General features: G+C 42.6%; 1 protein-coding gene across 1 annotated transcript; it reads right to left on the reverse strand.

The window, feature by feature from the left end:
• Window positions 1–18,338: 18,338 nt before the first annotated feature.
• Window positions 18,339–111,923, reverse strand: Proc (Proctolin). The gene is made up of 3 exons (XM_067139245.2): window positions 111,845–111,923; window positions 59,225–59,359; window positions 18,339–18,567 (listed from the first exon to the last, which is right to left on the reverse strand). Exons 2-3 carry the CDS (start codon window positions 59,357–59,359, stop codon window positions 18,457–18,459), a joined length of 246 nt encoding a protein of 81 aa, XP_066995346.1. The 5' UTR covers window positions 111,845–111,923; the 3' UTR covers window positions 18,339–18,456.
• Between the last annotated feature and the right edge of the window lie 32,256 nt (window positions 111,924–144,179).

The raw sequence follows: 144,179 nt of genomic DNA on the forward strand, positions 1-144,179 counted from the left end.
ACCAATTTAAAAAAGTCCCTTTCGGTTTGAATTTAGGTTCCCAAATTATGCAACGCTTCGTCGACTCCCTATTCTCTGATATTGAGTACAAATATCTTTTCCCTTTTATTGATGATATTTTGATTTTTTCTGTCCCACGTTCGCGAAGTCCTTACACGTCTCCGCAACGTCGGCTTAACCGTAAATCCGTCTAAGGTTTTGATCGCTCAAACCTCCATTAAATTTCTGGGTCATATTTTAAGTTCTGATGGTATTGCTGTTGACCCTGAACGAGTTTCTGCTATTACTAGAATTCCGCCTCCCTCTAATTTAAAACATTTACGATCTTTTTTGGGAATGGTCGGTTTCTATGCCAAATACATCCCAAATTTTTCTGCTATTTCTGAACCTTTGAATGCTCTTAAACGTAAAGGTGTTAAATTCCATTGGTCTTCTCAACAACAAATTGCCTTTGACCTTTTAAAAACGAAATTATCTCATGCACCTCTTCTCCAGATTCCTGATTTTAACGTCACCTTTGAATTGTCCACTGATGCTTCTGATATTGCTATAGGCGCCGTTCTCCAACAAACTATTAATGATTGCACACTCCCTATTGCATATTTTAGCCGTCTATTATCCCCTGCCGAACGTAAATATTCTACCTACGAAAAAGAGGCTCTTGCCCTCATCCTCTCTATTGAACACTTTGCTGATTATCTTGACCACCGTCCATTCATTGTTAGTACCGACAATCAGGCTCTTTCTTGGCTCCTCCATAATGCCCCGAAAATTGGTCGTACGGGTCGTTGGTTACTCCGCCTCTCACGATTCAAGTTTTCTCTTAAATTCGTCTCTGGATATAACAACTCCGTTGCCGATGCTTTATCTCGTTTATTTGAAGAACCTCATTTCCAACCCTCTGAGCTCGATTCACTTCCTGTTAATTCTGTTTATTCTGTTTCCTCGTTAACTAATTTTCCGCTTTCTTTTCAATCCTGTTTACAACATCAACAGCTTGATCCTTACTGCCAACAAATTTCTCGTGACCTGGTTTCCCCTAATTATTCTGGCCCGTTTCGTCATCAGCAGCAAGTTCTCATTTTTAAGCCTACTCCCAAGGCCACTCCTCGCCTTGTTCTTCCTTCCAGTTTACGGTCCATGGTTTATCAATACTTTCATGACTCTCCTGTAGGGGGACATTTTGGGAGAGCTAAGACTTATGCATGCCTTGCCTCCCAATTCTATTGGCCCCAAATGCGCAAGGATATTTTTTCATGGGTGCGTTCTTGTGCCTCTTGTCAACGCCATAAGCCATTGAATCACCTTCCTTATGGCACCTTTGCCGCCTCTCCCGCTACCTACACCTGTGAGAAATATTATGTTGACATTGTCGGACCTATTGTCAAATCGTCTAAATCAAATTCTTATATTTTTACTTTATTAGATGGTTTTTCCAAATTTCTCATTGTTCGCCCTTTGCGAAATATTTCCTCTCAAATTGTTATAAATCTTTTGTCTAACCATATTTTTCCAATTACTGGCCTCCCTAAATTTCTTATTTCTGACAATACATCCATTTTCACGTCCAAATTATTTTATAATTTTTGTTTTTCATTAGGTATCAAAAAAATCTGTACTTCTCCATATCATCCTCAAGCCAATACTGTTGAACGGTACCATAGGAATTTGAAAACCTTCCTATCCATTTTTCACTTCAATAATCAGAAGCTATGGGAAACTGAACTTCCATCTTTTGTGCTTGCCTTAAATTCTACCATCAATTCCTCTACGGGTTTTTCCCCTGCTAAACTTTTTCTCGGTCGTGAATTGCACACCCCTTTGTCTCTTGCGCGGGATTTGCCCTCCCTCTTGGATACCCCCTCTCATCGCCTCAGCCATTCCCAATTGCAAAAGGCATATGACAAGCTCCTTCAGGCGAGGGAAGTACATAGGAAAGCTTGTAAAACTCGGGTCTCTCAACCTAAATTTAAGATGTTTGACCAAGTTCTTCTGAAAAACCATCCTCTTAGTTCCGCTTCACAAAATGTTTCTGCTAAACTTTCCCCACTTTGGTTAGGCCCTTTTCGTATTCTTTCCTTTCTATCCCCTAATACTGCTCAGCTTCAATCTCTTCATACCCCCACGGACATTAAAAAAGCTCATTTTTCTATGTTAAAACCGTTCCATTCTTAAGGCCCCCTCCCCTCCTTTTTTTCTTTCTAGGGTGGGAGTTGGGTAGCGATCGAGCCTGCTATACCCTTTTTTTTGTTTCTTTGGTATCGTTTGCTGTCCAGTCCTCCTTTTTCTCCTCATTTTTTTTCTGGTTTCTGCTCTCCCTCCCTCCAGCTCCCACTGTCTAATCTTTTCACGCCTGACCTCCTCTCATTATATTCGTTATCTGTATTATCTTCTATTTATATACCGTATATATTTATTGATCAAGTTTGTCCTTTTATTGTAAATATTTTGATTGCAGACCACTTATCATTGTATTATTCTTATAATACGATCCGGATCGTTCCTTTGTCCTCCTCCTTTCCCCCCCTTTTTCCTCTTTTTCTTGTTTCTTCTTTCTTGTTACTCATTCTTTCGTTCTTTTTCTTTCCTTTTGCTGCTGCATCCTGCCGGGCCCCGGAGATGGCGCCACGTCTGGACTTCGTCGGATCTGCGTCTCTAGGTTTCTTCTGCCTTCTTCTGTTGCTGCTTTCATCTGTTCATCGTGGGATCCGCGCTGCATCTTCACCATCCTCATCTGTGCTGGCTCCACCATCCATCGTTTGCTCGACGTGCTTCTTCATCGTTCATCGCACCAATCCTTCGGATTTTTCCCGTGTGGTGGGAGTATATGTTGCGAGCTGTTTGTGCTTACCTTACAAAAAAGAAATTTTCTCCCCTTCGTATTGGTGCTCTTTTCTCCGTCTGCGGTTACGAACTGTCTGCTTCCCGGCTGCTTGTATTACTGGTGTCACTGCTTGCCTGTATGGCGCATCCACTCTGACGTCACGCCTATAGTATGTTCTCGATCTACCCCGCTGGCATATATATATGGCCTTGTGTCGTTCATTCGGCAGGTCAGTTGTGGTATAACCTTGTTGAAGACAGTGGGAGCTGGAACTCTCCACACGGCTGGACCGTGTCCATTTTACTCGTAAACTTCGTGCTGGACTTCTCTCAAGGGTAAGCAGACACTGTTTCTTTCTATCATTTAACGTGCCTTACCTTCCTACACTTGGGCTTCGCCGTAGTAACGAAAATTGAACACTGCTCCCTTCAGGATACATCTGAGTATTCATGCATCGCAAATGTTCTGCCTTTTGGACATTCATATTCCTAAAATGTGGTGTAAATGGTGTACTGGACAGCTGATCTAATATTCTAGTCCATAAACATTCCTTACTTTTGAGATGAACTTTTGCATCGCGTCTGTTAGCGCTGGGGACTTGCCGGCTTGATCCTTATCCTATCCCATTCATCCGTTTCTTATTTCCTTATTCTATCCTTTATCTTCTATCTATTTTTATTTCTTTCTTTATGCCATCTATCTGTTAATTTTGCGTAAAAATGGCGCTTGCTCAAAAGATGTGGTCTGCTAATTTAATTTGTATGTTCATCGGTTAGCTTCTATTTTATTATCGCTTCTGCGCATGTGTGTGTGTTTTAATCCCTTCTGGGATCATTTGTTAGAATTCATTTTTTTTCTTTCTAATCTACCAAAAGGATCAGTCCCTGAAACTGGAGATTGGTTTATTTCAATTCTGAATCTCTTGAATTGTTTGGCATGAGGTTACATTACAATGTCATATTGTAAATATTGTATCAATTTGTGAGCTTATCTTGCAACTTTGTATTCTACTGGCACGAGCCTGAAACTTTATTTGATGTACCTCTCTTCTAGCGTATTGTGTAATATAATGCAAAGAAACTGATTTCAGAATCTATGGGTTTCCCCTCCATTCTTTTTCTTTTTCCCCTAATTGCAGTGTCGGAACATATGTCCAAAGATTGTAGTCATTGGTGCTTAGGAATTCGATTATGACGATGTAATTAAAATTTGTATCACCTACGTGCCTTAAAATCGAACTTAATGCTTTTATTACGCCATATGCTGGTTCATACTATTTGTTCTGATGTAAATATAATTTGTTACCCCTTTGAGATTGGTATAATATATTTGTTATTTCCAAACTTGTTTTCCAAAATTCTCTTTCACGAGTTCCTTTCCCCTATTACTTCTGTTTTCACTGGTACCTACTACGGCAATTCTCTTGGGTAGCGGCCCTTTAACTTGTTTATGCACATGTAATGAGCTCTAAATAGCACTGTTTACGGTAATGTTGACACGATATATTGAACTGTTATATTCTCATGTTGCACGCTTCTCGGCACTCTGCGCGGTTGTGTACTGTCAGTTCTGGGTACTTTGATATCTTGTTGTCTAGTGTCCCGATCAAGGGCACTTTCTTAAAAGCAAATCTCAATTACAACGCTATTTCTAGCAAGTTGATAGTAACCAAAGACACTATCAAGTACAAAGACCGTAACAAAACCCAGGAAAAGAGCCTGAGAAGATGTAAACTCTTCAGTTCCTCTGGTACGTAAAGGCTGATTGTAAACTGTTACAATTAAGATGTATACATTTTCATACCTTTTTTAAATCTGGAGGGAAGAAGTAAAGATAAAAGAAATAGTCTTAAAATTTAAGTTATCTTATCGCATTATACATACTGCATTAAAAGCGTTTATATACCGTATACAGTTTGCTTAAATAAAGGTGTCCGGTATTGCAAAAGGGGTCGGGATTGGTCAAAACGAGAAGAAATGTTCATATAAACATATGTCCAGAAACGGATACTCATTGGGATATGAGCCATTTTATTTGCGTTGCATATTTACACTTCAGACAATGGACGTTACCCTGCCAGCTACTTCTAATGAACACATGGCTGTCACACAATGGAACAGCTACTTCTAATGAACACATGGCTGTCACACAATGGAACAGCTACTTCTAATGAACACATGACTGTCACACAATGGAACAGCTACTTCTAATGAACACATGACTGTCACACAATGGAACAGCTACTTCTAATGAACACATGACTGTCACATAATGGAACAGCTACTTCTAATGAATACATGACTGTCACACAATGGAACAGCTACTTCTAATGAACACATGACTGTCACACAATGGAACAGCTACTTCTAATGAACACATGACTGTCACACAATGGACGTCACCCTACCAGCTACTTCTAATGAACACATGACTGTCACACAATGGAACAGCTACTTCTAATGAACACATGACTGTCACACAATGGACGTCACCCTACCAGCTACTTCTAATGAACATATGACTGTCACACAATGGAACAGCTACTTCTAATGAACACATGACTGTCACACAATGGACGTCACCCTACCAGCTACTTCTAATGAACACATGACTGTCACATAATGGAACAGCTACTTCTAATGAACACATGACTGTCACATAATGGAACAGCTACTTCTAATGAATACATGACTGTCACACAATGGAACAGCTACTTCTAATGAACACATGACTGTCACACAATGGAACAGCTACTTCTAATGAACACATGACTGTCACACAATGGACGTCACCCTACCAGCTACTTCTAATGAACACATGACTGTCACACAATGGAACAGCTACTTCTAATGAACACATGACTGTCACACAATGGAACAGCTACTTCTAATGAACACATGACTGTCACACAATGGAACAGCTACTTCTAATGAACACATGACTGTCACACAATGGAACAGCTACTTCTAATGAACACATGACTGTCACACAATGGAACAGCTACTTCTAATGAACACATAACTGTCACACAATGGAACAGCTACTTCTAATGAACACATGACTGTCACACAATGGAACAGCTACTTCTAATGAACACATGACTGTCACACAATGGAACAGCTACTTCTAATGAACACATGACTGTCACACAATGGACGTCACCTCACCAGCTACTTCTAATGAACACATGACTGACACACAAAGTTCAGTGCTTGGTAGCCGTCACTTGTCTTGTCAACGCCGTGAGTTTAAGTTTAGGTATAACACAGTCTCCTTTACATTTATAAAATTAGCTGGAGAAAATTAAACTATTTTTTATAATAAGATAGCTGAGTTCATTATCAAACAACTTGACAGAAGAATAATGGAAAATTGTAGAGACTAGAATAACCCAAAGTTAACTCCTGTTAAAAGTTTTTAAAAACGAAGATTGAATATATTATGAAGAAACAGGCAGCGGTAGAGACCAAGATAAAAAGCACTTTCAAAGCATAATTTAAGAATATGAATTATCCTAACTGATTACATAAACATTACTATTTAATAACAATAACATCACTCCTGAATGTGAATAAATTATTTAAATACTCAGCACTCGTAGACATTACGACGGCATTTTATATTTTTAGTAACAAAGGCCAAAAAACCACCACTGTTTCAATTAATAAACCTCCTCAAATTAATGAAACCTGGGAGAGAACCATAGAAACCATGGGCGTATCCAGGGGAGGATATCGGGATACGAACCCCTAGACCGAGCGGGTGGCTATGCGGTTTGAGTCATGTCGCTGCCAGCTTGCATTCGGGAGATAGTAGGTTCGAACCACACTCTTGGCAGCCCAACAGATGGTTTTCCGTGGTTTGCCTATCTGTGTCGGTGTGACGTAAAGAAATTGTAAACCCGTAGAAATGTTAGATCAATGTTTCGCGGTGCAAGTAACACTGTCTCGGTAATCATATCCTACAAACATGTATGGTGTCGGCGCATCTACAGTAACACGACACCACAGCAGGCCGCAACCAGTTTAACACGTACCTTGGTAGCCTCATCAGCAGCTACCACCAGCCGCTGCGATGTAACCTTAAAACACGACTTTCCTCTTGGACGGTGCAAGCTTCAGACCTGAATCTTGGGACATGTTTATCCTCCCCCCAAGATCTACAATCTTTCTTTCGTAATCTGTTTACCCTCCAGGGTTGGTTTTCCCTCGGACTCAGTGAGGGATCCCACCTTTACCTCCTCAAGGGCAGTGCCCTGGAGTGTGAGACGTTGGTTCGGGGGATACAACTGGGGAGAATGACCAGTACCTCGCCCAGGCAGCCTTATCTGCTATGCTGAACAAGGGCCTTGTTGGGGGGATGGGAAGATTGGAAAGGACAGACAAGGAAGAGGGAAGGAAGCGGCTGTGGCCTTATGTTAGGTACCATCCCGGCATTTGCCTGGAGGAGAAGTGGGAGACCACGGGAAACCACTTCCAGGATGGCTGAGGTGGGAATCGAACCCACCTCTACTCAGTTGACCTCCCGAGGCTGAGTGGATGCCGTTCCAGCCCTCGTACCACTTTTCAAATTTCGTGGCAGAGCCGGGATCGAACCCGGGGATCCGGGCGTGGCAGCTAATCACACTAACCACTACACCACAGAGGCGGACAAGATCTACATCACTTGTGTTAATTTGGCCCATCAGTTACCTTCCTTCCTGTATAAAAGGGTACAGTGTTTTTCAAAACAGTCCTCACTTAGGCCTATCCCTTGTACTGTTTTTCCATTATACGGGGAAGAATACATCCAACGCTATGAACACAAAATTGCTATGAGATGCTGCGTAAGATACGGCTTAGAGGCATTTAGTTTGTAATAATAATAATGTTATTGGCTTTGCGTCCTATTACCTACTTTTATCGGTTTTCGGAGACGTCGAGGTGCCGGAATTTAGTCCCGCAGGTTTTCTTTCACGTGCCAGTAAATCTACCGACACGAGGCTGATGTATTTGAGCACCTTCAAATACCACCGGACTGAGCCAGGATCGAACCTGCCAAGTTGGGGTCAGAAGGCCAGCGCCTCAATCGTCTGAGCCACTCAACCCGGCACATTTAATTTCTACCACGCTGCATATGTTGAAGAGAAACTAGGCGCAGCTGATCCATCAGGTATATATTCACGCATGGGCATGCAATACTATCTGCCACATTGTGTTGTTTGCCAGCGAATGAATTCTTCCACTCCAACTCAGCTAATAATCCTTTTTTAACAATCTGATTTACGTCGCAGCGACACAAATAGGTCTTATGGCGACGATGGGATAGGAAAGGGCTAGGAGTGGGAAGGAAACGACTGTGATTCAGTCGCGATCACAAGAATTCCGGGTGGAAAAGGAAACAGGTAACATTTGGGCGAATATTTTGGCTAACCCTGAGGATGAGGAAGAAGTAACCAAGACAACGTTACTGTAAGTTCGTCTTCTAGGAGGTGTGGCTTGCCACGTTGCGCACTCGGAGGTCACTCCCAACCCCATTTTTTTCGGGAACAGATTAAGATGTTTCTATGGTTAAACATTCTTGCTATACTAGCTTTTCCTAATCGAGGAAGACAATCAATTAACTGTAATTTAATTGCGATGAAATGTGCACGATGTAATCCCATCCCAATATATGGCATTTAATTTTTTCATCAGCGCTGACAATCACTTCATAGGAACTGTTTTCCAAACGCCCTTCCGTCTCTGATAATCATAATTATTTAACGCCAAGTTATTTTTACTTTGGTTTTTGAGGATAAAAATTATTACTATTATTATTATTATTATTATTAGTAGTAGTAGTAGTAGTAGTAGTAGTAGTAGTACTATTTAACAGGGCCTATATTGACGAAAATAAAGGTAATTCTTTCTTACAGTGGTTGAGTGCGATGCCATTTGGTAATGAAATCATAGTCAAGACCGCCAACATTTCAGCGAGACTTCGCACACAAGAATTACAAAGAAACTCGAGAATTTGACCCTAAATGAGTTGACATACGTCTGTTGCCTTGAAGGAGCCGAGTGGTTCCTCCCTTCACCTCCTCACCCTTCATTGTCGAGCCAGTGGGACGTGTGGGCAGGCGGGGAAGCAAGTACCTTCCCCTCCACGTGTGTTTCGTTCATGCTGGATATCACCGTACTTCATTTTCTCCACCTCCCCTCACTCTTCAGATGTGTGCATGTGTTAAAGTGTCTAATGGTTGTGACCAATGAGGGAAAGTGTGTAAGCAGGTACTGGGTGGTTCTGAGGGCTCTACTGATTTCTTGCCTGAAATGAATATTTTTGGTCACGAGATACTAAAGATTTCTAGTGTACAACATCTGTACATGCCTGGTGAGAAAACGGGAAACCACGGAAAACCATCTTCAGGGCTGCCGACAGTGGAATTCGAATCCACTATCTCCCGAGAGCAAGCTGTTAGCTACTTGACCCAAAACCGTGCAACCACTTGTACGGTAGCTAATAATCCATCTGTACGAATGTGATTCATCCCGGTCAATCTTACCACGGCCGTTCGCTACTGCACGGCGCATCTTGGCACGTGTTTTCAGAAAAGTCAACTTTAAATTAACAGTATGAAATATTAATCTTGACACGTATGGTTTTCACGTTTGAAATGTACCCACCCGCATGAGAAATTTGAACGGTATCGGAGAGTAACACCTGGAGGACTTCCCTTGTTAGTCAATGTACGTGAGATTCATGAAGAGTCTTTAACTTCACTTCTTCCATAGGTTTTAGAGGCCAGTACGGAGAATGCTTTGCTCTCTTTGGTACTGTAATAATATGAGCTTTGCTTGTTGTTTAAAGGGGCCTAGCGTCTAGGTCATCGGCCCAATATGAGCTTTAAAGATGATATTTTAGTCTACATTAGTTTTTCTTTTCACTTTACTTTTTGCAGTGTAAATACATTTCACAAAGCAGAATGCCTTTCGTAAGGGAACGTGATAACTAAGTAAATTCACACCAAGCGAACTGTGGTTCGAAGCCAAACATTGGTAAGTGGCATCTTCGATATGAAAAGTTACGTCTGAGTGATTCCGATTTGAGATAAAAGTAGATTCCATGCTTTATGACTTCGGATAATGATCACCTAGGACTCCAAATCTGTTTCCTTCCAGTGACGTTGCCGTACTGAGTTTAATGAGAAAACTGAGACATTGTTTACTTGTTCTTCTTCTATTTCAACCACGTTTCCAAGATTCTGGTGAGGTCGCGGGTGCTGGCTGTGTCATACATGTGGCTTGGTCTTGTTTTACTGCTAGATGCCCTACGTGACGCCAATGCTGTGTGGAGGGACTTGTATATCTCTTGGTGGTTGGTAATGTGGTAGGTATATGATGATACATGCATCGAGACAAACATAATCACCCAATCCCCGACCCGCCCCGGAATCGAACCAGGAATCCTCTGAATTGAAGGCCCCTCCGTATACCATTTGATCAGTTAGTTGTTAAAATTAGCTTTAAGGTTCTATGATGCATTTCGAAGAGGAAAGATACGTTATATATACCTGCCGAGAGAAGAAATGCTACGGTCAGTGCATGTGATTTGATTGCTGGAAATTTTCTTCTCAACATGCTTCGAATAAAACTCTGTAAGATCTGCTTTACCCAATTTATCCTGTAAATCACTGCACCACTCACAATAATCTCCATTTATATGTTTCTGGAAATGCTATTTTGCTTTACGTCGCACCGACACAGATAGGTCTTATGGCGGCGTTGGGACAGGAAAGTCCTAGGAATGGGAAGGAAGCGGCCGTGGCCTTAATTAAGGTACAGCTCCAGCATTTTCCTGGTGTGAATATGGGAAACCACGGAAAACCATCTTCAGAGCTGCCGACAGTGGGGTTCGAACCCACTATCTCCCGGATGCAAGCTCACAGCTGCACGGCCCTAACCGCACGGCCAACTCGGCCGGTTTTCTGGAAATGTCCTTTACGTTCTCATTAAGTGAGAAAATAGTTCCAATGCTTGCTGCTAGAATCACATGTTAGAACAGCGGATTGTTCAGTTTCCTTCAATATCACTTTGTGATGTGTACGTGTTTTCAGTAGAGCATCAAGGCTCAATTTAGCATTTGGCCAGTGGTTAGGAGCTCGATACCGAGCAAGTTAGCTGCATCACGTAGCTATTAGCTTGCATTCAGGAGATAGTGCGTTCGATCCCCACTGCCGGCAGCCCTGGAGATAGTTTCCCTTGGTTTCTCATTTTCACACCAGGCAAATGCTGGGGTTGTACCTTAATTAAAGCCACGGTCGCTTCTTTTCCAGACCCCATCGTCGCCATAAGACCTGCCTGTGTCAGTGAGACGCAAAATAAATAGAAAAAAAAGCTCGATGCCCTTCCTACGAGCTGGTCCTATAGTCGTCAGGATTCTAATCGAATGCTGTCGAATTGACAGTCGAGTGGCTGGACTACTGCGACCAACATGCTTATTCGATATGGTACGGAGTGTGTGACTGGATTTCGTTTTCTTTAGTCTGAAAAATGTTTTTTGTAGGTACCCAACGTAATGAACAAACTGAATATATCAGCGAGGATGGTGGGCGGTATCTGTCGTGTACAGGAATCGGCGTGTTATTGTAGCGGAGGACAGTGTTGTGTGTGAGTTGCCGAAATGTTGGGGAAGCACAAACTCACAGTCCCCGAGTCAAAGGAATTAACCATCTAAAAATTAAATTCCGATCTGGCCGAGAATCGAACCTAGGCCCCTCTGAATCGAAGGCCAAAACGCTAACCATTCAGCCAAACAGCCAGACAGACAAACTGAAAGTATATCACTGTATTCGTACTATCGGTATATCAGTATACAGTTCTCAGCCCGAAGGTTGTTTGGATACCCCACAACTCCACCGTTGGCTGTCGTAGAATCAACCTGTCAATCAGTCACTACTGATCTGCATTTAGGGCATTCGCCCAGGTGGCAGATTACCTATCTGTTGTTTTCCTAGCCTTTTCTTAAATTATTGCGAAGAAATTGGAAATGTATTGAACACCTCCCTCGGTAAATTATTCCAATCCCTTACTCCCCTTCCTATAAACGAATATTTGCCCAATTTGTCCTATTGAATTCCAACTTTATCTTCATATTGCGATCTTTCCTACTTTTTAAAGACACCACTCAAACTTATTCGTCTACTAATGTCATTCCACGTCATCTCTCTGCTGACTGCTCGGAACATACCACTTAGTCGAGCAACCCGTCTCCTTTTTCGCAAGTCTTCCCAGCCCAAACTTTACAACATTTTTGTAGAAAGCCCGAGTGTCGCTGAAGAGACGCTCCAGGGAAATGAGGAGCTAAGTAGTCTGACATTGCTTTCCTCATTGGGTAATAGGTCTGTTACGTATATGTGTGCCAAGCCCAGAGAAGCGGGTAGGCCTACATTAAATAGACCCTCCAAGCCATAGTTCCAGAGCAGTCATCGCAAGGATTGTATGCATCAGGAATGGCGTTAGATGCATCGCTCATCTCTCAGTAATATTAATCATAATAATAATAATAATAATAATAATAATAATAATAATAATAATAATAATAATAATCTTTCTTTCTTAATCTGTTTACCCCCTGGGTTGGTTTTTACCTCGGAATCGTCGAGGGATCCCACCACGACCACCTCAAGGGCAGTGTCCTGGAGCGTGAGACTTGGGTCGGGGATACAACTGGGAAGGAGGACCAGTGCCTCGCCCAGGTGGGGCCCCACCAACTATGCTGAACAGGGGCCTTGAGGGGGGATGGGAAGATTGGAATGGACAGGCAAGGAAGAGGGAAGGAATCGGCCGTCACTGAAAGTTAGGTACCATCCCGGCATTTGCCTGGAGGAGAAGTGGGAAACCACGGAAAACCAGTTTGAGGATGTCTGGGGTGGTAATCGAACCCACCTCTACTCAGTTGACCTCACGAGGCTGAGTGGACCCCGTTCCAGCCCTCGTACCACTTTTCAAACTTAGTGGCAGAGCCGGAAATCGAACCCGGGCCTCCGGGGGTGGCAGCTAATCACGCTAACCACTACACCACTGAGGTGGACAGTAATAATAATAATAATAATAATAATAATAATAATAATAATAATAATATCCGCCTCTGTGGTGTAGAGGTTAGCGTTATTAGCTACCAGCCCCGGAGGCCCGGGTTAGATTCCCGGCTCTGCCACAAAATTTGAAAAGTTGTACGAGGGCTGGAACGGAGTCCACTCAGCCTCAGGAGGTCAACTGAGTAGAGGTGGGTTCGATTACCTCCTCAGCCATCCTGGAAGTGGTTTTGCATGGTTTCCCGCTTCTCCTCCTAATTTAAGGCCACGCCCGCTTCCTTCCCTCTTCCTCGCCTGCCCCTTCCAATCTTCCCACCCCCCACAAGGCCCCTGTTCAGCATAGCAGGTGAGACTGCCTGGGCGAGGTACTGGTCCTCCTTCCCAATTGTATCCCACGACCCAAAGTCTCACGCTTCATTACACTGCCCTTGAGGTGGTAGAGGTGGGATCTCTCGCTGAGTCCGAGGGAAAACCAACCATGGAGGGTGAACAGATTAAGAAAGAAATAATAATAATAATAATAATAATAATAATAATAATAATAATAATAATAATAATAATAATAATAATAATAATAATAATTTCGTTTTGCTATTGCTAACCTGGTGCAGCCTTTGTAAGGCAGAACCTTTGACGAGGGTGGCTGGCAGATGCTGTGAAGGGGATCCTGCGTTTTACTGTGGTGTGTGAGTTGCAGGGTTGTTGAGGACAGTTTACTAATACTCAGTTCTCAAGCCAAGAGAATTAACCATTTCAGATAAAAATTCCCGACACGGTCGGAATTCGAACCCGGCGCCCTCTAAACTGGATGCCACTGCGCTGACCATTCAGTCAAGAAACAGTGCGTTACACAGTCACTTTTGTATCATCAAAATCAAAGATCAGATAGTGACAAGCAAGAAATGTGTCCTGTCACAACTCATAGCGCATTGTAAAGACTCATCAGACGTGGACCTGGGTTTGGTATATCAGTTATTTTTTTATTACAAATTCACACTGTTTCCAAGTCGGTTGTGATAAAGAGAGCCGCTTGAGAACCACTCGTATGTAGCACGCATGGACAATGAAGCTTTCGTGTTCCAGGGCTCATTTCACCTGCACACTGTCGTTCAACAACTTTCAGAACGTCCAAGTACACAAGCTAAAACGGTGGTTGGTAATATACACAATAATTTCTCTGCGGGAGCTGTTTGTAGAAAATGGGTACTGACGTCAGAGTTAGAAGTATCTACCAGTGGAAGTTCTCAAAGACTATAGGATGAACATCAAATAGTATTTTGTGTAGACTAGCTGCGTTAGGTATGTTCACCTTGTAAATTCAATGCCGTGAGGTCGGTGACCAGTGCAGATGGGATTTACTGTAAGAACGCTTCAACGCACTAGACATTGTGATATGATAAAGGACTTTTTCAGAACAAAACACTTGTTTAACACAATTAGAATACAGTGAGAATGTGCAATATTTAAATAATTTAGAACATTTACGATTAATCATACAGTTATGAGTTAGGAATTGGAAAACCGAGCTCGATAGCTGCAGTCGCTTAAGTGCGGCCAGTATCCAGTATTCGGGAGATAGTAGGTTCGAACTCCACTGTCGGCAGCCCTGAAGATGGTTTTCCGTAGTTTCCCATTTTCACACCAGGCACCTTAATTAAGGCCACGCCGGGCTGAGTGGCTCAGACGGTTAAGGCGCTGGCCTTCTAACCCCAACTTGGCAGGTTCGATCCTGGCTCAGTCCGGTGGTATTTGAAGGTGCTCAAATACGACAGCCTCGTGTCGGTAGATTTACCGGCACGTAAAAGAACTCCTGCGGGACTAAATTCCGACACCTCGGCGTCTCCGAAGACCGTAAAAGTAGTTAGTGGGACGTAAAGCAAATAGCATTATTTTAAATTAAGGCCACGGCCGCTTCCTTCCCACTCCTCGCCCTTTCCTGTCCTCTCGTCGCAATTAGACGTATCTGTGTCGGTGCGACGTAAAAACAACTTGTAATAAATAATAAGGAGTTGGAAATGCCTATCCGCACAGTCTATATGATCGCTTAAGAACCAGTAGGCCTACTACGTATGAACAAACTGCAAATTTTACACCAGATGGAAAGAAAACATACCGAGTTCGATAGCTGCAGTCGCTTAATTGCGGCCAGTATCCAGTATTCGGGAGATAGTGGGTTCGAACCCCAATGTCGGCAGCCCTCAAGATGGTTTTCCGTGATGTCACATTTTCACACCAGGCAAATGCTTGGGCTGCACCTTAATTAAGGCCATGGCTGCTTCCTTCCCATTCCTAGCCCTTTCCTGCCCCATCGTCGCCATAAGACCTATCTGTGTCGGTGCGACGTAAAATAAATTGTTGCTTGTTGTTTAAATGGACCTAACCGGGAATGAAGCGGCCGTGGCCTTAATTAAGGTACAGTCTCATCATTTGCCTGGTGTGAAAATGGGGAAACCACGGAAAACCATCTACAGGGCTACCAACAGTGGGGTTCGAACCCGCTATCTCCCGGATGCAAGCTCACAGCTGCAAGCCCCTAACCGCACGGACAACTCGCCCAATACTCATCCCTTCCAGGGCATACAAAAGGGGGTTACGACAGGGCTGACGGTCCCTTAAGCACGTAACAGTATGTATGCTTACAATTATGTTAATACGAGTCTCTCACTTTTAAGCACTAACCGACCGTACCAGGATTCGATCACGCAACCTTGAGCACAAGAAGTGAGTGTCTAAGTACCCTACATAACTGGTAACGGAGTATATGATGCCTGGAGGATGGATCACCCTTGCGTTTGAGTGCCTGAAGTTGCACTCCACAACACAACTGCGCTGATTACAGATCTGAGAATCACATCCCGCTATGGACAGTGGTTACTGCCTGGGGCTGTCCCGCTCACTCATTCCAGGAAAATAATGATAATTTCCCATATTATCATTAATTTCAAGTCCTGGATCACTTCTTGGATAATTCCTGGCCCCAAAATTAAATAGTGTGAGCCTCTGAGTAACACATACATATACAGTACGTAGGTAATACTAGACTGAAATGAAAAGTCATGACCCAAAAGTTTGGATTCTACATAAAGTCGTAGATGCCGTGGTTAATGATCCCAAGGTTAACCGTTACGTAAAACTATGAATTTGCCATTTTAATGATATGTGGTACTGATGACGAAACATATCTCATTATCTGAAAGTAAATCGAAAAGGGAAATAGATTTGAGTTTTGTGTTGAGAGGAATAATTGAGCAAAGAACGCTGTGGCCCTGAATGGCGAAGACCGCTTCTATTATAAGCTCAAGGAGGTAGTTTCGATTCCGGATTAGTTCTGGGGTATTGGAGGTGCTCAAATCTGCCAGCCTCGTGTCGATACATTTATCAAAACGAGAAAGAACTCCTGTGGAACAAAATTTCCTACATCGCGGTGTTTCCGAAAACCGTAAGAGTTGTTAGAGGGACATAAATCCAACAATATTATTATAATCTATCATGATAACTATTAAAATCTACAGAATCGCGCATATATACAAAACCTGTAATCTTATAATTCATATTAGGATTGACTTTCACCCCTCCACAACTGACCGAGCTCGATAGCTGCAGTCGCTTAAGTGCAGCCAGTATCCAGTAATCGGGAGATAGTGGGTTCGAACCCCACTGTCGGCAGCCCTGAAAATGGTTTTCCGTAGTTTCCCATTTTCACACCAGGCTGTTCCTTAATTAAGGCCACGGCCGCTTCCTTCCCATTCCCAGGCCTTTCCTATCCCATCGTCGCCATAAGATATATCTGTGTCGGTGCGATGTAAAGTAAAAAAAAAGTAGCTCCACAACTGAAGCTTATCATGCACATGCAAACGCAATTTGAAACCAACTTAAGTCTTTATCTTTGGACATTATTTTTGTACCGCAGCTGATGGTGAATCCCATGTGAAATATGAGGCCAATGAAAGCAAAATGTACTATTTTGTAGTTTAAACAACCCTCTTATGAGGAGAATTTAGGAAAACATAAATAATTCGATAATAATGCAACACGTAGTCTTTTTTTGCTAGTTGCTTTACGTCGCACCGACACAGACAGGTCTTATGACGACGATGGAACAGGAAAGGGCTAGGAGTGGGAAGGAAACGGCCGTGGCCTTAATTAAGGTACAGCCCCAGCATTTGCCTGGTGTGAAAATGGGAAACCACGGAAAATCATTTTCAGGGCTGCCGACAGTGGGGTTCGAACCTAGTATCTCCCGAATACTGGATACCGGCCGCACGTAAGCGACTGCAACTATCGAGCTTGGTAACACGTAATTTAGTTACAACTCGCATTCGTCGATAGTTTAAGTTACCACCTCTAAACAGGTCTGAGCTGACAAGCTGTGTGTCTTTAGGAAGTCGAATCCCAATTATCTTTGTATCCTAGACAGACACGTAGTATTTTGCCACTCCAGTCAGGCAGGAACTCTTGATTCCGTCTTCGTCTGGTAATACGCCACAAATACAGCTCCTTTCGTCCTAAGTTGATAAGGTGACGTTGTGAAGGTCGTTTTGATGCTTCACAAAGCGTAACTACCACTACTAAAATCTTTTCATTCCTCCCCTGAAGGGGGAGGCGGGCCTCTTAGACGGTGACGCCATCTCTCAGGCACCGAGCTCGATAGCTGCAGTCGCTTAAGTGCGGCCAGTATCCAGTATTCGGGAGATAGTAGGTTCGAACCCCACTGTCGGCAGCCCTGAAAATGGTTTTCCGTGGTTTCGCGTTTTCACACCAGGCAAATGCTGGGGCTGTACCTTAATTAAGGCCACGGACGCTTCCTTCCCACTCCTAGCCCTTCCCTGTCCCATCGTCGCCATAAGACCTATCTGTGTCGGTGCGACGTAAAGCAACTAGCATCTCTCAGGCCGGGAAAAGGAGATGTTTGGAGAAGGTGAGGGGGTTGGCGGCCGTGGCCTATACTAGGAACTCTCCCGGTATTTGCCTTAGTACAGGAGAATGGAAAACCACGGAAAACCATTCTCAGGACAGCCGACGGTTGGGCCTATGCGTGAGGTCCAGCACTGTCCCGTCTTCCGAATGTAGAGGCGTAGAGCCACGGTAGAGCCGTGGCCACCCCTCCTCTGCTCGGTTGGCCGGTCAGAGTGCAGAGTTGTTGGACCACGGGACAGCCGTGGCCACTTATGGGCCGAGACCCATTCTGCATCTACCGACCCAAAGCGTAACACCTTCATGAATAGAATACGTAGGACTTTTATACTTTTAGGACGAGTTGTTTCTGCAGAATTCTAGTTCCTGGAAGGCATTCGCCTTGTGAGTGCCAACGGACATCAGAGATCAGAATAGGAATGGTGGAAATGTTCGAATACATCGCGAAATTTCTTTTGAAATTGTGTAAAAGGTAAGTTGTATGAAAGAGCTTACTGCATGGATGGTCATATGAACAGGATAACATTCAGACAGTATACCAACAGCGATTCAAAAGACTTTTATTAAATTAATATACATAATTTTGATGATATTTGAAGTAAATTGAAAAGATTTACATAAAATGTTCCATTCGTGGATGTAGTGTTGAGATGAAGGCAGATCAGTTGGTCGGAAATTCTGCAGGCACCTGACGCATGTCATGGACTTCTCGTTTGTAGAGGACAGGCCGCTCATAGTTGTCACTGTACTTGTCAACCTCGCTCTCCAACAGCTGCAACAAGTGAAGCAAGAGATAAACATTTCGAAAACTTTGTACATTAAGAGGGAAAATATCGTGACAAACTACTTTATAGACAGTCTCGGTTGGCATACCGCAAAACGAATACAAACTTTGATATGAAGGGGACAGTATAATTCTAAACTTGTCAAGATTAGGTCACACTGAGAGGAACATATTTACTTTTCATTTCAGCAATCTTGTACTATGAAAAGCAGGGAACATAAGAAACACTGATAAGACAATATCTCGAAATGACACAACTACCCAGAGTTTCTATGACTTATCATTACTGGGAAGTAATAATAATTTCGTGTGGCTATTTCTAGCAGAGTGCAGCCCTTGTAAGGCAGACCCTCTGATGAGGTGGGGGGGCGACATGCATCTGCCATGTGTAGGTAATTGCGTGTTATTGTGGTGGAGGATAGTGTTATGTGTGGTGTGTGAGTTGCAGGGATGTTGGGTACAGCACAAACACCCAGCCTCCGGCCCACTGGAATTAACCAATCGGCCGGGAATCGAACCCGGGACCCTCTGAACCGAAGGCCAGTACGCTGACCATTCAGCCAACGAGTCGGACAGTGTTGAGATGAAGGCAGATCACTTTGTCGGGAAGTCTGCAGGCACTTGACGCATGTCATGGACTTCTCGTTGTACAGTGATTGTAATTGTGGTATGAATGTTGGAACGGGAAGTTATTCTCCTATGTGAGAAGTTTTTTTTTTTTTAATGAAAGGCACTTAATTCTAACAAGAAAGGCGACCAAGAAAAGCGCACAAAGTCTCTCGCCTATTTTAACATACAGTACAATATAGGCCTATTGCAAGCGAACAAGCTTTCGATGTTGGGTGCATACATAAGAGATGAGATATTATGAGTCGATCAATTTAATGGCGAATTTTTTAGAGGCACTACGGAATGGAGTATAACGAGATGTGTGCTTCTGACTAGATCCATTGAAAACTCCAACACATCTCTTAATCTGCTTACCCTCAAGAGTTGGCTTTTCCCTCGGACTCAGCGAGGGATCCCACCTCTACCGCCTCAAGGGCAGTGTCCTGGAGCGTGAGACATTGGGTTGGGGGATACAACTGGGGAGAATGACCAGTACATCGCCCAGGCGGCCTCAAATGCTATGCTGAACAGGGGCCTTGGTGGGGGATGAGAAGATTGGAAAGGATAGGCAAGGAAGAGGGAAGGAAGCGTCCGTGGCTTTAAGTTAGGTACCATGCCGGTATTTGCCTGGAGGAGAAGTTGGAAACCACGGAAAACCACTTCCAGGATGGCTGAGGTGGGAATAGAACCCACATCTACTCAGTTGACCTCCCGAGGCTGAGTGGACCCCGTTCCAGCCCTCGTACCACTTTTCAAAATTTCGTGGCATGGCCGGGAATCGAACCCGGGCCTCCGGGGGTGGCAGCTAATCACACTAACCACTACACCCCAGAGGCGGACAACTCCAACACATACGATAGAAAATATTCGAGGGTCGTGACAGTGAACAGCTGTTGAACAGTATTGAAATACTAATGATCACCATTGCAAAAACTATGGGAATGTCAGAGAGTAGGCAGTGTTCTACTACACAGAGTGAATTCTAGCAATGTTCACATGTAATAAATGCTAGAAACTTGCAAGCATGAAATGTGCTATTGTCTGTGAGTCAAACTCCTAAACAACATTTAATAGGTATTCAAACGTTCTTTCAGGTGCCCACACTTGGAAAAGGCATACTTAATCAGATGTCTAAATCTTGGCACTGCAATTGGTAGTAAACAAAGCTCTGGGCTTCAAAAGGTGATCCACGTGCCAGTATCAGCTACAGTATAAACGTGACGAAGTTTTGCACGGAATAAGGGCAAATTCAACCTGCGCTATGTGCGAATAACTATCACAGTTCAACCAACTTATCTCCCCCTTCCTTCTCCCTGGGCCATTGCACATAACATTTGGCACAGTTCCCTGTTGGTTTATGCTCTATGAGGCGCACCAACACCGATTGTGCAATACAAAGGGCACATTTGTATGGTTTAAGTACTGTATGTAAATAGTTCTCAATTACCGTGCCTTGTTTCTCTTCTACTCTTGCTTTCTTATCCCGCGCAATTTACACAGTATTATTCCATCTGCACCTCGGTTTTCCAGTCCTGTTCTTCCCTGTTGGTCTTCCGTCAGTTGCTATCCTCACTATTATTTCCTGCTACATTCCACTCTTATGCTCCTTCGCGAAGCTGTCCCCACACAGTGATTGTCATAAAGTAGCAGAAATCGAGTGAGTTGGCCGTGCGGTTAGGGTCGTGTAGCTGTGAGCTTACTTTCGGGAGACGATGGGTTCGAATTCCACTGTCGGCAGCCCTGAAGGTGGTTTCTCGTGTTTTTCCATTTTCACCCAGTCAAATGCTGCGAATGTACCTTAATTAAGGTCACGGCTGCTACCTTCCCAATCCTATCATTTTCCCATCCTTGCATCACCGGAAACCTTCCATGTGTTAGTAGTACGTTAAATTATTAGCAAGAAATCATTTTATAAAAAGCACAATTTTTTAGCTAGTAACATACTACGATTTGTGGTTTTTCTCAGGACTCACATTTCCGCAACCTCCAACAATTGTTGGGTGCGTTCTGTTTCACTTCTCTTTTCTACTGTGTATATCAGACGTGTACATTCTCACTACTGAATCCTGCCGCAGATATAGTTGTCGTACCATACCATACACCTTGGTATTGTGTTTGTTTCATTTCTTGCCGCAGTTTATATTTTTCTGTCATTCCCAAGCTTGTCATTCACTCGTGAATACAATCCACCGAGCGAGTTGACCGCGCGGTTAGCGTCGCGTAGCTATCAGCTTGCATTCGGGAGATAGTGGGTTCGAATCCCACTATCGGCAGACCTGAAGATGGTTTTACGTGGTTTCTCATTTTCACATCAGGTAAATGCTAGGGATGTACCCGAATTAAGGTCACGGCCGCTTTCTTCCCGGTCCTAGGCCTTTCCTACCCCATCGTCGCCATAAGACCTAGCTGTGTCGGTGCGACGTAAAAAAAAGGAATGTTGAGGGTGCTCCGATACGTCAGCCTCATGTCGGTAGATTTACTGGCATGTTAAAGAACTCATGCGGTGCAAAATTTCGGCACCTCGGCATCTCCGAAAACCGTAAAAGTAGTTAGTGGGACTTAAAATCAATACCCGCATTCATTAAAAAGTTCGCTGGTGATACATTTGGCACTTACTCGACAGAACCAGTTAAAACTAAGCTATAGCTCATCCGAGGGAGATCCGGTTTACTTTGCCGTCTGGTAGAGGAAGCTGGAACGTCTAAATTGACGTGCAGGCAGCCTGGATGGCGTCAAATAAAAATGCCTGCACGCGGTACCTCAGGCCACATTATTACTATTATTACTTTAATTTTTCTTCCTGTGTTTGTATTTGCACACATAGATTATAGACCGTTATAACTTCATGAACGAACACGGCGTCTCCACAATCTCGGTGTGTAACAAACACCATGGCTCCGTCTGCTTCTCTTATTCGCCATAGCCGGGAGCATTATTCTCCAAGTTAACCCATCCTCACATGGCCCCATCATTGAAGTCCGTCCATATACACAGCTCCATTCACCGGTTTTGTTCCTAACTTAGCTTGTATCTCCTCGTTCCGAGTACCTTCCTGCCATTCTTGCCACCTACTATGAATACCTGAAAGGAAATAGTATTGAAGTTCAATTTTCTAAATTGTTTAGAAAGCCAAAAATTCCGATGTTTTACTCCTTAAAAACTACACTCATCAACATCATCCGTCTCGATCCTTTGTCATTTAGTTTGGCTTTGAATCAATGAACATAATGTAATAATTTTATTTTCAGGTACACTTCCTATTACCGTTAAATACTTCTTCCGGTGTTGAGCGTGTGAATTATTAACAATATTTAGAATGTATTCAATGTACAGTGTGGCGTTAACCACAACTATGATAATATTGAAGTAGGTAGGGTATTCAAGAGGAATGTGCTATAAAGGGGTTGTGTCTTCCTTGACATCGTGCGCACAGTCAAGATTTTAATATCTGGCCTTTTCTGTCGTTTGAGTTTGGAAGACGGCACCCAGGACTAGAAAGATTTTGTAGCCGAAATCCTTTCACGTTGGTTTATTTTTATTCCTCCCTGAATATTCCGGGGAAATTTTATCTAATATTAGCCGATGTTCCCATCTGTTCAGCTAATATCTGACACATCCAGCATAGTGTGCTCTTTGATAAAATATATACTTGGAGTAATATAGTGTGTAAACTGTGGATGACTCAGCGGTGACGTGACAGCAGTGCCGGATTAAACCCTACATGGTCCCAGAGGAAGTTGAGCTCTTCGGGACCCCCTTGACAAATACGTCTTACCAAGTATTTCATATCTACCCTAGATGTTAAGAAAACAGCAAACAAAACCAAACATTATCAAATCATTAAGTTTATATTCCAGTTACTTTAGAGGAAAATATTACATAACATTAACATGGTTTAAGCAATATAATACAGCACTACAACACCAGAAAAGAACATGTTAAATATAAACAAACTTCTTATTCTTCTTTTCTACCGCTTTCCCCACACTTGTGGGGTCGCGGGTGCGAACTGTGTCGCACATGGGGATTTGACCCTGTTTTACGGCCGGATGCCCTTCCTGACGCCAACCCTATATGGAGGGATGTAATCACTATTGCGTGTTTCTGTGGTGGTTGGTAGTGTAGTGTGTTGTGTGAATATGAAGAGGAAAGTGTTGGGACAAACACAAACACCCAGTCCCCGGGCCAGAAGAATTAATCCGAGGCGATTAAAATCGCCGACCCGGCCAGGAATCGAACGTGGGATCCTATGAACCGAAGGCCTCAACGCTGACCGTTCAGCCAATGAGTTAAATATAAACAAACATCACTTTAAAATCATTGAGACTATATCGAAAGCTTTTTTTTAAGATGTCATATTCAGTAGAGACAAACAAAACTGAACCCCATGGCGCAACAGCCTCGAAAGGCCATAGCCTAAAAAGCGACCGCTGCTCAGCCCGAAGGCCTGCAGATTATGAGGTGTCGTGTGGTCAGCATGACAAATCCTCTCAGCCGTTATTCTTCGCTTTCTAGACCGGGGCGGCCAGCTCATCGTCAGATAGCTCCTCAATTGTAGGCCGAATCAGGTACGCTGAGTGGACCTCGAATCAGCCCTCAGATCCAGGTAAAAATCCCTGACCTGGCCGGGAATCGAGTCCTGGGCCTCCAGGTAAGAGGCAGGCACGCTACCCCTACACCGCGGTGGCGCCGGCATTCAGTATAAATAATGGCAAGAGAATTTAGTCCTTCTTGCGCCACTGAAGTTCTATGACAACTTTTAAGTACATTGGTTTCAATTGAAAACTGTCTGTTCAGCAGAAGCGTTTGTTATCATGAGACTCCTACAAATCCTCATCTGCTGTCATGACATTCGGAAATATTGATTGCACTTTGTTCTAAAAAATGAGGCTATATGACACCGAAGGAAATTTGGTCAGTAAAACTGGGCGCTAGAGACAGCCTTACGTGCCAACTATGGAAAAAGGTGTCGGTGTGCATGCCTTTTACCCTTCACATCTACACTTCATGAACTGTATGAAAGATAAGTGCTGTCGCAAGACAATCAAAATGTTAAAGGAACTCAGGTCGCCATAGTCATTCAGAAACTACTCGAAAATTCGTTCGTAATCTTATCCGCAGTTCACATAACCACATAATTTACTATATGAGGTCTAAATTTGATCTGCTGTCTTGGGGTGCCTTGGAGCGCGGGGCCCATAGGTGGCAGCCTGCTCTGCCTATTGGGTAATCTGGCACTGGGTGACGGTATTAATAAGGTTGCGTAAACCTGTCTGAGTTCTAATGTGAGTCTTGATGATCACGATGGCTCTGGATCGCAAATGAAGCAACACAACAAAATTATGTCTAAGTTCTCTATCATAATGTGCTGTGCGGAATTTAGTAGAATCGCAGATCTCAGTTCACTCGAAGTTACTTGTTTGTATGTGATATAGCGTCCATCGGAAATGTTCATCCAACTTCCTAGGGCCTCTCAGGGTGCATGCACCCGATGCATGCACTGTGCACGGTGCAAATGACGACTTCGCGTGGTTGACCAGAGTGCAGACCCCCACTACTCGATTTGGAGCAATAGCGCTGTCTCTCTCTTTCTCCACGCCTCTCTCGCTCGCTCCCCCTATCTCCCTCTTCCTCACTTGCTCCGTAGCACTCCAAATCCGAGCCAAGTTGAGCCGAGCTTAGCCGAGTAGCCCAGAGACGAAGCGTTGGTCCGAGCCGAGCCGAGCGGGACCGATGCACTGTGCACAGGAACTCTGCGCCGCTCTCTGCACGCGTGAGATTTTGGGCGTTTGAGAGGCCCTGTCCTAGACCAACCTGAAAAGTGGTGCGCGTTCACTCGTGATCTACGAAACTGCGCAGGAACCAGATGATATCGCAGTTCTGTTCGCAAACAGAAGACCTCTAAGGAAAATTACTGACGCGTAAAGAGGTCGCCATGACTGTTCACTTTGTACACATGTTGAGACGATGTCACAGAATGAACATTCTTGAACGTGTTTTCAGTTCAGCTTGTGGGGATAAGCCAGCCCTATGGTGTACGGGTAGTGTATATGCCTCGTGTTCGAGTTTAATCCTGGACTGAGGGTTGGAACAAGGTTCACTGAAGCTCGTGAGACCAGCTCCTTGCTATGAGTGGCAGCGTACCCGTATACTAATAAACATTTACAGATGTCTAATGTCTTCTTCAACACAGGACAAAGAACTGCGATACGAGGTTTGATGACCAAGGAAAGTTGGATAGGTAAATTGAAAGACAAGCCTCGTAGAAGCAATGCCAGATTGAACTAATGCTCCGTGATTTCGATGTACGTCTCATGAGTATTGGTACCTCCAGGAAAAATAGACGTTGCTAACCACTTTCAACATCCAACCAAAAGCTACCATTTGAACCCAGCGTGGATGACTTATTCCTTAACTAGAATTGAGAACATTTGGCATGGAACCACAGTTGTGCAGCCCCAGAGACGGCATTTCAGAAATTATACTAAACACACTATATTTCTATTTTTTCAATATCTTGTATTTATTCCTGATGGATAAACGGTCTTCGCAGAAGTGGTGGTACGTAGATCGTGCGTCAATAGTTGAGTGTAAAACCCCAGAAATGTGTATGGAATATAGTCCAAAGTATCAGGCCATGACTGAGATGAAGTTCAGTTCGTTGTTGACGAATGTTTTCTTGTTGCTGTAGTTGTAGAGTCACTCTGGATAAAAAATCATGAACACTGAGGAAAATCTTCTTGTTAAGTTGTGCCAATTTTGTAGGTATTTCTTTGTTATGCGTTGCGTATAATGTTGCATTAACTCAAACAGGATTTCTGTGACGATGGGATAATGAGGAAGCGACCGTGGCCTTAATTACGGAACAGCCGCGGCATTTACCTGGTGCGAATATACGAAACAATGGGAGACCATCTTCAGAGTTGTCGGTGGTGATACTCGAGCTCGTCACCTCACGAATGTAACCATAGAGCTACACGAACGTACCGCGCAGTCAACTCGCTCGGTCTATTTTAGTGCTTGTAATAGTGCGGGTGACATCAGTAATTTGGCTCTAGAATAGGGTTGGATATCGAGAGACTTTCCTGACATAAATGCGGGAAAACTGGGGGATACCAAAATCCCAATCTCGGTTCTCCTAGCCGTGCATCTTCCTAGCAGAATAGGGGCACCGATTTCAGTACTCGGTTATGGAGATACGTGAAGCTTCTTGCTAGTGTTATTACTATTGATGTCTCCCCCTTGAATTGACCACTAACCAGCGCGTGCTAGCTTCTTCACACTCGCTCGATAGGATGGCCTACAGTAGAAGCTACTTTACGTTAAGCGCTTATTGTTTTTGATCGAAATGTGAAAGGGGATGCTGACGAGCAAGCCGCGAGGTTAGAAAGCTTGAGAACAGCGTACGCTATGCATTGTAGCGCAGTAGGGCTCCAGCAATTAGCTATGACGAACAATTTGTAAGGGAACAAATAAGAAAATGAAAGAGGCAGCCATAAGATGACAGTTGAGGCGACGAATGGTGAAAGTGGTTCATCACAGAGGCTGGGCATTCCTTGCGATGAGAGGTTACAAGGTCCTTTTCTCAATGTCTAACAGAGATCAGAGAGGTGATTTATAGACCTTCTCTTAACGGAGACTATTTAGGGTTTTTCTCTCAGTGTCTAATAGAGCCTGAGGGATTATTTCAGGTTCTTCTCTCAATATCTAACGGATATTTAAGGAACAATTTATGGCTCTTGTCTCAATGGCTCACGTATATTTGATGGACGATTTATTGTGGCTAACGGAGATCTGAGGGACGATTTATTCATCTTCCTTCAATGTCGAACGGAGATCTGTGGGCCGGGCTAAGGGGCTCAGACGGTTAAGCGCTGGCCTTCTGAATCCAAGTTGGTGGGTTCGATTCCGGTTCAGACCAGTGGTATTTGAACGTGCTCAAATACGCCAGTCTCGTGTTGGTAGATTTACCGCCTCGTAAAAGAACTCCTGTGGTACTAAATTTCGGCACCTGGGCATCTCCATAACCGTAAGAATGGTTGCCAGTAACATTAAGAATAACAATATTATTAATAAAGAATAATCCACAGCCTGTTTCCAGTCATTCGACCGGGTCAGAAATGGAATGAATGAAGCCCCATCTAGCGGCGAGGATAAGAATTGTGCCGGCTGCCAAAGCCTGTCGCATTCCTCTGAGGCAATGATTAATGACTGACAAATGAAATGAAATGATATTGTAGAGTGCTGCTGGAGTGAAAGATGACAGGGAAAACCGGAGTAGCCAGAGAAACACCTGTCCTGCCTCCGCTTTGTCCAGCACAAATCTTACATGGAGTGACCGGGATTTGAACCACGAAACCCAGCACTAAGAGGCCGGCGCGCTGCCGTCTGAGCTACGGAGGACTAATATTATTAATAATATGTATCTAATTTGATTTACATTTTCACCGCTGATATAGATGATTTTAAAGATATTTGCTTTTCACAGATACCTGTACTATAATTTAGACAGAATTATATGTCTGGGGCGTGGCAGCCGACAGTGATATACACTGGTTTCCCACTAAGGTGGCCGCAGTTCGAATTCCGGCCAATGCACGCGACATGAAGCCATGTCCCAGTGGTCACTTTCCCAGAACCTATGACCACGATATCAACCCAACAGTCACATAAATCAGAGCGGGTCTGAAGGGATGGTGACAGTTTCTCTCTACACTTTCTCCACTTGGCTCACTTAGGTCATGCTTGCATTCCTCCACCTTACATCCTGTACTCTACTAACTTATCTGCTAGTCACTTGCTGAATTTAGCAACCGCAACTTTCATCGCCTCCTTTGGTGTTGGTATCGTACGTGCAAACATAGACCTACACTAGGTCGTTCTGTAGCTATCGCTTAAAACCTCAAACATACCCACAGGCGTAAAAACTACTTTGCATCAGATGCATCTAATGAATCTGCCAACATAAGGTTTAGCTGTTAGCATGAATTCGGGAGATGGTGGGTTCGAACTCCATTGTCGCAGCCCTGAATATGACTTTTCGTGGTTTCCCACAAGATAAATGTACTTTAAGGCCACAGTCGCTTCTTTTCGCAGTCATAGCCGTGTCCTATACCATTGTCGCTGTCGCTATGAGACCCGTCTGTATCGGTGATACGTAGAGCTAATATTTTTAAGGTACATTTTCTCTGTACACTTTAATTTCTTGCGTCATACCTTGTTTTATCTCAGAATAGGTAGACGAATGTAGGTTCAGTTCAATTCGTTTATTATCACATTTCTGCAAACTCAGCCGCGTGGTGCTCTAGACTGTCTATCTGTTATTTGAGAAGTATACAGTTCCGTAGCAATATATGGAGTCAAAACACGAAGTGTCAAATTTCTCTGTTAATATTAGCGGTATCGAAAAAACTGCAAACGATACAAGTTGTGCATCGTGTACAGAGTGGTATAAACCACACCAACAATGCTCAGTACTGTAGGTTGTAAAGGACGGCAAACTGAAGCGGGGACCATGTCCGGGAATGCATGGTCTGGCTGCTGTAGGTCATTACAATTTGACAGCACTCCGCATATGGTCATGGACGTGCATTCCATATTTTTCAAGAAAACTCCTCCAAGAGCATCGCATCGTGATTCCTAAATTACAAAATCTCTGAACCACTAAGACTAATAACGGAGATAATCGTGATTATCACATCTTTCACAACAGTCCAATTTCCTCCACAGTTATCAGTTCAATCTAATATATGTACACACAGTGTTCCCAAACAGGTGGGAAATAATCGAGGGTGGGTTGGGGGGTGTGGATATTACACTCTCAAACAACACAAAGTCTCTATGGACATATACCCTACTTACGAGCTATGCCTGTTTTAATTATTAGCTATAATGGGGGAAGAGTTCGTATTTAGGATTGATTTTGGAGCCAGGTCTGCCGTTACGGACATTGCAGTACTTCGCCAGCGTGTGGAACAAGGCTGCCATCGAACAAGTACAGCGCCTGGAGTGTTCAAACGTGTCCGACACACAATGAGGCGGCGTGTTCAGGCAGGTATGCATTCAGGCGCACGGTGGCTATTTGAGGACGTCTTGTATTTGAATGCAGCATCCCTGCTAGTGCACCACCATTGGGACGGCTACTCGACAAATACTTCTCGTACAATGTTGGAAGTCTCGTAAACGATCGATCAAGCGTTGGACATATGTTCATAGGGACTTTTTGTGTTCGTTTGGAGTGCACTATCCACTTACCTACCCTACACCGCAACTCATTACTTCTCACATGTTTGGGAACATTCTGTATAAAAAGTTGGTAAAAATATCATTTCCAATTTTCTGGTCCCATGGATTTTTACCATATGAGCTATGATAAGGGGAATATTAAGGAGCTCAGATTATTACTGCTAAGTCCTAGCCTCGTCTAGTTTCTCACCTCTTACCCTGACATCATTAGTGACTGGGTCTAAACATCCTTGCGTAGGTCTGCTTCTGCTTCTCCTATCCTCCACGGCCGAGCCAATTATACTCTCAAGTATCCTGTCTTCATCCATTCACTTAGAACTGAAGCCAGTTCATACGCACAGTTTCATCCATTGAGTTAATTCCTGATTTAGCCTTTTGTTCCTCATTGCGAGTAAACTGCTGTCATTATTCCTATCTATTTTATCAGCAATCACTCTGGCTACTTTTGTGTCTGGTACCAGTACATCCAGTTTATGAATGAGGTATCATGAGCTCACCTAGCTTGCACTCCAGTACAGCAAAGTCGGTCTTGAAACAGAGCGATATAGTAAAATGTACCATCCATAATAATAATAATAATAATAATAATAATAATAATAATAATAATAATAATAATAATAATAATAATAATAATACCTTGTCCTCTGACGAAAGCCACAATGCTCTTAATTGTTTTTCGTATCTTCAGCGGATAGAGTCAGTCCTTCCCCCTAGTGAAACAGTTCAGTCCCCTTCTATCATAGTTCTATGAGTGTGAGATTAAGAGTTACAGTGCTGATTAAATCCAAGTATGAACATTCTTATGAGCTAAGGTGAGCGATTGAACTCGGAGGTAGCGGCCATTCCTGACCCGAGGTGACTCCTGCTCAATGGAATGACATGTAGCTTGAACACAAACAATGCCGGGAAGTGCTCATAGCTGTCACTTTCTCCTTCCGGACTTATACGGGCCTTGACATTGTGTACTCAGTGAAGTGTGCTGGGAAAGTTTTCGCTTCATGAATTTAAGTTGTCTGTTCATTAGTAGAGGCTGGAACATCTTGATCATCAGCCCCGTGTATTTGTGGTGAACTAATCCTAGAACTGAGAAGGAAACCGTGATGGACTCTACTTTTGATACAATCATGTTATTCCACTGGAATTAAAGAAGAAAACCCCTGAAAACCACCTTTTGGATAGCTGTGTCATTTTTATATTAATTTATGTTACTTAATCCTGATTATAAGGTTTTAAATTCTCGACAGAGGCGGGAAGTAAATCCTAGTCACATGTGTAAGAATCTATTATGCTAACACCTGTATCACGCCGGCTGTTTAGTTTTAATTCACAAGGAAATTTCTCAGAAATATATACCAGGTATAAGCTATAAAAGTACTTCTTATCAGTAAATGCTACCTGAAGATCAAACCTAGAGGCTGTCACTCGTAGAACGGGAGAAATGCCAACTCTTGAGTCTGTGCTTCTCTTAGTATAGCAATAGGGTCAAAATCGTGAAAGTTACCTCAGAAATTTCTGAAAATTCATCCTGGTGAATGCTGTTTGAAAAGAAAATTAATGGTAAGCTCAATAAGTAGATATGAATGGGGTTACAGGACTTCGTCCAGTGGTTATACACTGCACCTTCATATTTCTAATAACAATCTGTTAAGTATTCTCACCAGGCTGAGTTGTTCAGATGGTACAGCTCTGGCTTTCTGAGCCCGAGTTAGCAAGTTCGATTCCGACTATGTCCGATGATATTTGAAGGCGCTCAAATACGCCAGCCTCGAGTCGGTAGATTTTTGCCACGTAAAGGAACTCCTGCAGAACAATTTCCGGTAGCTCAATGTCCCCGAAAATCTTAAGTGAATACTTACTTGCACAAAATATTGCGCACCATGAGGGAGCCATCGCAGGGGCACGTAAGTGGGTGACATGGCATAAAGAAAACTACAAAATATTGAACCACACCAAGCATTTACAGCAGTATAAGAAACATTTGCAGGATGCACTAGCACGTAGCACGGGCACATGCGGCGATGCGGTCCGTTATGGGGGCATATTGATCTCGGATGTTTTCTTAAGAAAGATCCTGCCACAGCTGGCGCAATTGTTCCTCCAAATCTGTCGTAGTTGCCACTGGCCGAAGTTGCCGTCCAATCTGGTCCCAAACGCTCGCGATAGGCGACAGGTCTTTAGAACTTGCTGACCATCGAAGCATGTTGACGTCACGAAGGGAGGCCACAGATACTTGGGCTTCGTGAGGCTGGGCATTATCCTGCTGGAAAATGGGGTTTTTGGGCTGCACCAAGAAGTAAAGCACACATGGTCGCAGAATTTCCTGAAAGAATCACCGCACCATCAAGGTTCCTTCAGTCACCACCTACGGGGAGTGAATATCGTAGGAAATGGCTCACTATACCATCACACCACTTGTTGGTGCGGTGCGCCGCTCTACAATGAAGCGTGTGTCACTGCGCTGGCCAGAACGTCACCCGACTCGAGTTCGCCGGTCGTCTGTATCCAGGCAGAATAGCAATTGGTCGCCGAACACCTCTCGTCGCCAATCCGCAAGCTACAATACTGCCCGTTCCTCACAGAATATCAAATGTGCTCGAGGATGTTCAGGTCGTAGTGGTAGACGTTGTAAGGGACGCCGTGACGACGGATCCTGCTCTGTTAGCCACCTGCATATGGTACACGTGGACATAGGCGTATACCAAGCTGCCGTGACATGTCTCTGTATGGCGTACAGCGACATCCATGGAGTGATTACAGCCTACTGCACGATGCAACTGCTGGTGATCCGCCTGGGTCGACCCGAGCCTTCTCGATATACACTATGTGTCTCAGTTATTCGTACAGGCTTCAATTTCTTATCAAGTCTCGTATATTCACATTAACGATTGAAAAAGTGAAACAAAACGTACATAACGGGTAAAACCATGGTTTGTCAATGACAATTCGTTAGTGACAGCCATACTTATTTACGTACAGGCAAGAAGATTTGATATTAATGTGCCGGCATCGACAAACGGGTGTATCAGTTCTGTTCGTACACATGGACAGGATGATGCTCTCCGTTTGGTTGCGATGCACGGTAAAGTCTCAGTGAAGGCATACGACTGGTCAAGTGCGATAGTCTCCTTCCTAGTGTATCTGTGGTGGACAACGGTAGGAGTGCAGATTTAAGTACGGAGCTCAAGAACAGTATACTGAAACTGGCACTTAAAGGACTTTCATTACGAATGATTAGGCAGCAGGTCAATAGAACACGTTGTTCGGTGCAATATGTGGTTGATACATTTAAATACAAAGGCACTATTAAGAACACGTCAAGGAAACCCTAGAGAAAGTGTTTAACTGAAAGGAAAGAACGGCTTGTTGTTCGGCTGATAAAGTCCGATTCCAAATTAAGTGCACCAGTATTGAGATAACTCACCGTGGAACGAACTGGAAAGAAGATCAGCAACTCCACCATCCGTCGGATCCTGTATTGCCATGGGTACTATGGAAGAATCCCTCGGAAAAGGCCATATGTAAGTATAAAAAACAGACGGCTTATACTGACATTCGCTATGGAGCATAAAAAGAAGGAGAAAGAATTCTGGAATGATGTTATCTGGTCTGATGAGACAAAAATAAACCTTTCTCGGGTCAGATAGCATACACAGAATATGGAGAAAAATTTGTACGGACAATGATGCGGCGAATACACTCCCAACTGTAAAATACGGTGGTGGGTCTGTAATGCTTTGGGGCTGTATGTCAGCCAGAGGTGTGCGTAACATAAATTTCATCGACGGAATAATGAACAAGGAGGGCTATAATGCAATCCCGTGGGCAAACGTGAAGCAGAGTGCCGAGAATATGGGGATGCCACTTGTTTATATGTTCCAGCATAATAATGAACCAAAACACACTGCTGATATTGAAAGACATGGTTGATCTGGAACATTCCTAAGCAGCTTAGAACATCTTTCCAGTCTCCGGATTAAAATCACATCGAACATCTTTGGGCTACGTTGAAGATGAATCTCCGCAGGCAACGTATGCGAACGAAGGAGGAACTTAAAAGTGTTATTCTTCAGGAATGGCAGAAAATCAGCCCCGACATGTGCAAGAAATTAGTGTATTCTATGCGGCGTCGATGTCAGGCAATTAAAAAGTCTTGGGGACATTCCACTAGATACTAACATGTTCCAGGAACCCTTTATTTTGTTTGTTTATTTCAAGTGTTCAGTTTGCTTGTACGAATAGGAATGCTGCAAGATTATGGGCGCGCTTTTCTTTATTAGAAGCTGTATGTTTGGTTAACATGATTGCAGACAGATACAGTAGATATATGTTTTCTGAAGGCTTTGTCGAATGTATGTATGTATGTATGTTGAGTGAATAAAATCCTTTTCAGTTTATTATTTTCTGGCAGTGCGTTGAAGTACTAAAGCAAACAGCCCGTACGAATAGAACAGGTACATACTGTATGTGTGTACTCTCACGTTCCAACACCGGCGCACGGTACAGTCAGAACGGTTCAAATGGTGAGCACTACGCTGAAACGTCCAATCTGCCTATCTTAGTACGACGATGCAGCCTCTCTTAAACTCATCTAGCACGTCAAAGGCTTGTCGAATGTACCAACGGGACAAGCTGCGTGTTCTCAACATGGCTCACACTGCTCAGTGTCTTGCCTTTATGAAGGAGGTAGGGATATGTCCGCCCTCTATGGCACTTCAGCGTAAGCAGTGAGCATTAAATGCAAATGGGACGCATTTCGGCGAATGGCGATATTGTGTGGCAAACTTCGCTGTACTTACGCGATCATTCATGGTGCGCATTTTTTTTTTTTTTTTTACAAATGAGTGTAGTTTCTGAGATACTAAGCAAGTAGACTGAGACTAGTCTCGGACTTCAAGGGCTCCAATGTTTCTCAGGAAATGAGTTTTTAACATACCTTTAAATATCCCGCATTTATCCACTCTGTAATGTTAACCAAAATCTTGAGTATAAGGATCGCAACTCGGGCAGCATCAGAGTCACTGATTGATTGGAAATGGTAACAAAATGGGTGCAACAGCTGCAGTGATATTCCTAACCGTTTAGGTAACGTCTTCTACAATGTTACAAATGAAATGCAAATAGAATTTAGAAGAGTGATTTTATTAAAACTCAACAACATGAAACTATTTCTCATCTTTTACTGGATGTTTTGTAATCTTTTCACGGTCAAATTGCTCAAAAGGATTGGCTTTTTTTTAAACAGGAGAAAATTACTTCTGCCTAGATCCTTCGTGTACATTTTCTTTCCGAAACCCCGTAAGAGGGACGATAGATGCAGTTGGATGAAATGCCCCAATAAAAAAGTCTCTACTAAACGACGTATGTTTCCCACGGACGAGAAAAGTTGGACGAAACTATGCTCACTGCCATTAAACGAACTCAGTTCCTTGATTTTGGGGACTCAGTCGTCATTAGCAGTGGGTACAAAATTAATTCCTGGCGCAAAGACATTGAGATAACCACTCTATTTGACTTTGTGTCGAGGTTACGGCTGTACTGAGATGGCTTTGCTTTTTCCGTTCTTGATTTTCATTGGAGAACCATGGAATATTTGATGATACGCCCCATGCATTTGTGTGTCTTATCACCTATGTAATTGTGGAGTCTTAAGCAGTGTATGTAACGTTAATTTTCTGAGAATAGATTTGTGAAAAGCGTCATTCATGTACGGCACCAGATATAACTCGGAATTTAACAAAGAAGGGACGTAGTCGTTCACGGGATTAATAATATCAAGGAAAACTATTAAACAGTTCAAGTACTGCTCCTCAGACTAGGGGGAGCAATAAATACTGGACAGTTTATGAGTAAGATGTACGGCTCGTAAAACAGTCCATTAAGTTCGCTGTTAGATGTCATCGCCACGGGGTAGTACAGTCGAGGCTACAGGTTCTAGAAATATACGCCAGATATTGCATAGAAAATAAAGAAAATATATATTTTCTTTTAAGTTTCATATATTATTATTGGCCACCTTAACTGACCGTCTGAATGGTTATCTGAGCCCAGGCTCGTGGGTTCCATCCTGGCGCAGTTTGGAGGTGTTTGAAGTCAACAGCCTCGTGCCGATAGATTTACTAGCACATCAGCATCAGTGAAAGTAGCCAGTGGGACGTAAAATAATGACAGCATTGTTATTAACGGCTCCGATCTTCTGAAACATGCAATACCAGCTCAGTGTCGGATTTCCTATACGCTAAGAAGAGTAACAACAACAAAAACTGGAACTCGTTCCCGTAGTTAGAAAATAGGCACATCTCTTCACAAGAATTATCTGACTGGTTCAGACGGTTAAGTTCTGGCTTTCTGAGCAAAAGGTATTCATGTGGCGAGTAAAAATATCAAGCTACTCATTGACCTTCGATTAGATAGTTTGTAGTTGTGTATACTATGGCGTATTCATTAATTGTGTGCACATTATCTTATTTCTTTATTTGGTATGTATCTGCCCTTAGTACATATAATTATATACATTTTCTTTTGGTTCGTACGAGCTACTGTGTACTAAATTTGAATCGCTTTGTTTTCATTTAAATGACATTTTCAGATGTATGTAGACTTTAGTTTCCGATTGTAGATTACGAGATGACGCGCAACAAATACGCTCGGTCATTATTCTTGGCTTTCTGGACCGGGGCCGCTATATCACCGTCAGTACACTCCTCAGTTGTTCTCAAGTGGGCTAGGTGGACCTCGAACCAGCCCTCAGATCATTGACCTGAGCAGGAATCGAACTTTGCTAAGAGACAGGCCCACTACTCCTAGACCGCGTAGGACAAGGGAGAGGCTGCGAGGAACAGCCGCCACAGCTTGCATGAATATGTAAAACACGACGATGGAAAGGCTATTGGTAGTACGAGTTGCAGTCTGGTCACGCCGATGTCTTCGTGCTAAACAACAGTTGCATGATGAACTAATGTCACAACTGTTCTGTTTCACTTTAGAATGAGTTGATCGCTATGAAACAAGACCATCATCATGTCCACTCAATTCATAACAATCAGCTGTAGTTTCTCCACATCTCCGTTAGGAATCACAACCACAGGGATGTAGTTGTTTAGCTCAAAAGAAAAACAAGAACGCATGCATCCCTCACTCTTTACGGTCCCTTGAGCTGAGTTTTATACTGCAAAAGCTGCTCACTTAATCCGAAATAAAGTGTCCAAATCATTACCCCGAGCAGTGTTGCGCGTAATCAACCATATCCTTCAATCGATTGATCACTCTCTTAAAAATTTCAGTGATGTCACATCAGTCATAAAATAATTCACCGTGATTGAAATATTAGTCGTAATCATGACAAAATTAAACAGCCATTAATACGTAGTTTCAATCAATACAGCAGCCAGCATTTTAGTAGAATATTTATTATAAATTTACCTTCAGTGAAATATCCAAAATTGAAAAAGAAATGTGTCCCTGCGAGGAACTTATGCAATACCGTGCACTCATTATTTTTTGAGAGACAGTAAATTTCCTTTATAACCCGTAATCCTTGTGTGCTCAGGCTGCAACCATTTGTCAAACAATTTTACACTAGTGTGTTAAACAGCAACAGGACTCCATTATACTCATAGACTGGCTGAACAACGTCGCTTGAGATTATAAGTGCAGCAATTTGATAACCAACTTACACATAGTCCCATGCGCTCATAACTCTAAGAGTTTCGGGACGACCAGCGAGTTGAACAGTCCTATGCATTACGGCTGTCCAACCTCCGGCCCGCTACGGCTTTTTTCTTTCTTTCTTAATCTGCTTACCCTCCAGGGTTGGTTTTTCCCTCGGACTCAGCGAGGGATCCCACCTCTACCGCCTCAAGGGCAGTGTCCTGGAGCGTGAGATATTCGGTCGGGGGATGCAACTGGGGAGGATGACCAATACCTCGCCCAGGCGGCCTCACCTGCTATGCTGAACAGGGGAATTGGTGGGGGATGGGAAGATTGGAAGGGATAGACAAGGAAGAGGGAAGGAAGCGGCCGTGGCCTTAAGTTAGGTACTATCCCGGCACTCGCCTGGAGGAGAAGTGGGAAACCACGGAAAACCACTTCCAGGATGGCTGAAGTGGGAATCGAACCCACCTCTACTCAATTGACCCCCTGAGGCTGAGTGGATGCCGTTCCAGCCTTCGCACCACTTTTCAAATTTCGTGGCCGAGCCAGGAATCGAAGCCGGGCCTCCGGGGGTGGCAGCTAATCACACTAACCACTACACCACACCTTTGTACGGCTACCTGACTAAAATTTAGTATCAAAGATATGGTATTTTTACGTTTCATCTAAACGAAAGGTAAGTCATGTTATCATTTTAACTACGTCATAACTGTCGTTAAAACGAGTGTCGTTGTAACCGAGATTTATGCTATCAGTCGAGTGAGGTGGAAAATTTTATAGTCTAGAAAATGACTTAAAAGCCTCCGTGGCTCAGGTAGCAGCGCGCCGGCCTCTCACCGCTGGATACCGTGGTTCAAATCCCGGTCACTCCATGAGAGATTTGTGCTGGACAAAGCGGAGGCGGGACAGGTTTTTCTCCGGGTACTCCGGTTTTCCTTGTCATCTTTCATTCCAGCAACACTCTCCATTATCATTTCATCTGTCCGTCATTAATCATTGCTCCAGAGGAGTGCGACCGGTTTTGGCAGCCGACACATTTCCGGTCCTCGCCGCTAGATGGGGCTTCATTAATTCCATTCCTGACCTGACCGAATGACTTGAAACAGGCTGTGGAGTTTCAAAAGAACTTAATCATGCGTATTTTAGATGGTACGATTTTTTTAAAGCCTGACATTAAAGTATAAGGCCGTGTGGTTAGGGCCGCGCAGCTGTGAGCCTGCATCCGGGAGATAGTGGGTTCGAACCCCACTGTCGGCAGCCCTGAAGATGGTTTTTCGTGGTTTCCCACTTTCACACGAGGCAAATGTTGGGGCTGTACCTTAATTCAGGCCACGGCCACTTCCTTCCCACTCCTAGGCCTTTCCTCTCCCATCGTCGCCGTAAGACCTATCTGTGTCGGTGCGACGTAAAGCAACTAGCAAAAAAATATATAAGACTGAAGTACGTACAACAAAAGTAAAGTAATCAATTTCATAAAAGTCTCAAATCGTAAAGTTGAACTTTCAGTTACAGTAAAGTAATAATATTAGAAGCGTGATTAGCTGCCACCCCCCGGAGGCCCAGGTTCGATTCCCGGCTCTGCCACGAAATTTGAAAAGTGGTACGAGGGCTGGAACGGGGTCCACTCAGCCTCGAGAGGTCAACTGAGTATAGGTGGGTTCGATTCCCACCTCAGCCATCCTGGAAGTGGTTTTCCGTGGTTTCCCACTTCTCCTCCAGGCAAATGCCGGGATGGTACCCAACTTAAGGCCCCGGGCGCTTCCTTCCATCTTCCTTGCCTATCCCATCCAATCTTCCCATCCCTCCCCAAGGCCCCTGTTCAGCATAGCAGGTGAGGCCGCCTGGGCGGGGTACTGGTCATTCTCCCCAGTTGTACCCCCGACCCAAAGTCTGAAGCTCCAGGACACTGCCCTTGAGGGGTAGAAGTGGGATCCCTCGCTGAGTCCGATGGAAAAACCGCCCTGGAGGGTAAACAGATTAAGAAGAGTAAGAATAAGAATAACAGAATACAGAAGGTTGCTCATGAACAAGTCTAGAAGGAAAACCATTTGCTGATGGACATGTACTTAAAACTTGTATTCTGAAAGCGGTTGAGCAAATTTCTCTGGATAATTTTTTAAAATATTTGGAAATTAATAATAATGTTATTTGCTTTACGTCCTACTAATTACTTTTGCAGTTTTCGGAGACGCCAAGGTACGAAAATGTAGTTCCTCAGGTATTCTTTTATGTGTCAGTAAATCTACCGACACCTTCAAATATCACTGTACTGAGCCAGGATCGAACCTGCGAAATTGGGGTCAGAACGCCAGCGCCTCTACCGTCTGAGCCCGGCATTGGTTGAAAATTAGTCAGCTAATACATAGATCGTCGAACTGAAGATATTGGGGCCAATATTTGTCAGCCGTTAAAAGGACGAGGGTAATGGCTTGGAGAGTTTTTTCGGTTGCTGTGGATGAATCAGCAGATATTACGGTTTCAACTAATAATAATAATAATAATAATAATAATGGCCAATGGCCTCCAGAGAGGGCTGGTACAGGTATTTCGTGTTGACGCCCTTAGGTGCCTGCGCATCTGTGAGGATGGGGCCTTACCTGAGACGAAATTTTGTATTGAAGACAACGTACACACACACAAAACCAGTCCTCAAGCCAGATAAATTAACAAATGAAAGTTAAAATCGCCGACCCGGCCGGGAATCAAAATCGGAATGCCTCGGACCAAAGGCCACCATGCTAACCAGTTAGCTACAGAGCTACAGAGCGGGACACGGATTGAAATCGCAGCTGGTATTCATTTGTGGAATCGGGAATAATTTTGATATTACAGAGAAATTGTGTGCATTTAAAACCTTGGAAAAAAATACCACAACTGAAGGGGATTTTTTTAGAGCAGAGAAAACTTTCTGAAACTGGAAATAATAGTACAGCCTGAAAAATAAACTTGAAAATTATTTTTGGGTTGATTCCTTTTAATGTGGCCCTTTCCCTCTCCTTGCCTACCCAATGCTTGGAGACCTCTGCAATACATCAAAGCACAAGGAAAATGACGACCAGGAATATGTCCGAGATACTCGCTTAGGACTACTTACGCGGCCGTTCAGCCGCACAAACTACTCTAATATCCCTCACCACGATTACGAACTACGCGACAATATCCATGTACTTGTTGTCCATTAAAGTTTGATTCAACATTCCTTTATGAGTATTTCCCAAACAAAAAGCAATATCCAGTAGTTGTAGCGGTAGAGATGTAACAATAACATAGTTACGCTATGTGGGTCATGAACCTGCACCTGTAACGCTCGCTGCACTGATTACAGCAGCTTTCATCTGCTGTTCGCAAGCTCAGCCTTTCACCGCTTGACAGTCAACAGCTTTCCTACGCACACACGCACGCGCGCACGCATACAGTTCGGATCTCTTCTTGTCACTTCATACGCGCTTCATTATGTATTCTTTTTATTTTGATATCATAAATAAGAAGACTAGTCCGAGTTTTAAGGATAGTGCGTCTGTCTCACACCTGGAGATACCGAGTTCGACTCTCGAATCATTCAAGAATTGTAATCTTGCTCTGAGGTTTCCAGTGGAACGCACTCATCCTCGTGATATCCGCTGAAAAGTATCTATCTAAGCAAGGAACCCAGGCGGAAATGAAGCCAAGCAATCAGGCTGAGGAGTCGTTACGCTGACCACGCATCAATATCGAGGTCATCTAACTGGGAAGCAATTGTCTTGCCAGTCTCGAGATCCTTAATGAGCCACGGGTTTCATTCAGTTCTACTTTAGAAGACCTTCAGTTAGTATGAGGCTTCTGTTTATTGGCCGCCTCACTGTGGCTTGGATTTCCATGTAAAACTAGCGGTCCCGCGGCTATGATCACATAAATAGTCACAGGCTGAGTAGCTCAGATAAAAGGGAGCCGGCCTTCTGAGCTCAACTTTGGTGGATTTGAACCCGGCTCAGTTGGGTGGTATTTGAAGGTGCTGAGATGCGCCAACTTCATATCGGTAGATTTACTCAGAATCATACAGTAAGGGCTGGTCCGTTTCTTCGATGCGAGTGCTGCCACCTTGTGGCTGTCAGTCAGAGGCTGTGACGTCACTAGCCAGACTAGGGCTCTCTAAAGACTAGGGCTCTTATAGAGCCTTAAGCCAGACAAGTCACAGTCCGGCAGCTGGTAGCCAGCTGCGACTTCCCCTGTTCTGCGCGAACGCTGTACCTTTAAGTGCCGAAGTTTTGTAATTTCCAGTTTGTAGGTATTTAGCAGTGTTGCTGTCATTAATTTGATCCGAGAGATAGAATGAGTTCTTGTGCGGTACCTACGTGTAAAAATTATTCTCGAAAGACCAAAAAGTCTGGGATAGACATGGTTTATCACATTTTTCTACCTCTGATGACTCGAAAAATAATTTGTTAGGATTATATCTAAAGAAAGTAATGAAGTCAAGTGTTATCCCATCTCTGCAGCAATAAGGTTATGCGTAACAATAGGATACAAGTAATTCAAATTCGGCGTTACGACTTAATGTAAGAAAAACTCGTTTAGCTGTCTTGGTACGCCAGGAAAATCTAAGCCCAAAGAAACCAGGCACAGAAATAGAAGAAAATTGTACGGATATCTCCACTCAAGGGGTGAACGAGGGCTGTGTTCACTGAATTCATTACGGCCAATCTCCAAGAAAATTAATCTTTAAAGAAAGCAGTTCACGTTTTGAAAACAAACTTGAACGTTATGAAAGAAGAAGAACGGAAACATTGTAAAATAATTACTGATAAAACCCGTAATTATTTCAAATGCATTCGGAAGTATATGGTACTTAATATTCTTTTTTTGCTAGGGGCTTTACGTCGCACCGACACAGATAGGTCTTATGGCGACGATGGGATAGGAAAGGCTTAGGAGTTGGAAGGAAGTGGCCGTGGCCTTAATTAAGGTACAGCCCCAGCATTTGCCTGGTGTGAAAATGGGAAACCACGGAAAACCATTTTCAGGGCTGCCGATAGTGGGATTCGAACCTACTATCTCCCGGATGCAAGCTCACAGCCGCGCGCCTCTACGCACACGGCCAACTCGCCCGGTGGTATTTAATATGAGAACTATGCGTCGTTAAATGCAAAAAACGAAAACTCGTCTTCGTCGAACTGGCTCGTCCGACTGTTCTCACCTGCGCAGATGAGGTTGGCACGTGGAAAAAATTACTCAATGGGCAAGCGAAGAAATTTACCATTCAGTAATGATAATGGCCTTGTCTCCTAAAGTCTAACACATCTGGAAGACCGAGCGAGTGGCAATTATCAGCTTCGGGAGATGGTGCTTTTCCATGGTTTCCCATTTTCGCACCAGGTAAATACTTGGGCTGTACCTTAAGTAATGCCACAGTAGCTTCCTTCCTGCCCCTAGTGCTTAATTGAAGTACAATTCCAGCATTTGCCTGGTGTGAAAATGGGAAACAACGGAAAATCATCTTCAGGGCTGCCGACCGTGGGGTTCGAACTGTTATCTTCCGAATACTGGATACTGGCCGTACTGAAGCGACTGCAGCTATCGAGCTCGGTTATACATTTTTAATAGGATGTCGAAAAAGCAATGTGTACTTACAGCATAGACTCAATCAAAATTATATTACACTTAATGGACATTGAAGACGGGCTGCCTGGTCGAGGCTCAGTTCGCCCGTAAGGGCATGCGTTCAATTCCCCGCCAGGAATTCGAAAAAAATTAAGAAGCGAGATTTCCACTTCCGGAGGTGCACATAGCCCTGAGATTCACTCATCCTGCTCCAGAAATGAGTAAGAGTTTAATTCCTGGAGTTAAAAGTGGCCCGGCGTAGAGTGAAGCACTCTAACCCATTACGTACCGAGGTTACTGTTAGTGGAAACCCTTACCATTCACCCCTCCAAGGATCTTCAGGGCCTCCTTGGAGATGACTTTGCCTTGCTAATGAACATTGAAAAGACGCAGATATGGTGTAAAATTGAATATTCTGGAAATGTAGATAATTACAATGGACATAGGCCTAATCCCAAATGGACGGCATGTGTGAAAAGTGGACATTTTATCCGCGGACGTACTGTATCATCCAGGAACCAGAAGAAAGACAAGATTAAGAAAGAATCAATTGATAACTTAGAAGATCCACGAGACCTGATTGACGAACCGCGAAAGTACAAAAATGCAAAAAATAAGGAGAGCAGAAAAGAACACAGGGGACTAAAGGATGAAGTATATAGATATAAAGTTCAGAAATGCTAAGGAAGAATGGCTGAAAGGGAATTTCAAGGATGGTGAACGTTGTATGATTGTAGAAAAGGTAGATGCTGCATATAGGAAAATCAAGGAATCCATTGGAGGAAGGAAAACTAGGTGTATAAATATTAAGAGCTTAGATGGAAAACCACTTCTAGGGAAAGAAGACAGGGCAAAGAGACGGCAAGGCCATATTCAACATTGTATCAAGGGAAAAAAGTGGATGATATGTTTCTGGAACAAGAAGAGCCTGTTGAAGCAGATGAAATGGGAGACCGAATTTTGAGGTCAGAATTTGACAGAGCCTGAGAGACCTAAATGGGAATAAGGCACCTGGAATTGATGGTATACCTCCAGAATTAGTGACTGTTTTACAGTAAATCAGTATGACGAGGTTATTCAATTTAGTGTGTAAAGTGTATGATAAAGGATGAGTGCGATCCAGTTTTGAAAATAATGTTGTTACAGTTATTCACAAGAAAGAAGATCCTGAGAAGCATAAAAATTACTGTACCATTAGTTTAATAACCCACGCTTGCAAAATTTGAAAACGTACTATTTACAGAAGAATGGAAAGACAAGTTGAAGCTGAGTCGGAGAAAGATCTGTTTGGCTTCAGAAGAAATGTAGGAACACGTGAAGCGATGCTGACTTCACATCTTATCTTATGGGAGGGACTAGACCACGTGCGTGGCATTAGTAGATCTTAAAAAAAAAGGCATTCGTTAACGTTAATTGGACCAAGCTATCTGAGATTATGCAGGTAGTCGGGGTCACACACCGAGAAAGAAGAATTAACTATGACCTGAACAAAAATAAGCCTACGGTTATAAGAATCGAGGATTATAAATATAAGTATCAATCCACAAAATGTGAGGCAGAGGTGCCATTTGTCCCTTTCCTTTACAATGTTTATACAGAACATGAGGTAAATGAAATCAAAGAAAAATATGGGAAAAAGCCACAATCCAGGAGAGGAAATCAAAACCTCTGAGATATGTCAATCATATTGTTATTTTATCTAAGTCTGTAGAAAATCTGGAGAATTTGCTGAATGGTATCGACACAGACATTGATAATGAGTAAAGGATGACATTAGCAAATAAAACGAAAGCAAGAGTGCAGTCGAACGAAGTCAGGTGATACAGGAAATGTGAAATTAGGGAATGAAATCTTAAAGGAAGTAAGTGAATATTATTACTTTGGTAGTAAAATAACTAATGATGGCAGAAGTAAGGAGGACATAAAATGCAGACTAGCAGGGCAAGGAAGGCCCTTCTTAAGAAACACTGATATAATTAGAAAGATGTATTTCGTCTGGCGCGCGGCATTATATATAAGTGAAATGTGGACAATAACTAGCTCAAAAAGAAGGAGAATACAAGCTTTTGAAATGTGGTGTTGCAGAAGAATGCTGAAGGTGAGACTGATAGATTGAATAACGAATGAAGGGATACTGAATCGAAATGGCGAGAGGGGAAAGATTTGGCGAAATTTGACCAGAAGGAGAGACAGAATGATAGGACACACCTTAAGACACCCAGACCTTGTTCAGTTTGTTTTTAAGGGAAGTGTATGTGGTGAGAACGGTAGGGTTAGACCAAAGCTTGAATATGACGAACCGATTAAAGTAGATGTAGAATGTAGACTAATAGTTACGTAGAAATGAAAAGTTTTGCACAGAATAGGGTGACGTGGAGGGTACCACCAAATCATTCTATGGACTGATAACCTAAACATCATCATCATCATCATCATCATCATCATCATCATCATCACAAGCTTGTTTGCTTGCTTTTTGTTTCTGTTTACTGCACCTTTCCTGGAAGTCAAGCATAATCTCCAATGATCTGTGTTAACACATGTGTGGTCCTTTGTCTCACTTCATATAATTTTCTTTGCTGAAGGAGGTGTGATCGAATAGTTTATTTACCGAGATCGAATTCTTCTTTAATAAGCATGGTTACTATTCGTTTCTATAGCCATCTTGAGATCCTTGTTATCCTTAGTTTATGGTCATCCTGTCCGTGATGTATCCTTGAAGGTAACATCATCTCCCGTTAGGATCACAACGTGCAAACAAGATCATGGTAGTGGTGTTGATGCTCGAGGCGTGATAGGCAAAAAGTATCATCAAGGCGGCCGCGGTCTGGATCACAGCAAATTCATGTGGCACTTTTCAAAAGGAAACTTAAGTTCTAATGGTATGGATTCGACGTAAAGCTGGACGTCCCGTGGCTATGATGGCGATTACAACAATCACGCAAAATTACTAGCTAGCTTGCTTTATTCTAGTTTTGACGTTTCTTAAAAATTATCATTATTATCAGCATCATTACCATCACTAGACAATACTTATGCCTAATAAAAATCGAGTTCTCGATTATTATTATTATTATTATTATTATTATTATTATTATTATTATTATTATTATTATTATTATTATTATTATTATTATTATTATTATTATTATTATTGAAAGATGATTCTTAAAAGGTCCTTTTCAGGACCACAGTTGTCGATTATGTCCATAAACATCGAAGGAATGTCCCTTGTAAAAGAAGAACTGTTGCAGGATTTATGTAAGGAACATGGCTGTGATGTCCTTTGTATACAAGAAACCCATCGAGACAATAATCAGAGCAGGCCAAGAATTTCTGGCATGCGCTTAGTGGTGAAGAGACCAAGTCAACAGCATGGAAGTGCAATATTTGTCAAACCTGGTATAGCGGTACTATCCACTGATATATCTGACTGTGCTGACGTAGAACTCCTTACAGTTGAGTTAAATCTTTGCACTGTTTCTATATATAAACCACCAAATTCTGCATTCCATTTCCAGTAACCAAGGAATTTCGACAATCAAGCAGTCCACATTTTAATTGGTGAATTTAACAGCCAAAGCAACTTCTGGGGATATGAACATGAGAATGAAGATGGAGAGGCTGTGCTGGAATGGGCTGAGACCCACGAGATGCTACTGTTACACGATGTTAAACTACTTCATACTTTTAACAGCGGACGTTGGCAACGAGGTTATAACCCTGATCTAATCTTTGTTAGCGAAGGAATTGCTCAGCAGTGTATAAAGAACATCGGTACCCCAATACCACACACACAGCACAGACCCATCATGTGTCAGGTATTTGCTGCGGTACGTCCCATGAGCGTACATTTCCGCAGGCGATATAATTTTAAGAAAGCAGATTGGAACAAATTCACTGCATATCTGGAAGATGCTGTATCTGATATTGGTATTTCTACGACTAACTACGACCTGTTTGTAGATGTGGTGAACAAGAGCTCCAGACAGTCAATTCCCAGAGGTTGTCGAATGAATTATGTTCCTGGCTTCAATCAATATTTCTCAGCTCTGCTGGCTGAATACATTGATCTATCCGAGATGGATCCCTTTGGCGAACAGACTGTGCAGAAAGGTCTAGAGCTGACAACAATGTTAGCGGAAGATAAACGAAATCGTTGGAAATCTACCCTTGAAGAGCTCGACATGTCCAAAAGTAGTCAGAAAGCCTGGCGACTCTTACAGAGGCTTAATAATGACTTCACAAAATCCCCTGTACACGTCAATTTGTCCCCAGATGCCATTGCTCATCAACGTTTGCTCAATGGAAAAATAGGGGGTTACATGAATAGAGTTAAAATAGAACGCCAGATAGACAAGGAGTCTAGCGACCTCGCTCATAATATCACCCTAGAGATAGCCATAAAGAAATCCAAAAATGGCAAGGCTACAGGTCTGGATTATATGAGAGTGGAATCTGAATTACCTATATGAGAGTGGAACAAATAAAACATTTTGGTTCCAGAGCAAGGAAGTGTGTTGTTAATTTCCTAAGCAATTGCTGCAGAGTAAACATATACCTAAGGTGTGGAGGAAGTCTCCAGTGGTAGCTCTTTTGAAACCAGGTAAGGATCCATTAGATACTAAGAGCTACAGGCAAATATCATTACTTTGTCACCTATATATACGTAAGATATTTGAGAGGATCCTACTTGAGCGCCTCACATCTAAAGTAGATCAGCATCTTATTCCAGGACAGGCGGGATTTAGATCCGGAGGGAACTGCACATCACAGGTGCTCAATTTAACTCAGCACATAGAGGACAGATTTGAAAGACGTAAAATCACAGGAGTGGTATTCGTGGATCTTACAGCAGCGTACGACACAGTGCATCATATAACTTTGCTCACCAAGCTCTATAACCAGAGTCTATGGTTTCACGAAGATTGTTGAAAATCTCCTGCAGAACCGCCGGTTCTTTGTTGAGTTTCAAGGAAAATACAGTAAGTGGAGAGATCAACGGAATGGACTTCCCCAGGGCAGTGTCCTCTCGCCAATTCTCTTTAACATCTTCACGAATGACCATCCAAGGGCTTCCCATACAGGAAGCTTCATTTATTTCGATGACCTGGCTCTAGCGGTCCGGTGCGACGACTTTCAAACCACTGAAGTGCAGCTCTCAAATGCACTTAAGAAGCTTTCAGTGTACTATCAGAAGAACCGGCTACTGCAAAACCCGGCTAAGACCCAGGTGTGTGCATTTCATCTTCGAAATCGAGAAGCTACTAGACAGCTGTGCGTGACGTGGGAGGGTTAGCAACTAGAGCATTGTTTTACACCAAGGTACCTGGGTGTCACCTGATATCGGACCTTAACATACAAGAATCACTGTGTTAACTCTGGACAAAAAGTATCAGCCCGAAATAACATCCTCCGTAAACTTGGCTCAAGCAAATGGGGAGCCCATCCAACCGTGTTTAGAACCTCAGCTCTTGCTCTGAGTTTCTCTGCAGCTGAGTATGCATGTCCTGTCTGGTTCAGCTCAGCCCATACGAAGCGGGTGGATACAGCCCTTAATGAGACATGCAGAATAGTTACTGGGTGTCTGAAACCTACTCCCACTGACAAACTTTACTGCTTGGTTGGTACTGCTCCTTACAAACCATTATTCTCGTCATTATTCCGTATTGAAAAATAGCTAATCACAAAGTTTACACAAGGAGTAATTTTAATACCACCTATTCAATACAATTTATTCCACTAATGCGTGGTCAAATACACATAGAAATTACCAGAATGTTAAAGGTACATGTTTCGCCCACTATTTATTGGGCATCATCAGCCACATTCAATCTTAAAACACACAATGGTCCGAGGAATCTTAACAATTTACATAAAATGTATTGATGAACATTTACAGGTGTTGATACTGTGGTTGCATAATGATTCATCATCATCATCATCATCTGTTTACCCTCCAGGTTCGGTTTTTCCCTCGGACTTAGCGAGGGATCCTACCTCTACCGCCTCAAGGGCAGTGTCCTGGAGCTTCAGACTCTTGGTCGGGGGATACAACTGGGGAGTATGACCAGTACCTCGCCCAGGCGGCCTCACCTGCTATGCTGAACAGGGGCCTTGTGGAGGGATGGGAAGATTGAAAGGGATAGGCAAGGAAGAGGGAAGGAAGCGGCCGTGGCCTTAAGTTAGGTACCATCCCGGCATTCGCCTGGAGGAGAAGTGGGAAACCACGGAAAACCACTTCCAGGATGGCTGAGGTGGGAATCGAACCCACCTCTACTCAGTTGACCTCCCGAGGCTGAGTGGACCCCGTTCCAGCCCTCGTACCACTTTTCAAATTTCGTGGCAGAGCCGGGAATCGAACCCGGGCCTCCGGGGGTGGCAGCTAATCACGCTAACCACTACACCACAGAGGCGGACTGCATAATGATTACGGCACAAAAATATTGAATAAAACAGAACATATACTAAAATCACTTTGAAAAATTAAAATGTTCGTCTAAAAGTAATTCACACACATTGTAGGAACTTCAAACAGACTAACGCTGCAGATACATTAGGACATACCGGGCGAGTTGGCCGTGCGCGTAGAGGCGCGCGGCTCTGAGCTTGCATCCGGGAGATAGTAGGTTCGAATCGCACTATCGGCAGCCCTGAAAACGGTTTTTTGTGGTTTCCCATTTTCACACCAGGCAAATGCTGGGGCTGTACCTTAATTAAGGCCACGGCCGCTTCCTTCCAACTCCTAGGCCTTTTCTATCCCATCGTCGCCATAAGACCTATCTGTGTCGGCGCAACGTAAAGCCCCTAGCAAAAAAAAAACATTAGGACATACGTTACATCTTGAGAATGAAATAACATTGTTTACTACGGACATCCACGTCTATATGAGGCATTTTCTGGTTACACGAAATTGTCGTCTGACCTACCTTTTTTTATTTGGATAATTTTAGCAGCGTTTTTCGGCAAATTCTTCGATGTTTTTAGCGCTTCTCGACATACTACGATTTTTATCCAACTTTCCAAAATGTCTTAATCTGTACCGCCTCCAATTCGACTTCGTATTTTTATCCTAATTTTAAAGATTAGACTTTAACCTGATAAAATACTGTATCTTTTAACTGTATTGTTCTTATCCTGTGAAGCCTTGGTTTTGATATTCTGTTCTCCAAGCGTGATATATATTGTTTAAGCTTTTTATCAAAAAGATCCAATTCAGTGTCAGACATGGATTATTTTTAAAAAACAATGTGTGACAATTACTTTTAGATAAACATTTTAATTTTTCAAAGTGATTTTAGTACATGTTCTGGTTTATTCAATATTTTTGTACTGTAATCATTATGCAACCACAGTATCAACACCTGTAAATGTTCATCAATACATTTTATGTAAATTGTTAAGATTTCTCAGACCATTGTGTGTTGTAAGACTGAATGAGGCTGATGATACCCAATAAATAGTGGGCGAAACATGTACCTTTAACATTCTGGTAATTTCTATGTGTATTTGACCACACAATAGTGGAATAAATTGTATTGAATAGGTGGTATTAAAATTACTCCTTGTGTAAACTTTATGATTGGTACTGCTCCTCCAGACATTTGGCGAGAAGTGTTTGCAAGGCAAGAGAGGTCGAAGGTGGATCTCACGAACACCCCCCCCCCCCCCCACCGCGCCACCGTTATATGGATATCGACTTCCACCCAGAAGACTGAAGTCCAGGGAAAGTTTCCTCAATGTCTCGAAGGCTCTGGCTAAACCAACAAGGACAGCACGTTGTGATATGTGGCGAGCAAATGGAGGAATGGAGTAGGCAAATCCAAGGATAACCTAAAAAATGGGCTTATTTGAAAGATCAGTCAGACTTCTCCGATTGTGGGTAGCACCGAACTACCCAACACCTGTATGACTGTCAGTCCTGCCCTGTTCAAGACTTGACTCAAGCCACTGAAGAGGGAATTTCTGTTGCCCATTTCTGGGCAGACTTTGTGTGAAACATGTTTATGTCAAAAGATGTACTTTGTTTTGTTTGTATATAATACCTTATTTACGTTTTAAGTTATTCAACACTCTGACACGAAATAAAAAAAAATTATGATTTCTACCGAGCGAATTGGCTACGCGTTGCAGATCGTCTCTCTATAAGCTGGAGATGTCCAGTTCAAATTCGTCCTCGGCAGTCTTGAGAATGCCTTCTCGTGATCTCCCATTTTTCCGTACCAGTCCTCACTACTATCCCAGCGTCGCTAAAACCTGCCTGTGTTATTATGACGTTAAATAGCAACCGAAATTATTATTATTATTATTATTATTATTATTATTATTATTATTATTATTATTATTATTATTATTATTATCTTACATGTGAATTTCAGTGCTTAATGAATGGGTTTAATCATAGTCTTCCATTAGGACAGAGTTGGTGGTTGAAAAATATGGAGAATTGCATCTCGTTTCTTTTATCATGTCCTTGGTGTTCCATTTTTCATAGCTCTGTGGGAAACGTTCCTAGAATTTATGATTAATCACTTGTTGCTAACTGTTAACCTTAAACTCTTTTGTCATCTTGCCTATGGTACGCATGGCGGTTCCAATAGACAGACAGCAAGAAGTGGTGACACAATATAAAATAAATATAGCTCTTGATTTTTCAGGAGAGAGTGGTAGAATCTCTTTTCGACTGAAGTACAGAATAAAGTATATGCAACCTGTTCTATAGTACTTGGAGATATTACTCAAGAAGTTCTTATTAGATCCTCGGGGGCACACAAGAGTACTCCGCTGCTTTCTCCGGGAAGACGTGGTAAAAAAGATGAGCTCTTGTACCTCTTGTACGCAAGAATGCGCTCCAACATTTCCTCATTGTGTGAAGAAGAAGAAGCGGGGCAGACTTCGCCCCCACCACAAAAACCACTTGGTCTCGAGCGAAAGCAACTCTTGAAATCATAACCGTTACCGACACACGCTCGTATGAACAGATCTTCTCAAGAAAGTAGATACGAAAGAGGCTTTGTCCATTTTGACCACTGGTCTTGTTAAGTCACTGTATCGTTCTCATAACACGCCCGTCGTCTTCTGTTACCTGTCTGTAATAGTGTAATTCAACTGGCCTAGTAACGTCACTCAGTCAATGATCACAGTTCACGAACTAGGACGTGAATACCGTGTGAACTGTTAAAGACCAGAGTCTCTCATAATTAAAGCACATTTAGATGACATCAACGTGTTTATTTTATTTTCTCTGCCATTTAAAGGAAAGTTAATTTATCAGCCTCGTTCACTTGTAATGCTCATAACTTACAGTACTCCTCTCTCAGGCGATGGTGGTGGTGGATGTTACTGCATAGTGACTTATCTGCTTGATTTTAACCTTGATGTCAGAAATTTGATCTGGGAAAAAAATGGGGTTGAATTTTTACCTGTAAAAGCGCGTCCATGCGAATGTGTTAGTACCGGATGATTTTAGTCGAAAACACAAAATGATCGTTCTCTCCTTGACTAGATTCCGTATGCTTTCCAATTTCAAACAGTAGCCTAATTAACTGTGGTAAGAAGTAAACTATTGTAATATTCGATTGCTAAATAATAATACCGAGCGAGTTGGCCGTGCGGTTAGGGTCGCATAGCTGTGAGATTACATTCAGGAGATGGGGGTTAGAATTCCCCCGTCGGCAGCCTATTTTCATACCAGGCACCAGGGGCTGTACCTTAAACATTCCAATCCTAGCATTTTCCCATTCTTCCGTCGTCGAAAACCTTCGATGTGTTAGTGCGACATTAAACACAAAACAAAAAGAGGCACTGATCTTTACAGAAGCTGTTGGAACTTGGAACTGCCCCAGACACCCTAACAAAGGACATTTAACCAATAACTAGACAGAAATCTCACAGGGGCACGTAAGGGGCAGAAGCGATACTGGAGAACCCGTACTCCTACTATTATGTTGCTCATGAGCATGAATTGCAATAATTCTTTATTTGTTTGAAATGCTTCCATACGAAGAATTGGCCTGAAACTTCGAGTCGAAAAGATCAGTTAAGTTAAAATCTCGACCTCCTCAAAGCCCTCCGTCCACCGCTGTCCACCACACTTTCCACTCACTCTATTAATGTCTTTCACATTGTATCATCTCAGGACACGTATACTACTTTCTCTTATGAGCTAATGATTCATGGCATTGTCTCAAGCGTGATGCTATATTTTGCAGTAATGATGTTAATAAACCCAGTAGCAGTCTTCAAGTACGTGAAAGTAATTACGTAACCAACATGCAGAGTAGCAAGTGATAAAGTACATCCGGCGATTTTCTTAGCCTGACCTTCTTTGTTAACAAGACAGGGCTCTTCCTTGCTACAGTACTTCATGACTTAACGTATTACAACAGGCAAACAGCAAGAACTGGTGTATGTTGAAATTAAGACAGTCAAAGTTCCAGATGATAAACTCGCATTTTAAGCGTTATGCATATCACTTTGACTGAAATGTTATTAGGAATTTCCGTAGCAATCAAAAGGAGAATTATAAGAGTCACATGTGTGTATGTATGTATGTATGTATGTATGTATGTATGTATGTATGTGTGTATGTATGTATGTATGTACTGAACCCGTCATATTTATGGTCTAAGGCAAATCGCCATTTTGAAATCATCTGCCACGTGGAAAATTTAAATGAGTTGAGTTCTTGTCGACACGTGTAACTTTTACACGTGCTCCTGCGGTCACGGCGTGGCACGAAACGACCCAAAAAGGCCTTCAACTACAGTTAAGCCCTTGAGGCATGGTTAAATTCCATATTTGACAATTATGGTAAATGGTATTGTTACATTACTGTGGCTATTACAATTTGGAAATAAACAGCCGAAATTTCGCAGTACGGACGTGCGCGTGTTGCAAAAAGTAGCGCACACGGATCCTAAAGGCAACAGAGTGAATAATGCGATCAAAATATTTAGTTCTAGGCGGAAATTGGACGGAAGCAATGAAATTAAGGTTATAGTTGGAATCGCCATAATTTTATCGACGATCTGATACCTTGTTTGAGTTACCTAATGGAATTTTTGAAGAAAAAGTACATTTTGATGTAACTTGGCGTCATGAGTTTTGGCGGAACATGGAGACACACATTTGTTAGATGCGGGACAGTGAGGACGTGTCAAATCGCTCCGGGATATATTAGTTCCCAGTATTTTTCGGACTTAGCCGAAAACCCGATAGTTCAGTAACGAGAGGAGCTAAACTCTGATCTTAGTAATGAGAAGACTTGTGAAGGTCTATCCAGTTATTACAAGTAACTTGAATATTTTTCGAATCATAACTATTAGGCTCAACGAAGCTAGAGAGCAGACGGTGAGACATGGTCCTCGCTAATATTCACCTTGCGGACGAGATGGTGAACACAGCTTAATCAGACGATTCTAGGCAGTCGAATGCTGTATTTAATGGGATTTCAGGCAAAGTGTGGGCGTGAATCGTCACAGACTTATAGCGAGGCGTGTGCGCATTTTAAGGTGTCGAGTCGCCTTCTGTGCGTTTCTCTTTCAGATACTGTGTAAATACTGGTTGTAAGAAGGATATAAGGAAGGATGATGAACAAGGAAACCATGGTGTCTCTTGAAACGATGATGGGCGGCTAAACACAGATATGCCAGCTAAGTAAGCCATGGCTCGAGTCCAGATAAAGGTCTGCAAATCTTAGTTAACTATTATGTATACATGTGCCGCTTGCCATACTCTTTCCGATACGGGCGGAACCCTTTTTCCTTTATACCTTTATGTATGAGCATATTGTAAATAATGAGTCAGATAGCTTGTGAAGAGGGAGTGGATAAATTTTATTTTGCGTTCGTTAATGTATTCTGGGTTATATCACTATATTCCGGGATTAGATTGGTGCGGAAATTTATGTCGAAAGGGAAAATAATCATTTTCTTGTGCGAACTATTGTTGTCACGATGTCTGTAAATTATAGCTTGGAAATTAATAATTCTTATATTTATTTTGTATTAATCGGGGCAAAATAATGTTTTTAGTTGTAGAATGTAAGTTTGGCGTGTTCACAATATGCAAAGCTAATAACAATAGTAATAATAATAATAATAATAATAATAATAATAATAATAATAATAATAATAATAATAAATTAACATATTATCACAGAGATTTATTGGCTAGTTAACACACCGAAGTTTATCTACACTTAGCTAATTAAAGGGTGTACTTCCATACTTATAGAATAAGATTAAATCATAAGATCCGATACAAATTGTCGTAAACAGCCAACAGAAGTTAGGAACTCTTAAGACAATCACAAAGTTAAGACTGCATACAGAGATTACCTGCTAAACACCGCTGACTCTTTCGTGTAACTGGTGACATACACATATTATATGTTTCTTTTTTTTTGCTGTTTGTTTTACGTCGCACCGACACAGATAGGTCTTATTGCGACGATGGGATAGGAAAGGCCTAGGGGTTGGAAGGAAGCAGCCGTGGCCTTAATTAAGGTACAGCCCCAGCATTTGCCTGGTGTGAAAATGGGAAACCACGGAAAACCATCTTCAGGGCTGCCGACAATGGGATTCGAACCCACTATCTCCCGGATGCAAGCTCACAGCCGCGCGCCTCTAACCGCACGGCTAACTCGCCCGGTTTATGTGGTTGTGATCTGTAGGTTAGTAACACTCTCATTTTACTGTGCAACTAAAGTACACTGTTTATTACTATAAGTAACATGAGACTTTTGTTATTACAGAGCAAGTTTGCCGCGTGGTTAGGCTCGTGCAACTTTAAGCTTGCATTCGGATGACAGTGGGTTTCAGTTTCAACGTCGGCAGCTCTGAGATGTTTTCCGTGATTTCCCATTTTTACACCAGGCAAATGCTGGGGCTGTAGCTTAATTAAGGCCACGCCTGCTTCCTTCCTAATTCTCGCCCTTCCCCATACTTCCGTCGCCGAAAAATTTCGATGTGTTAGTGCGGCGTTAAACAAGTAGCAAAAAAAAATGTTGTTATTACTATTATTAGATGTTAATAATGTACATGTGCATAATATTGGGCTTTGGTTTCATGTATACAGAAATATCACTGTAGGTCACCATATATTGTGTTCTTGAGGGAATGTTTATATTTCTCTTATCATCTTGTAATTGTGTTTAATTGTAAGAGAAGGCCACGAGCCCTAACTTCAATACTGCTAAATAAATAAATAAATAAATAAATAAATAAATAAATAAATAAATAAATAAATAAACATTGTGTGTCACTTCTCTAGCACAAGAAAAGTGTGCATACCGGTATTTATGGGTAAAATGTGTACGCATTCGACAAATATATATTAAAGAATCAGACAATAAATATTTTATTACGAAAGACCATGGCACGGGACTCCCACTCCTCCGTCCCTTCAGTTTTTGTGCGGGAAATTGTACAGTCTACGAGTAAAGAGTAGAACCCAGGACCGTGTTCTATTAGTGCCTAGGACATCATGTGTGCATGTTCCAGATAGTATAAACCGTGTATTTAAACATCAATCCACGCGGTTAGCACCGTTAGACCAATGAAATGTATGAGAATATAGTCACAAGCATAGTTCCCGACTTAGGAAATTGTCAGATCTTTTAGTTCTGCATGTAAAATATTTAGGCTTAATGTTAAGTTACATGCTCAGCTCAAATACTCCCTAAGTATTCTATCGTCACAAGATCTAATTTCAAAGTTTATACAGTAAAACGTGACGTAAACTTCCCACTAATAATATACACATAAAAAAATGAACATTAAGATTTTTAAAACTTTTAGAAATAAAGTATTATTTTCGCAATTCTTTTGGTAACAATTCGGCAGATACAATTAATGAATTTCTTCCACAAATCTCTGTTTCACCTCATTGAATTTCACCGTACACTCAAGCATGTTCTTAACCACTGTATTGCTCTATGAAGTACTGTGTCAGTCATGTCTCCAACGGACAATCGTCAATCACACTCCTCTTTGGCCTCCCATCTCCACACAGTTCTCTCCCACTCACCTCTTCACTCAGAATCAGTGAGTAAGAGGCTGGGCTTCGTGGTGCAGGTCATGTAGCAGTAAGCTCTCTTTCGGGACGAAGTATTTCGAACCACGTCGTAGCAGACTGAAAATACTTCTTTTACGGTTTTCCGTGTTTACATAAAGGACATGCCGAATCTGTACCTCACTTCAGACCACGGCCCCTGCCTTCCCAGTCTTTGTTCTGCGTCGCCCACAACCTCAGTTAGTTTGGCGTTAAAACGGCTAGCAAAAATGGATACTGCAGGTCAGTTAGTCAGGTACTCGCATCCAGTGTTCTAGGTTGGTGATTGAATCCCGGCGGTGAGACTTCATTCAGTCGACATAATCTGACGTCTCTCGAGATCTACAGTTGTTGAAAGCACGTTTAACCCGTAGGTTTATTACTTTTAAACTACTGTAGACAGCCAGCTACTGTCGTCTTGCACTGGACAAGATGGTTCAGGAGCGAATTTTCAAACTTGTCATGTATTCCTTTTTTATAAAACAATCTCCTTACGTCGCACCGACACAGATAGGTCTTAGGGTTGACGATGGGATAAAAGAAGGCTAGGAGTCGGAAGGAAGCGACCTTAATTCAGGTAATCCCCCAGCATTTGCCTGGTGTGAAAATGGGAAACCACCGAAAACCATCTTCAGGGCTGCCGACAGTGGGGTTCGAACCCACTATCTCCCGAATGCTGGATACTGGCCGCACTTAAGTGACTGCAGCTATCGAGCTCGGTCACTTGCAGTGTTAATAAGCAGTTCAAATAGGAAACTTTATATATCGTTAAGCACAGGCAGTTGATGGAAAAAGTAATCACAAGACTTTGCAGTGCGTACTGAACCGCGGGCAATCTTTGAGCCCAGCAGTAGAGGAGATGGACGATTGCGCAGTAAAGCTCATGTGACCGTATCCTTGCTCTCATTGTATCTATACATTTCTCGTTAAGGTATCGTTTTCCTTCGTATTAGCTTTGCAGATTGTCTGAGTAAGTAGAACAACACAGGAAAGGAGACTTGGTTTGCTGAGTGAATTAGGTGAAATGTGTATTTTCAGAGTACGTTCCCAATTGCTCCTAGTTCCTTCATTCTAATATATCCTTATCAGTAAGTAAAGCAATACATGTTTTACTGTAATACCTATCAGATGTATACTTACAAGTTGAAATTTAATAGAACGAGTGAGATGGCTGCACGTTTCGGGCCGTGTGGCTGTACGCTTGCATTCGGGAGGCAGAGGGTTCGAACCCCACTATCGGCAGCCCTGAAGATAATTTTCCGTTGACTCCCATTTTTACACCAGGTGGGAAAATTCTGGAGCTGCACCTTAATTAAAACCACGGTCGCGTTTTCCTCACTGCTAGCCCTTTCCTACATCATAGTCACCAAAAGACCAATCTAAGTTAGTGCGACGTTAAACCACTAGAAAATGTCCGCCTCTGTGGTGTAGTGGTTAGTGTGATTAGCTGCCACCCCCGGAGGCCCGGGTTCGATTCCCGGCTCTGCCACGAAATTTGAAAAGTGGTACGAGGGCTGGAACTGGGTCCACTCAGCCTCGGGAGGTCAACTGAGTAGAGGTGGGTTTGATTCCCACCTCAGCCATCCTGGAAGTGGTTGCCCGTGGTTCCCCACTTCTCCTCCAGGCAAATGCCGGAATGGTACCTAACTTAAGGCCACGGCCGCTCCCTTCCATCTTCCTCGTCTATCCCTTCCAATCTTCCCATCCTTCCGCAAGGCCCCTGTTCAGCATAGCAGGTGAGGCCGCCGGGGCGTGGTACTGGTCATCCTCCCCAATTTCATCCCCCGACCCAGAGTCTGAAGCTCCAGGACATTGCCCTTGAGGCGGTAGAGGTGGGATCCCTCGCTGAGTCCGAGGGAAAAACCAACCCTGGAGGGTAAACAGATAAAGAAAACGAAGAAATCACCAGAAAAAATCCAGTTTAATAGACACGTCTCTTCTCCACAAGCTATAAAAGAGAGCGGTCCTTTCCTTGACATCCGGGGAAAGTTTCAATTAATTTAAGTGAAATTCAGATCAGAAAAGTAGAAGTTCGCTATTCATTGGTTCTAGGCAGTCAAGACTCTCAGGCAGTCGTGTATAATGATTTCATGGCGCCGAAATGCTATTGAAAATGACAATTTTCACTATATATCTTTAGAAATTTACAATGCGTATCGGCAGCTAATTGCTTGTGAGTTTCTGTCAGTAAGTACTGTTAGTACGATATCAAATGTAAGAAGGTTTTGAAAAGACAAAATGGACCATTTCCTTGTCAGTCCGTTTAAGTTCAAATTAAAGCAGTTACCACAGATACACTTACTTTCCGTTGGTACCGAATTAAATTCCAGGAAATCACTAGGATGATGTCCTTTTTCGTCTCCCAGAGAAGATGGCGAAGGGTCTTAACGCTTACTCTCCCCTCATCTATAGCACTGAGTTGAAATTCTTTCTCACCAAAATGGGTTCAGCAGTCTGTGATGTTTTGTACTACCTGAGAGGAAGGTACTGATTATGATATAGAACTCACGTCTCTAATGAGGTCCCGCAGGCGATCAATGCGGTCGTCCTGGCTTCTTGTCGGCAAGTAGCGAGCTTGGCCTTCCTTGACGGCGACCACCATCAACACTACGATGAGACACACCAGCAACTGTCGGGAAACCATCTGAAACAGAGTAATATACATCTTAATGAACCTTGAGACATTCATATGTACGCCATAAGACTCGGAGAGCTGCAAGTCTGGATAGTGAAGAATAGTGTCCAAAGTAAATACATGGACTGGTCTTTCCTAAATATACACTATATACCGGCATTAATAAGAGAGCGCCATATTCATCTTCGGTACTGTAGAATTGTAAACACCTGGCATGAGCCCTCCCTGTCTATTCTGACCGACCACCGCAGGTTTTAAAGTGTGCTTAGAAATCATAAAGTTCAATGTTGATCAACACGTCAGAAATTTACATATTATTTTGGGTGGGTGATTAATTTCGGTGTCTGGCTTTATCACCGTGCTATTGTCCGGCTCCATGGCTAAATGGTTAGTGTGCTGGCCTTTGGTCACAGGGGTCCCGGGTTCGACTTCCGGCAGGGTCAAGAATTTTAAACATCATTGATTAATTTCGCTCGCACGGGGGTTGGCTGTATGTGTTGTCTTCATCATCATTTCATCCTCATCACAACGCAGGTCGCCTACGGACCTGCACCTGGCGATGTCCTCGGACACTCTCGGCACTAGAAGCCATACGACACTTCATTTACCGTGGCATTAGCAACCCTTGGCTAGCCGTGAACGCAGCGATCATACACCTCAGTAAATCTCCTTTCTTATATTGCAAAGTCATTATGGTTCGTGTTTGGAAACTGGTCACCATTAGAAAGGCCACCTCTAATACAGATGGCAGGAAGATAGAAATATGCCATTACCCTAGGAGGAAAAGAGGGAAAACCTCTACAATGTTGGATGAAAAGTTTAAGAAAGTCTTCTTAAACGAATGGTGCAACAGACAAAATATCTTTCCCCATCATTTTTAAACACGCCTATGTTAACTTCATAGCCTGTCTTAAGTCTGGAATAAAGTGTGAGGGAAAAGTCGAGTGGAGATGGTTGCTTCTTCCACGCGCAACGTTTCTCCGGTCGCCAAAATCACGGAAAAGACCGTGGTAGCTAAGGCTACAGTCACTAAAACCACGGAGCTATCAATTTAGACAATACAGAAATATTGTCATTAGACAGAAATGATCATCTCTCCTTTTTGCCACAATGTATAGGATCGGAGTTCATGTTGTTCTTCATAATCGGATATTTGTTGCTTATTCCACTGGCCTTTCTTTCTGCTTTGCGTATCTTCTCATCTAGTTCTAAGCGCGACGATTGTTTTCTTTTTCTGCTTACTATCAGGCTGATGAGTGGATGACAAGTAAATTATTATGGAGTTCCACAGGATACCGGAGATCCAGAATAAAACCTGTCCTATGTCTTCTTTATCCAAAACATGTTCCGCATGGAGCCATCGGGATTTGAAATCTCAATGCAGATATGAAAGCCTGAGGTGTAATCGTCTGTACCACAAAGAAGGCAGACCAACTACTATACAATACAACTTTTCATCACTATTCACATCAGCTTTCGCTATTGTTCTTCTGTTTATTGTGAGTTTTAAATGATTTAGTATTTGAATGAAAATTGCATCATTAATATTATGTAACATACAAATGCAGAAAAGAACTGGAGTCCACTCCAGTAATCAGACATAACACCACCCACTAGACCAGGGAGGTTGTCTCTACTCACAACCCACTGAAACGAAACTGGAAGCCCCTATGCTTGTGAGACATAGATATGTTTTAATTAAATCACCTTCGAAAAAGACATGCCATAGCTCATCGAACCTGAATAGAGATTAAAAACATTTTGGAAATGGGATTACATTTTGATAGCTACAAGCATATCACAGATGGTGGAGTACACAACCAGTGGTGCTTGAATTAATTCAGCGGGTCAGAAATTTGAAACCTGTGACCAGTAGTGACCATTCCAAGTAGCCTATAATCCCAACAGGATTTGTACAGTGTGGTGCAGGGGTACATGTCTAAATCTCACTCAAAGTACCCGGGTTCTATTCCCGGATAGTGTCATTTTGAATTAGGGTCTGGAACAGGGTTCACTCAGCCTCGTGAGATCAACTGAAGAGCAATCTGCCATGAGAGTCAGCGTGATCAATTACTTAAGCCGAGAAACTTGCTAAGGACGTCGTTACGTAGGCCATGTGAATGCCCAACACCTGCAGGCCCTCTGACATTGACAAGCCAATGACACTTAATGGACCCACAGTGTTAGCAGTTCAACTTCCAAAATGCCCCTACTAAAAACAGTAAAACAGATAGTATCACGCCCATTTTCAGTGACATACTTACTAAGACACGCTCAAGGGATTCGAGAGACAAAGGAAGTGGTTCAATGATGGGGCACAGTGATCTTCGAATGCCTATTGTAGTCTAGAAGTGGTTGAGCAAGTAGAAGGTAGAGAGCTGAATTCCATATGCTAACCATATTTCAGAGATAACGCAGTGGTTGGTACCACGTAAAGAAGGAAGTAATATGCGTGATGTACTAGAAGCCGCCGTGTGGCGTAACATCCATTGTTAGAAGAGTGTGCACGTAACACTCATAAAGTAGTGACTGGAATAAAGTCCTTTATAGTCCTTTTTTTATTACAGAAGATCAAGAATCTTTCCTGGTTCGTGCACGCGCCATCCAGATACCTACAGCTCACCAGGCACCATATTCCCCGTGCCGCGGATGATACGTTCTCCACTTTTTGTTAATTTGATACGTTACTTGCAGGGAGTTAATACATTTCGTACCGGGCGAGTTGCCCGTGCGATTATGGAGGCACAGATGTAAGCTTGCATCCGGGATATAGTGGGTTCGAACCCCACTGTCGGCAGTGGTTTTCCGTGGTTTACCATTTTCACACCAGGCAAATGGTTGGGCTATACCTTAATTAAGACCACGGCCACTTCGTTCTCACTCCTAGGCCTTTCCTATCCCATCGTCTTCATAAGACCTATCTGTGTCGGTGCGACGTAAAACAAATTCTAACACAAAAAAAGTGCATTTCGTAAGAGTTGGCGGAGTGCCAAAAGTTTTCCATGAAAAGCGATTTCTTCACGTACCAGTAAATCTACTAACACAGACTGCTCACATATAATAACTCTTAACCCTTCACAGGTCACAAATAAAGAAATACTCAATCGACTTGGTGAGAGAACAATTTGAAGAAATCTGACCAGAAGTAGAGATAGACTGTTAGGACACATCTTGAGACACCCAGGACTCGTTCGGTTAGTTTTTAACGGTAGCGTGTGTGTGTGTGTGTGTGTGTGTGTGTGTGTGTGTGTGTGTGTGTGTGTGTGTGTGTGTGTGTGTGTGTGTGTGTGTGCTTGTGTGGTAAGAACGGAGGGGTAGACCCAGGCATGAATATGACATAACGGATTAGTGTAGATGTAGGATGCAGTACCAATGTAGAAGTGAAAAGGTTAGCACAGAATAGGGTGGCAGAGAGAGTTGAATCAAACCAGTCTATGGACCGATACAACACCAACAACAACAATAACAACAACAATGTATAGGGCGTAAATGCTTTTAAGAAACTTTTAAAAAAATTTAATTTACTACTGCCTTTAATGATTCAAAAAGCATATGTTCTCTTCTACATAAAGGAGTTGTAAAGTAATACGCCACGGCCTTACTTCAACAACAGTTTTCCTTAAGTAACGTCAAAGGAATGATGTATCGACAGTCTAAAGTTTAAGTAATTAAACTAATCTTACTCACCGACTAAATGGAAATATAACGCCCAGCTGTTACTGACATGAATGAACACATTTCCTGAGCTTTACCAAAAGTCAGCCAAAAAATGAAGTGTGTGCGGGAAGAAAGGGAGAATGCCAAATTTTCAGCATTTAGTGATAATCTACTGTAAAATTTTAACCTTTAATAACTTCTACAATAAAAATGGGATTGTAAATAAAGGGTACAGATCTCTGCACATGGTAAAATGAAATGGCATATGGTTTTTAGTGCCAGGAGTGTCAAGAACAAGTCTTTTGATTTGACTCCCGTAGGCGACCTGCGCGTCGTGATGAGGATGAAATGATGATGAGGACGACAAATACATCCAGCCCCCGTGCCAGAGAAATTAACCAATTAGGGTTAAAATTACCGACGCTGTCGGGAATCAAACCCGGGACCCCTGTGACCAAAGGCCAGCACGCTAACCATTTAGCCATGGAGCCGGACTCTGCACATGGTTATGAGGGTGTTTAGGGGTTGTAGTAAGGATATAAAGGTGATGATGATGCTTGTTGATCAAAGGGGCCTAACATCTAGGCCATCGGCCCCCGGATGTAAAGGAGAGGGCATATAAGTCTCTGGTAAAACCCCAACTAGAGTATGGTTCCACTGTATGGGGTCCTTACCAGGGTTACTTGATTCATGAACTGGAAAAATCCAAAGAAAATCAGCTCGATTTGTTCTAGGTGATTTCCGACAAAAGAGTAGCGTTACAAAAAATGTTGCAAAGTTTGGGCTGGGAAGACTTGCGAGAAAGGAGACGAACTGCTCGACTCAGTGGTATGTTCCGAGCTGTCAGCGAAGAGAGGGCGTGGAATGACATTGATAGACGAATAAGTTTGAGTGATGTCTTTAAAAGTAGAAAAGACCACGATATGAAGATAAAGTTGGAATTCAAGAGGACAAATTGAGGCAAATATTCGTTCATGGGAAGGGGAGTTAGGGATTGGAATAACTTACCAAGGGAAATGTTCAATAAATTTACAATTTCTTTGAAATCATTTAAAAAATGAGTAGGAAAACAACAGATAGGGAATCTGCCACCTGATCGACTGCCCTAAATACAGATCAGCATTGATTAACAAGGCTACATACGTGATGCTTTACTTGGTGAATTGGAATTGTAGCTACACAATGCTGAGAAGCTGAACATTTCTGGTAAGTGAAAAGCCAATTATCAAGTAATACAACTACGCAGTCACGAAGAAAATAATGGGGCATGTCAGTGCTCTATTACACTCTTCAACAAACCATCAAGCTTCTGCCGGTATTTCGAGTGTTCGTCTTACTGACTTTTAATACATTAGGTTTGCATAAATTCTTTCCAAAATCCCTTTTCCGTGGTTTCCCATTTTCACACCAGGCAAATGCTGTGGCTGTCGCCAAAAACCTTCAATGTGTTGGTGCAAGATTAGAAGGCTAGACCAAATGACTGTGACTTTAACAACACCAAAAGTCTCCCTATTGAGGCCGCCAAAGACGTTGCAGAAATCAAGAGAAGCAAAAGCATGCCTGGTGGAATGATACCTGCGAAATCAGTCCTCAAAGAAAGACTCAATGCGTGGAAACAAAACTACTCTACGAAATCAGAAAATGATAGGGAAACCTACAAAACCCAACGTGCCCAAGCAGCTAGAGTGTTCAGAACTGAGAAACGTAAATACGAAAAATCTCTCATTGCAAAGATAGAACAAAACGTTAGGAAAAATGAAAGCAGAGAGTACTACAGAGCCTTCAAACGCAAACTCACTGGCTATAAACCACCATCTCTATGCTTTGGGCGAAAGGACGGCATACTGGCGACGTCAAATGAAGAAAACTGTAGCATTCTGGCAGACTACTTCAAGAATTTACTTAATTGCTCTAAACCGCGAAGCCCCATTGAGACTAAGGAACCTTTACTCAGGTACCCGGATTCCAGACCACGCGACAGAGATGAAATCAAGCTCCACATTGCCCGTGCGCACGACATTTTACAATGAAAAACACGTTGTATACATCTACATTTCACTCTCAACTGGTGAAAATACTAATTATTCTATGTAAATTAACTATAAGATATTTTCTGTACTTTGGAACTTTTAAGAGCATTCTACTAAGTTAACTCAGCATCATTTTGATTGCACGATAATTTGTACGTCATAATGTAATATAATTTCATTGTTTAATTTTAATTATCATAGTATTATGGAGGTAGGTCCCTAATATGATTATAACATCATACAAGCATATTAATTAATCAGAGGACTATTATTGATGCTTGCTTGCTTGCTTGTTGTTTAAAGGGGCGTAGCATCTAAGGTCATCGGCCCAGGACTATTATTAAGATCATGATTCTATCAGTAAGGTGTGTCGTAACAAAGAACAATTTTTATGAATGATATGAGCAAGTGAAATAACTTCGGTATACTATTCTTTGGTAAAACACATACAAAATGCCATTTTAAAAGTCCTATTATTTAACATATTATGTTAATATTCGGTTATAATGCGATATTTAAATGGCAGAGAATATAAACAGGTGTGAGAATTACATTCATTTGCTGTGTAAAAGAATTGATGAATTTAGTGCAGACAAGTTATGTTCAAAATATTGGCTGGACATTGACAAGATCAGATCTTATCGATTTTATTTTATTGTAAGAGAAAGTAACTTCCACGTGCCAGAACTGATTTGAGTCATATAAGTGAGAGGGGGAGTTTTTGTTTCCTCCGGCCTGTTGAAATGCGAGGTTAACAACATCAGCTGACTGCGTATAACAAGGCTTTGTAATGAATATTTAAAGACGAAGTGATAAAAGTGATATTTATCCCATACATTTTGTAACCTATTCAGGATCTTGATAAGAAGAAATAATGATGTCCATTACCTCGCACACAACTCCCAGCGCAATCCGTATTTAATAAATGGTGTTGCTTGCCAAAGATATACAAGAAGTACAAGCAGTAAGATATACCTCTCACTACCAAATACTGCGCTGCGTAAATACAGTATATTACTAGAAACATTTAAGTGAATGATATGGCGGAATGGTGTCACCTACGACGCGATAAGGTATTATTTTCCACACTGATATGCTTTTCTTGTTAATAAATATATTTGGATGCTTTTTTATAACCGTGACACTCTCTCTGTGAGTCTAGCCTAAATTATCTGCACTCATTTATCCCTACCTGTCGGGTACGCCCCGAAACCTCATGCTTACCATTAGTCCTAATCCTTTTGAGGACAGACACTTTTGCTCCCCTGACAACTTCCTTCCGTGAAGCAAATCTTACAAGTCGTTTGTGGGTATCAATCACATCCTTTATCGCTACCTACTTTATGTAAATCAGCTTCAATTTGCATACGTGTGTACACTAAGTATTAAGTGCCTCTAAGTTCGTAGTTCTAAGTTTTACCACATGTACTTCACGCATTCCTGTGCTAATATTCATAACTGATGTCGAACTTCTTCCGGAATATTTTTCTTTGGCTTTCAAATGACACCGAAATGTTCGGATGCTTTTCCACTTACACAGCAGCATTTTCCGCTAGACTTTCTAGGACGGATAACTTGTTTGAATAGCTTAGGGCGTCGTCTATCCTTAAAATACTTTACACGACGTTCAGCAAACCGAAGTGTTGCTGCTTGGACGTGCACACACTTTCACTGACCAGGCACAGGACAATTGTTTCTTCTTCTTTCGAAAGTGGAGCCGTCCTTGTTAAGTGCAACGCAATGTTCAGCCACGGCCCAACGAGGAACACTTCCTACAGGCTAACTCACTTAACAGAGCTACGTAACATATCTGTCTATTTATCAATAAACCAACCAATCAAAATTAATTAAATAACCGCCAATATATCAATTCATCTATCAATAACATTCATTTACTGTTTAGAGATGAAGTTTCCACTAATAAGTGGTTCATGGAACTGAACTAACGACCACCTTAACACACAAGAGATGTTGTTTTTACACGTCTGCATTCATGATGTAATTTCATTTCCTTATTTCCGAGTTCGAACCTACCGAGCGAGTGGCTGCGTGGTCTGCGTCACATAGCTGCCAGCTTGCATTCGGGAGATAATGAGATTGAGCCCCACTGCCGGCAGCCCTTAAAGTGGTTTCCCATTTTCACACCAGACAAATGCAGGGGCTGTACCTTAATTAAGGCCACGGCCGCTTCCTTCCCACTCCTAGCCCTTTCCTATACCATCGTCGCCATAGGACCCATCTGCGTCGTTGCGACGTAAAGCAACTTGTAAAAACAAAAAGAAAAGAACAGCACATCATGTAGCTCACATTGCCTACAAACGAGAAGGTCTAGGAATTGTATGTTGGAAATTAAATAATAACGTAGTCTTCATACAGTATATCAAATGTTCAAAGTATTTTGATACTTACGACCTTTAACAGCTCTGCAGGAGTAACAAACAAATAAGTACTCTTAATAACCTACAGTGGGTAAAATAATTATTCATACATATATGGGTTCATACGGTACAACCGGGCTGAGTGGCTCAGACGCTTGAGGAGCTTGCCTTCTAACCCTAACTTGGCAGGTTCGATCCTGGCTCATGATATTTGAAGGTGCTCAAATACGCCTGTCTCGTGTTGTAGATTTGCTGGCACGTAAAAGAACTCCTGCGGGACGAAATTCCGGCACCTCAGCGTCTCCCAAAACCGTTAAAGTAGTTAGTGGGACGTAAGAAAAAATAACATTGATTAATTATTGAAACGGTACAAAAACAGGAATTAACGGTAAGCAATTTATACTAACACTACAGATGCACTACGGTTTGACCTAATTAACTGTGGCATACTGTACATTGGTTTACGACGGCTGCACATCTTACAGACATGGACTGAATAAGGCATCGTATATTGTCCTTAGGAATATTGCTCCATTCACATCGCAAAGTGTTCAAGAACTCTAGTCTGTTTGTTGTAACATGTTTTTCAAGTAGTTGTATGTTTCACATGTGTTCTATCGAGTTCAAATCCGGACTTCGAATTCGCCATTGTAATACGTCCACATTTTTTCTGCTGATGGCACTCTTGTTAGATGAGTTAATGTAGGTCAGTCAGCACGCAGATACTCGTCTTTTAGTCGACGTGTTATGGTATTAACGTGGCACCCACTCCATAGCCGTACTTTGTTGTGCTCACATCCGAGGATCTGCTACCGCTTGACTCCTTATAATCCTGTCTAGTTTTATACTCCAACCTTGCCGAGGTTTATTATGGATATAACCACGGATCTATTCGTTTTGTACTATACGGATACCAGTTGTCTTAGATATTCCAAAAATACGAGCAACCTCTGTCAGAGATCGTATTAATGATTTCCTGAAATCTATGGAGTATTCCTTAGGTAAACGCTGTGCGATAATTATTGTAGCACTGCGGGGCTAGTGGCAGCGGACGCCTCGGTTTCGAAGCGCGCCATCGCCTAACATTTTACTCTCCTTCTCCTTTTTTTCTATAATCTTTTCATCTCTTCATTCTTCGTCCATGAGGTCTAAGGAATGTGTAGATTAAATGCAAGTTGTATCATTACAATCACGTTTATTATCGTCCTAGATTGTTTGTTAGTTTGTTATTTTCCACCCCCACCCTGTATTTTCCGTACACTTTTTGACCATGATTGAAAACAATTATTGTCATAAAATTCGCACATTTCTCTTTGTACAGTTTGTGTCTTTGAATTGCACGAAAACAGTCAACACAGATCTTATCATAACTGCAACAGTGGTTATCAAAATAACAGAAAAGGCGAAGATTTGTTAAGCCATGAGGAACAAGATGGCGCGATACTAAACGAGTTTATATTTAGTCTGCGTATCTCCTGGTCTATGTGGACAACGAACAAAATAGATAACCCGAGACGCTCATGTGGAAATCAGGAACGCTGAACACTAGAGCAACGATTCTACAGTTAGTCAGTCACACGCAAACTGCCAGCCAAATATCCAGGCCGTCAAATTTAAAGGGCCATTCTCTTTTTAAATAAGGGCCAATTGCACAGACCTTTAGGATACGCAGGTGAACCTCCGAAAGTTTGTATGAATTCGGTAACTCTATAGCTGTGGGCTCCCATTGTAAGTGAGATACGCCCAGCCACCTTTACTCCCCCAGCCACACCACTCCCCCCCCTCCCCCCCGGCAATTTTTGGTACAAGCCGACTGAACCTCAGGGCCATGTGCCTCTCCAGAAGTGGAAATCTCTTTTCTAACTTTTTTCAACTTTCGAACCCACGTCCTTCGGCGTGAAATTAGCATGCCTTTAGCACCTCGACTAGGCAGCAGCAATGTGTGATTGCAATCATACGAAAGAGCAGTACCAGGAACAGAAAGAAGAAAGATTCGTGTCATATTACACCGCTATTCGCTCTGAAGGTCGGCCATATGTCGTTAATGATGTCTCTTTATTGCTTGGTCATTCCTTGCATCTAATACATTGTCATATAGTTGTTATATTATGATAGCGTAAAGTGAAATGCGTATAAGCAGCACAGATACGACATCAACATAACTGAGGAAGAGACCAGGTCAAGTTTACCTTATGTCAGTGACTAGAACAAGGGAACTGGCTCCACGAAGTGCAGTAACAACCCACCTTTCTTATGGAGCGATAATTCCTGCCACTATCGGGGATCGAACTTTGGTCCTAAGCGCATCGAAGCATAACGTTTCAACATGAGTGTCAACAGTCTAATTTCTAATGAATTTTCCTTTATAATGCCCTGCGTGGCATATTTTTCATTCAAATGATCAGAATTTAGAGGAAATCCACGTTTTTCAACTATTACCTTATTATTCGTCCGCCTCTGTGGTGTAGTGGTTAGCGTGATTAGCTACCACCCCCGGAGGCCCGGGTTCGATTCCCGGCTCTGCCACGAAATTTGAAAAGTGGTACGAGGGCTGGAACGGGGTCCACTCAGCCTCGGGAGGTCAACTGAGTAGAGGTGGGTTTGATTCCCACCTCAGCCATCCTGGAAGTGGTTTTCCGTGGTTTCCCACTTCTCCTCCAGGCGAATGCCGGGATGGTACCTAACATAAGGCCACGGCCGCTTCCTTCCCTCTTCCTTGCCTATCCCTTCCAATCTTCCCATCCCTCCACAAGGCCCCTGTTCAGCATAGCAGGTGAGGCCGCCTGGGCGAGGTACTGGTCATACTCCCCAGTTGTATCCCCAGACCAAGAGTCTGAAGCTCCACGACACTGCCCTTGAGGCGGTAGAGGTGGGATCCCTCGCTAAGTCCGAGGGAAAAACCGAACCTGGAGGGTAAACAGATGATGATGATGATGATGATGATGATGATGACATTATTCACATAGGGACAATTGTTACACAATTGTAAGCAGTCTCAGGTGGAAAATATGTAACTTCACTCTCAGGTAATTACCACAATTTCCTGACGTCAACTTATTCTTCCTGTGAATAAACACAAATTAATTCAGAAAGTTGCAGACATGTTCCTACATAGAAAATTGAACAGGGTGAAGACAGATAGTTGAACTATAAGACTGTATTGCTAGCTGAAATAAACCTTCAGCTTAATAGGTGTCCGGCTCCATGGCTAAATGTTAGCGTGCTGGCCTTTGGTCACAGGGGTCCCAGGTTCGATTCCCGGCATGGTCGGAAATTTTAACCATAATTAATTTCTCTGGCACGGGGGCTGGGTGTATGTATCGCCTTCATCACCATTTCATCCTCATCACGACGCGCAGGTCGCCTACGGGAGTCAAATCAAAAGACCTGCATCTGGCGAGCAGAACTTGTCCTCGGACATTCCCGGCACTAAAAGCCATACGCCATTTTTTTTTCTTTTCCAGCTTAATAGATCATACTCGGTACATATAGGATATGCGGGAGAGGTGTTCAGTACAGATCAAAAATAGCCAACCGAACCTACAATCTTCCGATTTCGCTTCAGATGCTCTATCGACCGAGCTATGATGGTCTAGGTTAAAAGCGTTTTGCACTACCGCCAGCACAACTGTAGAGTGCGCGCATATCGACCCCTTGAAGAATGTGTGTTCGGTCCCCACTAGTGTCCGCCAGGACATTTTTGTTCTGCACATCTTTTTTTCTTTTCCTAGCGGTTTGACGTGGCAGAACACATTGAAGGTTTTCGGTGACGCGAGAATGGGCAAAGGCTAGGATTGAGAAGGTAGCGGTCGTGGCCTTAATTAGGGTACAGTCCAAGCATTTTCCTGATGTGAAAATAGGAAACCACTGAAAGCCACCTTCAGGACTGTCGACGGTGGGATTTGAACCCATCATCTCCCGAATGCAAAATTACAGCTACGCGACGCTAACCGTGCTGCCATCTCGCTCGGCATGTACTACATTGTAAGCCCGGTTGAACGCGGTACAAAGTATGTCACCGAAGAAACTCATTAATATATATTTTTAGTCTCGTAACGAACAGCATAGACGGATTCTGCATTACAATCTGTAACTGTTACCGACTCCGCGTAAACAGAACTTCAAGGGATGACTGGATGGAATGTTAGAAACTGCGTGCCTGTTTATTCACAGACATAAGAAATTAACGTACAACCTTGGACGATAGTAAATGTGATTGTAATGACACAACTTGCATTTAATCTATATATTTCTTAGTCCTCATGGACGAAGAAGGAGGAGATAAAAGGATTTTACCTTTATATTGTAATATACCTACTCAATTTTTTTCCATGAAGTGTGTATGTATCGGAAATTCTAACATACACAATACATAATTCTACACATCAATTGTGGCTGGTTTTGCAAACTAAGGCACAATATGGCTGCCACTAGAGTTGCAAAAACTCTAATCTGAACAACACAGTTGCAATACCTGCTATATTCAAATTAAATATCTTAATAACCTGTTTTCTACCCATAATATGTTTCAGAGCTTTGATACACATATTACAAGCATGTTTACCGTTATTTACTGAAACAATCAGACCTATACCGCATTTCTGTTTCGTTTTATACGTTCATATTGAATTTTCACAAATTGCTTATCATGAACATAGCAGGTTTTGCTAAACGAGCTACTCAATTCATTTAAAAATTTTGTTCGTCATGAAACACTCGCAGACCAAATTGCTTGCAATTCAAGGTTCCACTGTATTCTCATTTACAACCTGCAGGACCATCGATGAAATGGTTTCCCTGATCCTTTGGAACATTTCTCTCATATAGAAATACTTTACTTTTTAAGTATTATTTATTAGCTGCAAGGCTAATGGAAGGCACGATCACATGTACTTCTATTATTCTCTTGGGTTTCCCCTTCACCTTCACAACCATTGTCACTCTTATTGTTTTTGCAGTTTCCTAAACCACACGTAGGTTGAACCGAGGGCTTCCGTCCAGCTCTGCAATGTTAACGCAATGCGTGAGAAAAAGATTACACGAAATTTAACAGAAAACACTAATGGAGGTGTATTTCTACATTTCTGAAAAGATGAGAACTACTTCAGTTAGGCCTACTTCGTCCAAACATTAGATCAGTTTGCTCTCGTCCTTCTGAGCGAGATGGGAAGAAATCGGTAAATTAGTGTTACCTTTTGGGCTAACGAACTTAAAGAAAAACATGGTTTCATGGCAAGTGGTAGTAATATATTATTGTGTAGATATTGTAATACAAGAGTTGAGACCGAGCTCGATAGCTGCAGTCGCTTAAATGCGGCCAGTATCCAGTATTCGGGAGATAGTAGGTTCGAACCCCACTATCGGCAGTCCTGAAGATGGTTTTCCGTGGTTTCCCATTTTCACACCAGGCAAATGCAGGGTCTGTACCTTAATTAAGGTCACGGCCGCTTCCTTCCCACTCCTAGCCCTTTCCTGTCCCATCATCGCCATAAGACCTATCTGTGTCGGTACGACGTAAAGCAACTAGCAAAAAAAAAAAAAAAAAAAAAAAAGAGTTGAGTGGAAAAGGCGCGATTCATGTGCAAAACATGTTCAAAGTAAAGGGCATAGCGATTGCATAGCAATATTGAACAAAGTCTTCAGGCACAGAAAAAGTGAAAAAAGAAAAATATGATTTCGCAATGAACAACGAATATATTCCTAAAGGTAAGCTGCACATATTGTAATTTGTATAACAGTGGCGCAGCCAGGAGAGGGGGGTTTGGAGATTAGAAAAATTAAATGGAAATCCACAGCCTGTTTCCAGTCATCCGAACGGGTCAGGAATGCAATGAATGAAGCCCATATCTAGCGGCGAGGATCGGAATTGTGCCGGCTGCCGAAGCCTGTCGCACTCGTCTGGGGCAATTATTACACAAATTAAATGAAATAATTGTGGAGAGTGTTTCTGAAATGAAAGATGCCAGGGAAAACCGGAGTACCCGGAGAAAAACCCGTCCCACCTCCACTTTATCAAGCACAAATCTCACATGGAGTGACCGGGATTTGAACCACGGAACCCAGCGGTGAGAGGCAGGTGCGCTGCCACCTGAGCCACGGAAGCTACGGAGATTAGAACCCCCTTTGCTAAAAGAATGTAAACAATGAATAGCAAAAATAGCTTCGTTAAGACACTTCCACTGTTAGCGCTATATTTACGCCACATGTCGCAATAATATGGTCAAAGAGGTGAAACTCACTTAACATATTTCTTGCTACGTTACAGCTAATTACCGTAATAAATGGCATTTTACAATTAATTAAAAGGAAAAGCATGATGGATATAATAATACAATGAATTATTATTTTAGGCAAATATCTCCTAGAAAAATTGGACCATCCTGCAGTGAGAGCGTGGATGAGGAAGTATGTACTGGGGTCTGGAGATCTTCCCACCGCAAACTGGCTGAGACGGGAATATGTACCAAAATGTGCCGTGAAAACAACGACCAATGTTGTTGAAGATATTACAGACAAACCAGTCACAACATTTTGTGATGAAAGGACCGATTCTAATGGTAACTGTGTATTTGCGGTATTTATTGGAACTGTAGAAAGGAAATCTCTGTGTTGTAGTGGTTAGCGTGATTAGCTGCCACCCCCGGAGGTCCGGGTTCGATTCCCGGCTCTGCCACGAAATTTGAAGAGTGGTACGAGGGCTGGAACGGGGTCCACTCAACCTCGGGAGGTCAACTGAGTAGAGGTGGGTTCGATTCCCACCTCAGCCATCCTGGAAGTGGTTTTCCGTGGTTTTCCACTTCTCCTCCAGGCAAATGCCGGTATGGTACCTAACTTAAGGCCACGGCCGCTTCCTTCCCTCTTCCTTCCCTGTCCCATCCAAACTTCCCATCCCCCCACAAGACCCCTGTTCAGCATAGCAGGTGAGGCCGCCTGGGCGAGATACTGGTCATCCTCCCCAGTTGTATCCCCCGACCCAGAATCTGAAGCTCCAGCACACTGCCCTTGAGGCGGTAGAGGTGGGATCCCTCGCTGAGTCCGAGGGAAAAACTGACCCTGGAGGGAAAACAGAAGAAGAAGAAGAATGGAAAGCAGTTCAAAAACTTTATCTTGGTTCGTGTTCATTTCTAGAAGCAGCAAATGCCACCACAACGAGCCAAGCGGTAATAAAAACAATTAATTATTTAAATATCAATTATTCAAATGTAAAAACAATTTGTGCAGACAGTGCCAGGGGTTACCTGGCCGAGGCGGTAAAGGCGTGTTTGGTTCGCCCGGAAGGACGTGGGTTCGAATGCCCGTCAGGAAGTCGTAAAATTTAATAAACGAGATTTCCACTTCCGGAGGTGGATATGGCCCTGAGGTTCACTCAGCCTATACCAAAAATGAGTTCCTGGTTAATTCCTGGGAGCAAAGGCGGCCGGGCGTAGAGCTAACCACTCCACCCCATCACGTGCCGCGGTTAACAATGGTGGAAGCCTTTACCTTCCACTCCTCCAAGGGCCTTCATGGCCTGTATGGAGGTGACTTTGTCTGTTTTTGTCCTTTGACAGACAGTGCCGCTTACAAGTTGAAATGCATGAAAACTTTTAATATACTAACAGGATATATTTTGATTGGTTTCACATGTTGTGCCATAAATGGGAGAAATGTGCCAGACAAATCTGAAAAACCTTAACCATCTTATTTCAGGTCTAAAAGGTGTTTTTTTAGAAATATAAGGAATATCAAATCACAGCATAAGAGATTTGTTGTGGCAAACTATCCTGACCTCACACCAAAATAGTTGTCTATTCCTTTTATGATAATATGGGAAAGTTGGTTTAATTCCGTGGAATATCTGTTTGAGTATTTTGAAGTAATTGTAGAAGTTTTCAATCAGTACAATCCACTATCACCTCAGGGTCAAAACTTAAATGAGGAATATTTTTGTAATCCAGACAAATGTAAAATTCTAAAAATCCAGACTTCCTTCGTTCCTTTGAATTGAAACTTGATTACAGAACCTATAATAGAAATTCAGACAAGTAAGGAACCAGTAGTACATTTATTAATTTCACGAATTTAATTTCTAAAAAGCGAATGTGCAAATGTGAACTAATGATGAAATTAATAAATTAATTGAAGATGTTGATTTTAATAATCGAGCTGCAGTCCAGAATTCATTACAAGCATGTGCTGAATTAGAACTTAAAAAACCAGAAGCCGTGCTATTGAATGATGAACGTAATACTTTAATATTTCAAGCACTTGATTATATTTTTGAACCAACGAAATTTATTTCCTAGGTAGGAGTGAATAATTTTGATAGACGTAAGGCAATGTTCAGTAAATTACTGGAATTTGCATGTGAACAATGTGATTTGCTTTTATTTAGATTATGCAGATTAGCTAATGGTGTATTCGTTGATAATGATATATCTTCGCTCAATGTAATTGACATAGTGGAATGATTAAAAGCCAGAGGGGATTCGTTTACAGAGTTTGTTGGTAAGTGTCTGCAATCATTGTGGATTCCTGTTTCAAAAGTGAACGACGTTTTTCACAATACAATCATCTAGAGTCAGATATGAGAAGAAGTATGAAGGAGCAACATGTTGTCACTTGTTGTATGCTGATGTTTGATGAGAGACAGGTTGTTTTGTGTAGGATTTTGTTTTACACTCCACATTTTGTAATATACAAATATAACCGAGTAAGGTTGATTTTTAGAATGTACAATTTATTATTTACTATTTTAACTTTTATTTTTCCATAAATGTTGCGAATGTTATGTCTTGTAAAAATCATTCATTCATTTAATGACATTGCAACATTAAATGCAAAGCAAAGCCAACTCCGTACAGGCCATGGATGCCCTTGTAGGAGTGGAAGGTAAATGCTTCCACCATTGTTAACCTCGGCACTTGATAGGGTAGAGTGGTTAGCTCTACGCCCGGCCGCCTTTGCCCCCAGGAATTAACCTGGTACTCATTTTTTGTGTAGGCTGAGTGAACCTCAGGGCCATGTGCACCTCCGGAAGTGGAAATCTCGTTTCTTAAATTCTCGACTTCCTGACGGGGATTCGAACCCACGTCCTTCCGGGCGAACCGAGCACGCCTATGTATATAAACGCATGGCACTAAAATTGATCACGAAATTTTCACGAAATTACTTCCATATGTTTAACTACAAACATGATATTTATTTTGGAGAAATTAAGACCAGAACAACCCGGCCCTGTTAGTAATATATTGTTTTTAATAGCGGTATATGTTACTCTGGTGTGGCAGAGTGGAAAATTCAAATACAGCAATATTAATATTATTATCAAGAATTCAGTTATTATTCTGGGTTACAAATGTAGTTGCTAGTGGAACTAGATTGTTTTAACACACTGAAACATTTCATACGTTATGCGTTCTTTATTAAAACAGAAAAAATCCATGTGTCACATCTGATATTGATTGCAAATCGTACGTGTGTTATTAGTACGTCCTACTTGGAGACAGTATTGAGAGTCTGCGTCTCCGCCCACATGTAAGTTGAGTGGCGCCAAAGGCGGGCGTCTGGCCGCTTGCCAAATCTGGAGAATGGCTCCATGTCTGGCCCCTGTTACCAACTGGATAGGGATAACGATTTTGGCTTTTGTTCAATATTCATATTCGACAAACCGTTACTCTCATAAGCAGCAAGTAAGCTACTGCAACTTCTCCTTGCCTGGAGACGAGAGCCATTTCCGCTTACCACTTCGCTGCAAGAATGTGAATAAAGATAACAAGATCCTTTACTTTGCACCACGGAACGTTTTTTCAATTGAAAGGCACTAGAAGGAGGAAAGCACCTCGTTCCGTCCCGTGTATGATGCCCCTCTACTTTCCGAATAAGGAAAAAGGCCTTTGTTAAGTCCGAGACTTCGACTCATGAAGGGGTGGAAGGTGAAGGTTTTCAAACCCCCGGGGACTGAGTGCGATATCATGGTTAGCTTTGTCCCAGCAACCTTTCTTCTTCTTCTTTTTCTTCTTCTTCTTCTTCTTATCCTTCTTCTTCTTCTACCGCTTCTTTCCCACACCTGTGGGGTCGTGAATGCGAACAGTGTCGCACGTGTGAATTTGGCCCTGCTTAACGGCCGAATGCCCTTCCGACAGCAACCCTATGGAGGGATGTAACACTATTGCGTGTTTCTGTGGTGGTTGGTAGAGCGGTGTGTTGTCTGAATATGAAAAAGAAAGTATTGGGACAAACACAAACACTCAGTGCTAGAGCCAGAAGAATTAATCAGACGCGATTAAAATCCCCGACCCGACCATGAATCGAAGCCGTGACTCTCTGAAGCGAAGGCCTCAACGCTGACCATTCAGCCTAGGAGTCGGACGCCCTGCGGCCTTTGTCCTCAGGAGTTAATCTTGCACTTACCTTAAGTATCTTCTTACGGTGGGTTATTGATGTTAATACTTCTCGAAGTGAGGGACTTTTTTTTTTTGCTAGGGGCTTTACGTCGCGCCGACACAGATAGGTGTTATGGCGACGAAGGGACTGGAAAGGCCTAGGAGTGGAAAGGAAGCGGCCCTGGCCTTAATTAAGGTACAGCCCCAGCATTCCGGTTTGACTACTGTGTTGAAGTGTTGTATTTTGAGGTTTTTAGATAAACACTTTTTGTTGTAGATATTCCTTTGTTGTCGATATTCCTAGTTATGTCGTGTGCTCTTTCCATCTTGTGTATCCTTACTTCTACTGTACACCGGACTTTTCCAAACAGTTTTCTAGAATTGTTTCTCACAAATAACTGAATTTCTTCTTTGTTCGACCAATTTCTGTCATAAGAAATTCTGGAGCTTTTTTGTATTTGTCATAAATTTTTGTCTCTACATAATAATAATAATAATAATAATAATAATAATAATAATAATAATAATAATAATAATAATAATAATAATAATGGCTTTACGTCCCACTAACTACTTTTACGGTTTCCAGAGACGCCGGGGTGCCGGAATTTAGTCACGCAGGAGTTCTTTTACGTGCCAGTAAACCTACCGACACGAGGCTAACGTATTTGAGCACCTTCATATACCACCAGACTGAGCCAGGAGCGAACCTGCCAAGTTGGGGTCAGAAGGCCAGCGCCTCAAGCGTCTGAGGCACTCATCCCGGCGTTTTCTTTACCAAAATTCTTAAACCTATTATATTGGCTATTTCTTCCAAGTGATTGACTTGATTGCTGCATTTGTCAGGTTTTCTTAAAGTATGGCGAAATCATCTGCAAATGCTAGACAGCTTATTTCAACACCTCTGTTCTTTCTTCCCAGTGTTATTGGTGATACCTTGTGTTCTTTCAGTTTTTCATCCCAAATTCTTACTAGTTTCTCCAGAACAAAGCTGAATAAGAATGGAGATAAACCATCACCTTGCCTTACATTTGTATTTATTCTGAATTGTTTAGATATTTCACCCATACAGTTTACTTCTGATATGGTGTCTCTGTGAGTTTCATAGATTAGGTTTGCCAATTTGGTTTTAACTCCGAATTATCGAATTACTTTATCTAGAGTTTATCTATCAACACAGTCAAAAGCCCTTTTAAAATCTATACATTTTACTGCTGTGTCTTTATAGTTCATCAATCTGTGACGGATTATGGACTTCAGATTGAATACCGGGTATCTTTCTAAACCCACTCTGATATTCACTCAAATGACTGTCAAGAGTTGCTTGTACCCTGTTCAGTAATATTGTTGAAAATATCTTATAAGCCACTGGCAAACTATATCAACGTTTATCAATCATAATATTATTATTATTATTATTATTATTATTATTATTATTATTATTATTATTATTATTATTATTATTCAATGTCGTACTAGCTGCTCACGATCTTAATGACCGCCAGGTTGTCGGAAGTTTGTTCCACAGGAGTTCTTTCTTGAACACGCTTGAAGCCAATGACTCGGAGTTGTGTTATTTGAGCACCTTTAAAAGTGGCCGACTTTGTCCGGAAATGAACCGATATCTGGAGAACAAAAAACTGACGACTCATCATCTGCGCCACCAAGAACGGTCTACTATGTTACCTATGATACAAATTGGCTTGAGGAGAAGATCTATGAATTCATTGTTACGCCACTGTCATCAAATCAAGTAAAATTAATAATAAATGGATGTGAAGGTTGCCCTTCATTACAGGGCTCGGGTTGAACACTCTCTATCTTACGCAACACGCTCATCATCTTTGAAATTTCACGCCTGACGAGATCCTTCACTCAAGACTTTTTCTTCCTTTCTTCCATTCCAAAGACATTCCTCGACAGCGCTTAAGAAACGATCATCTTGGGAGGTTTGGCTACTGCACCCGGAGAAAACTGTTTACACAGCAAAACTTGGTTAACAGGAAGCTGAAGGACCCAGAAGAAAATTGAATTAACCACGAATCTGAATTACACACCATATTTACAATAATAATAATAATAATAATAATAATAATAATAATAATAATCATAATAATAATAATAATAATAATAATAATAATAATGTTATTTGCTTTACGTCCAATAACTACTTTTACGGTTTCCAGAGACGCCATGGTGCCGGAATTTAGTCCCGCAGGAGTTCTTTTACGTGTCATTAAATCTACTGACACGAGGCTGACGTATTTGGGCACCTTCAAATACCACCGGACTGTGCCAGGATCAAACCTGTCAAGTTAGGGTCAGACGGCCAGCGCCTCAACCATCTGAGCCGCTCACTTATCAGAATCTCGAATTCAAAATGATCCCAACTTTTTCAATGGTTTCTCGAGTTACAGTGACAGTAGAGTATGGCAAAGACCATACAAATGCACATGGTATTTTATCTTAAATAAAATATGTAGTTCAGAAATAAAAAGTACAACATCATTCATAACGCTACAAACATTCATCACGGCTTGTTTAAAAAACTGGGAATGTTGCTTTATTCCTTTGAATTTACTTGCGTGGTACGTACAAACGCCCCTTGGTCAGGCAGTAGTCGTCTTCGCAGAGCCTCAATGGGGCCAATAGGCTGAATTTCTCCTTTTTTTAGGGGCTTTACGTCGCACCGACACAGATAGGTCGTATGGCGACGATGGGATAGGAAAGGCCTAGGAGTTGGAAGGAAGCGGCCGTGGCCTTAATTAAGGTACAGCCCCAGCATTTGCCTGGTGTGAAAATGGGTAACCACGGAAAACCATCTTCAGTGCTGCCGATAGTGGGATTCGAACCTACTATCTCCCGGATGCAAGCTCACAGCCGCGCGCCTCTACGCGCACGGCCATGTATTTCTCTTAGGAGCACGTGTTATCACATCGTCATGCTTCTGACCATGATTTTGCCAGACCCGAAAATAAGAGAGTATGCCTTGTCGAACTCCACATCGAACCTTCAAAGAGATATGTCGAAGACTGATATCTTCAGAAGGCGACTTAAATGTAGGGCCTACCGTATGCACTATGTAATGCGTTGCTTCAAAATATACCCTCTATTCACGGTGGTCGGATTCCGTCAAGGAACCTCACCACGATGTTAAAACCTGCATCAAAATGAGCATAACCGATACGCTGTTTTAGAATTTTTCCCTTCATTCAAACGGAGCTTTAGAAGATTTCATTATTTAAGAACACACGCAACAAGACTGACGGTCAGAATTACGAGATACTGATCGGTATATCCCAGTTCGTGCGTAATTGCACGTATTACACTGACGACTTTAGAACGTTATATTTTTTTTTTTTGCTAGGGGTTTTACGTCGCACCGACACAGATAGGTCTTATGGCGACGATGGGATAGGAAAGGCCTAGGAGTTGGAAGGAAGCGGCCGTGGCCTTAATTAAGGTACAGCCCCAGCATTTGCCTGGTGTGAAAATGGGAAACCACCGAAAACCATTTTCAGGGCTGCCGATAGTGGGATTCGAACCTACTATCTCCCGGATGCAAGCTCACAGCCGCGCGCCTCTACGCGCACGGCCAACTCGCCCGGTAGAACGTTATATTCAAGATTTATAATAGATATATTTATTCTGTTATTATATTTTGAAGCCTCCGTGGCTCAGACGGCAGCGCGTCGGCCTCTCACCGCTGGATACCGTGGTTCAAATCCCGGTCGCTCTATGTGAGATTTGTGCTGGACAAAGCGGAGGCGGGACAGGTTTTTCTCCGGGTACTCCGGTTTTCCCTGTCATATTTCATTCCAGCAACACTCTCCATTCTCATTTCATAGCATCTATCACTCGTTAATAAATCACTTTGGGAGTGGCGACCCCATCGTACTAACAGCCTATATCTGCTTCATTCATTCCATCCCTGACCCGGTCAATGACTGGAAAACAGGTTGTAGATTTTCATTATATTTTGAAGGATGCAGCATTTTGGATTTGTCTTTCGGCACAGACTAGGGGAAAATGTGGCTTCCACCAAAGTCACAATCAGTTTTATCGTCGTGACCGTACAGAAGCTGCTGATGTATGGGTGGTGCTGAGCAAGACATTCAGTGAACGGCCGGCGTGCCTGAATGTTATAAAATGTGCTACTTATTGGGCTGGCCTTCTTGCAACGGCACTTTCTGACACTGTGAGGAAAGCAATCGCAAACTATCTCACTCCTTATCATGCCTTGTATGCCTCATTAAGGAGTCACAACCGGATCTTTTGTTTTCCCCACAACCGCATAACTTTTGGTGGTAAATTCTGTGGATCCAACCAGCCTCCAGGCTGAATATTTAATATAGGCTTACAGTGCATTACATATTTTATCTAATACTACATACTTATGATATTGCATATAGTGTAGCTCAGTTCATTAAACTTTTGGCTTACCGTGCCCCTTGCTCACACAATCTCACTGCCTTTTGCTCTAGACTGTACGGGGAGATGGTGTGATTGGCAGGTTAACAGCAATTCATTGCTGCCGGTATTGAGACACTGCTAATGTTACCAGGTGTATGCATAAGTCTTTTCCGGTTTCACTAAGATATGGCGCCAGCGAGCAGTACGCAGCGTATGAATTTGACACATACGTCAGTTTGCTCGTCTGATATTAACCTACCAACACACACAAGTTGAGTCCGCCAAACACTAGCGTCTGCGTTGAATCGTTCAGTGATCATGTCGACGTTTGTTGCTGAAAAAGAACATTTGCAGCACGCGTTGCTTTTCTTATTTAATCAAAAGAAAAAGGTTGTGGAAAGTCATCTTTTGCTGGTAGAAACATATGATGAACACATTCCATCGACTAGAACATGTGAGACAAGTTCTAATCGGCAAGAATACCATGCTTTGTGTCTGGTGGGACCAGAGTGGTATTGTGTATTATGAACCCTTGAAGCCCGGCGAAACCGGTAATGCACAACGCTATCACCAACAAATGATTAATTTAAATCACGCATTGATCGAAAGACGACCAAAATATTGCCAGAAGGCGTGGCAAAGTGATTTTGTTACACGACAATGCGCCCTCTCAAAGAACGAAACCAGAGAAAGACACCTTGAAATCGTTTGGATGGGACATCCTTCCGCACCCGCCGTACTGCCCCGATCTGGCGCCATCTATCACCTCTTCACATCAATGGGGCACGCGCTCGCAGAGCAGCACTTCAGCAATTTCGAGGAAGTTGGAAAATGGCTCGACGATTGGTTTGCCGCATAAGACAAGCAGTTTTTGTGGCATGGTATTCATAACTTACCAGAAAGATGAGCAAAGTGTGTAGAAGACGATGACCAATATTTTAAATAAACAAAAAATGAATTTCTCTTGAAAATTACGTGTTTTCTTTACCACAAGACCCGGCAGAAACTTACGCATACACCTGATATATTTAAAATAGACGCTGAATTCAAAGAGAGTGCCGTTAAGTTATTCAAATAAAGGAACAAATTTGAGGCTGTTGAGGCAAGAAAATCGGTGACTTTAGTTACAATTACAAGAGCTATAGAGAGAAGAAGAAAAAAAAGGAATCATTCCTTGCAGACAGTCCTTCTAGAAACTATCACCTGGTGAAATTTGTACCAACATCTTTCTGGTGTTTCTCGACTTGCTGAAGGGCAATCAAAGCCACGTCCCTCCAGGTGCACTGTGCACGCCATCACCACCTCTGGTTGGCGGCTAACTCTATGCTCATAATAGCGGGATCGAATCCGAACTTAGTCAGTTGACATTTAAGAGTGTCATCTGTTCAGGAGATTCACTGACGCATTAATAAAGTGATTTCCACACCAAATTCCGTCAAGTCTCAGAAAATATGTTGCAATTGAAGGAAAGTTGAGCATTAATATCTTTGTGGAATTAATAGGGGGATAATTCTCTCAGGATGGTCTCTAAGAATCATTGCAGATGGAATTCAACATCGATAAGAGTGTTAGTAATAAACTTTGATCAACTTCAATGTTAATTTTAAAAATATCAACAACCATATCCGGCTCCATGGCTAAATGGTCAGCGTGCTCACCTTTGGTCACAGGGATCCCGGGTTCGATTCCCGGCAGGGTCGGGAAATTTAACCATAATTGGTTAATTCCGCTGGCACGGGGACTGGGTGTATGTGTCGTCTTCATCATCATTTCATCCTCATCAAGACACACAGGTCGCCTACAAGGGTCCAATCAAAAGACCTGCACCTGGCGAGCCGAAGTCCTCGGACACATCCTGGCACTAAAGCCATTCACCATTTCATTTCAAAGCTTATGATTGATGGTTCGATAATTAACTTACACAGCAGATGATTTACAAACTATGTTCTTATGTCTTACTGCAGGTTTCTAACTGGGAGATGTGCTGGTTCCGGAACGGTCTTCGTTTCCTTCCAGCAATCCGTAACGCCCGTTATTATTTGAGCATGGTCGATCTACCCTTTTGTCATGGGCTAAATCTGAAGCCAAGTGAAGTGGTCCATAGGTGATGTCCTAACAGACATGGCAAACAATTTCCGCATAGCCTGCAGTAGCCTTGCTAGTTGGATAAGATGAGATAAATGAGCACCTTCACTTAGCAAGGAGAAAGTTGCTACCATCACATTTGTCACATTTAATCTCGATCGTTTTTGAAGTAGCAGCTGATCGCGTCACTATCTGCCACTGTTGATATATCTTCTCCGGAATTCCGACTTCCCTTTTACAACATGGTTACATGTTCACGCCGTAAGAATCGCAATATCGGTACCCTGTGCAATATCTTGATATTACCTGAAAGAATGTCTCCATTCTATATCTGAAAAATCATCGTCTCAAAACAGAAAATTCTTACCGCCAACAATGTTCTGAATGGAAGTAACATGAAAAAGAATCCTTGGAATTTCTTCACTTTAGGAACAAGGAAGAAGACAACTGCCCCCATGTACTTTCTTGGCAATTTGCAGTAGAGTTGTGCGCGACTGAAGCCGGGTTCGCTTCGCATGGAGCCTCGCGACTCCAAGCTAACCTGACGCACATTGCGCGGCCGCGCGCATTACGAAGCGCGGTAAGATAACATCCATAACAACATGCATGATTATGTTCATTTCACCTATGAGATTTAATAATGTTGTAGAATGGATTATAGTCAACAAAGACAACGAAGGTAAGGTTAAATACAACGAGCCAAGTCAGAAAGTGTCGGCGTAGCAGACACGGGCAATTAATTTCATGTCTTTATTTATCGAGATCAGAAAAATGGTAAACAGATATCTATGGTAAATCATTATGAATTTAACATGGCTAAAACCGTGAAATATAGAAACGAATCTAACATGGGTAAAGCCATGACAAATAAACAACATTGTAACAAATATAAAACAATTAGAACAAACACAGCGAATAAAGGCTTAACCAAACCCGTCAGTGTTAACTCTCATGTATGCTGGTAGCTACACACATTGTCCAATAATTAAACCGCGGCAATGAACACCATGAATTTCGTCCTATAAATGAAGTTAGGTGTATACGAATGACGCCCAAATTATCATTCGTGCTTGTTCCACATGGGGTAGTATAGCACTTTCTGGCTATGAACGATACCAGCTGCTTCTTCTCTCACGACGTTTTCTACATCCTTGCTGGGTCACGGGTGCAGACTGTGTATTAATTTTAGCGTAATAATTTGTACTGCAGTTGCTGATGTCACCTGGAGAGATTTTCAACTGAACTGGCTTTATGCTTGTCATAAATATTTAATTTAAGTCCATACTAGTGACTAATTAAGAGTATTATGTCAGAATATAGTATTATTATTATCGTTATTATATTGTTATTAATATCCTGGTTCGTGGTGTGAGTTTATGTAGTCACCTCCTAGTTGGTGAACCATGGGCAACGGCTGAATGGCCTAGAAATTGCTCCTGAGATTCGACATATTAGTTGGTATGGAATAGGAGTGGGCATTTCAACTTATTCTGAGTCTAGGCCTTTCTTGTGCTTAGGCGGCTAAGACTATACAATCCACCGATGGTCCCTAACCCATTAGAAGAGAGATCCTCGCAGGGACTATGTGTAAGTAGGGTTGCATCCTGCTTTTACGTCCTGCTAACTACTTATACGGTTTTCGGAGACGCTATTGTGCCGGAATTTTGTCCCGCAGGAGCTCTTTTACGTGAAAGTAAATCTACCGACACGAGGCTGACATATGTAAGCACTTTCAAATACTACCGGACTGAGTCAGGATCGAACGAGCCAAGTTGGGATCAGAAGGCCAGGGCCTCAACCGTCCGAGCCACTCAACCCGGCAAGTAGAGGATTCTGGCGGTATTCAACACATTCACAGAGGCTTGAAGACTGAACGCGGATGTGCATAAGTCCATAATGAAGATGTATTATTATTATTATTATTATTATTATTATTATTATTATTATTATTATTATTATCGCCAAAATACAACATTAAAAATAACGGTGATAACCAGAAGCAATATTTAATATTTGCTGGCTAATAGTTTCATCCTTGTATTTATCGTTTTACAAGTTATGAGTGGGTTATTGGGGGGGGGTACGTGAAACTATAAATCCAAGCAGTTCCGAAAACAGTTTGAGTCCAGTGTCGGTTCCAGAGTTAGCAGTTTTGATTCCTCGCGACTCCGTTCGCAACCCATCCCTACTGAAAACTAAGAAATTAGAATAACACAAACTACAAATTTTCCTGTAAAAGATCTGGGAGTAACAACACTGCAGACATCATCTTATCTTTCCATTCCGCAAAAATAAAAGGCGCCCCTAATATTCCGAGGATTCCCCTGCGAGGGTCCCTTATTGCAACAATGCACCTAATCTCTCACATCTGTGATACCGGGTGCGTAACTAATGGGCCTGTAGTTCCGCCACGTTGCACGCTAGGAACCACTTGAACAAAATGCGGCCACGAAAAAAATGTATTTACATCTGTAAATTCATAATTCATAATGAAGAAAGTAGGAAACAATTATATCCGAGCTTTCTTTATCGTTCTTAACAAAGAATGTATAAAAACAGTGATGGTTACTGAGGGGTGTACGAATAAGCCATGCATTAAAAAACAAAACAACCAGTTCGATTCATCAATCGATGGTGAGTAATTAAATGGCTTGCGTTAAGTGTTGTATTTTATTTTAATTTCTTAAGTTGACCGAGCTTGATAGCTGCAGTCGCTTAAGAGCGGCCAGTATCCAGTATTCGGGAGATAGTAGGTTCGAACCCCACTGTCGGCAGCCCTGAGAATGGTTTTCCGTGGTTTACCATTTTCACACCAGGTAAATGCTGGAGCTGTACCTTAATTAAGGCCACGGCCGCTTCCTTCCCACTCCTAGCCCTTTCCTGTTCCATCGTCGTCATAAGACCTATCTGTGTCGGTGCGACGTCAAGCAACTAGCAAAAAAAAAAAAAAAAAAAAAAATTCTGAAGTTGAGAATGCGCGTTGAAAACCTACAACCTGTTTTCCAGTCATTGACCGGGTCAGGGATGAAATGAATGAAGCAGATATAGGCTATTAGTACGATGGGGTCGCCACTCCCAAAGTGATTTATTAATGAATGATAGATGCTATGAAATGAGAATGGAGAGTGTTGCTGGAATGAAAGATGACAGGGAAAACCGGAGTACCCGGAGAAAAACCTGTCCCGCCTCCGCTTTGTCCAGCACAAATCTCACATGGAGTGACCGGGATTTGAACCACAGTATCCAGCGGTGAGAGTCCGACGCGCTGCCGCCTGAGCCACGGAGGCTCGCGAGAATGCGCGTTACCAATAGAAAATATTAAGGGTCCCACTAATTCAAATTACGAACCTGTATGCATGTCACCGTGCTTGGAAGGGATAGACAAGGAAGAGGGAAGGAAGCGGCCGTGGCCTTAGCTTAGGTACCATCCCGGCATTTGCCAGGAGGAGAAGTGGGAAACCACGGAAAACCACTTCGAGGATGGCTGAGGTGGGAATCGAAATACCTCTACTCAGTTGACCTCCCGAGGCTGAGTGGACCCCGTTCCAGCCCTCGTACCACTTTTGAAATTTCGTGGCAGAGCCGGGAATCGAACCCGGGCCTCTGGGGGTGGCAGCTAATCACACTAACCACTACACCACACAGGCGGACAATAAATATTTTCACCACTAATAATTTAACATTCTTTCCTCTTATTAAATTATAGAATTACTTAACTCTTGTTCTTACAATTCTTATATTAGCTACCTATCTTTTCTTCCTAACATTAAAGGGAAAAGAAAAATGAACATAGTGAAGCAATATATATTTTAGAATTCCATCCTATTATCTCATACTACAATACACAATCCGACACTGCATTCTTAACAAACAATTGTCTCTCGATGCCCGCTCGGTAGCACACAGTGTGCTGACGCCGCCCTCTGCCCACAATTCCTCGAGTTGAGGCTGCATGTTCTAGATATGAAATGTTATACCGAGCTCGATAGCTGCAGTCGCTTAAGTGCGGCCAGTATCCAGAATTCGGGAGATAGTGGGTCGAACCCCACTGTCGGCAGCCCTGAAGATGGTTTTCTGAGGTTTCCCATTTTCACACCAGGTGAATGCTGGGGCTGTACCTTAATTAAGGCCACGGCCGCTTCCTTCCCAGTCCTAGCCCTTTCCTGTCCCATCGCCGCCATAAGACCTATCTGTGGCGGTGCGACGTAAAGCCAATAGCAAAAAAAAAAAAAAGATATGAAATGGCGTACGGCTTTTGGTGCCGGAAGTGTCCGAGGACAGGTTCGGCTCACCAGGTTTAGGTCTTTTTGATTTGACTCCCGTAGGCGACCTGCGCGACATGATGAGGACGAAATGATGATGAAAACGACACATACATCCAGTCCCCGTGCCAGATAAATTAACCAATGATGGTTAAAATTCCCGACCCTGCCGGGAATCGAATCCGGGACCCCTGTGACCAAAGGCCAGCACGCTAACCATTTAGCCATGGAGCCGGACCACGTTCTAGATGAAAATCAACAAGCCCAAACAGTAAAACACTGCCTTATTACTCCTACGTCCGATTCGTTGGCTGAATGGTCAACAGACTGGCCTTCTGTTCAAAGGGTCCCGGGTTCGATTCCCGTCTGGGTCGGGGAATTTAACCTTCATTGGTTAATTCCAATGGCCCGGGGGCTGGGTGTTTGTGCTGTCCCCAACATCCCTGCAACTCACACACCACACGTAACACTATCCTCCACCACAATAACACACAGTTAACTACACATGGCAGATGCCGCCCAGCGTCATCGGGGGTTCTGCCTTACAAGGGCTGCACTCGGCTAGAAATAGCCACACGAAAAAAATACTCCTATATCTCTTTTGGGAAAGTTTGTAGTATTTCTTCTAGGAGAGTTTGTAGTATTATCACTCCTAGATCTCACCTAGGAGAGTTTGTGGTAGGTAGTATCAGTCCCGCATCTCATCTAAGAGAGTTTGTAGTATTTTATCGCCCAAAACCAAAAGAACCCACGGCACTTAACGCCCTTGAAAGGGCTTTGGCCTGCCCAGCGGCCGCAGCTCTGCCCAGCGGCCGCAGCTCAGCCCGAACGCCTGCAGATTACGAGGGGCCGTGTGGTCAGCACGACGCATCCTCTCGGCCGTTATTCTGGGCTTTCTAGACCGGGGCCGCTATCTCACCGTCAGATAGCTCCTCAGTTCTAATCACGTAGGCTGAGTGGACCTCGAACCAGCCCTCAGATCGAGAGAAAAATCCCTGACCTGGCCTGGAATCGAACCCGGGGCCTCCGGGCGAGAGGCAGGCACGCTACCTCTACACCACGGGACAGGCATTTTATCGCCCAAATCTCCAAAAATCGTAACATTCCTTTAGATAAAGAAATCATGTTGATAATAGCCAGGGAATGTCCCGTAATTTTACGTGGAATCTGAACTACAGGGACGTGAATTTTCATTTCAAAATCCCACACGGATTGTCTGGAATTTGAAACTCGACCGCCTTAGTGGGAACCCAGTAACAGCGTTACTCAACTACCACACCTCACTACTTAAATGAAGTAAGAACAGAAGCCAATGAACGATATCAGACCCCAGAGCTAGTGATGGGCCATCACAGCACACTTTCCCTTCATGTCTACATATTATGTCACCAGCAATCATGGTCTGATGAGTCCAACTCCTTGGACTAATGGGCAGCATTGAGGCCTTCGGTTTAGTGGGGCCAAGGTTCGATTCAAGGTTGGGGATTTTAATCACGTTTTATTAATTCTTCTGGCTCGGGAACTGGGTGTTTGTGTTTGTCCCAACACTTTCCTCTTCATATTCACACAACACATCACACTACTAACCACCACAGAAACACGCAATAGTGCTTACACCCCTCCACATAGAATTGGCGTCAGGAAGGGCATCCGGCCGTAAAATATGGCCAAATCCACGTATATGTGTGACACAGTTCGCACCCGCGAACCCACAGGTGTGGGGAAAGCGGTAGAAGAAGAAGAATCATGGTCTGGTGAGTTTGGCGGTCTCTTCCAAATATATCCTTACTCTCCTAGCAATAAATCTGTCGGATTTATTACATCCAAGCTGCTGAATAATAATCACTTGGTAATCCTATATTCACGTCCAGCCTTACACAGTGTAATCTGAAACTCTTACTGTATTCTAGCCTTTCTTTCCTAATCAGTTTACCCTCCAGGGTTGGCTTTTCCCTTAGACTCAGCGAGGGATCCCACTACCGCCTCAAGGGCAGTGTCCTAGAGCTTGAGACTTTGGGTCGGGGATACAACTGGGGAGGAGGACTAGTGCCCCGCCCATGCTGCCTCACCTGCTATGCTGAACAGGAGCATTGTAGAGAGATGTGAAGATTGGAAGGAATAGACAAGGAAGAGGGAAGGAGGAGGCCGTGCCTTTAAGTTAGGTACCATCCCGGCATTCGCCTGGAGGAGTCGTGGGAAAGCACGGAAAAACACTTCGAGGATGGCTCAGGAGGGAATCGAACCCGCCTCTGCTCAGTTGACCTCCCGAGTCTGAGTGGATCCCGTTCCAGCCTTCGTATCACTTTTTAAATTTCGTGACAGAGCCGGGAATAGAACCCGGAACTGCAGGGTTGGCAGCTAATCACACTAACCACTACAGCACAGAGGCGGTCTGTATTCTATCCCCGAGTTGAAAACCTCATTTGTACTGTAGTTAAGACCACTTTTACGGTAAACCTGGAGAATGCGAAGGGCAGAGATTAAGTTTCCGTGCACGCAATATCGTTACGTTGTAACCAGCCTTGGTCTGTGGAAAGTTAACCTTGAATTCTCAAGACATGACGTGCCCGAGGGGAAGATCCACTTTCAATTTCGGCTCGGAACGTGTGATCATTTCACCTCAAGCTAATCACTTCTTTTGTTTCATCGTCCATGCCAGAGCGATGCGAGAGCTCACGAACAGACCAGTGTTTGCTTCGTAACTGAACTCCACTGGTTCAAGGGCTTGAGAGATGTACAATTCTACAAATGAGTAAATGGCACACATGAATGGTCCAAGTGCACGTGCAAAGAAGCAAAGCACTGTTCACACGTTGACGCAGCCGGTATCATAATAATAATAATAATAATAATAATAATAATAATAATAATAATAATAATAATAATAATAATAATGTCCGCCTCTGTGGTGTAGTGGTTAGTGTGATTAGCTGCCACCCCCGCAGGCCCGGGTTCGATTCCCGGCTCTGCCACGAAATTTGAAAAGTGGTATGAGGGCTGGAACGGGGTCCACTCAGCCTCGGGAGGTCAACTGAGTAGAGGTGGGTTCGATTCCCACCTCAGCCATCCTGGAAGTGGTTTTCCGTGGTTTCCCACTTCTCCTCCTGGCAAATGCCGGGATGGTACCTAACATAAGGCCACGGCCGCTACCTTCCCTCTTCCTTGCCTTTCCCTTCCAATCTTCCCATCCCTTCACAAGGCCCCTGTTCAGCATAGCAGGTGAGGCCGCCTGGGCGAGGTGCTGGTCATTCTCCCCAGTTGTATCCCCGACCAAGAGTCTGAAGCTCCGGGACACTGCCCTTGAGGCGGTAGAGGTGGGATCCCTCGCTGTGTCCGAGGGAAAAGCCGACCCTGGAGGGTAAACAGATGATAATAATAATAATAATAATAATAATAATAATAATAATAATAATAATAATAATAATAATAATAATACCGAAAAAGAAGCCTTTGCATCACGCATGAATAACATTGAATTGGCTTACCATCTGACTAAAAAGTCTATATTAATAGACCTATATGTATGAATGCTAAAATCAAACACTATTGCACTGTCATCGAGCCAGAGGCTCTATATGCAGCGGAATGTCTCGCCATGAACAAAAAAAGGCATGATGGAGAAATTTTAAGCTAAGGAAAGGAAGATTTTGAGGAAAATCTTAGGTTCAGTCAGAGATAATGCCGAGTGTAGGAGACGGCACAACCAGGAATTGTACTCGCATATGGAGAAAATAACCGACGTGATGCGGAAAAGGAGGATGATTTCTTATGGACACATGGTCTGAATAGCCTCCGTGGCTCAGACGGCAGCGCGTCGGCCTCTCACCGCTGGGTACCGTGGTTCAAATCTCGGTCACTCCATGTGAGATTTGTGCTGGACAAAGCGGAGGCGGGACAGGTTTTTCTCCAGGTACTCCGGTTTTCCCTGTCATCTTTCATTCCAGCAACACTCTCCATTCTCATTTCATAGCATCTATCAGTCATTACTAAATCACTTTGGGAGTGGCGACCCCATCGTACTAATAGCCTATATCTGTTTCATTCATTCCATTCCTGACACGGTCAATGACTGGAAAACAGATTGTAGGTTTTAACATGGCCTGAATGAAGTCAACACGGTTAACCAACCGCATTTTCACTCCCCTCCAAGAGAAAAAGGGAAAGGGGGCAGGGATCAGTGAAGTACAGAAAGATCTGCAAGAGATTGGGATCTCATTTGAATATATCCAGGAGCGTGACCCATTTAAGAAAAAACCTCAAAGAACATCAGAGTTTCCAACCAAAGCCGAAGCTGGAAACGCATGGACGAAAGAGCGAAAGGAGCAATACCTCGTTGGCCGTGCGGTTAGCGGCGCACAGCTGCGAACTTGCATTCGGGAGATAGGTGGGTTCGAATATTCCGTCGGCCATTCTCCAAATGGTTTCCCATTTCAAATTCAGGCATATGCCGGGTTGGCACCTTTCTCAAGGGCACGGTCGCTTCCTTCCCATTCCTAACCCGTACATTACACCTACACCCGCATTGGGTGTCCCGGAAAAGCAGCTACAGAAACGGCGAATTGAAGATATCCTCGGACACCTCCGGCACTAAAATCCGTACGCTAAAATATGTATGTTGGGTATTCAGCCGGAAGGCTGGTCTGATCCTTTACAGCTCCACCAACAGCTGTCATAGATAGCCTAGGTGTCACTGAAGAGGCATGCTAGGGATATGAGGAGTGAGGTAGTTTCCCGTTGCTTTCTTCACTGAGCCAGAAGTTGCTAATACATATCAGTCTGCCAAACCCACTGGAATGCAAGCACCAACCGACTATATGAGCGATATTTTCACACCATTCATAACAGGGACTGGCTGAATAAGGAACAGTATTACTAGAATCGCTCATACCTCGGTCATTTTCATATTGTCAAAGCCAAGGATGAGACTGGGACAGGTCAACGAAAGTAACAAATTTATTCTAGTACATACCAGAAGACCTAGTGCACTGTAAACACTACATCACGCCAGCAAAGCCATACACTAAAATAACGAACTGAAAACAATTACATAAACCGGTGAGTAAATACGAAACTCTATCATCACAACGAATGCTATATAGATCACAATTCTATGAAAGTACCGGTAAACAAATTAACGTCTAGATTAAGAGGGAGTCAATGACATTAGTAATACACGTATGGTTACACGCAGAGTGTCCAGTTGACTCAGTGGTAGCGCTGGAAGCTACGAACTAGACAGATGCTGGGACTACTGTATACCTTAATTGAGGCCGCGGCTGCTTCCTCCCCACTCTTAGACCTCTCCTACCCTTTCTTCTTCTTCTTTATCTGTTCACCCTCCAGGGTCGGTTTTTCCCTCGGACTCAGCAAGGGATCCCACCTCTACCGCCTCAAGGGCAGTGTCCTGGAGCTTCAGACTTTGGGTCGGGGGATACAACTGGGCAGGATGACCAGTACCTCACCCAGGCGGCCTCACCTGCTATGCTGAACAGGGGCCTTGTGGGGGGATGGGAAGATTGGAGGGGATAGGCAAGGAAGAGGGAAGGAAGTGGCCGTGGCCTTAAGTTAGGTACCATCCCGGCATTTGCCTGGAGAAGTGGGAAACAACGGAAAACCACTTCGAGGATGGCTGAGGTGAGAATCGAACCCACCTCTACTCAGTTGACCTCCCGAGGTTGAGTGCGCCCCGTTCCAGCCTGAGTACCACTTTTCAAATTTCGTGGCAGAGCCGGCAATTGAATCCGGGCCTCCGGGGGTGGCAGCTAATCACACTAACCACTACACCACAGAGGCGCACCCTCTCCTACCCCATCGTCGCCATAAGTCGTATCTGTGTTGGAGTGACGTAAAGCAGATTGTATAATAATAATAATAATAATAATAATAATAATAATAATAATAATAATATGGATTCCCTTAGCGCGTGCAGGCATTTTAATCTGATGCACTCTGGGCTGCCTGCGCGTCAAATTCGACGTTCCGTTCCACTCTGTCAGATGTCAGAGAATAACTAGCTCTCTCTTGTGCGATTAATGGCTGAGTTTTAATTACGTTAGTCGGGTAAATACCAAATGTGTCACCACTGATACTTCACATGCTAACATCGTAGGACATGGAGCGTCGAATGGATTTATTCCACTCTTTAAAATTCTGGCTACCTCTGCCGCGTTCGAATAAATGGTCTTGCGATCCGGAGTCTGACACTCTACCGTTGATCCACGGAGGGCCCCGCAGTTTGTAAGTCGTAATCGTCGTAGTCGGAGGGCCATTGCGGCGGAGGCCGTGACAGAGGAGCATGCTGTGGACCGTGGAACCTCTGTCGTCAGCTGGGAGAATGTAGACTGAGGAAGCTCGTCTTCTCCGACGGGACATGTATCTCAACTGACTGGCAGAGTGTATCGTAAGCTTGGTACCTGATATGAACCACGCTAAGTGAATCGCTGTCAAAGTTCGGGACGCTTTAGCGTGTTATGCTGGGACTAGATCTCTCACGATAGAGTTGGTGTGCTGGGGCTCGTTCACGACCGTTACCTGGTCATAAATATACAATAGACAAGCCTATTGATATTTTGGAGAACGTGTTGCTTCATTTCACCCCAGAATGTTATCCCCAAGGATTTGTTTTCCAGCAGGATAACCATTCCGCGCACTAAGCTGAAGTCGTTCATACACAGTATCGGAAGAGTCCCTAGATCACGGTTTTAGATTGGCCTCCGAAGTCACCGGACCTGAACGTCATAGAGAACGCATAGCCAATGTTGAAACGAAGATGGCTTGACGTCTATATAGATGACCAATCAACGAATGTGGACTAGAAGTTCTCAGGGTCTGGGAATATGTCACTCAGGACGAGGACTAGTTTCGCAACTTGGTTTACTCCATACAGTGGAGAATCGAAAGAACTTGGAAAGCACAGGCATGTGGGTGAAGTATTAGGTCCACATGTCTGTTCCTTACGATTTGCATTTTTTCTTCTTTATCTGTACAGGGAAGACAGGTTTATCTTCCAAATATTAATGTTCGTTCGTCTTTCCTCTGTGCCATGGGCCAGGCGAGGTCTAGAAGTAGCCCACGGGTTGTGCATACGTTGTCATAATGACGGCCGTAAGACCACATGGTATAACAGTACTAAAATTATTAAAGGAGAGAGTAATGTTCGAACTGGCGTTCTTCTACCTGAAATGCACATGCTTCACGCGCCTGAGCTACAGAATAAGGTTTGACAAAGATGAGGGTATTCCTTTCTTACGTGCCTGGCCCAGACTAATATTAATCACGCGGTGCTGGGTGGTACGTATTACACGTGCTTCATGTAATTTTACAGTGTGTATTCCAGTACATTGCCCGTAGCGTTAGTGTGGATTCACCTCGTGAACTTCCACGCGATGGCTATAAGGCCTCGTGTAACGTGCACTGTGGAACTGCAAAAGATAGGTCGTTACTTATTTCTAGTAGTAGGCCTACTGTACGTTGTTTTAACAACAGACCGTTATCACTTTTTTGGGAATTAATGACCACAGAATGAACCATATTGTTAATTTAAAGTTTCCCCCAACAAAATATTGTTCACCGTTTAGAAGAACAACTCATATAATCTCACAGCATTACTGGTCCACCCACGTAGTGTAACAGCGGTATTACTTGTTGTCGTCGTAGACCCGGGTTCAATTCCCGGTACTGCCAGAACTTTAAGTTTCGCGGGAGGTCCGGTATGTTGTTAAAAGGTTCCCTTTGGAATATGGACACAAGTCATCCAAGTTTTCAGAACAATTTAAATTTCAATGATGATTATCATCTCCAAGAGTCATTATTAATAGGGAATAATAATAATAATAATAATAATAATAATAATAATAATAATAATAATAATAATAATAATAATAATACGGATCTTGTAACTGTGAGTTTGCATTCAGAAGAAGGTACGTTCGAATCGAGCCACCAATAGCTCTGAAAATGGTTTTCCTCGGTTTCTCCTTTTTACACAAGGCAAGACCGGTTGCCCTTCCTGATGCCACGTGATATTTAGGGGAAAATTCTAACCTTGGCCGTCAGGAGTGGAAAGCCAGCAGATAACCCACTGCATTAGTCACGTCTCCAATGAATATTCTTTCATATGGAAGTATAATAAATGGAGTGCCAAGGGTTTCTCACAGAAAAGAACCTTAAATACCGACCGACAAAGCTCGGGCTATATGGTGATAAGCGCCTAGCCAACTGGCCCACATTCCTATCTACAAATACAGAGAGCGAGAAGTTACAGGCACTTAAGCCAGTGCTGCCATGCAGGTGGACTGGAGAAATGCTTGTCTTATCCCCGAGTGGCGAGGCAGTTCAGCGAGCATGGTTAGCGGTAAGCGTACGGAATGAATGTTTAGTTTACGAGTGGAATTCTTGATGAGAGCACGTTATTGGCATTATTAATGTTGCATTTCAACACTTTTTGTTGACCATTATTTGTGTTACTTATCAGTATGGTGAGGTATCGAACTGGAAAAGTATAGTATTGGATCCGCATTCTTGAACACTTCAATACTAACAACTACTTTCTCTAAGAACAGGTGTCTGGTATTATTATTAATGTATTATTATTATTATTATTATTATTATTATTATTGTCTGCCTCTGTGGTGTAGTGGTTAGTGTGATTAGCTGTCACCCTTGGAGGTCCGGGTTCGATTCTAGGCTCTGCCACGAAATTTGAAAAGTGGTATGAGGACTGGAAGGGGGTCCACTCAGCCTCGGGAGGTCAACTGAACACAGGGGATTCGATTCCCACCTCATCCATTCTCGAAGTGGTTTTCCGTGGTTTCCTACTTTTCCTCTAGGCAAATGCTGGGATGGTACCTAACATAAGGCCACGGCTGCTCCCTTCCCTCTTCCTTGTCTATCCCTTCCGATCTTCCCATCCCCATACAAGTCCCATGTTCAGCATACCTGGGCGAGGTACTGCTATTCCTCCCCAGTTTTATTCCCCGACCCAAAGTCTCACGCTCCAGGACACTGCCCTTGAGGCGGTAGAGGTGGGATCCCTCACTGAGTCCGAGGGAAAACCGACCCTGAAGGGTAAATGGAATAAGAAAGAAAGAAAGAAAGAAAGAAAGAAAGAAAGAAAGAAAGAAATAACCTATTTGTGATTCTCGGTATAAGGGAGAGGACGATTAGTCATGGACGTTGGTCCCCTTGTTCTCCGACTTAAGTGTCTGTGACTTTTGTTTGTGGGGAAATTTAAAGCAGAAAGAGTACAAGAACAATCTGCATACTCTTGGAGCCATGGAGAATGAAATCAGATGAAATTTTAAAGGTGGAGACGCAAGGATGTTAAAGCATATTTTATGCGGATGCAACACTTGTATCGAGAACGATGGACATACTTTCCTACAGCTGCTTTGATGAAAGGTAAATCTACATTCGTTTCCAATTTCATTCATTATTAACTGATAACGAATAATTTAGCCCTGCCGTAATGACATTAATCGCTCGCCAGCACTACTACATTCTCAACGGTGTGTCTAGCAATGCATCGCGGGCAGTCTGTTCCCCTGACATCCTCTGCATAGCGCAGCAACTTTTTGCTGTCTCTCCCTTTATCATTCAAGCTACCTCATCATACGACATTATGTTTGGAACCACTTTCAGGAGCACTTCAATACTAACAAGTATTTACTGTTATGCAACACCCACTCCCCAGTGGGACAGCCAAGTTGATGGAAGACGGAGGCCAGGAGGTAGCTAGTGCCCCTCCCCTCTTCAACACCTATGCGACAAAACACTATATTTTATGGAAGAGATTTTGTAAGATTCAAACTGACACCGGCGCCGACACTAGCCACCCCTCCTTGTTTATCTCCCGCCTTATTATTGCCATGACGTATGTATCTTGTTGATCGGACCAAGAGTTTTATATCCAACCAACTCCCAGACAGCCGGTGCAGTCTTTTAGAAACAGCTGACACCAAAATATATTACTGTAAATTAATCTAAGAGGATTAATCTTCACACTTTTTAGGGCAGTCTCGACTCCTTTTGGCGACACGTTAAATTATCTTGGCGATGTTCATGGTTTAAAATATCCTACTCCTTGGCTGAATGGTCAGAGTTGAGGTCTTCGGTTCAGAGGATCCCGGGTTTTATTACCAGCCGGGTCGGAGATTTTAATCGCGTTTGATTCATTCTTCTGGATCGGGGACTAGGCGTTTGCGTTTGTTCCAACACTTTCCTCTTCATATTCAGATACTACACTACCAATCACCACAGAAACACGCAATAGTAATTACATCCCTCCATGTACGGTTGGCGTCAGGAAGGGCATCCGGACGTAAAACAGGGATAAATGCATATGTGTGCTACACAGTTCGGACCTAATATCCCACAGGTGTGGGAAAAGCGGTGAAGGAAGTTCATGGTTTAAAATGAGAACACTATCTGTTATTATTACGACTGTATTATTTTTTTTGCTAGGGGCTTTACGTCGCACCGACACACATAGGTCTTATGGCGACGATGGGATAGGAAAGGCCTAGGAGTTGGAAGGGCGGCCGTGGCCTTAATTAAGGTACAGCCCCAGCATTTGCCTGGTGTGAAAATGGGAAACCACGGAAAACCATCTTCAGGGCTGCCGATAGCGGGATTCGAACCTACTATCTCCCGGATGCACGCTCACAGCAGCGCGCCTCTACGCGCACGGCCAACTCGCCCGGTAACTGTATTATTATTATTATTATTATTATTATTATTATTATTATTATTATTATTATTATTATTATTATTATTATTACTATTATTATTATTATTATTATTATTGGGTGCAAACCTTTGAATATAGACTATTTCTAATTATCTATATTAGGTGGAGGACGATTTTCTTAAATAACAGCTGTAGGAAATGATGATGGTCAACCTCATGGTGACTCCTGCACGCTGCTGTACCCTTGCTACACAGCAGACGTACATTGATAACACAACGCGGCAGCATTCAGACCATAGTTATTTGCCTCTAAGTGCACGTATGGTAGTAATTAAGCTAAAGGCATTTGTTAGTGAACTTCAGACTACGACGAATAAGTGATTTACGCGTTGCATCACTGTGACGGTAATGCCAGACCATTAAGCAGGGTGATGCTGGTGATGCATAATATGCATCACTATGCCTCAAACCATTAAGCAGGGTTATTTAGTTTATTTTCCGGGTTGAACCGTGTTGTTGTTATCTGAATATTACGTACAGTTTGCCGACGTTTGCAGTAGTGCTGCCTGGAAGACTGATTACCTCGGTCGCCTTGACAAAGAATACTGCAATGTATTCGAAACGTCGGCAAATTGTACAGATAACAACAACACGTTTCAGCCCGGAAAATAAACTAAATACTTCTACACACCGTGCAAGCTTCAGCTCTAAGATCATCAGGCAGGGTGATGCAGGTGATGCATAATATGCATCACTATGCCTCAAATAAAAAGGAAAATGTGATGCAAAACGTAAATCACTACGTCAGAAATAGTTTAAGCAGAGACCTAGTTTTGGATTCCTGGCTCGTCCAAGCATGTTAATTCTAGTGAAAATAAGCAAGGTAGCTCGTTATTTTAAGTAACTGTTGACATCGTAATCATGGTGACAAGATCTCGAGCTGTACGAGGAATATGAAGGATAGGTACACGGTTTTCATTTGTTTTTAAATCACAAATGCCACAAGCATTGTGCGGGATTCGAACCATGACCTGCTTAGAGAAAACTCAGCGGTGATGGCACCCGGTCATCAGAGCTAAGCCATCTCCGTACAGGCTATGAAAGCCCGGTAAAGTGTTCCATCATTCATAACCTCAGCACTAAGTGGGATAGAGTGGCCACCTCAGTCCCCCAGAATTAGTCTAGTATTCATTTATGGTGTACTTTGAGAGAACCTCCAGAAGTGGAGGTCTCGACATCGAACCCATATTCTTCCGGATAGCCAACTTGACAGGGTCAATCCTGGCTCAGTCCGGTGATATCTGAAGGTGCTCAAATACGTCAGCCTCGTGTCGACAGATTTACTGACACATGAAATAACTCCTGAGGGACAAAAATTCTGGCAACTCGGCGTCTCCGTAAACCGTAATAAAAGTAGTTAGTGGGACGTAAAAGCAATATATTATATTCCGGGTAAACTGAGCACACCACTATCGCCGGCAACCGGTATTCGGTTCCCATGCCCCCTTTTAATTCCAGCCTGAAGGTTGGGTGGGGAAAGGTCCACTAAGGCTGAGGAGGTGCCTTTTATATGAATAAGGGAATATTGTCAGCAAAGTCAAATAATACGACTGTCGTTACGCTGGCCCACTCATAACTCCAATATCAAAAGCCTATTTGTCTGGGTAGTATTTATCTTTACAGACTGATAATGGGTGATACGGGCCATGGTTTTCTTTTCTAACAAATAGTAAAATAATAATGTTGTGTGGCCTCCGAAGAGGTCTGGTGCAGGTCTTTTGATTTGACTCCCGTAGGTGACCTGCGCGTCGTTATGAGGATGAAATTATGATTAAGACAACACACACACACCCAGCTCCCGAGCCATTGGAATTAACCAATTATGGTTAAAATCCCTGACCCTGCCGGGAATCGAACCCGGGGCCCCTGTGACCAAAGGCCAGCACGCTAACCATTTGGCCAAGGAGCAGGAATAATAAATGGTGATAAGTGACTGAATGTTCTGTAGCCATGTTCTAGTTTGTGACCTACAGTAACATCTGAGTGATCCATGTAACGGACTCGACAGTATGAATCTCGAAATCTTCGATTATCATCGTGGGTACTGGAATTATTAAAATTCATGCAGAGAATAACCACTGGACCTAGGATCTCTAAACAGTTCAGTTCCCGAATAGTGGAGCATGATGTTCTTAGGTCAGTAATATGTGACCCGTTGCGCAGAAAGGAACCTAAAGTACGATTTTTCATTTTTGAGATGTTCTTTCTTTCTTTCTTAATCCGTTTACCCTTCAGGGTTGGTTTTTCCTTCAGATTCAGCGAGGGATTCCACCTCTATCGCCTCAAGGGCAGTATTCCAGAGCGTGAGGCATAGGGTCGAGAAGATACAACTGGGGAGAAGGACCTGTATCTCGCCCAGGCGGCCTCCATTGCTATGCTCAACAGGGGCCTTGTTGGGGGATGGGAAGATTGGAAGGGGTATACAAGGAAGAGGGAAGGAAGCGTCCGAGGCCTTAAGTTATGTACCATCCCAGCATTTGCCTGGAGGAGAAGTGGGAAATCACGGAAAACCAATTCCAGGATGGCTGTGCGGGGAGGGGGAAATCACCCCCCCCCCCTCTACCCAGTTGACTTCATGAGGCTGAGTGGATCCCGTTCCAGCCCTCGCACCACTTTTAAAATTTCGTGGCAGAGCCGGGAATCGAACCCGTGCCTCCGGGGATGGCAGCTAATCACACTAACCACTACACCACAGCGGCGGAATTCTGAGATTTTTGTAATTCTTAAATTGGTATAAGATACTGAGCATTCAAAAATGAGTTCATGCTTCTAGGTGCATTGCTGACTGTTGCTATCAAGAAAATTGTATTTTGAGAAAAACTCAGTTACAGCTTTCACTAATTTCCGGGCAGAGTGACTCAGGCGGTTGAGGGGCTGGCTTTCTGACCCCAACTTGGTAGGTTCGATCCTTGCTCAGTCCGGTGGTATTTGAATGTGCTCAAATACGTCAGTCTCGTGTCGGTAGATTTACTGGCACGTAAAAGAACTCCCGGGGGACTGAATTCCAGCACCTCGGCGACTCCGAAAACCGTCAAAGTCTTTAGTGGGACGTAAAAACAATCACACTTTTTATTCTTACCAGTTGTACAAAGTTTTCATGACTTCGAGTGGCGAAGTCTCAAACTGCTGTGTAACATAGTTTGTTAAGAAGACACATAGATAGCGCAGAACTTCAAAATATAGAAATGCAATTTTTACAGCCCAGCTCTGCTGTAAAATTTCCATTACTGACTTCGGGTGCCTTTCCGTGCACGGGTCATATTTCGAGGCTACTGTGAACAACTCTGTAGAATTCAGGAGCACTCAGACAACCAACGACTGGCTAATCCACTCGTTACTTATTCTTTTGCTAGTTGCTTTACGTCGCACCGACACAGATAGGTCTTATGGCGACGATGGGATAGGGAAGGGCTATGAGTGGGAAGGAAGCGGCCGTGGCCTTAATTAAGGTACAGTCCCAGCATTTGCCTGGTGTGAAAATGGGAAACCACGGAAAACCATTTTCAGGACTGCCGACAGTGGGGTTCGAACCTACTCTCTCCCGAATACTGGATACTGGCCGCACTTAAGCGACTGCAGCTATCGAGCTCGGTTTACTTATTCTTCAAAGTCGGAAAGTAAGTAATTTAATTTTGGATTCTTACCATTTCAACACCTACTAAGGTGGACTGAAGTTGCCATGAATGTTAACAATTGGCATTGTTCAATTATGTCGTTGAAGGTGTGCATCTGAAAGTTTTAAGTAACCTACGACATTTTTAATTAAAAGGTAGAAGAGCTCTGGTCTTCCATGTGGTTGTTGTCAGACTACAGAGCAATGGTTGAAGATTACGGTTTGTGTGATCAGCCGGACTCTTTGTATCTTTCTTATCTTACTTATGTTAAAATAAGAGAACGGCAAGGAATGAAACTCCAATATAAGTACATAAGTCTATACTTTTGAGTCATGTAGCTGTGAGATTACATTCAGGATATAGTGATTTCGAACCTCACTGCCGGCAGCCCTGTACCTTAATTAACGCCGCAGTCGCTTCCTTCCCTGTACTACTTCACCATCCCCTAAGACCTGTCGGTCTGTGTGGGTGCGACGTAAAACCATAGGAAACAAACTGAGTGTGTTTTTTATGACAAAAGTTGGAAACCTTATCATCTGACTTAACATATTCTGCTACTCAACGGCTCTCTGAGAGGATATCCGCAAAGTCTATCCTGACTGGTGATTTACTTCTCCAGATCCTGACTTCCTACTCCTTGAGGTTTAATCAAATCAGTATCCCATTCCTTGAAAGGCTGTTCATCAATTAGATTAGTTCGGCTGTTTTACAGGATGATGTTCGCCTCACGCTCGATCCACAGATGCACCTCTGTCAGGACTTAAGGCGCACAAAACGCTCCCACTCATTCCTTACTCGTGATAATTATGCTGATTACGTAAGATGGCGAGCATACTAATCTGAGCATTTCTCAGTATTTGTCACAAACTCTTACTCGACGTCGCCGGTTTGAGTGGCTCAGAGGGTAGAAGCGCTGACCTTCTGAGCCCAAGTTGGCGGGTTCCTTCCCGGCTAAGATCCCAGAAGGCGCTTAAATCAACCAGTCTCGTGTCGGTGGATTTACTGGCCATTAAAAGAGATCCTTCAGGAAAAAACTCGTGCCCATCCCTGAAAGTAATTCGTGTGACGTAAAATCAATAAATCAATAACATTATTGTTATTATTCATAAACAAGTCATTCGAATTTCACTTTTCCCATTCGCGCTGGGGAGCGGTAATGACGGAGTTCCATGAAGATAGGAAACCATACTCACGTAGACTGATGCTGTCAATGCACACTTCCCCAGCACTATGAGGATTGTCAACTCATGTCCGGATGCATTTGACCCCAAAATATCGGGAAGTAGAACGAGAAATCAGATCCAGATAAGTCCAATGAGCAAAGTATCTCTCAGTAGCGTTATTAGCATAATCCAACTCTGTGGCGAGAGAGTCTATTCACGTGTATGTTTATCTTTATAGATCAAGTAGAAAATATTCTAACAACTGCAGATACTCTAGTTCAAAGAAATAATAATATTTAACATCCCTTCAATTGCTAGAGAAATGGAAAAGTACCACGGTGTCGGAATTTTGTCCCGCAGGACTTTTTAATGTACCGGGAGCCAAAGACACGGAATTGTAACATGGGATCGAAACCACAAATTTGGGAAGAGGAGGGCAACAACTAATCGACTTCACCACTGAGACCGACTATCGCTCAGAAATGAACAACCACATATTCCCTACTCGTGACCACTGTTTGCTTAATATCTTCCTTCTTAAAACCAAACCAAACCCCAAGGTGCAACAAGTCCGAAGGGGCAGGGTCTACCAAGTGACCGCTGCTCAGCCCGAAGGCCTGCTGATTGTGAGGTGTCGTGTGATAAACACGATGAATGCTCTCGGCCGTTATTCTTCGTTTCCTAGACCGCGGCCGCCATCTCACCGTCAGGTAGTTCCTCAATTGTAATGGCTGAGTGAACCTCGAACCAGCCCTCAGATCCAGGTAAAAATCCCTGACCTGGCCGGAAATCGAACCCGGGACCTCCGCTACCTCTAAACCGCGGGCTTGCCTTCCTTCCTTCCTACCATTGTAAAATATCCGTCAAGTCATGAAGGAAAAGGACTGTTCAATGGGGTAGTATTTACTGTACTTGATAAGCGATTGGGGACATGAGTACAGCATTTTTACCCGAGAATATGACCCGATACCACCTGAGAAGTGTGGAGCTCTGTAAGGCAAGCAATCACGTTTCTCATGTGTTAATGTTCTCAGTGACAGTCAATATTTCATCATATAAGAACACTAACGAGGAACGTTATTGGCCTGATAGGAGCCTCACTGATGTGGAATAACCTATCCATATAGCATACAGTGTAAATACATTGAAGTCTTTCTCCAGCACTACGATGTGTTATAACTAGGGCTCAGAAATTGAAAACCTATAAATTGCCCAAGAAAGACCAATAAAAGGACATAAAAATATCCAAAAGGACCTAAAAACTGGCAGAAAAGACATAAAAATGAGATTCAACTTCATTCCTAATTTTATTTTTAACTACATATTTTATGTTTAAAATGCAAAATTTTGGTGGTATATAACATTGCAAAAATATATGAGTAAAATACTTCTTCTTTCAGAGAGTATATATTTTTAGATTGGACAAAGACAAAGACACATCCGTACAGGCCATGAAGGCCCTTGGAGGAGTGGAAGGTAAAGGCTTCCACCATTGTTAACCGCGGCACGTGATGGGGTAGAGTGGTTAGCTCTACACCCGGCCGCTTTTGCCCCCAGGAATTTACCTGGTACTCATTTTTGGTGTAGGCTGAGTGAACCTCAGGGCCATATGCATCTCTGGAAGTGGAAATCTCGTTTCTTAAATTTTGCGACTTCTTGACGGGGATTCGAACCCACGTCCTTCCGGGCGAACCGAACACGCCTTTACCGCCTCGGCCAGGCAGCCCCTATTTTTAGATTAACATAAATTAATAAAATAAATTTCGTGTTCGTTAAAAAATTACTTGCGGCATTTAGAATGAAATATTTTTTTCCATCTAGAATGAATATTCAGCGAACCCGCAATGCACATTCTGGAGAAAGAAATTAACATGAGTATAACTGGAATCATATTTGGCTTGAGCACACTAGGGTTAGAGAAATTGGAATTCGGAAGCCTTACATCACTTGGCTTTGCAGTATATCACAGTAGTCATCTCCGGGTTCTTAGGTCTGAAGGATCATACGTTTTCACACAGCACGTTGCGAAACATCGAGAAAATTCTGTCCACATCAACGCATGTTAATGGTTCATACTTGAATCAAGTGTGATCTTCCTCTTCAAAAACACTCACATAAAAATGGTCTCCTTTCAATATTTCACTTATCTTGCACATAATCTGATACCCCTAGTTTTATCAAGCACTAGTTTCATTTTTCATTTCATTTCATTAAATTATCCCTTGTCAGATATGGTTGAAATATACTGCATGCATTTACTAGAGAAAGGATGTTTAAGAGGTGATAGGTGAACGAATGATGATTCGAAATGACAATGGGCAGTAAAAATGTACTCCAAAGAAGACGAAGTTGCAGAAAAAAAGTCGAAAAGGCCTGAAAAAGCTAAAAACGGACCAATAAGCCAAAAAACGCCGTAAAAGGCAAACAAAGGACAAATAAATCCCACCACTTTCTGGCCTACAATGACCCAGAATGAACATATATTATGGTGGGCCTCGTTTTCGGATACTCGAGAAGAAAAGGACGTTTCCCTCAACTTCCGAGCCCTAGTTATAACAGATAGTAAACCCATCTTCAAAGCCAATTTCCGGTCCAAGATGGGAGTGAAAAACTTCACAGTCGGAGATACAAGTTTTCCCAACTTGTACTTGACAGTTAATGTCCTGGGTGAAGGTTTTAGTGTGTTTACCAACGTTGGTATATTAGGCTACTTAGTTCAGATTCGAAGTACTTTAGATCAAAATAATTGCACTTGCACGCAATATTGCCTGTCGTAAATAACACTGGTTTATCAAAGAAATGCGTAAATACGCTGGCCCGATCAAGAAAGCCAAGTAATACGTCTGAGAAGGTCTTCACGCTGTCCACGTGATACTTCAGTACCTGTAGGCCGTCTGGCAGTGCAGCAGTCGCCTTGGAAGACCAATCCATTTAATAGTCTTAATTTGACCTTTTTAAATACGCAGCATTAATGACAAAGGATGTCTCAAACATTTCAAAGAAATCATTAACACCTTCTAGTAACCTATGGTCCGTAACTGTTACAAAAATCTGAGTCCATCGGCAACAATGATTTCTTCAAAAATACAACGCTTTCAACGTCTACAGGAAAGTTTTGTGATTCCAGTGTAGGTCTAAATGGATGCTCGAGCGAGAGTAAAGTTATCACAACTTGGACTTCTAGTGACATAGGATGTAAATTATGCCAAATGTATCGAACTTCAGCGACCAAAGGAATAGTCCCATGCACGTGCATATGATAATATGTCCAGTAGCTTGTGTTCTTATGGTGTCAGTAGTAGTGTCAGCTATTTCTTGGGTTTTGGATTATTGGAATGAATGCCCTTAAAATTGATTAAAGTACCGAAACTACTGTGGAAAATATGGGAAAGAGCCACGAAATTTTCTAGTACAGAATAGAAGCACTTAACTCTGTGTTTACTTTAAATTGATTAAGGGCTGGAGCAAGGAATGTATTGTCACAGTGGAATTTTCAGTGCTATAAACGCACTGTATATCACGTAGAAGCCCATAGAATTTTCATTATAAAGAATGTACAGAAAAATGCGCTTCAGTTGGCATAAGAGGGATGAAGGTATAAGATTGGGACCGGTGCTATCCTAATACAAAATTAACACCCAAAGTCAAGTTAAACAAATTAGGCAACACACCACTGCGCATATTTTATTGATATCCGACCCGTTGGCTGAATGGTCAGCGCACTGGCCTTCGGTTCAGAGGGTCCCGGGTTCGATTCCCAGCCGGGTCGGGGATTTTAACCTTCATTGGTTAATTCCAATGGCCCGAGGGCTGGGTGTTTGTGCTGTCCCCAACATCCCTGCAACTCACACACCACACATAACACTATCCTCCACCACAGTAACACGCAGTTACCTACACATGGATGATGCCGCCCACCCTCATCGTAGGGTCTGCCTTACAAGGGCTGCGCTCGGCTAGAAATAGCCACACGGAAAGAAAGAAGAATAATAATAATCATCAACGTCATAATTTTTCCAGTTGCGAGTCACAAGCATATAACACATATAGAGCTGAACCTACTTTAATATTCCTGGTTGTCTACATTTCCTTTCCCAATAATAATAATAATAATAATAATAATAATAATAATAGCAGATCGTACAGCTGGTAGGCTTACATTAGAGAGATGGTGGATTTGAATCCCGCAACCGGCAGCCATGAGGATGGTTTCCCATGGTTTCTTTTCACACCATGTAAATGTCGGGACTGTCGGCCATAGCCGCTACCTTACCACTACTTTCTTCGTAACTCACATCCACAAGTAATTCTGACCGCCTAAAGCGCGCACGATGTAAAGTTTCCAACAAAGGTGAATATTATATAGATCATTCATCTGCACTCATATATTTTCAAAAATTCCCGAACCTGAAGAGAAAATGATAAGAGTAAAGAACTGGAATCTGAGATAAGGCCTTTGCGGATGATGATCCAGTACGCTGACCGTTCAGCCAACGAGTCGGACATTATTATTATGGTTGTTACTTTAAGAGACCTGATATCTAGGTCATCGTCCCAGACTGGAATGGTGTATTGTATTGAATTCAACAACATCTTTCAAAAATAAAAATAAAAATCAGTTCCTTGTTCTTTCATTTAGTAGCTTTGTGAACCTTGTGGAAGACGGACATCATCCAACCCGTCACCTGTAATAGAAGTCCTTAAGTTCGGATAACGATTGGAGCTATGAAGTATTAAATCATAACTTACTAGACCGCATGTACTGATCAATTACTAAGTCTAAAGTTTAAGGTCGCCTAGTAGGTATCGCTTAGAAAATCGCCACCAAATTTATTTCTTTAGTATTCGCGTGGATAAGAGTTCATAAAAAATTTTACAACATTCACAGGGAGAAATACTAAAGGCTGTTTATGGAATAACAGAAACTAAAGATTCAGAAAAAATAAGAAAATAATAGAAACACAGAAATGTTTGTGGCAATTTGAACCGATACAGGAAACCGTACATACTGTTTTGTCATAAGTGCTAAATGTCTTCGAACTGGCATCTAAAGTTGAGTAAGGAAAGCAATTTAGCGTTCTTATAATTTGGAGACTTGAAGCCCAGTTGTACTCCACACATCATGTACTCATATTCTCTTCAGAATTGTTAATCCGATTTATAAAATAATGATTTAATGATTAAATTATCTGCTCTATTGTTGATTTGCTTGAAGATTAGAACTAAACAACACTGGAAGAAACGGAAACCACCTTCAGGCATACTCGAAGATACTCAGTGTTGAGAAAGTGTAAATTAAATAGTTATTGATAATTCGACTTATAAAAAGTACATGGTATAACTAAAATATTTCAGTTGAGTGTATTTTCTAACACTGACTGCAAACCTGAGTGTGTTACCTATATATATCTTATTTAAATAGGATTACTGCCTAGAATAATGTATGTAACACACTATATAATATATAAAGATATAAGTGAATTAATAATACGAAGTTAAAACATACCGTATTTAATACTGAATGCAAATTGAATCACAGCAGGCAAGAAAATGTGGTATATAGTATTTTAACTAAACTAACCCTCAACTGGTATGATACATAAGTGAGATGGCTGCCAAACTTTTCCACGTACATCCCCTCTCCTTCCGGGGTGATTTATAGTTATTTACATGAAGTAGGTGGTAGCACGGAAAATTGTGCACTCTGACCAACATATATTTTGGACATCTAAACGAAACTTTATATTTTGAGTTTTCCAATAGTTTTTTTTTTTACCGATTCTAAGTTCTTTATAAAAGAACGGCATAGCAGAGAAATGTTCATAAAAATTATTTTCCTGGATGTTTGAAAATAAGTTTTGCTGTGACGTGATTGAAAACATACTTTTAAATTAATTCAGTTCAGTAAACAGCAACAATTAAGAAACATGGTTTACTTCAATAACAACTTGTATCTGAGACACACTATGGTACCAGTTACGTCAAAAATATGTATTCTGGTTTGTTCACTTTTACTGTTGCATTGTTCCATCCCTTCTCCCCTCTATGCTCTTAGACATCGTTTTTCTCCACACCGAAAAGTAGTTGTCCAAGCTAGACAGTAACTGCAGTAATGGTGAATGCGGTCCAACAGCTCTTATCTTTTCGATACGATTACAATCCCTATTATTTCATCAGCCAGCATATAACAATGTCATTTAGCTGAGGACAGCTACAGAAGTCTGCATAGAATCGAATAGAATATTTCGTGTCACAGTTTGATAACAATGGCATTTAATGTAACGAAATCACTTTCCTTACTCAAGCGACGTGTTTGTACTAATGACCCAAATTGAATGAGAGTCAACAACCAGCTGTTTCTGAGAGAGTAAGTTGATTTAGGAGAAAAGAAAAAATAATCAATCATCCAACCAATAAAAACTGTGTTCTGAAGATACTGTAACCTGCTGTCATTGACCTGCCAATGAATAATAATTTCAAAGCTTCGATTACATGAATGAACCATGCCCCTGTAGAACAGTTTCAACGAGAAATACCAAAAGAAATCTATCATTAGGTAGGAAAACTACTAAAAGCAAAGCCATATCTGTACAGGACCATAGAATAGTGGGATGTAAAGGTTTCCACTATTCTCAATGTACCGCGTGGTACCGGCAACGAGCTGTAAGCTGTTGGATTCGAACTCCACCATCGGCAACCCTGAAGATAATTTTCCGTGGTTTCCCATTTCACACCAGGCTTTTATTAAGGCCATGGCTGCTTCCTTCTCAGACCTAGCCTTTCCCCATCCCATCATCACCGAGAATTTAGCTGAGTAATGGGACGTTAAATAATGTCCTAAACTTCGGCCGTCTGTGTGCCTAAGAAATAATCTGTACTTATTTCTGTTGAACATTGGGTGCCCTTCTATAAGTACAAGCCCTTCTGTGTTTGTAAATTTGCTTATGGGAATTCGCACCTTGTTCTTTCCTTGTGAAACAAGTATACATTCACCCTCTCGACTACAGAGTCCCCAAACGAGCTTCTAAATGGCATGAAATAAGGAGATGAAAAAGGAAAGTAGTTGATCAAAATAACCATTAGGCCTCTGAGGTAATCGAAGGTGGTAGATAAGACCTTTACAAACTTGACTAAAGGAACGATGAGATACGGGGCGTGATAGCTGAGTGACATAGTCACTCGATTCTCACCAAGGCAACCACGGTTTGAAACCTGACCAACGGATGTGGGATTTCTGAACTCAAAGTCATGTCTCTGTGGTTCGGATTCCACATAAAACACATGGCTATGATCGCGACACCAACTACAAGCTTGTTTGCTTTTCGTTTTGAACAGTGCGATGTCGAGATACGGTGTTCTCCCATCCTAACTAGTGAGGGATCTCCCGAGACTGTCACGAGCGAACAAGACAGCACTGAGACTACTCCTTCCAAAGACCACGAGACAAACTACGGGCCGATGACCTTAGATGTTAGGCCCCTTTAAACAACAAGCATCATCAAGAAAAACTACGGTACTCTATCAGTCTATAAAGTAAGACCTTCAGTAAGGACCTATATTTCAGTTCAAAAAATATCCTTGTGAAATAATATTTTTAAACGACAAAATGTGACATGCTATGATGTAGAAATGGCCAAAGACCTGTCATTCTTCATACTACAAAGTGAAAAATCTACATGTAGCAGTGCTAGTTACAACAGGTTGTATTAAAGCTCAAAATGTCCCTAAGAAATGCTGCGATCAACAGTTGAGATCTCGGTAGAAATCTAAGTGAGGCTTACCCTTGCTCTGAGAATTACGCTGCTCCACACGTTGCCAGAAGAGGATTAGCGATACCCGGCTCCTGTCAACAAGTCTGGCTGTGCTCCTGACAGCGGCGCTGTTATATAGGCACCAACCCCGGCGGGAAGGGTTGCGCGGCGCGCACCGGGCTGGGAACGGGGCGTTGAGGGGCGCTGGAACGCGTTTCTGGGCCAAAGACGACAAGAAAGAAGGTTGTGTAGGTTGGCGGGGTTGAGAAAAAACTTGTGTAGGAAGACAAGGTGGACCAATCACCGAGTGCCACGACATAAGCGGGCGGGTTCCTCAACATCCCAGCAACCCTCGTTCATTCATAGGTCGCCCACTTGAGGGAAATATTGAGCAGAACTTACTCCAGACAGTTGTCAGAACTCTCCCCTAGCGAGCTGATTTATGGCTGAACAACCATCGTATGAAATAGAAATAAACTGCAGCAAACGATCTTTAAACTATTTTAAAACATATCACTGAAAATACGCAGATATAGATTACATTAAACTCATTTTCTTAGGTTAATTCAGATAAGATTTTAGTTTTTCTCCATCACATGCCGTTTCTTCAAGATATCAGTGTTATCCTTTTCTGCGGAAATATTTGTTAATTTTATTCTTTGTTGCGGGAATAAGGTCCGCCTCTGTGGTGTAGTGGTTAGCATGATTAGCTGCCACCCCCGGAGGTCCGGGTTCGATTCCCGGCTCTGCCACGAAATTTGAAAAGTGGTACGAGAGCTGGAACGGGGTCCACTCAGCCTCGGGAGGTCAACTGAGTAGAGGTGGGTTCGATTCCCACCTCAGCCATCCTGGAAGTGGTTTTCCGTGGTTTCTCACTTCTCCTCCAGGCGAATGCCGGGATGGTACCTAACTTAAGGCCACGGCCGCTTCCTTCCCTCTTCCTTGCCTATCCCTTCCAATCTTCCCATCCCTCGACAAGGCCCCTGTTCAGCATAGCAGGTGAGGCCGCCTGGGCGAGGTACTGGTCATTCTCCCCAGTTGTATCCCCCGACCCAGAGTCTAAAGCTCCAGGACACTGCCCTTGAGGCGGTAGAGGTAGGATCCCTCGCTGAGTCCGAGAGAAAAGCCGAACCTGGAGGGTAAACATGATGATGATGATGATGATGTTACGGAAATAAGTATCAATTCACACGCAACAGAGAAAATTCCTTGTCAATGTGTATTCTTGACATTGCAGCAATGGGAAAGTGGTTTGTGGGACGGTATGTTGGCAGAATATTGTTGGTCCTTAGAGACGCCGCTGAACGTGAATACAAACGGAAACGACGAAAAATGTCGTTCTAAACGTCTTTGGTTCAATATACTGTATGACTTCCAAGGTTTCCAAGTTTTGCTTTTACATGAATAATTAAATCTCTGTTTTGTGAAAGTGGTATGTGATGGCATATTTTTATTTTCAAATCATTATTCCCTATAACCAGTCTCCGTGGCTCAGACGGCAGCGCGTCGGCCTCTCACCGCTGGATACCGTGGTTCAAATCCCGGTCATTCCATGTGAGATTTGTGCTGGACAAAGCGGAGGTGGGACAGGTTTTTCTCCGGGTTCTCCGGTTTCCCTGTCATCTTTCATTCCAGCAACACTCTCCATTATCATTTCATAGCATCTATCATTCATTAATAATCACTTTGGGAGTGGCGACCCCATCGTATTAACAGCCTATATCTGCTTCATTCATTCCATCCCTGACCCGGTCAATGACTGGAAAACAGGTTGTATGTTTTCATTTCATTCCCTATATCCATCACACGTGAAATCACATAACTGTATTCAGAGGGCGAACACACGTTGTAACTTTTTGTACAGTGATATCAGTTTTCGGAATGAAAAGAAGTAATTGCACGTTATTAACTTAAGGGATATAATCTATGGAACACCGGAAGGTATCATAGCTCACGAACACTGCTGTTAACTTCTTCCCAAGCTGGTTGCGCTTCAAATCCCTGTCAAATTTTTCGAAATGGATAATCATGTCTCTACGTGTCCGACTCGTTGGCTGAACGGTCAGCGTACTGGCCTTCGGTTCAGAGGGTCCCGGGTTCGATTCCCGGCCGGATCGGGGATTTTAACCTGAATTGGTTAATTCCAATGGCACGGGGACTGGGTGTATGTGTTGTCTTCATCATCATTTCATCCTCATCAAGACGCGCAGGTCGCCTGGAGGAGTCATATAGAAAGACCTGCACCTGGCGAGCCGAACCCGTCCTGGGATATTCCGGCACTAAAAGCCATACGACATTTCATTCATTACGTCTCTATGAGAAACTGTAACGTCCTGTTGATAATGATTAAAATTCACGTAAAATCCAAGTTAATCTAGCCCTTCACAGTACAGAGAGATGAGGATTGATTGATTGATTGATTGATTGATTGATTGATTGATTGATTGATTGATTGATTGATTGATTGATTGATTGATTGATTGATTGATTGATTGATTGATTGATTGATTGATTGATTGGAGACGGGAAGTATGACCGTAATCTTATGATTCGGAAATTAAACATCTCTACAATTCCGTGAACCTAGGGATTGTGTGTGTAAAGATTAGCATATACGAGAACGGTTTGAAAAGTTCTCGGAATCACCGCTAGATGTCAGTGCTAGAGCAACGAGGTTCCCGCGCAATAATCACACATCCTTTGTGAGTGAACACGTGGCGCGTCAGTGGTCTAGCTGCAGGAGTGTGGTAGTGACGACTCTTTGTTGTTGTTCCCGCGTAGTGATTTGTGACAATGGAAAAACTGAGATTCGAGCAGTGATTAAATACTTTGTAAGGAAAGGTATGAAAGCAAAGGAAATTCTTGCCGACTTTCAGAACACGCTGGGGGACTCTGCTCCTTCATTTTCAACTGTTGCCAAGTGGACCAGAAATTTGGTCGGGAGAGCTTGGATGATGATCCGCGTAGTGGACGGCCAAAAAGTGTTACGACCCCAGAATTTATCGCAAAAGTGCATAAAATGGTAATGGAGGATCGTCGAATGAAAGTGCGGGAGATTGCTGAAGCTGTAGGGATGTCTTCCGAACGGGTATATTATATTTTAACCGAAGAATTGGGTACGAAAAAATTATCCGCAAGATGGGTGCCGCGGCTCTTGACATTGGACAATAAACGCAGCAGATTGGAAATGTCCGAACAAAGTCTGGCCCGTTTTCAGGGCAACCAACAAGATATTTTGCGCCGGTTTGTGACTACAGATGAAACTTGGGTCCACTACTATACCCCAGAGAAAAAACAGCAGTCAAAGCAGTGGAAACATGCTGATTCACCACCACCAAAGAAAGCAAAGGCAGTGCGTTCGGCCGGAAAGGTCGTGGCCTCAGTTTTCTGGGATGCAAAAGGCATTCTGCTGATACGGGGCAATACTATGCAAACCTCCTAGACCAACTACAGGAAAAGATACGCGAAACAAGGCCTGGTTTGGCAAGGAAAAAGGTCATCTTTCATCAGGACAACGCTCCGCCGCACACACGTGTTATTGCCATGGCAAAACTTCATGAACTGGAGTACGAATTTTGCCACATCCCCCTTATTCACCTGATTTGGCACCATCAGATTTTCATCTATTCCCCAAGCTGAAAATTTTCCTCGGTGGACGGAGATTTTCTACAAGGGAAGAACTGACAGCCGAATTGGAGAGGTATTTTGCAGGCCTGGAGGAATCTCATTTTCGAGATGGGATCAAGGCATTGGAACATCGCTGGACCAAATGCATTAGTCTACAGGGAGACTATGTTGAAAAATAAAAGCAGTTCCACCGAGGTAAGATAGTACATTCCGAGAACTTTTCAAACCACCTACGTATAAGGGTCTGTACCACTTAGTAGAAAGACTACTGATCCGTAATCTTTCCAGTATTTCATTATAAATAAGGAATATCTCCACTTAAAGCAGGTTTATTTAATATGGCTGTCAGTCTAGTGATCATAAATCAGGGACATGCAGTTTAACGTGGGAAACCACGAAGATCTCGAATATATTAAGCAAGATTTGGAATGCAACCTCTTCGGTGAGAAATTAAGTGATTTTCTGACTGAATTATGCGATTCCCGAACCGTTCTCGGTCTGCTGAATGTCACTGACAATGTGCTTCTCTACTTTGGTTCGAGGAGGAAAAAAAAAGAAATAACACCGAATATAAATACAGTACATACTCAAGAAATTTCGATCAATTTCGTGTTTTATCTCAAGATTCCTCTAGAATGACAGCGGTAAAGGAGAGTACTAAGTTGATGTAAGTGTATCCAAATTTGAAGATGCAAAATGACATCTTCATTTTACATTAGAATACGAAACCAATCCCACTGCCATTACAACCCTCTTTGGGTTTCAACCGATCAAACCATACCTGCAATTCACGACATAGAACTGGGTATCTTTTGGTCAGCTTCATGGATCCCGCCACCATTTATCACAGGGTCTGTATTATTCGAGCCAGACAACTCTTTAATGAATTTCACGAAAGTATGTGAATCTATTTACAGACTCTTGCACGCAAGGGAAAATCCAGGGTAGATACTCGAACCGAACAGTTTAGATCAGACGGCGGCCATCTGCATGTGTGCCTGTTTTAAATAAATGTATTCCAAGTAATAAAGGCATGAAATGGGACATTTATCAACAAAAATTAGGTTGTCTCACGTCAATAATAATAATAATAATAATAATAATAATAATAATAATAATAATAATAATAATATGTGACTATAATCACAATATGAAGAGTCATATAAAACTACAAGTTATCATCATGAAATGACTACCGATAATTTTATATCCGTATTTTTATATATTTCAAATCTTTAAGGTTTTACCACATAATCTAAAATATAAATGATTACTTTCTTCTTCTTCTTCTTCTTCTTCTTATACTGCTTTCCCACACCTGTCGGGTCGCATGTGCGAACTTTGTCGCACATGTCGATTTGGCCCTGTTTTACGGCCGGATGCCCTCTCTGATGCCAACCCTATATGGAGGGATGTAATCACTATTGCGTGTTTCTGTGGTGGTTGGTAGTGTATAGTGTTGTCTGAATATGAAGAGGAAAATGTTGGAACAAACACAAACACCCAGTCCCCGAACCAGAAGAATTAATCAGACGCGATTCAAATCCGAGACCCGGCTGGGAATCGAACCTGGGACCGTTTGAACAGAAGGTCTCAACGCTGACCATTCAGTGAAGGAGTCGGACATATAAAATATTATTTTACATTGAAACAATTAGTCCCAGATCCATTTCTGGCGAAACCTAGTGTTTACAGTGCGCTGTTTTCTGGTACGGGCTAGAACAAGTTTGTTCCTTTCATTCCTCTCTCTCAGCCTCAACATTGGCTTTGACAACATGAAAGTGACTGAGGTATGGGGAATGCTAGTGATTCCGTTCCTTATACAGCCAGTCTCAGATGTAAATAGCGTGAAAATGTCGCTCATGGGGCAGTATTTTGATGGGCTCGGCAGACTCACATTTAACAGCTCATTATGGCTCCGTGAGCAAAGCAACGGAAGATTGCCTTATTCCTCATTTTAGAAGACTTCTAGGCCTAGGATATCTATGATAGCTGATGGTAGAACTGTTGATTATTCAACCAGCCTTCCGGGCTGAGAACTCAACAGTATTGAAAAATTGTAACTTCGAAGTTCACAGACATTTCTTTAAAGGGTACATGTTTGATGAATCACTCGTTTCATAATCGTATGGTGAGGGAGACTATATTCATTACCTCTAACCTTTGTTGGTCGATGGTCTCGTACATGATATCGTTGTTTCCCATTCCCTTTTTCGCCTCTCATAAATTCATAGAGACTCCTTATCTTTCTGTATGCCATAGAATAGGCCTATGTTCCGGGAACAAATGACGTGTTAAAATATGGCAGCGTCAACGGCGCTGTCAGTTAGTCGTTATCCTTCTGCTGCCAAGGTAGCGGACAATATTTTGAACCTTAACCTACCTTTACGAACAATTTCACAGCCTTTCTGAACATCATGAGAAAATACAATGAGAAACATAACACAACACTGCTCGCTGTTCCTAAACAAAAATCCTCAACCTACATCAGTTCCTTCACTGTTATGGCCAGCCGTCAATGAAAAAGCTACTTCAGCAAGATGTCAGAGGGATATCAAACCACGGACGTTTTAAACGAGCGTGCCCAAAATATCTACACAAGATAAACTCGCAGAACGACAGCAGGTCTTCTTCCCTCCTTCTTCTTCTTCCTCTTCCCCTTGTTCTTCTTCTTCATTTATTATTATTATTAAAAGTAAATCGTAGCAGTAATATTCAGCTGCGATTCCCCAATTAAACAAGTCTTATACCAAGTGTGAACACTAAATGATAAATTGTCTAGGTTTTTGGTTTGGTCTTTTGCAATTTACTTTACGTCGCACCGACACAGACAGGTCTTAAGGTGACGATGATATAGAAAACACTAGGAAAGAAAACAACCGTGGTCTTAATTAAGATATAACGTCAGCATTTGTCTGGTGTCAAAATGGGAAACCACGGAAAACCATCTTCAGGGCTGCTGACAGTAGAGTTTGAATCCACTCTCTCCCGAATGCAAGCTGACAGATACGTGGCCCAAACCACGTACCCACTGGCTCGGAATATCTAGATTATTATTATTATTATTATTATTATTATTATTATTATTATTATTATTATTATTATTATGGTCCATTATTTACGGTATTTGCTACATAATCATTATTTCATTGTAGCATTTAGGAAGCAATATGACCATTTATTTTGTTTATTATGTAGTACAATGTACTGTATGTATAGTAGGGTAGAAGATAGGATCAGATTCCATGTTGCTTGTGTATTTCCAGTACCGGTTAAGTGTAAGACAGAGAAAAGTGTCCCTAACTGTGTAATGTAAAATAATTATTCTATCTGTCTCTTACAATTCTACAGCAGTTGAAGGGTGGCTTAACAAAGAAAATAATTATTAAATCTCTGACATATGATAGATTCTTTACATTAATGGCAGGCTTTGCTAGAAAGTAATTTCTAAATGAGAGAGAAGACATCGAAGTTGCCTACAGCTTGGTGGTGGGGTCTTTGTGATCGTCTTAATACACATCTTCATTTACATACAACATACCACAATACAAACCACCTCAGAAACACGAAATAGTAAGTACATCTCTCCACATAGGGTTGGCGTCAGAAAAGGCTGGGCTAAATCTGTATAAAGTGCCGACCCTAGGTAACTGGGAATAAACGAGAAAGAAAACATTGGTTCGCCGAACCCATTCAGACCAACTGTTACCATAATGAAACCCCAAACCCCATGGCACTACAGCCCTTGAAGGGCCTTAGCCTACCAAGAGACCGCTGCTCAGCCCGAAGGCCTGCAGATTACGAGGTGTCGTGTGGTCAGCACGACGAATCCCCTCGGCCGTTATTCTTGGTTTTCTAGACCGGTGCCGCTATCTCACCGTCAGATAGCTCCTCAAATTCTAATCACGTAGGCTGAGTGGACCTCGAACCAGCCCACATGTCCAGGTAAAAATCCCTGACCTGGCCGGGAATCGAACCCGGGGCCTCCAGGTAAGAGGCAAGCACGCCACCCCTACACCACAGGGCCGTTGCCATAACGTACTCAATATTATTTTCTCTAATCTTTCACCTCAGTTAACTATATCGGTTGAGTCCGTTGCGCCTAACTTTTTCTGTTGTTAGGCATCCCAACAAACGTCAGTGGTCTGATGGTCGATTCTTCTTTGTCGTGTACCATGCTACAAACGTGTTTAAAGCACATACTGCGTTACCACAACAAATACTTTTACAAAAACATGTATGCGACAGGTATTTACACAATGCATCAAACTGTCATACGATTATGTAACAAGGATGTGCCAAGCTTTCGGTTGGATATGAAAGTAACGCTAATAAAGATGGCATACTGATAGAAAAAGTGCCAGAGTTTGTGAAGGGGGAAATAGTTTTACGCCAAATAAACTTTACTGATAAGCTCGAGGCAACAGTCGCACTCACCACAAGGCCCTTGTTCAGCATAGCAGGTGAGGCTGCCTCGGAGAGTTACTGGTCCTCCCCCAGTTGTATCCCCGACCCAAAGTTTCACGCTCCAGGTCACTGCTATTGAGGCGGTAGAGGTGGGATCCCTCGCCGAGTCCAAAGAAAAAAACAACCTTGGAGGGTATACGGGTTAATAAATAAATTAATTAATTAATTAATAACCCACGACGTGGGCGCATTCGGATATATTGGTTTTGTGGATTACTCTTGATGTACAAAATACGAATGAAATTATCAGGCTCAAGTGCGATTCGAACCCACGTACCAAACACACTCGTATCAGAAGCTCCCCACTTAACCTATGACACCACGGCGATTCCAGCGTGTAGCATACCGGAAAGCTTACTAGATGGACAACTACTTGTGTTTTACAAATGCATACACCTTTTTTTGTCAGTATGCCATCGCTTTAATCATTCATTTTATACCCTACTGAAAGCTTCTAATTGAAGCGTACTTTCTGCATAACCGTATGCCAGTTTGATGCATTGTGTAAATACTTATCGCATACGGTACATTTTTTGCAAAGGTGATGGTGCAGTAAGTGATTAAAGGCGATTGTTGCTTGGTATACAGCAAAGGAGAATCAACCATCACGCCACCAGAGACATTTGCTGGGATGCCTAACAACAGAAAAAGTCAGGCACATCTGACTCAGTCGGTATCAGAAATTTCTTGTAATAACAGTATCTGCGGACTTCTCGGTGTCCAATCTGGGTACGATAACAGTGTTATCTATCAGGACTTGCATGAAAATAGTAGAATAAAATACAGTGAATAGTTTGCAAGTTTCACAAAAAAATCTGGAGGTAACAGAATAACAAATTTTTCGATTTTATGAGTAAATTTTTGAGGGATAATTATATTAGCTACGAGTATAATTTACCTGCCCACCTCTGTGGTGCAGTGGTTAGTGTGATTATCTGCAACCCCCATAGGCCCGGGTTCGATTCACGGCTCTGCCACGACATTCGAAAAGTGGTACGAGGGCTGGAACGGGGTCCACACAGCCTCGGGAGGTCGAATGAGTAGAGGAGGAGGGAGGGGTCGATTCCCACCTCAGCCATCCTGGAAGTGGTTTTCCGTGGTTTCTCACTCCTTCTCCAGGCAAATGCCGGGATGGCACGTAACTTATGGCCACGGCCGCTTCCTTCCCTCTTCCTTGTTTATCCCTTCCAATCTTCCCGTCCCCCTACAACGCCCCTGTTCAGCGTAGCAGGTGAGGCAGCCTGGGCGAGGTACTGGTCCTCCTACCCAATTGTATCCCCGACTCAAAATCTCACGCTCCAGGACACTGCCTTTGAGGCGGTAGAGGTGGGGGTCCCTCGCTGAATCCGAGGGAAAATCCAACCCTGGAGGGTGAACGGATTAAGAATGAAAGGAACTATAATTTACCTCTTGTACAATATGCAGTCTCAACTCCTTGAAACAAGGCAATGATCTCTTTTCGTGTGGGATAAGTGTGACAGGCGACTGACATTGTCACTGGCCTATCACCAAGGCCAGTTATATGAGATTTGTAATGTGAAAAGTCACGTCCCTGTTATTCGGATTCCACGTTAAACTGAAGGTCTATGACTATGATCACAACAGCAATACAGTGCATTTTATTTTCTGACTCAGATCCTTCTCTGGCGAAATAAAGTACACAGAATGCACTGTGTCGTCTGGTAAGGACTAGACCAAGTTTGTTACTGCCTCAGTATCATCCTTGGCTTTGACAACATGAAGGTAACTAAGGTATGATCATTGTCAGTATTACCACTCCGTGTGCAGCCAGTCCCTATCATGAGTGGTGTGAAAGTTTTGCTCATAGTATCAGTATATGCATTTCAATGAGCCTGGTAGACTGATATGTAACAGTAGTTTAGGCTCGAGAAGAAAGCAACGGGAAAGTAAATCACTTTTTAATTCTTTACCACGCCTCTTCAGTGAGGCCACCCTACCGTACGTAAACTCCGGCTCAGGCACACCTCTGCGGAGTTTCGGACCTGCCTTCGGGCAGAATGCACCCTTACCTTACCTCTTCAGTGACACCTAGGCTTCCTGTAACAGCTGATGGTGGGCCTGTTTATGATCCAACCAGCCTTCAGGCCGAAGAGTCAACATATAGATAAGTTAAAAATTGCAAGCGAGAAATATCTTGAATTATATGTGGATTAAACAAGACTCCAGTCCTAGTTTAGTTGTATCATTAATAATCGCTTAACCAAGCGACTCGTGCTGTCTAGACAACGTCTCTGGCTGCGTACACTAAAATTAGCTGTAATTCAAGAGAGTAGACCTCTTTTTTTACAAGTTTTATTTAGGTCGCACCGACACAGATAGGCCCTACGGCGACGATAGGATAGGAAGGAGCTAAGAGTGGAAAAGAAGCGGCCGCGGCCGTAGTTAAGGTCCCAGCATTTGCCTGGTGTGAAAGTGGGGCACCACACTAAACTATTTTCAGGGCTGCCGACAGTGGGATTCGAACCCACTATCTTCAGAATGCAAGCTCGCAGCTGCACACCCCTAACCGAACGGCCAACTCGCTCGGCAGAGGAACATCTCAAATTTATGAATTGCCATGTTCTCCACACGCTGTATGTTTTGTCAAACACATTGTATTCAATTACTTTGATACATAATCAGTTGTGTTAAAATGTAATTTTGGGTGATTATGCCTTTGCTGGCGAGATGTATTGTTTACAGTGCACTATGTCTTCTGGTATGGGCTATATCAAATTTGTTACTTTCATTGACCTGTCTCAGTCTCATCCTTGGGTTTGACAGTATGAAAGTGACTGAGGTATGAGTGATGCTAGCAATACCATTCCTTATGCAGCCAGTCCCTGTTATGAATGGTGTGAAAATATCGCTCATAGGGTCGGTTGGTGCATGCATTTCAGTGGGCTTGGCAGACAGATATGTAATAGCAGCGACTGGCTCGGTGAGGAAAGCAACGGGAAACTACCTCACTCCTCATTTCCCTAGTATGCCTCTTCAGTGACGCCTAGGCTATTTATGACAGCTGTTGGCGGAGTTGCAGAGGATCAATAATAATAATAATAATAATAATAATAATAATAATAATAATAATAATAATAATAATAATAATAATAATAATAATAATAATAATAATAATAATGTTATTTGTTTTATGTCCCACTAACTACTTTTACGGTCTTCGGAGACGCCGAGGTGCTGGAATTTAGTCCCGCAGGAGTTCTTTTACGTGCCAGTAAATCTACCGACACGAGGCTGTCGTATTTGAGCACCTTCAAATACCACCGGACTGAGCCAGGATCGAGCCTGCCAAGTTGGGGTTGGAAGGCCAGCGCCTTAACCGTCTGAGCCACTCAGCCCGGCTGCAGAGGATCAAACCAGCCTTCGGGCTGAATACCCAACATACAACAACATACACATGACCAGGAAGGTCCGCCTCTGTGGTGTAGTGGTTAGTGTGATTAGCTGCCACCCCCGGAGGCCCGGGTTCGATTCCCGACTCTGCCACGAAATTTGAAAATTGGTACGAGGGCTGGAACGGGGTCCACTCAGCCTCGGGAGGTCAACTGAGTAGAGGTGGGTTCGATTCCCACCTCAGCCATCCTGGAAGTGGTTTTCCGTGGTTTCCCACTTCTCGTCCAGGCAAATGCCGGGATGGTACCCAACTTAAGGCCACGGTCGCTTCCTTCCCTCTTCCTTGTCTATCCCTTCCAATGTTCCCATCCCCCACCAAGGCCCCTGTTCAGCATAGCAGGTGAGGCCGCCTGGGCGAGGTACTGGTCATCCTCCCCAGTTGTATCCCCCGACCCAGAGTCTGAAGCTCCAGGACAATGCCCTTGAGGCTGTAGATGTGGGATCCCTCGCTGAGTCCGAGGGAAAAACCAATCCTGGAGGGTAAACAGATTAAGAAAGAAAGAATGACCAGGAAGGATTCATCGGGATGTAATTACTCTAGGTGAACCACATAATACAAAAATCAATAATAAATTTACAAAAATAAACTTACTTGGTTTCAGCCAAGTCAGGACATAACGTTCCAAATTGTGCTGAGGTATGGGACAATGAGATTGACGAGATCTGTAGCATACCTGCCGGGTGATGGAAAATGTATGATTGAGAATTATTACTGGTCTATAGAAGATACCGGATGAGACTTCCGAGTTATTCAGCACCAAATTCACGTGTTTTCACCGAGATTCCAACTCGAAAAGCAATATTAATGTTCAGTACACTTTTACTCCGGAATACCAATCTATTATGTGTTGCAGGAATCGTCCGGTATCGAGAATTAAAGACATTCAGAGGGTTGAAGCTTACTCTGGGACAATGGCGGTTTTTAAAGTGCAGGTGTTGCTGCGTAACGTACAAACAACAAAATGTGAACTTACACAAATAAAAAAAATATTTGTACAATACAATTTACGAGGGTAGATCAAATTTAAACGATACTTTGTGTTTTGAGCGTGGAATGTTGAAGAGGGTGGTCGGCGACTTGTACGACGTATGGTTGGGATATCGGGAGTAGGGATGGCGGGTGCACCTTCGTGGTGCGCACGATGCAGGGGTGACTCTTTCCGACTCACGCGTTTTCTTGTCTACGAAACATCCCCTGCCGCTGACGTAATTCGGAGGGCTCTAACTGACAGCATACTGATGGCAGTGCAGCGCAGCGCAGCGTAGGAGTGTGGCATGGCAGCACAGAGAAATAGGTCTCGTTGCTGTGACCGCATATTGAGGCCAGTCCAGTAGTGAAGGGATTCATTTTTACAGAATCGGTTCATTTGATTTCGTTAACGATACTAAATTGATACAGTGATCCAATACTCGGCACATTAGAGCCAACTGCGTGTAGTGGTAGGTAGCAGCAACAACATTCAATGCTCGCTGCTGCCATCTGGTATTCATTCTATGAACTGCTTTCCTACGCATGTCACCCAGCCTTCAGACGCAGGCGCAGCTTCGTATCAAGTTTTGATGTTACATAGCCCTTCGCCCTGTAGTGGCAACTACATTATATAAGTACACTGAATTAGACATACTGTGTCGATGATTGAAGTCTTGTGCACTGATGCGATCTACGAACTGACAGAATGCTGAGCAGTTCTTCCTAATACGAAGTAAATATTTCTGAATGGTCATGACATCCTTCACCGTCCGACGGTTTTCTACACTGTTAAATCAGTCAGGTAGGGCATTCGTTATTGAAAAAGTAAGCTGATCAGGTGGACTGAAGAAAATACGTGAGGTGTCACCTCGGGACGAGCCCAGCGTCTACGAATGCCAAACTTTGGTAGACCGAATCTGCAAAAAGTAAACTTCCAGAACATCGCTAATTATCATGTTTCATACTCATTTTATAGTCCTATTACCACCACTACCACCACCACCACCGACTTCCGTCAAGCAGCAGCAGTTGTCTACCACCCGGCTGTAATGTCCAGCCACGCTGCTCCAAATTATCAAGCCAGGTTCATTTCCACGACATCAGCTCCCCCTTTGGATAATTCAAGACTTCAATTTCAATTCACGATTATGGCTCCACGTTCTGATCCAAAACAGGAAGAACCTTCACGACGCCTGGTGATGAACTCGGAACCAGCACCACCTCTAGTCTCGTCATGTGACCAGCCGTTACCCATGGATGTCAACACTCGGAACGGCCTTCCATCTGATACCACCACCATCAACAACAACCCTACCTCTAATTCTCCGCTCTCCTTCTTCGTTATATCCGGCATCAGACGCCCAATTAATCACTTTCGTTTCCTTCAATCTACTCCGTCAGGCACACATTCTTTTCTATTTTCCCACCCCTCCCCTGACTTCCGATCACCCCACGCCATATTCGCCACCCTACTTCGATTCAACATGCGCAGAGAGTATATCGCAGACATCAGAAGAACTACTGCCGGAATCATCAATCAGGTTAAGGGAGACGCTGCAGCCAATCTGTTCATCACTACAATCGGTTCTCAACACCTAGGATCGAGCACCCCACTTCAACCCTTCCCAGTCTCCAACCATTAAAACTCCGCCTCCCCCTCCACGCTACAGACTCCTCAGTTTCGTAATACGAGGTGTGGACCCCTCTGTTACTGACGACAACATCCTCTCCGAACTCAACGCAGAAGGCATCCCTGAAAAAAAAGCATTCCGGATAAAGAATTCAACAGGTCTCACGTACATGGGCCGGATACTTCTGCCGACACCCGAGGACGTGGATCGAGTGTTGGCCAGTGGGGTCTTCATTTACAGACACCATCACAAAGTGGAGCAATCCCGAGTACCGCCGCCGCAATCTATCAGGTGTGAGCGATGCCTGATATATAACAACCGTCCTACCACTAAGTGCACAGCAAAAACTCCGGTGTGTGGACTTTGCAGTCAACATAATTCTACGTCCAGATGCCCCAGCACTCTTCAGCCACACATGTGGAGGTAATCATCCAGCATACTCACGCCGATGCAGACTCCGCGCTGCACCTCCCCAAAACCAATCTGAGCTCATAGCCCCTATTTGAACCATAGATATGCCCACATCACCAACCCGTTCCCTTTTTCCACCACCCACGGTTGAAGATCTCATCCGCATCTCAACTATTTCCCTGCTCAATATTCATCCATACAACAGATCATTAGTAAGTTCTCAACCACTTTCAAGCTGCGGCAAACCAAACATTTAATCTTCATTTCTCAACAACCCACTCAGGCTTAAACTCGCATTTCCATTCCAACCTTCTCGAAACTCTGGTCTAAATTCACTCCCAATTCACAAGCTTCAGTGTCGCCCCTCAACATATGCTATCAGTAAATTTGTCAGAGTGTCAGAAGAACAAATCTATTCCTTAATTTTAATTCAATTGTGTACTTCTAGGCGTATGATACAACTGAAGAACTACCAGCATATTTGTTACATCAGTTGAATCCAACCTTCTCGAAACTCTGGTCTAAATTCACTCCCAATTCACAAGCTTCAGTGTCGCCCCTCAACATATGCTATCAGTAAATTTGTCAGAGTGTCAGAAGAACAAATCTATTCCTTAATTTTAATTCAATTGTGTACTTCTAGGCGTATGATACAACTGAAGAACTACCAGCATATTTGTTACATCAGTTGAATCCAACCTTCTCGAAACTCTGGTCTAAATTCACTCCCAATTCACAAGCTTCAGTGTCGCCCCTCAACATATGCTATCAGTAAATTTGTCAGAGTGTCAGAAGAACAAATCTATTCCTTAATTTTAATTCAATTGTGTACTTCTAGGCGTATGATACAACTGAAGAACTACCAGCATATTTGTTACATCAGTTGAATTTAAGTAAAGTAAAACAAAAATAAAGTTCCTTGTTAAAACTGTATGTACAAAAAACGCACTTCCTTACTGTAAAAATTAATAAAAATAAAATAAAAAATTTGTAAACCTCTAGCCAAGAGGCCAAACCCCCTCCTACTCTAGGTGGCCCGCCCCAACCCCTCAGGTTGGGGAATGAAAACTTTTGTATGTATGTACGTACGTGGTCATGAGCATAGTCACAGTGTAGGCTAGGGAAATGAGTTTACCGGGCTGAGTGGCTCAGACGGTTAAGCCGCTGGCTTTCTGAGCCCAAATTGTTAGGTTCGATCCTGGCTCAGTCTGGTTGTGTTTGAAGGTGCTCAACTACACCAGCCCCGTGTCGGTAGATTTATTGGCACGTAAAAGAATTCTCACGGGACAAAATTCCGGCATCTCGTCGTCTCCGAAAACCGTAAAAGTATTTACTTCGACGTAAAAGCAATAACGTTATTATTAGAGTTGAGGTGAATCAATTGCCGAATGTCAACTACTGTAAGTTATAATACCAAGATTCATTAAATTAATAAACAGAAGTACCTATAATAGCCTATCTACTTTGGAATTATAATTTAATTACTTTTGTAACACAGCAAATGAATCCAGATATCATTTAAACCTCCCTGTTAGTGGAAATGCAAGTGAGTGTATAATTTTCAAATGAGCTGAGAGCGAGTGTCGGTAATAAAGCCACAAGAATACGAACCTTTCAGTGAGCCATGGCTCTTTATGTCTCGTTTGCAGTTGAAGTTCGGCTTCCTGCCAATGCATTGCAGTATCCAGTGCTCCGATAATGAACCGCGCGTGTGTGTGTTTTTTTTTGTGTCTCACTGATCCTCGAGTGCGCCACTCAGCACTGTCTGCTGCGAGTCAGCTTACTCGTGTGCCGTGAGCCCGCCGTTGCTGTGATTCGATTCACTCGGACAGTTGAATGAATCAGTACACTGCTTCGAAACAAGACCGACTCCAATTCTCCGACCTTAATGTTACTCTCGATCGTTCCAAGATGGCGAATCGAGTAGCCGGGCATGTTGGAAAGGTGGGTTGGTTGTTTTCGTATGCAGATGGTATAATTTCATGAAAGCTGACGATAAATGTTAGTTTCGTAGTGTATTTATGAGTCAGCGAATATTTAGGATTTATAATTATACGAATGAATGTGAGAATGTGTTTCTTTCGATATGGGTTGCTCATGCTGTCTGCCGGGTTGTAAATCAGACTACAGCATTGCCTCTCGTACAAATATTTTAAACTTTTCTAAGAAAAAAACACCGTGACAATTTTGAAGTCAGCGATGAAACAATTGTGTGCATACACCATTATGAGGATAAGTTTGTGGTTAGGAACGATGTTTTGCCTGTTCTAAATGGAGAAGCTATTCGTATTCCTCGAAAATATCAAAAACTAAGAAATGATGCTTACCCCACAATTTTCCTAATCAACCATCATATCTAACAGTGAGGCTTAGAAAAGCAAGGAAAGATCCTGAAGAACGTGTGCAGAAGAGAGATGAGGAGAATTTTGATGAATGGTGTGAAGAGGATAATCTAGCAAATTTTGACTATTTCATAAGTGAAATTAAGAATAGGCAGGTAAATCCAATCACAACAATTGTGAAGAAATACTACGTTATTTTCATTAAAATAATGATAACAGATATCGAGAAGTTCAATCAGTGTCTGTGTGCTTCAAGGTGCCCAATGATTTAGATGTAAGTGTACTTTACAAGAATCTGTGGTTGCCTGCGAAAACAAATGCCTGTATCTTGGAGTGTAATGGAAACAAATACTACAAATGCGGTATGTGGAGCAAACTGGAGAATATGGTGAGCTGTCTTGCCAGTTACAACGATGGAACTGTATCTCTCTCTGAAAGAGTAATTTCATTGATAAATGATACAAAGACGGGCTTGCTACTCGATGCTGATGTGAACGTTGAGAGTGCTGGAAAGATAGAATTTGCATTAGAATAGCTGGAACTTTCTTTTACTTGTCAAATTTAATATTCAGTAGGACTTTTAATACGGGCGGCAAGTCTTTTCTTACTCACATCCTGGAGTTTATCACTCTTTAAGAACAAACATAATGACACTACCCCACCATGTTTACCTGAGACAATTCTTGTCCAAAATAGGTCCAAACAGTTCTGGTATCGGCCCTTTGCAAAAATAATTTTTAAGAGAAACAAGTAAGCTCCTGAATGATGAAGGTTGTCACTCTTCTGCTGTATGAGATCTACGTTAATTCCAACCTCACTTATCAAGTAGAGAAAATAACAGGAACGGCTGAAAATGGCCCAGGACAAGATTCCGCCACTACCGTTCAGGCTTTCCTGTTTCCCTCTTTACATTCAGACACTAGGTACGGTATTTTCCCAGTGAGAAACATGAATGAAAAAACTCTATAGACTGTAACTTTTGATGTCTTAACATTCACGGACAAGCTTCAATTTGATGTAGTGTGATACCATAGCATGAATCGCAAGATGTTTGAGCTCTTGGATGGTGGTACTCTAATACCCTGCATTGTAAACCCAGCGAATACCTCCAGGTCAGTAATTATTCTGCTCGACACTAAATATTTGTTGAAATGTGTGAGAAACAATTGGTTAAATCAACCCAGTAAAACTTTTGTCACTGAGTAGACGATCACCAAATAGAAAGCATGCTACATTCTACTGCAAATCAATCTACTTTTCAGTACACAGATGTTGAGGCGAAGTTATGTAATATTAGAGACTTACGGTATTCGATTTTTAAAAATATGATATCAAAATTGGCTCCAGACTTATCAAGAAAGGCACTGTATCCCACAGCTATAGTGAGACAGAATGTGGCTCTTCCTGTGAGTATGGTATATTTGATACCAAAACAAATATTGGCACTGGATATGCTTAAAATGAAGATGTTGCTATTTGTAATGGAGCAGTTTTTTTTTTTTTTTTTGCTACTTGCTTTACGTCGCACCGACACAGACAGGTCTTATGGCGACGATGGGACAGGAAAGGGCTAGGAGTGGGAAGGAAGCGGCCGTGGCCTTAATTAAGGTACAGCCCCAGCATTTGCCTGGTGTGAAAATGGGAAAGCACGGAAAACCATTTTCAGGGCTGCCGACAGTGGGGTTCGAACCTACTATCTCCCGAATACTGGATACTGGCCGCACTTAAGCGAGCTCGGTAAAATGAAGCGATAATGTTTTAAAAATTAGTTTTGAAGTGGTGGAATATTTCTAATAATCAGCATCCAATGAAAGGAAAATACACCCTAAATGATAATGCTAACGCAATCAATGGCCTTGGTGACGCTAAGATTGTCTTTCCAGAAACTATTAAAACATGTCTTGATATTTGGTACAGCAGCAGCTCACACAATGAAGGTAATCTTAGTAATGAATCGTTCTTAGCATTTATCTACACACTGATTGCAGTTATACAAATATGTTTTCAATAAATAAAAGTGGTCCTATATTTTCACATGTAAGCTACAAACGGACAGTTTAAAGGGCAGAATTGGAACGTACAGAAGGTTAAGTGACTGCACGTATAATGTTTTATCAGAACAAATGCTAGAATCTGAACGACCGCGCGAGCTGACCGTGCGGTTAGGGGTGCGCAGCTGTGAGCTTGCATCCAGGAGATAGTGGGTTCGAACCCCACTGCCGGCAACCCCTAAAGATGGTTTTCCGTGGTTTCCCATTTTCACGCCAGGAAAATGCTCCTAGACCTTTTCTATCCCATCGCCTCCATAAGATCTATCTGTGTCAGTGTGAAGTAAAGAAAATTAAAAAAAGTCTGAACGAAAATTCAAGGTGTTAAGGGGAAACTCCACACAAAAATAGAACTTTTCCTCTACTCCGCCGATTTCAACCATTTTTTTTTTTTGAAATCATGATTATCATGTAAATAAGTATGTAGAAATGATCAAATTTTGAAGTTCAGAACTTCATCGGTTCTTTAATTCTGAATTTTAATATGATATTGAATAATATTTAAAACCAAGTTCTGGTATCCATATTTCAATTTTTACATTCCAGACTTTTTTAAGGTACCTACATTGACAAGACATAGTGTAGCAGTTCTATGCATTGATTTTATGGGAAATTTTATTAGTTTACTTTCACTATTTTTTCGAACTTTAAACTTAAATTCTCTTTAATTATTTAATTGTCCTCTACCAGACACATTCACACTTCGTCTCACGAGGCTGAGAGAACTCCGTTACAGCCCTCAATACTCCTACATCACGATGTGGATAACAATATAATTGTCATACATTTCTAGGATGTACAGATGAACAGAAGAATGCAAGATACCTCATGACTAGATCCTAAAAATATTTCATTGAGATTGGTTAACATTTAGGTTTAAAAAGTTGGCACTTAATTTAGAAAAATACCTTACGGGAAAATGGACTTTAGTAACACTGTAGTCAGTGAGTGCTAGTTCTTCAGCATCATATGTTTTGCATTCCTGCTTTTGTAGGGAACCTTCTTGTAATTTCAAGACCATGATAGCACTGTTTACGCCAACAGAAGTAACAGAAGTTACTATTTACACATGAGACCAAGTGTTGCTAGGCACTTCTTCCGCGTTACTACTACAATATTGGCAAACAAAGAACACAATTGCAGTAAAGGAAGCAACGGCAAACTTTCCCCACTCGGAATCTCTACACGTCTACGAAATGCAATGAGCGAGCATTGGAACATAAACTTGTGGTTTGATGTTTGATTGAAAAAAAAATCGTCACTGTCAATGGACCACGCCCTCTCATGCAGTCCGTATTTCAAATATTTTTAGACACATTTATAATTCGAATACAGCCAAATCGTTTTTGAATCTAAGAGTAAGCAGTCCAAACATCCCCAACAGTCATTACATTGTTTGAAAACATTGAAGTTTAGGTTGGAGCCTCCCCTTTCCTTCTTTCTTAATCCGTTTACCCTCCAGGGTCGGTTTTTACCTCTACCTCTAACCCCTAAGGGCAGTGTCCTGTAGCGTGAGACTTTGGATCGGGGAATACAACTGAGGAGGAGGACCAGTACATCGCCCAGGCGGCCTCACCTGCTATGCTGAACAGGGGCCTTGTGAGGGAATGGAAAGATCGGAAAGGATAGACAAGGAAGAGGGAAGGAAGTGGCCGTGGCCTTAAGTTATGTACCATCCCGGCATTTGTCTGGAGGAGAAGTGGAAACCACGGAAAACTACTTCGAGGATGGCTGAGGTGGGAATCGAATCCCCTTCTACTCAGTTGACCTTCCGAGGCTGAGTGGACCCCGTTCCAGCCTTCGTATCACTTTTCAAATTTCATGGCAGACTCGGAAATCGAACCCAGGCCTCCGGGGATGGCAGCTAATCACACCAACCACGACACCACAAGGGCGGACGGAGTCTCCCCTTAAGTTTGCTAAAACTTCAATCTGCAAAGTAAGGGGAATTTACACTCAAGGAACTGACATTTACTCTCAGCCAAGGTAAAGTAGTGGAGAACGTAGACATATTTCAGTCCACCTTAGATGAAACACCTTTATTGTCAGTTCCCCTTGAGACAAAAGATAATTATTGTATGCATTGCTAGTTACACCAGCATCAAGGTTTTGGTGAAGTTGGGGAAAAGTGCAAAGTGTCCACATTGTAGACTAAGCAATTACTACAACCCGAAGACAATTGTGACAAGCAGAAACTTCTGTGTCACTTCAGTGAACTCAACAGAAGTGGTTTGAAGTGTCGTTCCTCTTTTCTGGTGTTACACATAAAGACTTGTTCAGGTACTCATTAGCAGCAAGCTTGAACCTGAATTTTTTAAGTTGTAAAATCAGAGGGATGCTGCGATTACGTTAGGGATTCCATTTATATAGAGCAATATAAGGAATATAAATGATGAATACAGTTGTGGTGTTACCTTTATAAAAAATGTTAAAAAGTGTCAAAGTGTTTGCAAACATATTTGTTAGCAACTATTTCGAAGTGCTGCATGATAAAAATATGTCCCCGGAATTGTCAAAGAAACTTCAGAACCAGGCACAAGAAAGGAAACCAACTGAGGAACTTGGAGTTAAACGAACGCGAGGAGTTAGAACTCATCAGCAAGTAAGGTAGCCTATATCATATTTCACATTCATTTATTGTTCTGTAATATTTGCCTTGGCTGGCCTGATTATCTCCAAACACCTCCAAACTTTAGCTTGACTCATTCCAGAAACATTCCAGCCCCATCTCCTCACCAATTTGCTCTGCTCTGTAATATATTTAGGGACTGCCTGGCTGAGGGGTAAAGGCGTGCGCGGTTCCACGGGAAGGGCGTGGATTTGATCCCCGCCAAGAAGTCGAAAATGAAGGAAACGAGATTTCCACTCCCGAAGGAGCAAATGGCCTTGCAGTTCACTCAGCCTACACCAGAAATGAGTACAACGTTAATTCCTTGGGACAAAGCGTCCGGGCGAAGAGCTAATCACTGTACCCCACCAAGTACCGAGGTTACGGATAGTGGAAGCCTTTACCTTCCACCCCTCCCAGGGCCATCATGGCCTGTACGAAGATGACTTTGTTATAAAATGCTATAATATTTTATAAAGTTTTTATAAAAATGAGTACCAGGTTAATTCCTGGCGGCAAAGCTAACCGCTCTTCCCCATCAGGTGCCGAGGTTAACAATCATGGTGGAAGCCTTTACCTTCCACTTCTCCAAGGGCCTTCATGGCCTGTACGGAGGTGACTTTGCTTTTTAAAGTTTTCATAAAGTTTTATCATGTATTACCATCCATCCTGTGAAGTGAAAATGAAAAGAGAATGTTAATATGTGCCTAAGTGAAATTTATAAATAATCCGTTTTGTGGGGCTGTCCGTTTATGTAGTAGAATTTATTTATTTATTTATTTATTTATTTATTTATTTATTTATTTATTTATTTATTTATTTATTTATTTATTTATTTATTTATTTATTTGACTTTAGCAGTGGCAAAGTTAGGGCTCGTTGCCCTCTCTTAACACCTAACCACGTAAATTACAGTACAGTATAATACACATATAAAAGAAATATACTCTTCCATTATAAAATCAAAAATAACGAAGCTAAATAACTGATTCGGAGAACATGTAATGAAGAAAGAAAGCTAAGGTCAACAAATAAAATAAAATAAAAAATAAATCCGGAGCATAAAAGTATAAAAGAAAATGAAAATGAATAATAATTGAAAAGTAACGAACAATGCATAAACAGAACACAATAGGTAATAAAGTATTGGAAATACAAGTATGTCCACAAGCAATGATTTATGTACATGAGTTAAAAGCTAAATATTATGTACATTTGCACTCTAACAATAATAATAACTTAATATTTAACACGTTGTTTTACGTCGCTCCGACACAGATAGGTTTTATGGCGACGATGGGATAGGAAATGGCTAGGAGTGGGAAGGAAGCAGCCGTGGCCTCAATTAACGTACAGACCCAGATTTTGCCTGATGTGAAAATGAGAAATCACGGAAAATCACCTTCAGAGTTGCCGACAATGGGGTTCGAACCCACTATCTCTCGGATGCGAGCTCACAGCTCAATCAATCAATCAACCAATCAATACTGATCTGCATTTAGGGCAATCGCCCAGGTGGCAGATTCCCTATCTGTTGCTTTCCTAGCCTTTTCCGAAATGATTTCAAAGAAATTGGAAATTTATTGAACATCTCCCTTGGTAAGTTATTCCAATCCCTAACTCCCCTTCCTATAAATGAATATTTGCCCCAGTTTGTCCTCTTGAATTCCAACTTTATCTTCATATTGTGATCTTTCCTACTTTTATAGACGCCATTCAAACCTATTCGTCTACTAATGTCATTCCACGCCATCTCTCCGCTGACAGCTCGGAACATACCACTTAGTCGAGCAGCTCTTCTTCTTTCTCTCAATTCTTCCCAACCCAAACATTGCAACATTTTTGTAACGCTACTCTTTTGTCGGAAATCACCCAGAACAAATCGAGCTGCTTTTCTTTGGATTTTTTCCAGTTCTTGAATCAGGTAATCCTGGTGAGGGTCCCATACACTGGAACCATACTCTAGTTGGGGTCTTACCAGAGACTTATATGCCCTCTCCTTTACATCCTTACTACAACCCCTAAACACCCTCATAACCATGTGCAGAGATCGGTACCCTTTATTTACAATCCCATTTATGTGATTACCCCAGTGAAGATCTTTCCTTATATTAACACCTAGATACTTACAATGATCCCCAAAAGGAACTTTCACCCCATCAACGCAGTAATTAAAACTGAGAGGACTTTTCCTATTTGTGAAACTCACAACCTGACTTTTAACCCCGTTTATCAACATACCATTGCCTGCTGTCCATCTCACAATATTTTCGAGGTCACGTTGCAGTTGCTCACAATCTTGTAACTTATTTATCACTCTATAGAGAATAACATCATCCGCAAAAAACTTTACCTCCGATTCCACTCCTTTACTCATATCATTTATATATATAAGAAAACATAAAGGTCCGATAACACTGCCCTGAGGAACTCCCTTCTCAACTATTACAGGGTCAGACAAAGCTTCACCTACTCTAACTCTCTGAGATCTATTTTCTACAAATATAGCAACCCATTCAGTCACTCTTTTGTCTAGTCCAATTGCACTCATTTTTGCCAGTAGTCTCCCATGATCCACCCTATCAAATGCTTTAGACATGTCAATCGCGATACAGTCCATTTGACCTCCAGAATCCAAGATGTCTGCTATATCTTGCTGGAATCCTACAAGTTGAGCTTCAGTTGAATAACCTTTCCTAAAACCGAATTGCCTTCTATCGAACCAGTTATTAATTTCACAAATATGTCTAATATAATCAGAAAGAATGCCTTCCCAAAGCTTACATACAATGCATGTCAAACTTACTGGCCTGTAATTTTCAGCTTTATGTCTATCACCCTTTCCTTTATACACAGGGGCTACTATAGCAACTCTCCATTCATCTGGTATAGCTCCTTCGGCCAAACAATAATCAAATAAGTACTTCAGATATGGTACTATATCCCAACCCGTTGTCTTTAGTACATCCCCAGAAATCTGATCAATTCCAGCCGCTTTTCTAGTTTTCAACTTTTGTATCTTATTGTAAATGTCATTGTTATCATATGTAAATTTTATTACTTCTTTGGCCTTAGTCTCTTCCTCTGTCTCGACATTATCCTTGTAACCAACAATCTTTACATACTGCTGACTGAATACTTCTGCCTTTTGAAGATCCTCACATACACACTCCCCTTGTTCATTAATTATTCCTGGAATGTCCTTCTTGGAACCTGTTTCTGCCTTAAAATACCTATACATACCCTTCCATTTTTCACTAAAATTTGTATGACTGCCAATTATGCTTGCCATCATGTTATCCTTAGCTGCCTTCTTTGCTAGATTCAATTTTCTAGTAAGTTCCTTCAATTTCTCCTTACTTCCACAGCCATTTCTAACTCTATTTCTTTCCAGTCTGCACCTCCTTCTTAGTCTCTTTATTTCTCTATTATAATAAGGTGGGTCTTTACCATTCCTTACCACCCTTAAAGGTACAAACCTGTTTTCGCATTCCTCAACAATTTCTTTAAACCCATCCCAGAGTCTGTTTACATTTTTATTTACCGTTTTCCACCGATCATAGTTACTTTTTAGAAACTGCCTCATACCTGCTTTATCAGTCATATGGTACTGCCTAACAGTCCTACTTTTAAGACCTTCCTTTCTATCACATTTATTTTTAACTACCACAAAAACAGCTTCATGATCACTAATACCATCTATTACTTCAGTTTCCCTATAGAGCTCATCTGGTTTTATCAGCACCACATCCAAAATATTTTTCCCTCTGGTTGGTTCCATCACTTTCTGAATCAGCTGTCCTTCCCATATTAACTTATTTGCCATTTGTTGGTCATGCTTCCTGTCGTTCGCATTTCCTTCCCAATTGACATCTGGCAAATTCAGATCTCCCGCTACAATCACATTTCTTTCCATGTCGTTTCCCACATAGCTGACTATCCTATCAAATAATTCCGAATCCGCATCAGTGCTACCCTTTCCCGATCTGTACACTCCAAATATATCAAGTTGCCTATTATCTTTAGAACTGAGCCTTACACCTAGAATTTCATGTGTCTCATCTTTAACATTTTCGTAGCTTACAAATTCTTCTTTCACCAGAATGAAAACTCCCCCTCCCACCTTTCCTATCCTATCTCTACGATACACACTCCAGTGCCGTGAGAAAATTTCTGCATCCATTATATCATTTCTCAGCCATGATTCAACTCCTATTACAATATCTGGTAAATACACTGACTGACAGAGCAAATGCAACACCAAGAAGGAGTGGTTCGAAAGGGATGAAAGTTGGGGAAAAAACAGAGACGGCACGGACGAATAATTGATGTTTATTTCAAACCGATATGCAGGTTACACAATGCGCACGGCATCGACTCAGTAGGATGTAGGACCACCGCGAGCGGCGATGCACGCAGAAACACGTCGAGGTACAGAGTCAATAAGAGTGCGGATGGTGTCCTGAGGAATGGTTCTCCATTCTCTGTCAACCATTTGCCACAGTTGGTCGTCCGTACGAGGCTGGGGCAGAGTTTGCAAACGGCGTCCAATGAGATCCCACACGTGTTCGATTGGTGAGAGATCCGGAGAGTACGCTGGCCACGGTACCATCTGTACACCTCGTAGAGCCTGTTGGGAGATGCGAGCAGTGTGTGGGCGGGCATTATCCTGCTGAAACAGAGCATTGGGCAGCCCCTGAAGGTACGGGAGTGCCACCGGCCGCAGCACATGCTGCACGTAGCGGTGGGCATTTAACGTGCCTTGAATACGCACTAGAGGTGACGTGGAATCATACGCAATAGCGCCCCAAACCATGATGCCGCGTTGTCTAGCGGTAGGGCGCTCCACAGTTACTGCCGGATTTGACCTTTCTCCACGCCGACGCCACACTCGTCTGCGGTGACTATCACTGACAGAACAGAAGCGTGACTCATCGGAGAACACGACGTTCCGCCATTCCCTCATCCAAGTCGCTCTAGCCCGGCACCATGCCAGGCGTGCACGTCTATGCTGTGGAGTCAATGGTAGTCTTCTGAGCGGACGCCGGGAGTGCAGGCCTCCTTCAACCAATCGACGGGAAATTGTTCTGGTCGATATTGGAACAGCCAGGGTGTCTTGCACATGCTGAAGAATGGCGGTTGACGTGGCGTGCGGGGCTGCCACCGCTTGGCGGCGGATGCGCCGATCCTCGCGTACTGACGTCACTCGGGCTGCGCCTGGACCCCTCGCACGTGCCACATGTCCCTGCGCCAACCATCTTCGCCACAGGCGCTGCACCGTGGACACATCCCTATGGGTATCGGCTGCGATTTGACGAAGCGACCAACCTGCCCTTCTCAGCCCGATCACCATACCCTCGTAAAGTCGTCTGTCTGCTGGAAATGCCTCCGTTGACGGCGGCCTGGCATTCTTAGCTATACACGTGTCCTGTGGCACACGACAACACGTTCTACAATGACTGTCGGCTGAGAAATCACGGTACGAAGTGGGCCATTCGCCAACGCCGTGTCCCATTTATCGTTCGCTACGTGCGCAGCACAGCGGCGCATTTCACATCATGAGCATACCTCAGTGACGTCAGTCTACCCTGCAATTGGCATAAAGTTCTGACCACTCCTTCTTGGTGTTGCATTTGCTCTGTCAGTCAGTGTATATATCTATTAAATTACTTAATTCTATTCCTTTCTTTACAATACTTCTACAGTTCAACACTAACAATTTTATGTCATCCCTACTTGATTTCCAGTTCCCTGTTCCCTTATCACCGCTCCCTAGGCCATCCCGTTTCCCTGCATGTACCTCCCTATTACCCTTCCAAACAAATTTCCTAACTTATACGTACCACTGCGGTTTAAATGAAGGCCATCCGAGCGCAGATCCCTATCTCCTACCCACCCATTAGGATCTAGAAATTTCACTCCCAGTTTCCCACATACCCACTCCATAGTCTCATTTAAATCCCCAATCATCCTCCAGTCAGTATCCCTCCCTCTCTTCTACTTTCCTCAACATCTGCCTCAACCTAATTCCTGGATAACATTCTACCCTGGTTCCCTTTCCTCCACACACTTTCCCCACGTGTCTAACGATGGAATCCCCCATGACCAGAGCCTCAACCCTACCCACCTCATTTGATCCCCTCCCCTCCTGGTCAGCCCTATCTTTCCTGATTGCTGTAGAAGCTACTTCCTCCTCCCTTTTCTCCTTCCCATGACCCTGTTCCACCTGTCTTTTCCTATCCTCTACTCTACATTTCCCTTTCCTACCTTTTCCCTTCCTCCTACTTCCACGCATCTCAGCAACAGTTCCCTGTCCCTCATCTTCCCTCTGTTGTTCTACCTGGAGTGACTCGTACCGATTTCGCACAGACACCTGTCCTGAATTCTGATCCTGAATAGAGCCCTTAGCCTGCAATCTCCTTCCCCTTAGAACATTAGACCACCTGTCTTCTACAACTCCCCCCTTTCCTTCCCCTCCCTCTTGTACACCTACTGTAACCTGTACATTGTTTGAGGGAGTCCTATCTTCCTTCCTGTCTTCTGTGAGAATCCTAATTATCTCCCTCAAACTTTCCAACTCCTCCCTCATTCCCCTCAAGCCTCACCACACCCACAATAAGTACACTCTCGCTCCTTAGCCATTCTTTACGGGGGGAAAATGTTAAATTAAAAAATAAAATAACTTATTTGCAAAAAAATAAATGAACGGAGGGATATATTGTCTGGGATAGTACACAACAATAAGGTAATTAATATACGACTACACTACAATACTACTTAGCCGTGCTCTATTTTTTTTATCCTACAACCCCTAACAGGATAAAAGCTGCTGTTAATCACTGAATATCGAAAGTAATACACAAGAACTACACAATTCCAAACTGCAATTAAGCCTATCCTAATTTCAACAATATTTTAGTAAGAGTTTCTACGGATACCTCTACTACACCAGTACTACACAAATATTTTACAATAATAAAATAAGCACACTAAATTCTAATAGGATATTACTCGTATACTACTGTACAGTACACTACAGTAATTTTTAAACTACTTTCAGACGTATCCTAATTACGATACCGGTACCGTACCGTATGTCACTACTAAGCACAACAGAAATGAAATTTGCAAGAACTACTGTACTCAAAGATTACCAACGAAGCTAAATGCTTAGACAAATTATTATTAGTATTACGGTCTAATAGATATACACGAAAGATAACACACGAATATAGCAGGCAAGATACGGCACTATCTAAATGTACTGTATCTATACTACAATGTATCTACACTACACTACACTACACTACACTGCGTTTGGTTAAATGCTTAAGTATCAAAAGGATTGCCGTACACGAAGAAAAACACGAATATAACTGGCAAGATACTATCTAATATATTATACCTTATCTTCACTACAATTCTACTGAAATGTGGTTATGTGATTATTACAGCTGGTGGATTACTATTATTTTCCCTACTCCACGGGACGGAGAAAAGGAAGTGTCCTTAATTAGGCCTACTGAAAAATACGAGGTTGTCTACAATAATTTCTCAAATATTTCTATCAAAACTACTACTACTACTACTACTACTACTACTACTACTCCAGGGACTTGAACTGCAATTACTGGGATATATGAACTTTATTATTATTAGCTAACCGCTCATAAATACTGAAAGATCGAGGGAGCGAAATATAAATTACGGATACTAACTACCTACTCGGAAGTTCAAATGAATGGAATACAAGGTCAGCTGATTCTTATTTATATTTACTTGACTACACTACACCCTTTGTTCACGACTGTAGCCAACAATGCAATATTTGAATATGAGGAGCGACAATAATCAATAACAATACGACTGTTAACTATTACCGTGTAATCTCTTTAACTTCTTTTTAAATGGAAGTTTACAGGCGTATCGTGTTTTTTAATGTAGTAAATTATTACCTTCGCGATAGTTTGAACGTATATCTATACGAAATACCGGAGAAGTTGCTGCAGAAGTGACGGTACTATTCCTGCGCACTTTTGATGTTCAAAATTCCAAGGTACCTAGACTCTTCTTAGATGTGGATACGGGTAAAATTTGAGGAGCCAAGAAAACATTCTGAAGGGCTTTCTAGATGTAATAATAATGGCGTCTGGCCTCCGGAGAGGCCTGGTACAGGTCTTTTGTGTTGACGTCTAATCGGTGACTTGTGCGTCTGAGAGAATGAGGCCCTACATATGATTAATTCTAATTCTGAAGACGGCACACACACCCATACCCCGAACCATCGAAATAAACCAATGAAGGTTAAAATCCTCGACCCGGGCGGGAATCAAACGCGGGAGCCCTTAGACTGAAGGACAGAATGCTAATCATTTAGCCACGGAGCCGCACTTTTCAGAGGTTATTTCACAAGTAAGATTAGGTAAACGTAAGAGGTTACTTCTGTTTCGGAATGGGTTCATAATTTCCATAAACTCCCTTTTAGGTCTCTTTGAAGACGCGAAGAATGTCTTATATTTTAAAACCAAGATTAATCCAAGACTGTTAGGAGAACTTCTTTTCACATGTACGTGGCCTAGGAGTTTTTAATAGCAATACGTCGCCTTTTAAAGTTCGGAACAGAATTCGACTTCTATTACTTGCAGGTACTAATGGAATCCCCCTCCTCAGTGGGGTATCTGTGGAAGCTGAAGGTGATTCATTGGGAAGGAATATTGGTGGTTTACATCCGTATGATAACGAGGAAGAGTTCTTACAATTTGTTCCAAATGAATAGTGCATAGATGTTGTTGAGGCGCCCATAACAGCTGGGCCAACTAATGAACTGGAAGAAGCTTCCGAGTCATTGCGCATGGAAGATTTGAGTGCTGATGTAGAAAATAAGAATGCAAACCAAGGTGCAGTTAAATATATTCCAGGATACCTGGTATACAAATGTAGCTCTGTGGGCATTAAAGATGAAATGTTTGCCTTGTCTCAGGAAGTGCCCCCACGACTGGACATCAGCTATTTCCAACGGAGGGCTTACTAGTAGTCCAGCCGTACAAGGGTGTCAGAATGTGAAGTAATTTGAGATAATCTTTGGCAGTTCTCATGGATTTCATCTTTCTAAGTGTGAAAGGGCAATACATACATTGACATTTATATTTACCGAGCGAATTGGCCATACGGGTAGGGGCGCGCAGCTGTGAGCTAGCATTCCGGAGATAGTTGGTTCGAACCCCACTGTCGGCAACCCTGAAAATAGTTTCCCATTTTCACGCCGGGTAAATGCTGGGGATACACCTTAATTAAGACCACGGCCGCTTCATTTCTACTCCTAGCCTTTTCCTACCCCATCGTTGCCATAAGACCTATCTGTGCCGGTACGACGTAAAGCAAATTGAAAAAAAAAAGAGGACATCTATAATTAAGGAAAAATTTCCTAAACTTGACGAGAATATTTACCTCCCTATGCGTCAGGACATGGAATTCCATAACAATACGTCACCTGAGCAATGAACTAAGACTACAGTCCCTAGAGAAGCATTCGGAGAAGAAAAGTCGACTGTAGGCAGTTTCGGTACCTTCATTGTTCACCAAAAGGTGAGTATTAAGACAATTAAGTCAATGACTTCTATCTCAGTGTTTCTATTTGCGCTTTGTGCAGTATTCAGCTTTTAAGATAGCAGCTCCTGAGAGTTGTTAATGCCTATAGTGTTTTATCATTGATTGTTATGTATTGTGCCATCATTCAATTCTAAGTTAATTTTGTCATTGCTTTAACCCATTAGTTCCCATGAACATTGTTTGAAGATTTTTGCTGCAGTTTTTAATTATGTGATTCCTACATTATATTTAACACTAAAAAATAGTTCTATGAATCTATTTCCATTCAATTTCTAAATGCTGTACGCCAACATACGTGGGAAGTGGTCGGAGGATGGAAGGATATTGTTCGCCAACAGTGGGCATGGGAGGGTAGGGTAAAATATTGTTACAGTTTGGTGGGGTAGATAAATAAGCACAACAACTAGTAACGTTTACTTCTAAGATTTATTTACTTCCTACTTAATCCTATACAACTACACTGGCACACCAGTACCACAACTTACACAACACAGTACACACAATCATACAGTTCGCGCTCTCTCAACTCCCTCTCTGTTCTCACACTTATACTAATTGTTCACATATCGCTTACACATTAACACACACTCAGTCTTCCTGGGTCGATACAGTCTAACTCAGTTCACAGGCCGCGCACCACAGTTTCACAATTCAGTATGACGTACGCTGTCCGTTCACTGCCCCATGCCGACATCCAGTCAATCTCTTCCACGCCGCTGCAGACACAACGTTCATTCACAGCAGCTGGCCCGAGAGACTCACTCCTCGGTGACAGATATACAGAACGATTACCACGTTCCCCGGAGTTGCCTCCTCAACTCAGGCTCATTTTCAACTCGAGCTGCCACTGTCAACAGCAGCACTCACTCATAGACTGACTGAACCCGCTCACCGACTGCGTTAATCTGAACCATCCAATCTTGTACAGCCTGTCTTTTATAGATGGGCCGACCCAATCTGGATGCTTCGAAGAAGGAGACGCCTCCGGAATCCTATCGAAAGCGAATACTCTAGGCGCACTGTCCGGATACTTCTCACAACGCCGGAAGCCTCCAATGAGGTAGCAGGGCGATGGTGGAAGCGCTGGCCAGTGCGCGCCCGGCTCTCTTTCAATTGGTTCGCTATGCGGTGAGTGACAAGGCCCCAACGCAATGACGTCACTCGTGGTCCAGTTCCGGCCAAGATGCTCCTCTCCAGAAATTCCGACTGATTAGCGAAACCCACCACAATATTGTTTTGAT

Source organism: Anabrus simplex, chromosome 2 (assembly GCF_040414725.1).
Source record: "Anabrus simplex isolate iqAnaSimp1 chromosome 2, ASM4041472v1, whole genome shotgun sequence".
Classification (NCBI taxonomy): Eukaryota; Metazoa; Arthropoda; class Insecta; order Orthoptera; family Tettigoniidae; genus Anabrus; species Anabrus simplex.

What these genes read in the sequence shown, in the direction of transcription:
- Proc (XM_067139245.2), bottom strand. Translation starts at nt 59,359, where the DNA reads ATGGTTTCCCGACAGTTGCTGGTGTGTCTCATCGTAGTGTTGATGGTG. An exon ending in TGCGGGACCTCATTAGAGAC is followed by an intron (nt 18,568 to 59,224) that starts GTGAGTTCTATA and finishes CACTTGTTGCAG; the next exon opens with CTGTTGGAGAGCGAGGTTGA.